Source organism: Zootoca vivipara, chromosome 7 (assembly GCF_963506605.1).
Source record: "Zootoca vivipara chromosome 7, rZooViv1.1, whole genome shotgun sequence".
Lineage (NCBI taxonomy): Eukaryota > Metazoa > Chordata > Lepidosauria > Squamata > Lacertidae > Zootoca > Zootoca vivipara.
The window spans coordinates 90,489,462-90,592,399 of NC_083282.1; the positions used below are offsets into that span (position 1 = coordinate 90,489,462).

Consider the following 102,938-nt stretch of genomic DNA (forward strand, 5'->3'; position numbering starts at 1 on the left):
GAATGAACCAGACTGTCATCCTAGATATATCTTTTTAAACGTGTTTGTGGGAGGAGGTGGAGTTACTGGTTTGTTTTGTTCTTGTTCTTGCATTTTGTGTTTGTATCTTGAATTTTTATGCTGTGAGATCTGCAGATGAACCTAGCAGTTTGAAAGCACGCCCAAAAGTGCAAGCAGATAAATAGGTACTCCTCCGGCAGGAAGGTAAACGGCATTTCCGTGCACTGCTCTGTTTCAGTGTTCCATTGCGCCAGAAGCGGCTTAGTTATACTGGCCACATGGCCCAGATATACTGTCTGCGGACAAACGCCAGCCCCCTCAGCCTGTAAAGCAAGATGAGCGCCGCAACCCCAGAGTCGTCTGCGACTGGACTTAACTGTCAAGGGTCCTTTACCTTTACCTTTTTAAAGAAAATGCAGTTTTAAGGAAACAAAGTTTACTCCTCCATATGTTCTCACCTTTGCGCTCTAAGTGCGGCACGAGCTTTCGTGGAAAACGGCCTGTTTCATGGGAGGCTGTTGTCGGCCTTCAATACATTTCTCTCACAATTCCCGTCAGGCCACTGGGTGGCAATCTTGACACAGCTTCTCTTCTGAGGCAGTGCACAAAGGCTAGTGACTGGTCACCAGAAATCTCAATTCTCCGATTCTGCAAAGCTAGCTCTAGCTGTGTGGTCTTTTAGGGCCGAAAAGGCTAGCTTTGCACCTGGGATAGCTCAGTTGATAGAGAGCCCTACCTTCAGGAAAAGATTACTGCCTGGCCGGGGGTTGGGCTAGATGACCCTTGCGGTCGCCTCCAACTCTACAGTTCTCTGTTTCTATGAAAGGCATTGGCCTTTCTCCAGTCCAGGCATGGCAATGCTTCACAGAAGCAGAGATGCACCTAGTGGTCCTTTGCGCCCTTAGAGGAGGAATGAGCGGCTGGGAGGAACACAGAAAGAGGAAACGCTATGGTGGGTCTGCAGCAGCACAACCGGACGCCTTCTTCTGCCCCAGCTGCAACAAAACATGTCTCTCCTGCATCAGTCTCTACAGCCACAGCAGGTACTGTAACTCTCAAGACAGTTTGACTTCACTCCCAAAGGTGCCCTCTTCCATTGTCTCCCAAGACAGACGGATGCCTATATATATATATATATATATATATATATATATATATATACAGTCGTACCTCGGTTTACGAACCGCTTGGGTTGCGAACAGTTCGGGTTACGAACTCCGCAAACGCGGAAGTGTTTTCGGCGTGCGCGCGTCCCGCGCATGCGCAGAAGCAGCGCTCGGTTTGCGACCTTTTCGGGTTACGAACTGCGACCCGGAACGGATCGCGTTCGTAACCCGAGGTACTACTGTATAAATAATATCATCATCATCATAATTTATTATTTATACCCGCCCTTGTTGGGTGGCTTCCAGCAAGAGATTAAAAATATATAAAAACACCAGTCATTAAAAAAATTTCCCTAGCTGCCCTGGATACAGAATTGAGCTGCGCCTCCGTGGAAAACTGTGAGTCCAAAATGACTCCCAGGCTGCGCACCTGGTCCTTCAGGGGCACAGTTACCCCATTCAGGACCAGGGAATCCTCCACACCAGCCCGCCCCCTGTCCCCCCCCCAAAAAAACCAGTACTTCTGTTTTGTCAGGATTCAACCTCAATCCGTTAGCCGCCATCCACCCTCCAACCGCTTCCTCCAGGCACTCACACAGAATATAATATACAGTATATATTATTGTGGGAAGGGGGATATTGGTTTGTTTTTGTTTTGTTCTTTGTTACGTATTTTGTGTTCTTATTTTGCAGCTTCACGCTGTGAACCATCCTGTGATCTTTGGATGAAGGGCACTATACAAATTTAATGAGTAAATAAGTATTCATTTGGTTACTCAGAAGCGAAGCCATGCTGGGCTTCAAAAACAAGCGTTTGCACTTTGAATTATGTTCCCCCACCCTTTAAAAAAAAAATTGTTGCAAATATAACAAAGGAAAAACCATCCAACTTCGGATTGTGCTTGGAAGCAGACCAGTCGCTGTTGGCGTCCTTTCAACTCAGGCAAGGCATGTACCCTCCTAGTACTTCATAACAGCTGCATTTTATGCAAGCTGCAGTTTACAGGCCATTTTCCAAACCCGTGTGCATTGCATTGCGGTAGTCCAGCTGTACATTTGAGGGAACCGTTGCCTTACCCTTTTGCTGTGCTCCCCTCCAAATTCTGAGACCGGGAGGACCGGGCGGAGATGGCCTGAGTTTTAAAAAAGGATGTCTTGCGTTGCCAAAGTGACATTTCCATTATTCAAATCCTTGTGCCTCCTTAATTTGCATGCGGGTCTTCCTGTGCCCTCACAGGAGGCTATTAATGGCTCCCCAGGACAGCTGCGCTGACAGTCAGAGAGATACCAGACAACAGGTTGCCTTCTTGACTTCAGCTGGCGCATGTGTCTTTTCTGCAGGAGCAGATAATATTCTATCAGCAGGGAGGGCGTGCATGTAAAAAACAGAGGATTCTCTTGTTCCGGAATTGAGCAGAGGGCATCCTTCCTTTTATAGGAACGCCTCTTCGGCTCAACAAATGTATGGCGTGTGTGTAATAAGAGTCTGTTTGGGGGAGATCGAACCCTTTGGGCTCCAGAAACCCGAGTGGCTGGTTAGATTCCTCAACCCCATTCACAACTTGGCGGAATAATTTACAGGACGCTCCAAGCCACAGAGATCAGGAGCTCCACATTGGTGCTGCCTCTTCTAGACCTCGCCCCACTCCTAGGCCCCTATGTGGGGACACAGCTGTGCTATATAAATATCTTCAGATGATCTTGGGAGGGGGGAGGATTGAGGGCAGGGGGGGGGGACAAAGTCTCCATACTCTGCATCTTGTGGGTTGTTGGTCAGCCAGGGAGCCGAGAATAACAATGCAGACAAGGGCTCCAGTTTCCTAAAGCACTAAGGCAGGGGTGAATCATAGAATCATAGAGTTGGAAGAGACCACAAGGGCCATCCAGTCCAACCCCCTGCCAAGCAGGAAACACCATCAAAGCATTCCTGACATATGCCTGTCAAGCCTCTGCTTAAAGGCCTCCAAAGAAGGAGACTCCACCACACTCCTTGGTAGCAAATTCCACTGCCGAACAGCTCTTACTGTCAGGAAGTTCTTCCTAATGTTTAGGTGGAATCTTCTTTCTTGTAGCTTGAATCCATTGCTCCGTGTCCGCTTCTCTGGAGCAGCAGAAAACAACCTTTCTCCCTCCTCTATATGACATCCTTTTATATATTTGAACATGGCTATCATATCACCCCTTAACCTTCTCCTCGGGTGGGGAAAACTCTGTTTCCACCCGAGGGCCGGAATCTCTTCTGGGCAACTTTCCAGGGGCCACATGGCAGAGGTGGGCAAGGCCAGCATCAGATATAAACATTACCTTTGTACAGTAGGATACAGTACTTTCTGCACTCGCCTCCTTATCTTCTACCCACCAAGCAAAAGGCATTATCAGAATTCAAGGACGTGTTTCAGCCAAGCAAAGGCACCCAAGGAAGGTGTGAAGCAGGGCTGGTGGTTATGGCCATGGGAGACAGCACCAAGGGCCAGGTGAAAAGGCTTAAGGGGCCACATTGGGCACCCAGGCCAGAGGTTTCCCCACCTCTAAAGGGATTTGATGGAGACCTCTGGCTGTGATTGGCTAAGCTGCTGTGAGATCACAGAGAGGGCAGGCGCGGCACTCCTGCAACTGTGGCGATAGTGGTGAGCAAGCTATCGTTCAGAAAAGCGTCCGCTGAGAATGAGGAAGTTGTGATATACAGTATGTTACTGAGGAACACCATTAAGATTTCTCAGAATAGAGTTTGCAATCCTTTGGGCTAGATAACTTCACGGGGATTCCTTTAAAGAAAGAAAAGTTACATAATAGATGCACATTTAACGATCACTTAATACCTGCAAGAGAGCCATTGTGTGGTAGTGTCCTTAGGCTAGCCACAGTTTCTCACCCTAGCCTAGCCTACCTCACAGGGTTGTTTTGAGGATAAAATAGAGAAGGGGAGACCCATGAACACCGCCTGCAGCTCCTTGGAAGAAAGGTACAATATAAATATAACAATAAATAAACATGCATTATGCATCCGGTTAGGTTGTCTCTAACATATGTATCTTCTAGCATGTATCAAAACAGACAAAATATGTATTTTATGAATATATACTGTATATATTTTAACACAGCTTGAGAAGGAAGAATGTATGACATACAACTTTTACAAATCCATTAAGCTATTATTCAAATCATCTCAATCTACTCTAAATAGGTTGTACCAACCTCATGGGAACCCCAGAAACCATGGGAGAAGTCTTTGCGCTCAAGCCCCATTGGAATGAATGCCATAAAATGAATGGACACGTGGCAAACTGTGCTTGGGCAATGGTTTAACCACCTAGAAGAAATAGTTTCCCTCTAAACATTGGGGTTGGACTAGGTGACCCTTGGGTCCCTTCCAACTCTATGATTCTGTGATTCAGTCGTGTTTACTTCCCCATAATAAACACACCGAAGGTCTCAGATGGAAAGTTTTACAGAATTAAGTTCCACGATAAACTAACCCACGATGGTGACTTAACTTGAATCACCCAGAATGGAAAGAAGTTCATTGCACAAGCACTTTTTCCATGCTCCAACAAGCTGTTTAGGCTTCGAGCGGCCAGCCCTCCAAGGACCACAATTGTTTTCCTGCCCCCAGCCCAAGAAGATCTCACCGATTTGGGCGGCAATGGAAAAGATGGAACAACATTAAAGCATTTCCCATTGCAACCCAAATTGGCAAAAACTTGGGCTGGGATCAGAAAAAAATGATGATGCCCCCAAACTGGGGGTTAAACACACACACACACACATACACACACACACCACTTCCAGAGTGGGTGGTTCGGTGCACAGTTCATAGAATCCTAGAGCTGGAAGGTACCCTGAAGATCATCCAGTCCAACCCCCTGCAATGCAGGAATATGCAGCTGTCCCCTACGGAGAATTGAACCTGCAACCATGGTATTATCAGCACCATGATTAAGCAACTGAGCTACCTGGTCTCAGGCATTGTGTGAACCTGGTTTTTGACAGCGTTCATACATAATTTCGAAATGACGAGGTTGGATACATCTATATCCTTTTTTGGTTTTGGTGGCTCTCCTCTTTAAGAACATCCTTGCTGGGATTTAGCAGCCTAGAGAAATAAGGAGCTGCCTTATGGGGAGTCAGGTTACTGGTTCATAGTGCTCAGTGTTGTTTACACTGACTGGCAGCAGCAGCAGCAGCTCTCCAGGATCTCAGGATCTCGCAGGCCTACCTGGAGAAGCCAACGGTTGAACCCCTGGGACCTTCTGCCTGCAAAGCATTATTTTATTAAAAAGTTTGTTAACTTGATTTCTTATTCTTCCGGTAAGTTTCACCATTTCTGCATATTCCATGTTTTTGTATCCATTCTTCCTTTGCTGGGACTTCTGCTTTTTTCCACTTGGGGGCAAGTAGCATTCTTGTTGCTGTAGTAACATACATAAATAAATTTCTATACAAATTTTAAAAATTATAAAATTGTCCAGTAGCACCTTAGAGACCAAGTTTGCTCTGGGTATAAGCCTTTGTGTGCATGCACACTTCTTTAGATACATGCACAGAAAGGCTTATACCCAGAATAAACTTAGTTGGTCTCTAAGGTGCATTATGGTGCTGGAGGAGACTCTTGAGAGTCCCATGGACTGCAAGAAGATCAAACCTATCCATTCTGAAGGAAATCAGCCCCGAGTGCTCACTGGAAGGACAGGTCGTGAAGCTGAGGCTCCAATACTTTGGCCACCTCATGAGAAGAGAAGACTCCCTGGAAAAGACCCTGATGTTGGGAAAGATTGAGGGCACTAGGAGAAGGGGACGACAGAGGACGAGATGGTTGGACAGTGTTCTCGAAGCTACGAACATGAGTTTGACCAAACTGTGGGAGGCAGTGGAAGACAGGAGTGCCTGGCATGCTCTGGTCCATGGGGTCACGAAGAGTCGGACACGACTAAACGACTAAACAACAACAACAAGGTGCTACTGGACATTATTTTAATTTTTAAATTTATTTTGACTGCGTCAGACCAACACAGCTACCTACCTGAATCTAAATTTCTATACAATTTACATAGTTCTGTCCCTATAATTCCCAAAAGAAAAGCGGGGTTGTTAATTTACAAAAGTTATTTTGAACATCCTTTTCCATTCATTGTGGGGACCCAGGTGGCGCTGTGGGTTAAACCACTGAGCCTAGGGCTTGCTGATCAGAAGGTCAGCGGTTCGAATTCCTGTGACGGGGTGAGCTCCCGTTGCTCGGTCCCAGCTCCTGCCAACCTAGCAGTTCGAAAAAGCACGTCAAAATGCAAGTAGATAAATAGGAACCGCTACAGCGGGAAGGTAAACGGCATTTCTGTGTGCCGCTCTGGTTTGCCAGAAGCGGCTTTGTCATGCTGGCCACATGACCTGGAAGCTGTACGCCGGCTCCCTCGGCCAATAATGCGAGATGAGCGTGCAACCCAAGAGTCGGTCACGACTGGACCTAATGGTCAGGGGTCCCTTTACCTTTACCTTCCATTCATTGTATATCATTGATAACCTGGCTACCTTTTGGGAACCATATGGAGATTTCCAGATCCAGGTAAGCAGGTATTTCAATAGGAAAGAGGGGGTCATCCTCTGCTGGCCTTGGGAATGTTTGCGCCTGGATGAGAAAGGCAAACAATGGAATGCAATTTCAAGGAATGCCAGAAAGAGGCGGTAGCTGGAACTCTGGAACAGGCTTATCAAACTAATAGTTTCAGTTTGCTCCACGATAAGGACTGCTCCAAGGCTGCATGGGTGGTGAACATTTTAAGGAGGCGGAGAGAGAGAAAACGCCTTGCTCTCATATAGAAAGGACATATTTAAAGTCAGGGGTGAAGAACAGTTTTCTGTCTGAAATTGAGCCACCCTCATGGAGGCAGACGGGGGCTCATGCCATTGATGGGTGAGGCCCTGGGCATAGTCAGGATTTTTGATGGGGGGGGCAGGCTTTTGTTAGTACAGTAGTAGCCAGTATTTGGGGGGGGACCTTTTTTAAAATAGCAAATCAAAGTTGATTTGATTTAATAGCAATCAAAGTTGTTGAGCTTTCTTGGGAAATAACGGGTAAAATAAAATACCCCATAAATAGGACACTGAAGGGGCAGGTTTCTGCTGGAGGGGCAGAACCTCAGATAACTCAGTACTTTCTATACTTTTCAATAATATTTGTGTATCTGGGTGGGAGCTGCCTCCCTGCCCCCCCCCCCCGGGCTATGCCCATGGGTAGAGCCTCAGATTTGTATTAATTTGTTTTTGTTTTTGTGGTGGGGGGCACTCTCGCCACCCCCCCCCCCCGCCATGGGCATAGCCAGGATTTGGGATGGCAGAACCGACGTGATTGGTCAGTTAGTTAAGTATTTCTATTGTTTTACTTACTTATCTGGGGGGGAGGGGAAGGAGCGCCCCCCGTATACGCCTATGCCCTATGCCCCCCTTGACTATGCCCATGTGCGAGGTCACACTTTCCTAGGCGTAAGCCCCACTGACTTAAGTGGATCTTATTTCTGAGAGAATGTACATAGGTGGCTAAAACTCTAAATATCTTTTTAAGCTCAACCCTTTCTTAAAATGCAGAACGATAAACTGCTTGACATTGGCATTAATTTAAGCAGAAGTAATGTCAGGCGATGATGGGCCGACCTGCCCTTTGGAACCAAGAAGCACCCACTTAGCTCAGTAGACGCTTCGTGTTAGGGTCGTGGGTTCGAATCCCACGTTGGGCAAAAAATGCACTCGGACTATAGATGACCCTCGTGCTGCCTTCCAGATCTAGGTTTCTATTATTCTCGTTTACCCAACTAATTCCTCGGCAAAGGCCGAAATCTTTCAGTTTCTATTCTCCTCCTTTGCGTAAAGCTCTGCGTTAAAGACCCGGCCAAGGCGCACGAGACTACAGTTCCCGCCATGCACCGGACAGCAAAGCTTCCGGGTGCTTGTAGTCCTCTTGAGCTCCCTCTTGCCATCGCATCGAGGGAGCGAGGCCGGCCTGGCGAACTACAATTCCCATGGTGCCGCGCGGCGCGCCTCCGCTTCGCCTTCTCTCTCTCTCCCCCTCTGCCTCTCCCCGCTTCGCGCTCCGAACAGCTGATCGCGAGGCGCAATGGCTGCAGCAACCGCCGCGGATGCGGGGCGCGGGACGGCGGAGAGCGAAGCGGGAGACGGGGATCTCGGGGGCGACAGGTAAGAGGAGAGACCCCCCTCTGCAGACACGCACCTTTGGGTGGGGGGAGGGAGGGAGGGAGCCCCGGTGGTTCTTCCCGCACGGGTGTTCCCCGGGGAGAGGCGCGCTCCGTTGCGCCTGGTTGCGAAGGGAGAGAAGGCAGCGCGCCCGGGGCGGCTGGATGCGCGGAAAACGGAGCCCCGGCCGGGCTGAGCTCGCTGGCAGAGCGCCCGCCTTCTGCGCGGAAGGTCCCGGGTTCAGTCCCCAGCATCTCCCGGGATTTGCGGGGAGTCGATCCCATCAGGAGAGCGCAGAAAATGCCGAATTAGAGGACGCCCTGGCAGGGGTGCGAACTTGAATAAAATATCGGGAAGGGGGGAGGCAAGCCATTTGAATGGCCCCCTCAAATATTTCCTTTACACCATTTGAATGGCCCCCTCAAATATTTCCTTTGCCCCCTGTCACCTTCTTTGTGCACCGTCCTGAGCACTGTCTCTCTTTGGGTTTCAGTAGTCGGCATGTGGAAGGATTCAGTGGTCATGGGAGTTGGAAGCTACCATGAGGGTCATCTAGTCCACCCCCCCAGGCAGGAATCGTTTGGAGCAACTTGGGGCTCGAACCCACAACCTTGAGCTTTAGAGTTTCATGTTCAAGTGACTGAACTATGTGGGAAGACTAGGAGCCCATTGGGGCATACAGTGGAGTTGGCGAGTTTGGTCTCTACCATAGGAACCAACTCCTAAATATTGGTCTCTACCATAGGAACCAACTCCTAAAATATTGAGGGGGTGGGTAAGCCCCACCCTACGTAATCAATCACATGGTGCGGCACATTCACAGCATTTGAATGGCAATGCCCATCAGCTTTGGGAGCATTTTTTCATCGGGGGGGGGGGGGCTGGCATGTGATTGATTACGTAGGGTGGGTCTTACCCACCCCCTCAATATTTTATTCAAGTTGCCCCCCTGGTCCTTGCCAAGGACGGAGGCCCAGGGAGGCACCAAAAAGCTAATCTCTCCTCTCTGGCTCACATGCTCCCTGGGCCGTCGGGTGAGGTGTGCAGGCTCCTCTGGGTGCCTCAGCAGGGGAATACAAGGTAGGATTTGAAACTGGTCCCCAGGGTCATCTAGCCTGACCCCGGAAATCTAGCAATCAATCCATGTTTAGGTAAAGGTAAAGGGACCCCTGACTGTTAGGTCCAGTTGCAGATGACTCTGGGGTTGCGACGCTCATCTTGCATTATTGGCTGAGCCGAGGGAGCCAGCGTACAGCTTCCAGGTCATGTGGCCAGCATGACTAAGCCGCTTCTGGCGAACCAGAGCAGCGCACGGAAACGCCGTTTACCTTCTCACCGGAGCAGTACCTAATTATCTACTTGCACTTTGATGCGCTTTCAAACTGCTAAGTTGGCAGGAGCTGGGACCGAGCAACGGGAGCTCACCCTGTCGCGGGGATTCGAACCGCTGACCTTCTGATCAGCAAGCCCTAGGCGAATATCACATAACATTTCGAAACAACCAGGCACTTTTGTGTCTAAAAATTACCAGTAATTTTTGACATCTTAAATATAAGTAAATTTGATTAAGGATTAAACTTTTTGCTTTTTGCCCAATTCATCAGATGTAGCACACTTATTCCATATTAAAATCTGTTCGTCTTTACGGTGCCCCAAGATTGTTTTCGCTACAGCAGACTTAACACCCTTTGAATTGTGTTTGCAGGTTTTGAGTGGTTGTACGTATAGGTATCTTTGTTCTCTCATCCGGTGCCGACCTTTGGGATAGAATAGGCATTTAAACAAGCAAATAATACTGACCACCGACGAGGTCAAACATTGCTCTTTCTATTGCCACAGGCTCTCTTCACACCAGAGCCATAGCTGGGTGATCTTGCGCCCCTGGCAGAACCATCCAGATTGCGCCCCCTAGCCACGGACAAATTAATTCTTCTTTCTGCCTCTCCTCCAACCCCTCCCCCCACCCATTCAATTCACCCTCTATTTAAAACCATTTCTTATGAGGCAATAATCAATATTTATGGATATGTTTTAGCCAATTCTGTGCCCCCCCCCCCGCCTGTACACCTGGCGGGGGCCCAACTCGCCACCCCCTGGCTACGGCCCTGCTTTACACCAAAAAAGCTCACTTGCAGCCTTTATCTGCTAAGGTCACAAGCCGCTTCCCAATCTGCAAAGAGTAATTCCAAATGGCAATGGGTGTTGTTCATTTGGAGGAAGGTCTAGTGAATGCAATGCTCAACTAGCAGTGTTAGAAATTTGCCAGGCTCATTTTGCGACTGGCATGCGTCCGATTGTGACCATGTGGAGATCTCTGGGTGCCAGGCTGGCGACGGACATCTCCACCTGGCTGGTCCCTCCAGCTTTCTTAAGCAGGTCACCAGAAGAGCTTATTTGTTGCGTTCAATGTAAAACATGGTTCACCTCCCATCCTCAGTTAATCCCCACAACGACCCTGTGAGGTAGGCTAAGAGGTGGCGACTGACTCCAAGGTCACCCAGTGAAACTTCATGACTGAGTGGGGATTTGAACCCTGATCTCCCGGGTCCTAGTCTGACAGTCTAACCACTACACCACACTGCCTTCCTGGAGTTATTCTGCTGTGGGTCAGCTCTATAAATCAAGCAAGTTAATCAATATGGGGGGAAAGCCAAATGTCACTTAGAGAAGGGTCTGAAATACTTTTCTTGAAGCTTGAATTTGTTTTCTACTGGATCATTTTATTTCACGTTTTCATGTATTGTAAACTGCTTTGAGACTTTTTCCCTTTAAAATATGAAGTGGTATAAAAATGAAATTAATAATAATAATTGTAAACTTCACCACGAAAAGGTGCCTAGACATTCCATTAAGGTGCCATTTGGCGATTAGCTTATATATCTGAATTCCTAACACTGTCAGCTAGGCTGGGCTTTCTCTTTGTTCTGCTGGTGCAGGTCTGGAATTTAACCCACTGTGGGGATTAGGCCCTCTGGGAAGCATGGGCAGTTTTAACCTGTTGCTGACTTGCACGCCTGCCTCTTTCCGAAAACACCTGTGATGCTGTCCTGAATATCACACACAGGGCTCTGGAGTTGCACATTTTGGCCAACGAGCCAAAGGCAAGTGTCCCCCCGCCCCCACCATACCCAAAGTTTAGAAAGAGGAAGCCTCCAGTTTGATGATGTCAGTGCCCTGGGAGTTTGTCCGTCTCTGTATATAATACATACATACAGTACATACATACATACAAAATATCTGAATGACAAAAAACAGACCACAAAACACAAAGAGAAAAGCAAAACAGCTATTTTCAACGAGAGGAGCTTTTCATAATGAAGTCAAAAGAAAAAGAAATATCAGGAGGGAATGGAAACGATGCAATTATGAATCTACAAATGGGGAATAAAACACAATTTGCGTGGTGCAATGAAAGAGATAGGCAATTCCCCCCCCCTTTTCTATTTACAGATGCCACCAAATATAATATTTATTTATTTATTTATACCCCGCCCATGTGGCTGGGTTTCCCTAGCCACTCTGGGCGGCTTCCAACAAAATATAAAAAACACAGCAAGACATCAAACATTAAAAACTTCCCTAAACAGGGCTGCCTTCAGGTGTCTCCTACAAGTCTGGTACTGTAGTTGTTTTTCTCTTTGACATCTGCTGGGAGGACGTTCCACAGGGCGGGTGCCACTACCGAGAAGGCCCTCTGCCTGGTTCCCTGTAACTTCACTTCTCGCAGGGAGGGAAACGCCAGAAGGCCCTCGGCACTGGATCTTAGTGTCCAGGCTAAACAATGTGGGTGGAGACACTCCTTCAGGTATACTGGACCGAGGACATTTAGGGTTTTAAAGGTCAGCACCAACACTTTGAATTGTGCTCGGAAACATAATCATATTTCTAAGGGATTTGCCACCCATGTGCTGTGCTATATTTAATAAATGACCCCCAAACAGATGAAATGAGAAGGCTCAACATCACCCCTAGCCGCAGAAAAACGACATGCCATTCCCCCCAGAAATAGCAATGAACATAACTTTTTTAAGAATACACACACAACTTTCTTGCACGGCTTAGGGGCCGCCACAGAGAAGGCCCTCTCCCAAGCCACGAGCCACCAGCCTCTGAGGGCAGAGGAACTAGTAAGGTGGCCCCCTCTGCCAATCTTACCACCCCAGAGGGACTGTAGGGAGGAATTCTCCCTTTCAGATATTTGTTTGAGAAATTGGCCTCAGGCCCCTGGGATCTCGATGGAGGTTCTCCCAGCCTCCATAAGTGGGCTTGTGCAAAATTTTGAACAGCTGCATAGGTGTGTGTGGAGGGCAGGGGAGAAGAGCAGCAACTGGCTAAAACGCCAATGCTTTCCAGAAGCTAATGCTAAACCATTGACTAACTTCCTGCCGAGTTAGGACTCAGTACGGACCTACTGTATTATTCTCTCCAACCCTTCCTCTCCAGAGCTTGGAGCACTGACTTAGCCTAACAACAAGCCTGCGAGGTAGGCAATGTATATACTGCACTACTGCAGAAGAAGGGAAGGATGTGTTGTACGGGAAAGGAATCCAGTTTCTCGAGAACGGCTTTTAAAAGGAAAAAGAACCAAAAGCTTATCTCTGGTGGTTTTCGTGTAAATGCATTTTCAGGCGTCACTCCAAATCCTGGCGGGTTCACTATCTGGGGAGAAAAAACACATTTTTCTAAGCAACAATAGCCTGCAATTTGAATGCCGGGGGGGGGGGGGGAGAGCAACATGCTTGAAAACAGAAGCATTTCCTTGAGGGATAATTTCTGGATTCCATGCAGTTCTGTTAAAAATAGCCCATTGATAGATTGGGTGGAACTTAGCCTCCAAGTTCCCAGTCCAGGTGAAACGTCTCTCTGAAGCAAGTCATGCTAGAACAAACGGGGGTTCTGCTGGAGCCCAGCTGCCCATGAACCCCCTCTGGTTTAGCAGGTGTTGTGCAGGAGATCTTCCTCCCGGCGGATTGCCCTGGAAAGTTCCTTTAAGAAGTTTCAGTTCTTGCAGTTCTGCTCCAAGGAAAGCTTCCTTGCCTCTCTCCTCTTCCATTCACTAGGCAGGCATGTTCAACTCCCAAGAGACTGTGATCTACTCCCAGTATTTAAAAAACTGGCAGTGATCCACCCATTGTCATTGGAGGGGGGGAGGAGCATGTGTGGGGTGGGTGGATTGGCCAGAGTTGTTGAGCTTTTTTTTGCAGAGTTCTTCAGCTTTTACTTGTTAACTTTCGGTAAACTTTATTTAATTCCACGATCGATAAGGGTCCCGCAATCTACCAGGATCAGCTGGGGATCTCCCGGTAGATCGCAGTCTAGTGGTTGGACATGCCTTCACTATTGAAATTCAGATTGTAGGCATTTGGAACTAGGAAGGCTGCAATTTGGTCTTATTCAGGCACCCCCAAACTTCAGCCCTCCAGATGTTTTGGACTACAATTCCCATCATCCCTGACCACTGGTCCTGTTAGCTAGGGATCATGGGAGTTGTAGGCCAAAACATCTGGAGGGCCGCAGGTTGGGGATGCCTGGTCTTATTGACTAGAGCAGGGGTCAGCAAACTTTTTCAGCAGGGGGCCAGTCCACTGTCCCTCAGACCTTGGGGGGCAGGGTGGACTATATTTTGAAAAAAGAAGAACAAATTTCATTGCCCCACAAATAACCCAGAGATTCTTTTTAAATAAAAGGACATGTTCTACTCATGTAAAAACACACTGATTCCCAGACTGTCCACGGGCCGGATTTAGAAAGCGATTGAGCCGGATCCGGGCCCCCAGGCCTCAGTTTGCCTATCCATGGACTAGAGTGTAGACCCATTGTAGGTAATGGACATGGCTACCTTACCCCGGGACTGCAGTCTTAGGCTTGGATTCAGCTGTGTACCCTACCCTAGAAGCAAGACCCATAGGCCTTCTGAGAAAGCATGCCTCACTTTTTGCTGTACAGTATCTCCTGAAGCAGAGTCTCTGGGATTGCAAGAATCACTTTGGAAACAAGTGTTCCTGGATGTTGTTCTCCTACTAAAGCACGCAATTGCATTTCACTGCTGCTGGCTTATTTTTAATACTTGCTTTTGGCAACGGGAGCAGAGACGCTGGCAGGCCTCTCTCTGGACAGATCCTGTAAACAGATCCGTTTTATTTGGCCCTTCAAAGATTTTCGACTGTGTTTGCTCGAAAAGGGGGAGGGATATTCCCAAGTCGTAAACGAGAGGCAGACGCCGTGCAATATATTGTTCTCTCCATGTTTGAATGTGATGGCCCATCTATAACCACATGCATGGAGAGCTCGCAGGTAAAGCTACCACCGGATGGCACCAGCTTCATGTGGATTGCAGAACCTATGGAGCGGTCAGTTTGTGGGGTGAAACGGCTTTCTCCCGGCCTCCAGAGCACTGTCTGGAGAAGGCAGCGATGCCCAAGAAAATATAAGTTGACAATCCCTGAAACAGAGACCTAGCTCTCACTGAAATAGTAAACCAGTGTCCAGGCAGTACCACTTCATATTGCCAGTAGCGTTTGCATTACTGACCATATACACCATTTCCCCACCTCATAGAAAGCTAGCATGCCAGCCCTTCTCCTGGACATGCTACGTTTCATTTGGCAGGGAATTGTATTCTTATTTCTTTTCTGGCAAGGAGAATTTAATTGTGCGAGCCTCTATGTGCGCTCTGAAGTGGGTTGCAGCCCAGAGAGCTCAGTCTAAAAGCACGAGACTTCATCTCAGGGGGGGCGGGTTCAAGCCCCACATTGGGTGAAAGATTCCTGCATCGCCTGGGCCAGGGGGGTTGGGCTAGATGACCCTCGCAGACCCTTTCCAGTTCTGTGACTCAAGCTTCGAGCCACAACTTGACTCCCTCCATGAGGACCAGAGCATTTGCTGAGATTAATGTGCCTTTCAACAAGACAGCGTCTTTTCCATCCACTCTTATTTGGACGGCGCTGCTTTCAGTATAAACTGTTAGCCTAGGCCAGCCCTCCTTGCTTATCTTTCGCAGTTGGTGCCATGCCGCTGTGAGTCTGCATTTTTGCGTGTGGCAAGTAATGATCACAGTGGCTTCACCATGTGTTGACTGGCTTGCGTGCCTCGTTTTGTTTTTTTGAAGAAGGTGCCTGGGTGCTCTTACGCCACTAGGGGGAGATGAAAATCCCGCGGCTCGACGGCAGAGAGGGCCACGATTCATCAACTCTCACTGGGGGAAATATACAGTGGTACCTTGCTCCTCAAACTTAATCAGCTCTGGAAGTCCGTTCCAAAACCAAAGCGTTCCAAAACCGAGGCGCGTTTTCCCATAGAAAGTACATGCAGAAAGGATTAATCCGTTCCAGACTTTTAAAAACAACCCCCTAAAACAGCAATTTAACATGAATTTTACTATCTTATGAGACCCTTGATCCATAAAACAAAAGCAATAAACAATGTACAGTCAGTCAGTCAGTCAGTCAGTCGGTCAGTAGCTGAACTGGGATCCACACAGTCACAAAAACAAATCAACTGAAAAAGCCTCAAAACAAAAAACGCAAAATAAATAGCAAAAGCAAAAGCACCAAATATCACCTCAGAACACTGCAATCGGAAACGGAAGGCTTGAATTACAATGGGGTGGGGTGGGGTGCAAATTAGCAGCGCAACAGGAAACACGGGGACTCAAAATGGAGTGTGCTCGGCTTCCGAAAAAAGTTCGGAAACCGAAACATAGAATCATTGAATCATTGAATCATAGAGTTGGAAGAGACCACAAGGGCCATCCAGTCCAACCCCCTGCCAAGCAGGAAACACCATCAAAGCATTCTTGACATATGCCTGTCAAGCCTCTGCTTAAAGACCTCCAAAGAAGGAGACTCCACCACACTCCTTGGTAGCAAATTCCACTGCCGAACAGCTCTTACTGTCAGGAAGTTCTTCCTAATGTTTAGGTGGAATCTTCTTTCTTGTAGTTTGAATCCATTGCTCTGTGTCCGCTTCTCTGGAGCAGCAGAAAACAACCTTTCTCCCTCCTCTATATGGCATCCTTTTATATATTTGAACATGGCTATCATATCACCCCTTAACCTTCTCTTCTCCAGGCTAAACATACCCAGCTCCCTAAGCCGTTCCTCATAAGACACCTACCTACCTACTTCTTCTTTTTTGCAGCGTTCAGGTTCCACGTTTTTCTTGAACTAAGCCGTTTGGAAACCGAGGTACCACTGTAGTCAGTTGAGACTCCCGTGGGGGGAGGGGGGGTTGCTAACACAACCATTTTTCCTGTGACAGTGATCCACACAGTAACTGCGGATTTAGAAAGCTCCCTCCCCCAGAGACAGTATGCTCACTTGAATTTTTATTATTATTTAATTTATTCCATTTATACACCACCTTTTCCTCCAAGGTGCTCGAGGTGGGGTACGAGGTGGTCGTAACCCGAGGTACGACTGTATTGTACTACCAACCTTACTATATGCTTGTGAAACATGAACCACTTATAAACACCATCCCCAACTCCTCGAAAGATTCCATCAACAGTGTCTCCAAATTTTTTTACATATCACTTGGGAAGGCAGGCGAACTAATGCCAGTGTACCGGAAGAAGCAAAGATCACCAGTGTCGAAGCAATGATTCTTCAACATCAACTTCATTGGACTGGTCATGTTGTGCGGATGACTGATGATCGTCTCCCAAAGCAACTACTCTGTTCCAAACTTAAAAATGGAAAGCATAATGCTAGTGGTCAACAAAAGAGGTTCAAAGACACTCTCAAGGCAAATCTTTAAAAAAAAGGAGTATAAACACCAACAACTGGGAAACACTGGCCTGCAAGCGCTCCAATTGGAGAACAGCCTTTACCAAAGGTGTCATGGGCTTTGAAGACACCCGAACGCAGGACGCAAGGGAGAAATGTGCTAAGAAGAAAGCGTGCTTGGCAAACCCTCACCATGATTAACTCCCTCTCGGAAACTAATGTTCCCACTGTGGAAGGACGTGTGGGTCCAGAATTGGCCTCCACAGTCACTTACGGACTCACTGTTAAGACTGTGTTCATGGCTGTGTTCTTACTCAGCTATGAGGGATCACCAAAGAAGAAGAAATGTTTTAACAGAAGAAGAGCACTGGATGCTACCATTAGGGGGGGGGGCGTTCAAATGAATGCTGGGAATTTTGCCCCTATTCTCTCTCCCCACCATGGGGCACCCATTGAGGGCAAGCAAATTTCTGCCCTTCATAGGCAAGGGTTGCACAAGGCACAGAGGCCTTCTGTTATTTTGGCAACATGGTGGAATCTTCCAACTCGTCCACTGGTTTTGTTAACTGGGAAAGAAGGAACTGAGCAATTAGTCTTGGTATCAATTTGATTTATCACTTTGTCAAAGTAATTACATTCCCTCATCGGTTTATGGGAAAGATGTAAGATATTCACAAGAAAATACTGCTAAGATCAAAACACATTTTGAAAACATGTGGACGTAATAAAATGTATCATAGTATAGGTTGTGCTTTTTTCTATTTAAAAAAATGTTTAGGGTTACTCTCATTTTCCTACCCATACTGAAATATTGCCCCTCAATGAGGCCAAACTTAGATTCACAAAATGTTTAGGGGTATGCATACCCCTGTGTCCCCCCAGAAAAAAAGCACTGAGTATAGGGAAAAACCCCAATAGTTTTACAGACAAATGTGTACCATGAAAATGCACATGTCTCCGTAGACTTTCCTAACAAAAGCACTTTTTATCTGGCACTGAAAACAGTAGAAAGGAGGTTAATATTAATAGGCTAGGAGTTCCAGAAAACGGGATGCCAATATTGATTTCTTGCAAGTGCGTTACAAACATTATGGGCAAAAGACCCAAAGTGGTTGAGTATTGAGTGCTTTTCAAATGGATCCTGAGGCAGAGGAATTGAGTGTGGGTTTGGTGTTTGTTGTTTTGTATCTTGTTGTTTGGCAAAAACTTCCAAGGGTGCTAAAAGTCACAATCCAAGGATGTGAACATTGAACTCTCAACCTGCAAAATGGCAGCAGTGAAAGCTGCTTCTTCTTCTTCTTCTTCTTCTTCTTCTTCTTCTTCTTCTTCTTCTTCTTCTTCTTCTTCTTCTTCTTCTTCTTCTTCTTCTTCTTCTTCTTCTTCTTCTGCGATCACTCGTAGCCAAGTAAGATTGTCTTCCATAAACACGGATTTAACATGAGTCCGTAAGTGCTTGGGCGCTGTGCGCGCGCTGGTGGCGAAGCTCGACTGAGCGCAACCCAGCGCTGGGGAAACGAGAAGGAGGCGCAGCGCGGAGTCCTCAGAGAAGGAGAGAGACGCAGCGCAGCCTCTCAGCTCGTGGAGCGCAGTCTTGGTCAGATCGCCGGAACCCTGTGCTCACTTGGCGCCCTTCCAGCGCCCTCCAGTGCCCGGCGCCGTGGTTCTCCGCGCCACTAGCCTCTATGGCTAGGACGGGCCTGATCAAGAAAGTAGTCGTAGCACAATGATAGAGACACGCTTGGAAGAGACAGAATATCTTGACCAATTTCAGTCTGGTTTCAGTATGGAACTGGCCTTGGCATCCCTGACAAGAGAACCTTGATCAGCAAAGGGACATCGAGAGTGTGACCTTGCATTTAGTATAGCCACACCAGAAATTTGCAACACTGCTTCTAAGGAAGTCAGCCAGATGCCCACAGCCCTGATATTTCCTTTTCAGCTGAAAATGTATTTCTTTTGCCAAGCGTTACTAAAGAATTGATACGATTCAGCTCAGTTGGCAGAGCACAAGGCTTGTGGGTTCGAGTCCCATGTTGGATTCTATGACTCTATGTAGTGTTGGTTGCTTGTTCTGTGTTTAATAGTTTTGTGATGTTGGAGCGATTTCCTTTTACATAGACTTAATATTTTTATGAGCTGCCTGTTTATAAATATTAATAATGGTAGCAATAAAAATTAGCAGCGTAGGAGAATAACATTGTCTTCCACAGGCAGAGGGCCTTCTCAGTAGGGGCGCCCGCCCCGTGGAACGTCCTCCCATCAGATGTCAAGAAAATAAACAACTATCTGACTTTTAGAAGAAATCTGAAGGCAGTCCTGTTTAGGGAAGTTTTTAATGTTTGATATTATTATTATTATTTGCACTCAAGAGGTAGCATAGTAAGTGTCTCTCGTGAGTGTATTGTACACAACCCAGGTGCCACCAGTGAAAAGGCCCTGTCTCCTCACCTCCTATAAAGGACTGTGGAATGCAAGGTGAGATTTAATTCTGATCTCATCTTTGCATGATGGGTCCCAGCAGAAGTCACTGTGGCCACCTTTTCTTGTCATTCATATTGTAATCCTCCCGAGGCAGGGACCTTCTTAGTTCACGCCACCCAGTTATGTTAGTGGTATATGCTACAGTACTAATAATGTTTAAAAACAATAGATGATGTGCCTTGTGGGGCACCTTTGGGAGAAGAAAGGGCTAAGGAGTAAACCCTACACAAATCAGGAGTGGAGTCCCTAAGATGGTTGGATGGCATCTTGAATGCCTCCTTCCGGCAGCTCCTGCAGCCAGGCTGGTGCCAAACATATTGCTTTCCTTTCCTTGGGACCACATCAACGAGGCCGAGAGGAGGGATCTTGTCGTCTGGACTGCCCAAGACCTCCAGACACAGCCCAGGCTTGCACCCTAGGGAAGTCACTTCGGTGCTACAAAGACAGCAAAAAATAAAATAAAATAATATCTGAATTACATTAAATAACATAGTCACTTTATAGCCACAGTGTACAGCCCTTTCCTAGAGTTCTGGGTTGATTTAGAAAAAGATGTGTCAATATGTGTCAATATCCCCACCCCTCCCCGGCATAGATGGTGTTTCTTGCATAGCTCATCATCTTTGTAGCTCATCACGGGTGTGAATTGCACAATTGTGTACTTCTCCACATTAGTTGGCCTGGTCATGTGAGCAGGGCCGTCTCAAGCAGGCCGGGCACCCTGGCGCCGTGGTGCGGAGATCGCTCTGGCGCCCTGTGCCACCCAGCCTACCCCTAGAGCTGGCCCTGCATGTGAGGTTGGTCAATCAGTAGATTGACCAAATGACATCAAGTATTTGAGCAGTTGAACAGCAGTTCCCAAACTTTTTAAGGCACTGCTGCCTTGGTTCCATAAACTCACCCCAAGTGCCCCCTGCCCTGCCCTGCCCCTCAAAGGCATTATTCAGAATAGCAGTTTGCATGGGCCACCAACGCAGTAAAGTTCAAAACAGTAGCAGAAGTAAGTAAATTTTTATTTATACCCCGCCCTCCCTGGCTAAGACCGGGCACAGGGCAGCTAACATCAAATGTCAAATACATTAAAACACAATCAAACAATTGATTAAAATACAGCTTAAAAATTAGAATCAGGATAAAATTAAATGACTGCCCATGAAATTACAACCGTAGGGGTCGGGAACCTCAAGTATTCATCAGGGCCAGCTATCCATGTTGGTCCCACATGAGCCGATAAAAGGGCCAAAGAGGTAACTTACAGGGTCCCATAGAGGGGGGTCAGTTAGTTGCACATTTGTTCAAAAATCCAAAAAGCAGGTTTCAAAGTGGGCTTTCTCTAGTTCCAGGCCATGGATGGAGGTGGACGAAACCAGGAAAGGAGATTGACAACCAAAGGGAACGCTGCTTTGGCACCAGTAATTACACGCCACTTAGTTCGAGTCTCGCCAGCCAGATGTTTGGACTACAACACCCATCATCCACAGCCGATGGGAGTTGTCCTCCAAAATGTCTGGAGGGCACCAGGTTGGCAAAGCCTGATGTCGCTGATGTATTGCTTAGGAAGAGGAAGAGAACAGGAAACGATGAGACAATATTGTGAAACATCACCGCCAGCACACTTGTTGCTGCTTCTTGGCATATGACCTTGTGGGGGAACCCTAAGGGCCCCCAAAATATGTTTTGTGTGAGAAACTTATAAAGAGCCCCAACTGAATGAGATATTGGAGTTCTGTTAAAATCCTTGGTTCATGATAGTTTCCTTTTGTTCATAAAAGACACATAGCCCGGTTGCTGCTTGGTTGCTAGAAATACCAAAGATAAAACATTTGGGGAGGGAACTTCTGAAGAGTAAAATTATGGGAGTCTGGCCGTTTCAGCTTACCAAGGACGACTCCCCTTATGTAGGCTTGTTATCTAGGTGAACATAAATCTCCGACTACAATTATCCTTTCTTTTAGTATGTAGGCTTGTATCTATGTAGGCTTCAGAACTTTAGAAGCGAGGGGCCCTAGAAGGGCTGGACACACGTCAAGTTGCGGGCTGGAAATCCAGAAAGTTGCATCCTGTGAGTTTCTGCCAACTACCCTCTGCTAATGTTTGCAGCGTTGAATTCTTTGTCTGGGAACCCATCACTTGAAGAGACAGGCAAACTAATGCCAGTGTACTAGAAGAAGCAAAGATCACCGGTGTTGAAGCAATGATTCTTCAACGTCAACTTCGCTGGACTGGTCATGTTGTGCGGATGCCTGATGATCGCCTTCCAAAGCAACTACTCTATTCCAAACTTAAAAATGGAAAGTGTAATGCTGGTGGTCAACAAAAGAGATTTAAAGACTCTCTCAAGGCAAATCTTTAAAAAATGTAGTATAAACACCAACAATTGGGAAACACTTGCCTGCGAGCGCTCCACCTTTACCAAAGGGCTTTGAAGACACTCGATCTCAGGACGCAAGGGAGAAATGTGCTAAGAGGAAGGCACGCTTGGCAAATCCACACCGTGATCAACTCCCGCCCGGAAACCAATGTCCCCACTGTGGAAGGACGTGTGGATCCAGATTTGGCCTCCACAGTCACTTACGGACTCATTGTTAAAACTGTGTTTATGGAGGACAATCTTACTCGGCTATGAGGGAGTGCCAAAGAAGAAAGCCTATAAAGGGTCCGGGGAGGGTAACGCACGCCCATTCGGCCTTTGTGGAAGTGACCATGCTGAACCTATTTACTGCAGTAAATAAATTTTGGGCTCTTTCTTCAGCGCGACTCACGAGTAGTTAATGGTACTAGTGAGACAAGCAGATTTGCCATGCGACAAGCTGATCAGCTTTTCCTTAGTCCCCATTTTTGGCAGCTCGGTTTGCTTGGTATCCCGAAAGGGGCCTGCTCCGTCTCGGCACCCGATTGGCAGCAAGTGCTTCTCTTTGCAATAACAGGAAGCCCCTTTTGCCTTCCTATCTCTTTACCGCAATGCGTTCCCATCCTCTTTCAGGCAGATCCACCCTTTGTATCTATCCAGTTTTTTTGTCCCCCCCCCCACCCTTTGTATCTAATGGGTTTCGTTTCCCACAACAGACCACCCAGGGCATGTGATGGCTGTAACTTATATGAGAGGGCAAGCAGCCAGTCAATTTGCTGAGAGCGCATAGTGAGGAAGCCGTACCGGGTGGCAAGGAGGGGAGTTTATTCTTAGACGTTTTGATGGCCCAGATGGACGGTCTACGTTGGGGCTTATGCAACCACCTCAAGGAGGAACATCCATGGCTGGGGTGGCTTAACTTGAGGCTAAGGATGGAGGAGAAATTCGATTCAGGGCACATTTGAAGGTGGACTTATCGGATTTGCACTCTCCAAAACAGTTATCCTTCCAACTTTGAAATGACCCGAATTTTGCAATGCAAAATTCCAACCAGGTAATGATTGCAAAAGCACATCTGTTAGGAGGAAGTGTGTGTGAGACACAGACAATATCATGGAAATTAACATAGTGTAATGCATTGTAGTAGGAAAAATTGCTTCTGAAAATGTGCATGTTAAACTGCATATACAATCGTACCTTGGATCTCGAACAACTTGCAAGACGAATGTTTTGGGCCCCGAACGCCGCAAACACGAAAGCGATTGTTCTGGTTTGTGAACATTCTTCGGAACCTGAACATCCAATGGGGCTTCTGATTGGCTTCCTGCAGCCAATCGGAAGCCGCACCTTGGTTTCCAAACATTTTGGAAGTCGAACGAACTTCCAGAATGGATTCCGTTTGACTTCCAAGGTACCACTGTAAAAGCATGGATGATGGCAGTTCTAGTCCTGCAAAATCTGGAGGAGGGCAGATTAGCCACCCCTGCACTAATGATTTGCATTGCAGCAAGATAATTACAAGCTGAGGTGCCTCTGCTCCCATTAGCGCCTGGGACCTGGGAGTGTAGAACTAAGGTGGCATTCCCCAATGTGGCGCCTTCAGGTGCCTTGGACTACAACTCCCATCAGCCCCGGCCAGCTTGGCCCATCTAGCCCAGCATCATGTTCTGACGGTGACTAACCAGATGCCTGTGGGAAACCCACAAGCAAGATAGCAATCTTCCAACAACTGTGGTAGCAGAGCACAACCCTCTCCTAATTGCCTAATCCACGCAGGGGTAGGCAACCTCAGGCCCATGGGCTACAAGTGGCCCACGGGGATTGTTTAACTGGCCCACGAGCTGCCCTCAAACCAAGCCACCCACTCAGCGAGTCCCCATGCACTCCGCTAAACTGGCACAGCATGGCATGGGGACTCGCTTCCGGGGTGCTGCAAATCACGTCTGCGCATGCTCAGATGCCGAAAATCATGTCTGCGCAGATGCTGGGAATCGTTTCTGCGCAGATGCAGACGCCGGAAATCGCGGCCATGCGCACTTATGCGTGTGCGTATGGAGGGATCTCCACTGGAGTGAACCGGCCCGGGCGAGGTAAACCTTGCCGACCCCTGGTAATCCCATTTTAAAGCGATCCAATTTGTTGACCACCCCCGCCTCCTGTGGCAGTGAGTTCCACAGTTCATGCACTTTCTTTTGTACGCCCCGTATCTTCTGACATTCCGCTCCACTGGCGTTCTTGTGCTGAGGAGGGAAGAAAAGCCTTCCTCCGCCCCCTCTTCCCATGCCAGGCGTCGGCCCACCTCTCTTGTGCATTGCCCTTCTCCGCCAGGCCCCGGACGTGCCCCAAATGTCAGGAGCGGCTGCCTGTGTTTTGGTTGCCTCCGGAGCAGAGGGGCTGCTTCGGAGGCTGTGCCGTGCGACTCCTCCTCTCTTTACAAAGTCAGTGCTATTAATATCAGGTAATGAACATAATCTCTAGGTTAAGCTATCCTCTTATGCATGTTGGCTACTCTCTCGTTCCCCGGGCAGGGCTCTCTCTTCTCTCCTTCTCTCGCTGTTGACACCACACCAGACTTTTTCGGGTCTCCTTGAACACTGCCAGTTTGTAGGTTTCCCCCCCTTCCCTCCCCTTGTGATCCGTGGCGAGACCCACGTTTCATTTCACTGTAATGGCCAGAATGCATGTAATCAACTTCCTAGGGACTCTTAATTCTTTGAGGCTGCGATGAGACACACACACACACACACACGCCACAAGCCAGCTCTCCCAGGGTCAAAAACACCTGGATCCTTTTTGCCACTTCCACAGTCACCCCAGACCCTTCTCCGGCTAGGGGGAGATGAACAGATCTCCTGTATATTCAGGGGTGAGGATTTCTGGCTGCTGGGCCCTCGGACCTGAAGGCAGGTGAGTGCTTTTGTCGTCCCCCCCCCTTTCCAGATGTAAATTAACTCTCGTAGGCAGGATGGACGAGTTTTTAGAAGGCTTCGAAAACAGAGGAGGGGGTGGTGAAGAGAGGAGAGGGGAGATCTGCTTTCTGGATTGCAAAACAAAACTCTTGTTTTTGGAAATTTCAGGAGCAGCGCATTAGAGAACTGGCTGTTTCGCAGATATCGGGAGGGTGCAATGCGGGGTGAGTGGGTGGGTGCAACTGGGCTTTTTTGAGGGGTGCTGCTGCCTTGCATTCACTTGGGCTGGTTCTTTTGTGAATTGATTCACTGCCCCACCCACTTTATGGTAACTAGGGAGCAAAATGTGTTTCCGCGTGAGAACACGCTCTGAATAAAGCATGCATCCTTTGGTCAGTCGGAAGCAGGTAGAAAAGTTCTTAACTTGCCCCTTACTGGACCTATGAGCTATTTGGGGAGATGGAAGGTGGGTTTTGTTGCATCATTTGAGCCAAAAGACTATTCTACACTGTACTGATGATAACAGTAAGGGGTTTGGATGTTATTCCGGATCAGATCTTGGAGGGTGGGGAGAATGATCGCTCCCTCTAATTCTGATGTTCAAGCTGTGAGTGCCATTGCTTGTGTAGTCAGAATAGCCCCACCCACACGTATGAGAGAAGTATCTGCAAACTTGAGGGATCCCAAAGTTTGCAATAGAAAAAAAAGTTTTTGTTTTTGTTTTAAAAAAAAACTTGGCAAGGAGTTTGTGGGGGTGGGAGGGCAATACAACAAAATGAGGAACTGGGCATGCTTACTGATTGCTGACAGATTGTGGTTGGGATGGAATGGAAAACTGAGCAGGTGGGGGAATGGAATGGAGTATCCTGGAGGAACAGAAACACTCCATGCTGCAACATTTTGTTGCAGATCCTACTTGCCTATTTATGGATTTGTGTGTGTGTGTTTGCTTGTGTTTCTGTTGTTTCTTCCCATCCCTGTTTTTAAGATGGAAAAATAATAGCACATTTAAAGATATCACTTCACTTCTCCCTAGTGAACACCATACCTTCCAACTCTCTGATGAATAGCTATTTTTTTCACTGCGTATTTGGCTTGCTGATGTGCTTGTATCTGATACAAGAGTTCATCCCCTTGATTTCTCCTTTGACAGCAGAGACAATAATTTTTGGCAACCTTGCTGGTGTCTCCTGAATTTTGACCTTTTCAGCGTTAATAGTATTTTGGAGAACAGGTTGTTCAGCGTATACTCGGTTCTGATGTATATTTTGCCGTAGGAAGCTTAGTTTGGACAGAATTGAATATACTCTTCCACAGTTAATGCCAAATACATGACTTCTGATAAATGAGCCACCATGGTTGCTAGAGGGCTGTGAAAATTTGTGTCCTGGGCTTTTTAGACTCGTCTGCCCAGGTACTTTGTTGTTGTTGTTTAGTCGTTTAGTCGTGTCCGACTCTTCATGACCCCATGGACCATAGCACGCCAGGCACTCCTGTCTTCCACTGCCTCCCGCAGTTTGGTCAAACTCATGTTTGTAGCTTCAAGAACACTGTCCAGCCATCTCGTCCTCTGTCATCCCCTTCTCCTTGTGCCCTCCATCTTTCCCAACATCAGGGTCTTTTCCAGGGAGTCTTCTCTTCTCATGAGGTGGCCAAAGTATTGGAGCCACATCTTCAGGATCTGTCCTTCCAGTGAGCACTCAGGGCTGATTTCCTTCAGAATGGATAGGTTTGATCTTCTTGCAGTCCATGGGACTCTCAAGAGTCTCCTCCAGCACCATAATTCAAAAGCATCAATTCTTCGGCGATCAGCCTTCTTTATGGTCCAGCTCTCACTTCCATACATCACTACTGGGAAAACCATAGCTTGAACTATACGGACCTTTGTCGGCAAGGTGCTGTCTCTGCTTTTTAAGATGTTGTCTAGGTTTGTCATTGCTTTTCTCCCAAGAAGCGGGCGTCATGTATTATCTGAAACCAAAGGGGGGGGGTGTATTGCTTGCCAGTTGTGAATTCCCTGCCCCTCAGCTCTCCCACCCCACTACCAAGGGGAAGTAGAGGCAGCAACAGGGACAAAGGCATCTCGCACAAATTACCTGTAAATATTGGTGCTGTCGAGGTGCCCAAAGTCCCCTCTCTATCCCTCTGGAGATTCCGATGTTCAAATGCAGCAGAAGCGAACTCCTTGCGCATGAATAACAGCTACGACTGAGCGTCATGGATTCCTGCCTTTTTCCTCCCTCCCCGCTGTTGTTGTTGTCGCTTGCTCATGTTGGCGTCACTCTGGGAACAAGACGCACTTGTTAATTGCCGCTGCAGCGTTATTCTCTCTCTCTCTCTGAGGGAGCCGGTTGGTGGTTATTTTGAAGGTGAGGTGCACATGTGCCCCTGTCTGCTTCCGCAGCCCCCAGTGCCTGATTCATATTCCAGCAGATCGATGTTGCTAGGAGCACAGTGCGAGTTGCAAGGCGCCTCTGCGTTGTGCTCACAGAAATGCACTGCAGCTGCCCTGGCAAATGGTGAGGGGTCCCCAGCATTGTGCTTAATAATAATAATAATAATAATAATAATAATAATAATAATAATAATTTATTATTTATACCCCGCCCATCTGGCCGGGTTCCCCCAGCCACTCTGGGCGGCTTCCAACAAAACATTAAAATACAGAAATCCATCAAACATTAAAAGCTTCCCTAAACAGGGCTGCCTTGAGATGCCTTCTAAAGGTCGGGTCATTGTTGTTCTCTTTGACCTCTAGTGGGAGGGCATTCCACAGGGTGGGTGCCACTACCGAGAAGGCCCTCTGCCTGGTTCCCTGTAACTTGGCTTCTCGTAGCGAGGGAACCGCCAGAAGACCCTCGGCGCTGGACCTCAGTGTCCGGACAGAACGATGGGGGTGGAGAGGCTCCTTCAGGTACACTGGACCGAGGCCGTTTAGGGCTTTAAAGCTCAATACCAACACTTTGAATTGTGCTCAGAAATGTACTGGGAGCCAATGTAGGTCTTTCAGGACCGGTGTTATGTGGTCTCGGCAGCCGCTCCCAGTCACCAGTCTAGCTGCCGCATTCTGGACTAGTTGTAGTTTCCGGGTCACCTTCAAATGTAGCCCCACATAGAGCGCAATGCAGTAATCCAAGCGAGAGATAACTAGAGCATGCACCACTCTGGCGAGACAGTCCACGGGCAGGTAGGGTCTCAGCCACCATACCAGATGGAGCTGATAGACAGCTGCCCTATACACAGAATTGACCTGCGCCTCAATGGACAGCTGTGAGTCCAAAATGACTCTCAAGCTGCGCACCTGGTCCTTCAGGGGCAGTTACCGCATTCAGGACCAGGGAGTCCTCCACACCTGCCTGCCTTCTGTCCCCCACAAACAGTACTTCTGTCTTGTCAGGATTCAATCCATCCTCCAACCGCCTCCAGACACTCACACAGGACCTTCACTGGTTCTGATTTGAAAGAGAGGTAGAGCTGGGTATCATCCGCATACTGATGAACACCCAGCCCAAACCCCCTGATGATCTCTCCCAGCGGCTGCATGTAGATGTTAAAAAGCATAGGGGAGAGGACAGAGCCCTGAGGCACCCCACAAGTGAGAGCCCACCCTTAAAAACCACTCTTTAAAAACAGGGGTGCCAGGAGTGGGGGTCGTGGCCATTAGGCAGAGTGAGGCAGTTTTTTGGCAGCTGTTGATGGAGGACACCAATAGGTTGCAAATTGTGGGCTAATTATTATGATAAGAGTCGGCTGGGTCAGGCCAATGGTCCGTCTAGCCCAGCATCCTGTTCTCACCGTGGCCAACCAGATGCCTGTGGGGAACCCGCAAGCAGGATTTGAACACAAGATCACTTTCCCCTCCTGTGATTTCCATCAACTAGTGTTCAGAACCGTGGCTCAGCTTCGGATTTAGGGTGGTACGGTCTGAAGGCAGCCCTGCGTAGGGAAGTTTTTTAACCTTTGACCTTTTGTTGGAAGCCGCTCACAGTGGCTGGAGCAACCCAGCCAGATGGGTGGGGTATGAACACATCATCATTATTATTATTATTATTATTATTATTTATTTATTATTATTATTATTATTAGGCAAAATTGAGAAGACCCATAATTGAGAAGATCCGTTTGGGGGCACCAATATTTGGCCTTGCTCAGGGCACCGTATTACCGAAGAAGTTCAAAGTCTGCCCCTGCAATGCTTCCTCCAACTGTGGCAGCAGAACCTATCCCAGTTGGCTCCCAGTATGTTTCTGAGCACAATTCAAATTGTTGGTGCTGACCTTTAAAGCCCTAAATGGCCTCGGTCCAGTATACCTGAAGGAGCGTCTCCACTTCCATCGTTCTGCCCGGACACTGAGGTCAAGCACCGAGGGCCTTCTGGCGGTTCCCTCGTTGCGAGAAGCCAAGTTGCAGGGAACCAGGCAGAGGGCCTTCTCGGTGGTGGCGCCCGCCCTGTGGAACGCCCTCCCATCAGATGTCAAAGAGGAAAACGGCTACCAGACTTTTAGAAGACATCTGAAGGCAGCCCTGTTCAGGGAGGCTTTTAATGTTTAATAGATTGTTTTATTTTATTTTTCTGTTGGAAGCCGCCCAGAGTGGCTAGGGAAACCCAGCCAGATGGGTGGGGTATAAATAATAAATTATTATTATTATTATTATTATTATTATTATTATTATTATTATTATTATTATCCCTCATGGCTAGTAGCCACCCATAGCTGTTATGGGTGCATTTATTTATTTTTTACTGCTCCGTAGTATCCACAAACCAAGGGACCATAGCGACAACACTGCTTTCTGGCTCTTGGACCCTGGTCACTTCCCAGTCCTCTCCAGTGGGTCCAAGAAGACAAAGTTGGGAGGATCCCTGGCATAGCTGCCAAGTCTCCCGTATTCCCCGGGAAATCCCCGTTTTTCCAGCTGTTCCTAGCTGAAAAAACTGATTTTTTTGTTTTTCCCTGGTATATTCTGGCGCGACGGCCATTTTGGAACTGGGCGGAGCATGCTCAGAAGCAACTTTTGATGCTGCTCTGCCCAGTTCCAAAATGGCTGCAGTGCGACTTCTGGCGCGGCGGCCATTTTGGAACTGGGCAAAGCAGCATCAAAAGTCACTTCTGAGCATGCTCCGCCCAGTTCCAAAATGGCGGCGGCACTACTTCCGGTCTGCTACTTCTGCCCGGTCCCTTATTTCTCCGACAGCAACTTGGCAGGTATGATCCCTGGGGTAGCTCTCATTGGAGGCCAGGCTACTTATTCGATGTCTGGATAGATGCTCCAAAAAGGAGGCGTGTCTGAAAATCTGGATCGAAGGAGGGAAAAGTGTGGGAAGGCAGTGATCTGGAGAAGAACGTCATACGGACATCGGAGAATTAATGGAGGAGGTACAGGAAGATGACTATCCACATTAAACAACAGAGCGGATGATCCCTTTGTCTGTGCACACAAGCAGTATCGACACACCGTGAACAAGGGATGGCCAGCCTTTGGATTCCAACCCCCTCTTACCCCTGTCTTATTTATCCTGCTGGTTGGGGCTGATGGAAGTTGGGAGTCCTGCAATTTCTGAAGCACAGCAAGATCCTCGTTCCTGCAGCAGCTGGAGCAGAGCTTGAAGCGACGTGCGACTGTGACGGGTGTTCGCATGTTGCAGCAAATGAGTGCGCACTCGAAAGGGATGTTCGCACGTTACGTTCAGCAGGTGTACAATCCCCGTCCTTGGTGTGAGAATACCAGTGTCATAACCTCAGCCTTCTGCTCATCTGTGGAAGGCTGGGAGTCTGAAAAGCAGGATAATTTGCTTAGAAAACACTCTCAAACTGCAGAGCCACGTTCTTTGGCATCCAACCAGATGTTTGGGTTTTCAAACCAAAACCGAGACCACAGGAAGAGTGGGGAAGGCCTCCCTCTTTCTTTTCTCTAGTTTCCGCCTTCACTGGTTCTGATTTGAAAGAGAGGTAGAGCTGGGTATCATCCGCATACTGATGAACACCCAGCCCAAACCCCCTGATGATCTCTCCCAGCAGCTGCATGTAGATGTTAAAAAGCATGGGGGAGAGGACAGAATTCTGAGGCACCCCACAAGTGAGAGCCCAGGGGTCTGAACACTCACCCCCCACCTCCACTCTCTGAACACGGCCCAGGAGGAAGGAGCGGAACCACTGTATAACAGTTCCCCCAGCTCCCAAACCCTCTAGACGGTCCAGAAGGATGTTATGGTCGATGGTGTCAAAAGCCGCTGAGAGATCCAGCAGGACTAGGAAACAGCTCTCACCTTTGTCCCTAGCCCGCCGGAGATCATCAACCAGTGGGACCAAGGCAGTTTCAGTCCCATGATGAGGCCTAAATCCCGACTGGAAGGGATCCAAATGGTCCGCTTCTTCCAGGCGTGCCTGGAGTTGTTTAGCAACCACTCGCTCAATCACCTTGCCCAGGAATGGAAGATTTGAGACTGGGCGATAGTTGGCCATATTGGCCGCATCTAAAGATGGTTTTTTAAGAAGCGGTTTAATACCCGCCTCTTTCAGCCGGTCTGGGAAGGCTCCCTCACAGAGAGAAGCATTCACCAACCCGCGAAGCCCATCGCCCAGCCCTTCCCGGCTAGCTTTTATAAGCCAGGATGGGCAAGGATCAAGGAGACAGGTGGTTGGTTTCACTCGTCCAAGCAGCTTGTCCACATCCTCGGAGGTAACAGATTGAAATTGATCCCACACAACTTGACTAGACAGGACTCTAGCACTCTCCCGCCCCGGCCCTGCTCCCATGGAGGAGTCTACCTCTTCCCGAATCTGAGCGACTTTATCTGCAAAAAACTTTGCAAAATCATTGCAGGAGATCATGTGGCCCGTACTGGGCCCGGATGGAGCAGGTGGTTCCGCTAAATTGCGAACCACCTGAAAGAGTCTCCTGCTGCTGTTCTCCGCAGATGCAATAGAGGCGGTGAAGAAAGTCTTCTTCGCCGTCGATACCGCCACTTGGTAGGCTCGACATTGAGCTCTAACCCGTGTCCGGTCAGATGAAGAAGAAGAAGAAGAAGAAGAAGAAGAAGAAGAAGAAGAAGAAGAAGAAGAAGAAGAAGAAGAAGAAGAGGAGGAGGAGTTTGGATTTGATACCCCGCTTTATCACTACCCTAAGGAGTCTCAAAGCGGCCAACATTCTGCTTTTCCTTCCTCCCCCACAACAAACACTCTGTGAAGTGAGTGGGGTTGAGAGACTTCAGAGAAGTGTGACTAGCCCAAGGTCACCCAGCAGCTGCATGTGGAGGAGCGGGAAATCGAACCTGGTTCACCAGATTACGAGTCTACTGCTCTTAACCACTACACCACACTGGCTCTCTTTCTGACAGTAAGAGCTGTTTGACAGTCGAACGGTCTCCCTCAGAAGGTTCTGGACTTGCCTTCCTTGGAGGTTTTTAAGCAGAAGTTGGATGGACATCTGTCATGGATGCTTTAGTTGAGACTCTGGCATTGCAGGGGGTGGGACTAGAGGACCTTTGGGACCCCCTCCAACTCTACGATTCTATTTGAGGCCCCCACTCCAGGCAAATGCTCTTCCCTGAAGGGAGCATGAAAATCTTTCCAAGGGGCATCTTCTCTGGAATATTTCAGCTCGCTTCTCAATGGCCAAATGCCGAGTACTGTATGCATAAGGATAATAGTTAACTTTGTTGTGGAGCCCAGGGAACTCTTAAAAGGAGCTTTCCAGGTGTTTAGTTTCCTGGATCAAAGGCAGGGGGAGCACTTTGCAAGACGGTTGGCAAGCTTTGCAAAACCTGAGCAACCAGATAAGAAGGCGGGGGTGGGGTGGGGGTGGGGTGGGGAAGTTCATGACTGCTTTTGTTTCCCTTGGTACTCCTTGTGCAACTTTGAAACCCAAACACATGACCTGTCCTTAATGCAATAGGCAGAGCTGTCCTATACACCAGTTATGTCCGAGGAGGAGAGAGATGCTGCTTCCATGCATGCCTGTGTTGTGTGACTGCAAATTCTTGGAGAACACTTATCAATGGCTCTGCTCTGCCTCCACAGTTGGAGGGCAGCGATGCTTCTGAAGAACACTTTCTGGAAACTGCAGGAGGGGGAGAAGGCTGCTCTTGTGCTCGGATCCTGCTTGCGGGTTTCTCTCTGTGGTCAACCACTGTGAGAACAGGAGGCTGGACTAGGTGGGTCATTGGCGTGATCCATAAGGGTCTTCTTACCATTTCTGTGTCCTGAGTGTATGTGATCAGCTCAGGGGAGAGAGGGTGAAACTCACAACCAGAAAATGGCAGCAAAAGTGGCCGACACGCCCCACCCACCCCCGTCATCGCTGGAAACCATGAGTGATTTTCTCGTGCCAGTGTCGTGAAAGTTCCACTTCTGTCAAAGTCCCGTGACCGGGATAGGATTCTGCCCCGTGGCTGGGAGAACTTCCTTCTTTTTAAATCCTGAATCTGCAGACAAGGATAAGTAGGGTTGAAGCCATTCTAGAGAGAAGACTTCTCCTCTCTCTCTTTTTTTCTTCTTCTGCTCCTCTGCCTTTTAACAGCAGCCTGGCATGTGGAAACCAAATAGGTGAGGCTTCTCTTGTCATGAAGATAAAAGCTTCACCTGTCCAATTTCCACCTGACAGGCTGCTGTTAAATGCACAGGTGTGGGGCCAGTTAAAATTTTAAAAAGGATACAACCCCAAGTTCAGGAACGCAATCCCAACCACCTCTTTTCTTCAATTCTATTCAGCCTGACCTTGGACTTGGAGACCTCATTTTTGACTCCCAGATAATCCTGGAAAGGGGAGAAACTTTACCCACACTTACTGGGTAGAGGGCTTTGGATCTCCTTACCTGTATGCAAAGGGGAGGGGCCCCCTCTCTGTTTTCATTTGCATGGTACTCTCTAAAGTCCTGCCCCAGGGCCCTGGCTTTTGCCGAGCTGCTGTCCCCATCAGTGCATTGGCAAGAGGATGTGAGCCCAGGGTGGAAAATGGGAGGCGGAGCAGAGAGAGGCCGGCCGAGGGAAAAGATCAACTATAAATAACCTGTCCTGCCCTGTCCCCGTCTCAATGAGCTGCTGTTGCTCCAAGCGGCTTATCCCGCTGGCCTGGGGCCATTGGGGGTGGAGAGGGGCGGGTGCGTGCCTGCCATGTGCTTGCCAACTGCGAAAGAGCTCTTTGAGGAAGTTTATCTGCCCTGCTCCCAAAACCGCGCAGGGATTGATGGCTGAGAGAGAGGCTGCTTCGCTGACCTTTGCCGAGTGCTTCGTATCATATAAAAATCGGAGAGCCGGCAGCCTGCAGAGCTTCATCGCGCTATCCGGCTGCGATGGCCACGTTGGTGCCAAACATGCCGCTTGTGTCCCTCTCTGCCCCCTCGGCTGCCGGCCAGAGGGCAGGGTTTGAAATACAAGCTGCAAGAGCCTCTGCGGCAGAAGAACGGGGGCATTATCTGGCCCCCAAGACAGCACCCGCACCGTATGTTTAAAGCGCTGTGATACCGCTTTAAACCGTCATGGCTTCCCCACAGCCACCCAAAAATCCTGGGAGCTGTAGTTTGTTCAGCATGCTGAGTTGCCAGGAGATTCCCCATTCCCCTCCTCAGAGCTACAATTCCCAGAGTTCCCTGTGTTGTGACGTGGGGTTTGTGATTTCAGCTCTCTTGACAAAACATGCTGGAGACAGTTCTCTAGTAACAGCTCTTTATTAAAGTGAACAAGACTGAAGACTGAGGAGAGGAAAGCTACATTTATAGGGACAGGGGACTAGCTAGGAAGGGATACATTTTGGAGGGAACAATATCAAGCAATCACAGTGCTGCCTTTTGGAGGAAACCAATAAGACAGAGGATCCAAATACAGCAGCTTAAATGAACCAATAGTAGCTGTACCCTCTGGAACCAAAAGGCAGTTACTTTATCCTAATGCAAATACAGACAATAATAATACAGATATAAAATCCTTTGACTCAATACACAACACCCCTCCCCCCCTAGTGAGCACAGCAGACGTAATCCCTCAGGTACTGTGGGGTCCTACAACTTCTACCTGATCTCCTGACAACAGGTGTTGCAGCTTCTGGATTGGGTGTTACCTGTGGTGGAGGGGCTGCTATAGTGGTTTCATCAGGAACAGATGGAGTCCCAGACATCTCAGGGTCCCCGACCTGTACCTCGTCATCATGAGGACTAGCAGACCCTGGTTCATTTGCTGAAGCCCCTGGTGATTGTACCTCTGGACCATTTTCACTCTGGTCTCGCAGCTGTGCGTCATTAGCCAGGGATGAATTATCTGACTCCTCCCTGCTGAGCGCCCGGCGCCTCAGCTGATCTATATGTCTCTTCCAAACTTGCCCATTTTCCAAGGTCACATAATAGGACACAGGTCCACTAGCCCGGGTGATCACACCGGCCACCCACCGCGGACCTCGTGAATAGTTCCTCACCCAGACCAGATCTTCAGGGGCGAGATACCTTGTTGTGTCAGTCTCAGCCTGGGGGGTTGCTCTTGAATTACGGTTTGGCATTTTATCTGGGTGGACATAATCCAACACCGTTACCAGTCTTCTACCTAAGAGCAGCTCGGCTGGCGACTTGCCCGTCGCAGTACACGGCGTCGCATGCTGCAAAAATAACATTCGCGCAATGCGAGCCGACCAGTTACCCTCCATTAAGCGCGCAATGGATTCTTTGGCTGTTCTTACCATGCGCTCAGCCTGCCCATTGGAGGATGGGTGAAAGGGCGCGGATGTGACCCCTCTTATAAAGTTATCAGCCAAGAATGCCCTGAATTCTTGGGATACAAAAGCTGCCCCATTATCTGATACAATGGTCTCAGGTAACCCGTGGGTAGCAAACAGCTGCCTCAACACCTTGATTACGGCAGCTGATGCCATGCTAGGGACCATCGCCACTTCTAACCATTTGGAATATGCATCAACGATAACCAAAAAGACCTTCCCTTGGAATGGCCCAGCAAAATCTATGTGCAGCCGGCTCCAGGGAGTCCTGGACTGCTCCCACCAGTGGACTGGTGCTCTGGCCACTTCTGGCCGCACCTCTTGGCATGCCTTGCATGTTCGTACCCATTGTTCTATGTTCTGGTCCATTCCAGGCCACCACACATAACATCGGGCTAGCGACTTCATCCTGACCATTCCCGGGTGTCCCATGTGAAGCGTCTCAAGAACCCTGTTTCTCAGTGGTGCTGGGATGATCACCCTATCTCCCCATAGGAGACAACCCTTATGCATGGACAATTCGTGCTGCCTTGTCGCATAAGGCCTGAATTTTTCTTCATGCGGACCACCTGGCCACCCCCTCCCCACCCAAGTGAGCACACGGGAGAGAACAGCATCTTTCCTAGTTTTCTCAGCTATATCCGTAGCTGTTACAGGAGCCCCCGGAAGTGTTTCTAGCATCATAATGTGCTCCGCCGGAGCAGGATCCTCATTGCTCCCGCCAGGAAGGGGCAATCGACTCAGCGCATCAGCATGGCACAACTGTTTCCCCGGCACATGGGTCAAGGTGTACTGGAACCCATTCAGGAATATTGACCAACGCAACATTCTGGGGGAGAGAATTTGTGGCGTTTGTTTGTTTGGGTTGAACAACCCTAACAGTGGTTTGTGGTCCGTTTCAATGGAGAAATGGCGACCGTACAAATAATCATAGAACCTTTTGATTCCGGACACAATAGCCAGTGCCTCTTTATCAATTTGAGCATAGTTGCGCTCTGTGGGCGACAACGTACGGGAATAGAAAGAGATGGGCTTTTCCGACCCATCCGGTTCCCTATGACTCAGCACAGCCCCCAGGCCGTATTGAGAGGCATCACATGCCAGGACCAGCGGCTTCGACTCATCATAATGAGCAAGGACGCTCCTGCTACTCAGCATTCCTCGCAAGGAGTCAAAAGCCTTCTGCTGCTCCCGCCCCCATCGCCACACATTCTTTTTCTGCAATAGTCTATGTAATGGTTCAGCTACCGAAGCTTTCTGGGGTAAGAACGAATGATAAAAGTTAATAAGTCCCAGGAATGACTGCAACTCCGTCTTGTTCTGTGGTCGTGGTGCCTCGATGATGGCCTTAATCTTAGCATCTGTGGGGTGGATGCCTGATGCATCAATTTTAAACCCCAAGAAATCCACAGTTGGCACCCCAAAACTGCATTTTTCTTTTTTCAGTTGCAACCCCACCTCCTTGAACTTGAGCAACACTGCACGGACACGCGCAACCAGTTCCTGTGGGTCTTTTCCAGCAATCAAAACGTCATCAAAAAATGGCAAGACCCCCGGCAGACCTCTTAACAGGCGTTCCATGAGCCCTTGAAAAATCCCTGGGGCCACACAAACTCCGAACTGTAATCTGTTAACTCTGAACGCCCCTTTATGTGTGACAATAGTCTGTGCTTCCGCTGATTGTGGGGTTACTGGCAGCTGTTGGTAAGCTTGTGCCAGGTCAATTTTGGCGAACACCTTGCCCCCAGCCAGTTTAGCCAACAGATGTGATACGACTGGAATGGGGTATGAGTTTCCCCTGAGTGCCTTATTGATAGTACATTTGTAATCTGCACATATCCTGACTTCCCCATTTGCTTTAAGGGGCGTGACGATTGGAGTCTCCCACTTAGCAGAGTCCACGGGTGAGAGAACTCCCTGCTTGACCAATTTATCCAGCTCTGCCTCGATCTTGGGTTGCAGTGCAAATGGCACTCGCCTTGGTTTGAGTCGGATTGGGGCCACCCCGGGGTCCAACTCGAAGTCAACTGGGGGCCCTTTATAACAACCCAGTTTTCCATTAAAGAGACCAGCAAATTCCTTGCATAATGCCTCGCTCATCTCAGGGCAGGTTTGGATTGAATTAAGCCCTGAGATACTCAGTCCCAGGGCGGGGAACCAGTCAGTGCCCAGGAGACTGGGGCGACTGCCCTTCGCAATCACCAGTTTGAGTACAGCCTGTTTGTCCCGGAACTGTACTCTCACGGCACACATTCCCAAAACATGGATGCGGCCTGCTGAGTACGACTGCAAGGTTGCCGGGAAGGGCTCCAGAGGGGGCAACTTACCCCTGAGGAAGAATGTCTTCGCGGTCTGGTCCGACACGATGGTGAATGCAGATCCGGAGTCCACCTCCATGTCGCACTGCTGACCCTCAATCTTCACCTTGACGTGTGCCTTGCCTTGCGCTGGAAACTGCACGGCCCTCCCGTTGATCTCCGTTACGTAGTGGCAGTCCTTTAGAAAACGAGTTGCTGTGGGCGGTCTGCGATGCTCCAGTCTAGGTGCTCCTGTTGCTCCCGACGCCGCCGATCTACAGACCCTGGCGATGTGACCCGTCTTTCCGCACGTCCGGCACATAGCATCCCTGAAACGACAACTCTTCCGCTCATGGTTTCCGCCACAACCTGGGCAACTGCCTCGGCGATCTTTGTGCACTGTGCAGGCCTGACGCACCAACTCGACCCCACGGACTGGGCTCTGGCTCGGAGTAGCCTCTAGCTCGTCCATGGCATGTGCAACTTCTATCTGTGGCTTAGTGGCCTTGCGACTGGCATCAAGCTCCACTCTTTCATAATTCTCCGTGGCGGTGGCCTCCTTCAAGGCTGAAGCAAGGGTAACCTCTTCTTTAGCCACGATGCGTCTTCTGGCTTTCTTGCTGCTCAGACCACCAATAAACCGATCCAGGAGAGTCTCTTCCAGATTTTGGAAGCCGCAGTGCTGAGCGAGCTTCCGGAGTTCAGCCAGAAATGTGGATACAGACTCCCCAGCATGCTGCTGCCTCTTATGGAACTCCATCCGCCGGGCCATCTTGGTCTCAGTAGGCGCCAAGTGGCTTGTTAGGCAGGCAAGAATATCTTTGAGAGATGTCTCACTCAGCTTCGCTGGAGCAAGTAATGCCTTGGCCAGCTTGAAGGTCTCGGGCCCACAGTAGCTCAGGAATGTGGCCCTTCTTTTGCTGGCATCGGTGATCCCTTGAGCCACTGCAAAGAACTCGAAGCGTTCGACGTAGTCTTCCCATGTGTGGGGCTCTGATGGCTGGAAGGGCTCCAATACCCTTGGACTCTCCATTGTCCTAGCGGGCAGAGTCGTCTTCTCAGCTGGCCAGTGAGTCTTGTTCTAAGCTGCAATCCGGACTCTGAGGCAGGGCTGTGTTTAACCGCTCCTCAGCATTCCGGATCCCATCCTCGTCGCCAGTTGTTGTGACGTGGGGTTTGTGATTTCAGCTCTCTTGACAAAACATGCTGGAGACAGTTCTCTAGTAACAGCTCTTTATTAAAGTGAACAAGACTGAAGACTGAGGAGAGGAAAGCTACATTTATAGGGACAGGGGACTAGCTAGGAAGGGATACATTTTGGAGGGAACAATATCAAGCAATCACAGTGCTGCCTTTTGGAGGAAACCAATAAGACAGAGGATCCAAATACAGCAGCTTAAATGAACCAATAGTAGCTGTACCCTCTGGAACCAAAAGGCAGTTACTTTATCCTAATGCAAATACAGACAATAATAATACAGATATAAAATCCTTTGACTCAATACACAACACCCTGTGAAGAGGGATGAATTGTGAAACCACTGGGAATTGTAGCATGAATCACAGAATCGTAGAGTTGGAAGGGACCACAAGGGCCATCCAGTCCAACCCCCTGCCAAGCAGGAAACACCATCAAAGCATTCTTGACATATGCCTGTCAAGCCTCTGCTTAAAGACCTCCAAAGAAGGAGACTCCACCACACTCCTTGGTAGCAAATTCCACTGCCAAACAGCTCTTACTGTCAGGAAGTTCTTCCTAATGTTTAGGTGGAATCTTCTTTCTTGAAGTTTGAATTCATTGCTCCGTGTCCGCTTCTCTGGAGCAGCAGAAAACAACCTTTCTCCCTCCTCTATATGGCATCCTTTTATATATTTGAACATGGCTATCATATCACCCCTTAACCTTCTCTTCTCCAGGCTAAACATACCCAGCTCCCTAAGCCGTTCCTCATAAGGCATCGTTTCCAGGCCTTTTACCATTTTGGTTGCCCTCTTCTGGACACGTTCCAGCTTGTCAGACATGTTGGATGATTTGAGCTTCTCACCTGAAGCAGTCCAGGCGGCAAATAGTTCAATAGCCGTTCCACTGCCCTTCATTTGAGGGTCACAGGGCAATTTACAGGTCCCTCTTACACTGGGGCATGTTCACTTTTTTCAACTTTCAAATTCCAAAGCAAACAAAGAAAGTTGTAACATGGCTTAGGCATTCAAAAGATACTTTGATTAAGTTAATATGATTTCGGTTTGCTTGGTAAATGTAAAATGTGTGTAAAATTGCATGGAAATCTTTGAAAACGATTGCTGAGTACTTGCAATCCGAGTAATATTCTATTAATCTTATTTTTTTATTTTTTATTATTGCTATGATTCAGCATCACCTGATATTCTCAGAAGGCAAAACTGAAATTCTTTGGCTTACTGAAACAGCTTATGTGCTTCATCAAACGTAGACTTACCAGTCTAAATGTTGTCCAGACACAAAAATAATAGCAGGTTTTAATTCCTCACACCCAAAAACATTATTTAAAATAAAAACAAGTCACTGAAAAAAATTAGCAAAAAAATTATTTTGCCCCTTAAAATGGCACACCCTACTGTTACAGCTACTCTGTTCCCTATACAGGCTCAGATTCCCCCCCCCCCATTGCATTTACACTCCTGCCTTTTTCTGCTAAGGAGCTTGAGGCGGCATGTGTGGTTATCTCCTCCTTCAATCCCTCACAACAACCCTGTGAGGTAGGTTTCCCACCTCATCCACATCTCCCTCTCCTTGTCTCCTTAGCAACAGCAGCGCCGAATCCCTGGACAGGCTGCTCCCTGCAGTGGGCTCCACGAGGTCGCCGCGGAAACGGACCACCAGCCAGTGCAAATCTGAGCCGCCCCTTCTGCGGACCAGCAAGAGAACAATCTACACAGCCGGCCGGCCCCCCTGGTACAACGAGCATGGTGCGCAGTCGAAGGAGGCCTTTGTCATCGGTAAGACACCTCCCTCTGGGAGCGAGGGCTGGTCGCGTTTTGGGAATAAGATGGAGGGGCTTTTCAGTGCTGCCTTCAGAGTTCGCACCTGCTAGAGTTATGTGAGCAGAATTCCCTCATCTGGACTTCATGCAAAGTCCCAGGTTTACTGCAAACTGTCTTTAAACTCGTTGCAAAAAAAAAAAAAAAGCTGCAGGTACAACTCAACACATCGCTCTTAAACAACTAGCAATGCATTCCAGTTTTCTTTAACTTATTCTTTAAAAAAAAATAATAATAATTTTTATTTGATTTTACAAATATAATTTTAAAGCAAAACCAATTACATATAAATAGATTTCTCCGAATCTTGAGACTTCTGTAAAGAATTATCTTAAAGGGAAATGTACATGAGTTTAATATCTTTTTAGTAATTAAGTAGTTTAGTTCATGCAACAAGTTTATTAAAATGGAAGTAATATGGAAAGGACGGGAAGTTGATGAAGAAAATTTAATGTCAGAGAGTTTGTAGCTTTTTTTGGTGGTGTTGTGATATTTGACCATTTTGATTTATGGATAATAATGAATGAATGTTTATATTGTATAGATGTGTTGAAGAACAATAAAGCAGAAAGGGAAAAGAAAAAAATCTCGAGACACCCCCCCCCCAATCCCCTCCATGGGTCCTAATCCCAACATTTACAACTGCATATCATTCCATTATCCATATTTTATATCCATCTAAACTGTCCATAGTATTTGCTACCTTGCAAGTGTGATTAAAATCCTGCTAATGTTTTCATTTGCTATACAGTGTAATTCCCCCCCCCCCCGCAATTCCATTTTAAAGTTCTTGTCCTCTTGGTTCCTGAGCCTTCTAGTTAATTTTGCCATTTCAGCATAGTCCATCAACTTGGTTTGCCATTCTTCCCTGGTAGGGACCACTTTCTTTAACTTATTACCTGATGCCCAAGTCCCAGAACTGGGACCAGAGAGAGATTTGGATAAGCAAGTTGCTTCCTCAATATGCTGGCAATATTCGGGGGGGGGGGGGGGGCGGAGGACACACACACACAGACTCCCAGAATTGAGCCATCAGTAAACACAAGACTGAAACAAAAGCTGCACCCTCCTGTTTGCAGCTGCACAACAAGCATCCACTTGTGCTTGCTACAGCTCTCTGCAAAAAGATGAAGGGCAGTATGCAAATTTAATAAATCTATATATATATATATATATATATATATATATATATATATATATATATATATATATATAATGTAAAAGGAGCATGTGTGTTGGTCTCCACTTCTCACCAAAACCGCTTGACCAATTGCGTTCAAATTTGGACACAACGTCCCAAGCGAATATGTGAGTGGCCATATACAGGTTGCGTAGATAGATGTCACACCTATGGCAGGTAAAGCCCACTGTTCCCGAACACAAAACTCAGACAGCCGGGGGTGCTGGGAGCACAGGAGAGGTTGCAAAACAGCGCCCTCTAGCGATGGCTACACAGGTACTGCAGCTAGGAAACCTTCCCTCCCCACAGCATCTTGGCTTGGCTTTGTAGACTGGGCCGAGGGGCCGAGATAGGTCAAGGGTCAGGACAGGGTGGAGCCAATCACAGGGATGAGCCACAGCAACGCGTGGCTGGGCCAGCTAGTAATAAATAAAAATATCCTTCTTATTCTGCCCTGGGATCTGTCAGGATAAAGGAAGGTTGACCAGATGGCTGGGAGGTCGCCTGCTCTTGATGGCGTTACACTTCCTCTGAAGGATCAGGTTCATAGCTTGGGGATCCTCCTGGATCCTTTGCTGTCGCTTGAGGCTCAGATGGCCTCAGTGGCCCAGAGTGCCTTCCATCAGCTTCAGCTGGTGGCCCAGCTACGCCCCTATCTGGACAGGGATGGCCTAAATACTGTCGTCTATGCTCTGATAACTTCAAGGTTAGATTACTGCAATGCGTTATACATAGGGCTGCCTCTGAAGACAGTTCAGAAACTTCAGCTGGTGCAGAATTCAGCAGCCAGGTGGCTCACCGGAGCAAGACGGTTTCAGCATATTACACTGATCCTGGTCCGACTGCACTGGCTACCAATGAGTTTCCAGGCCAAATTCAAAGTGCTGGGTTTGACCTATAAAGCCTTAAACGGCTCAGGGCCGCAATACCTCAAGGAAAGCCTCTTTCCATATGAACCTACCCGGACCCCGCAATGATCATCTGAGGCCCTCCTTTGTGTGCCCCCTCCTCGAGAGGTCCGGAGGGCGGCAACACAAGAACAGGGCCTTTTCTGCAGTGGCTCCGTGTCTGTGGAACGCTCTCCCCAGGGACGTTCGCCTGGTGCCTTCATTATACACCTTTAGGCGCCGGGCAAAAACGCTCCTTTTTTACCCGGCCTTTGGTTGATCTGATTGACATCCTATGCCCTTTTAAAATGATATAAATATATAAATTCAATCAATCAAAATGTTTTTAATAAATAGATGAAACTGAAACTAAACTGATTCATTTACATCAGGTCTCGGCGGAGGCAGTGCCTCAGGGAAGACCACCGTGGCCAGGATGATAATCGAGGCTTTAGACGTGCCCTGGGTGGTTCTCCTTTCCATGGACTCCTTCTACAAGGTGAGAGAGGCAGAGCTCAGCGTCATAACCTTCATTTCTGTTTAATTTTCTTCTTTTAGGAAAGGGAACAAGGTGAAAGTGTTAGAGCAGGGCATCATATTTGTTAATTCAGAGGCATTTGTTTCATGCCTTTTCTCTTCAGCTGGAAGAAGCTCCCTGGCTGCTTACAGCTTAATAGCAATTGCTCAGTCTCTGATCTCAAGCTTTGCAGTTCAACTAGGCACGACCCAAAAGGAAAGAGGGGTGGGGAGGGGAGAGGAAAACAAGCAAGCTCAAGCCCTGCAATGTCAATGTAACAGGTTCTTATTATGACAAAACTGAATGTTCCGATTCAGAAAATACATGAGGGTTGTGTTTTTTTAGCAACCTTTGAGAAATAGCCTGGGGACCCAACCTTCCTAAAATTGACCCTCATGCAGTTTTTTGACATTGCAAGGTGGTGTCTTGGCCTTCTTGAGGTCTAGCTGGGATCTGCTGGCTTTTGTTGCAGGTGGGATCACGGGGGAGCTAGTTGATCCCAAGCACACACCCCCCCCAGAGCACAGGCAGTTCCACCGTTGCCCCTCACAGGCCTGGCGGAAGGGTCCCACCCCAACCAGCAAGAGCAGCAGAATTTGCAATGATGTGACCTAGAAGCAAAGCAGCGAGCAGGAGAGTCAGGGCAACCCTTTGAGAGCAACCCTTGATTTCTCTTTGAATCCTTTCGAGGTGTTAATACTGCAAGCCCCTGCATCGTAGGCTCAGGTTATATATGTGTGTATACGTAAGCCATATATCACAAGGACCCCACAATCTCCTGTGTTCCTCATTCTCAAAAGGAAAACACAAACCCTAGGTAAGTGCCTGGAACCCCTGGAATCTCACATCACTCAATTGGGGTTGCGTGCAACACTGGTGTTAGAAGTGGGACACATGTTTCCCAGAGGAGGGAAACCTGTGAGTGAGAGATGCCTGTGTCAAGATGGAGGGCTTTGTAGCATCAACCCCCTCGAGGGTCCTGTTTCTCCCATAGCCACAGCCTTGTTTTTAAACAGAAATAAAACATTGCTCGAAAGTTGTTCCGACTCTCTCCCCAGCTCACTGCTTTACTTTTAGGTCGCATCATTGCCAACTCCCAACTATTGCTTTGCCCCCCCCCCCCCGCCCCAAATTTGCCACCTCTCACAGATCCGCTTTCTTTTCTTCCCTTTAATGGCTCATCACCCAAGCTATCACCTCAACCCAGGAAAGCTAGCCTGGCTTTTATTTTAACACTTACTTGACCCAGGGGTCAGAAGTGGGTCTGCATACAGCCTACTTGCCCCCACCCCAAACTCATAACAGTATTACAAAGAGAGCGCAGAGATTCAGGGAACAGGAAGCACCTCTGGGCCGTCTTGTAATGGAACCACACCAAAAGAAGAGGTCTTTTCCCAAGGGCTTTCCTCCTCCCTGATCCCCCACCCTTCCCTGCCTGTCCTCCCCATGGCTGCCCTACGGAGGGTGACTGCCCTTCTCTTTCTCCGTTAGGTCCTGACTAAGGAGCAGCAGCAGCAGGCATCCAGCAACGATTTCAACTTTGACCACCCCGACGCTTTTGACTTCGACCTGATCATCTCCACCCTGAAGAAACTCAAGCAAGGCAAAAGCGTCAAGATTCCCATTTACGACTTCACTACCCACAGCCGCAAGAAAGAATGGGTGAGCCACGCTTCAGGTGGTCTTTTAAGGGTTATTATACAGGAAGGTTGATGGTGATGATTTTATTATTTATTTACTGGGTTGCCCCGCCCACACTGGGTGGCTTCCAGCAGAATGTAAAAACATAATAAAGTATCAAACATTAAAAACTCCCCCGTAAGATGAAATTTTCGCTTAACGAAAGGATTTTTCTAGTGGAGGTTGCCTCGCTAGACGAATTCGTTTTCTGAAAAATTCGTCTAGCGAATCGCGGTTTCCCATAGGAATGCATTGAAATTCAATTAATGTGTTCCTATGGGCAAAAAAGAAAAAAGAAAAAAAATTCAATGCATTCCTATAGGATTCGCTAGACGAATTTTTCGTTATAAGAATTGACCCCTGGAACGAATTAAATTCGTCTAGCGAGGCACCACTGTATAGTTTATCTGTTTGGCATCCAATGGGAAGACTCCCGCCGCTCTCCCATTCTCTCCTCTCCTTGCCTGCAAGCATTTTCATGCCTGTTTAAAATCCAATATTTCTTACGAGCAAACCTCCGCTCTCCCCCTTTGAGGATCCTTCCCTTTTCCCTTCTCTTTGTATTCGGATTAAAAGTGGCTCCCGGGCTGCTGTTGCTTCTTGCGAAGGAGAGGGCCGAGGTGGTAGGGAAGCCTCCGTTGGGCAAACACCGCAGGCAGTTCGTTCTAGATGTGCTCAGCTGGCACATTTGAACCAGCATGCCCTCCTCTCCTTTCCATCAAGCACTGGTGACCCACCGGATGAGGATGCCCCCCCCCTTTTCAAAGCCACGTTTTGTTTCGTTTTGCTTGTTTATCCGGTCTTCATGGCGTGCCTCTCTCTTTCCAGAAAACGCTCTACGGCGCCAATGTGATCATATTTGAAGGCATCATGGCGTTTGCAGACAAGGAACTCCTGAAGGTATGGTAGGATCGCTGCTGTTTCAGAAATGGCCCGTTAACCCTGTTTTATATAATAATAATAATACTAATACTAATACTAATACTAATAATATATTTATTTGTACCCCACCCATCCGGCTGGGTTTCCCCAGCCACTCTGGGCGGCTTCCAACAAAGATTAAAATACATAAAAATCTTCCCTAAACAGGGCTGCCTTCAGATGTTTTCTAAATGTCAAGTAGTTGTTTATCTCTTTGACATCTGATGGGAGGGCGTTCCACAGGGCGGGTGCCACTACGGAGAAGGCCCTCTGCCTGGTTCCCTGTAGCTTGGCTTCTCGCAGGGTGGGAACCGCCAAAAGGCCCTCGGCGCTGGACCTCAGTGTCTGGGCAGAACGATGGGGGTGGAGACGCTCCTTCAGGTATACTGTTATATATAGAAGTCGTGTAAAATAAAATTGGGGGACAGAGGACTGCTTTTAGGGGAGGGTCTGTTTCTTCTTCTTAGAAGGTCCCTGATTCCAAGCGTTTCCATATTTAAATGCTCAGCTAGCAGGGGATGGGGAAGATTTCTCTCTGCCTGAGACCTCAAAGATCTGCTGCTGCCAGTCAGAGTTGACAGAGGGGGGCTGGGTGGACAAATGGTCTGACCTGGGGCACAAACAGTGTCTCCCCACAAAGAGTGACCACAGGCACAATGAGTGTCTTGCAGCTCCCTAAGGATTATTGCTGCTATTAAAGGTAAAGGGACCCCTGACCATCAGGTCCAGTCGTGACCGACTCTGGGGTTGCGCGCTCATCTCGCATTATTGGCCGAGGGAGCCGGCGTATAGCTTCCAGGTCATGTGGCCAGCATGACAAAGCCGCTTGTGGCAAACCAGAGCAGCACATGGAAACGCATTGCTGCTATTATTATTATTATTATTATTATTATTATTATTATTATTATTATTATTATCAATTTATATATTGCCCTTTATTCAAAGATCACAGGGTGGTGTCCAACATTAAAAACACAATTTACTACAACTACTACTACTACTAATAATAATAATAACAATAACAAACAATATAACGACCACAGGAAAAAAATCGTAATGTAGACATTCACTTAATGGTCTGTTTCACAGTCGGGCAATCTTGGGGCAACAGTGACCTCTAGTGTCCAGCTGGGAGAGAAGCATCTGCACTAGAGGGGAGTGGTTGGTTTTGGGCCGCTTCTCTTGCTTAAAAGACAAATCTGTGAATGGAGAAAGCCTTGGCACTTTCTGCCCGCAGTCCAAGAGCTCCATGGTGGGCTCCACCTTTGCAAGCAAGGCTTCTCAAATCCCCTGTTTCCTTCTTTCTGGGTGCAGCTGTTCCCTTTCGACTTGGACAGCTCAGGGAACATACCAAGCTGTATAAATTCGTGGAAAATCCACACTTTAACCGACTCTCCTCATTCCAATGCCGTTTTAAAGAAAGGTGAATTTGGGCTCCACCTCCCTCCATGAACCAAGAAGCAGGAAGTCACGTAGGCAGCAGGAACAGGCCATCCCGCCATAAGGGATTGGACAAATGGGATTGGGCAGGAGACATGGGACGAGTCAGTTTCTCCTTCGTCTCTTGTGTGGGTTGACTGCGGCCATTTGGGGAAGGACCCGTGGCGGGGGGGGGGGGAGGGCGAGATCACGGACTGGAAATGTCGGCATTGGAAATAATGAAAGCCTTAAGCTTGTTACGCGAACGCCCGCCTAACGAGTGATTCCTTGGGAACGTGTTGTGTTCAGTAAGTGGGATATCTCTCTGCATGTGCCTCATTCCCTCTCCCTCCTTCCAGCTTCTAGACATGAAGATATTCGTCGACACAGACTCCGACATCCGCCTGGTCCGGCGCCTCCGCAGGGACATTGGCGAGCGTGGCAGGGACATTGAGGGCGTCATCAAGCAGTACAACAAGTTTGTCAAGCCAGCCTTCGACCAGTACATCCAACCTACCATGCGGCTGGCGGACATCGTCGTCCCTCGGGGTAGGTGTCCCTTCTATGGCAGGGGTCAGCAAACTTTTTCAGCAGGGGGCCGGTCCACTGTCCTTCAGACCTTGTGGGGGGCCGGACTATATATATAATAGTCCCCTGCTCTACCAACTGAGAAAAAGACGGCAACTGTGCAAGACAGCGTTCTTTCCAGCTGATTCGAACTACATGTCACGGACCAGGAGAGCTTGGAGAGCTCAGTCAGTAGAGCATGAGACTCTCAATCTCAGGGTTGTGGGTGCGAGCCCCACATTGGTCAAAAGTTTCCTGCATTGAGGGGGTTGGACTAGATGGCCCCCAGGGTCCCTTCAAACTCTACAATTCTGTGATTCTACAAATCTCTTCAGTCCCAGTTGGTTGGCGCTGATGGGAGTTGCCGTCCAAAACAGCCAGAGGGCAACACGTTGGCAAACGGTGCTGTAAGTAAGGGACATTGCAATGTTAATTTGATTGCATACGGATTGACTGTGTTCTGCTGCCCTCTAGTGGCTTTCCCGGGTCATAGCTGTTAGGAAACAGGTATCCTGGTCCTGAATGGGGTAACTGTGCCCCTGAAGGACCAGGTGCGCAGCCTGGGAGTCATTTTGGACTCCCAGCTGTCCATGGAGGCGCAGGTCAATTATGTGTCCAGGGCAGCTGTCTACCAGTTCCATCTGGTACGCAGGCTGAGACCCTAGCTGCCTGCAGACTGTCTCGCCAGAGTGGTGCATGCTCTGGTTATCTCTTGCTTGGATTACTGCAATGTGCTCTATGTGGGGCTACCTTTGAAGGTGCCCCGGAAACTACAACTAATCCAGAATGCGGCAGCCAGACTGGTGACTGGGAGCAGCCTCTGAGACCACATAACACTGGTCCTGAGAGATCTACATTGGCTCCCAGTACGTTTCCGGGCACAATTCAAAGTGTTGGTGCTGACCTTGAAAGCCCTAAATGGCCTCGGTCCAGTATACCTGAAGGAGTGTCTCCACCTCCATCGCTCTGCCCGGACACTGAGGTCCAGTGCCGAGGGCCTTCTGGCGGTTCCCTCGCTACGAGAAGCCAAGTTACAGGGAACCAGGCAGAGGGCCTTCTCGGTGGTGGCGTCTGCCCTGTGGAACACCCTCCCGTCAGATGTCAAGGCAATAAGCAACTATCTTACTTTTAAAAAACATCTGAAAACAGCCCTGTTTATGGGAGTTTTTAATGTTTAATGCTGTATTGTGTTTTTAATATCTGGTTGGGAGCTGCCCAGAGTGGCTAGGGAAACCCAGCCAGATGGGTGGGGTATAAATAAATTATTATTATTATCCACATTTTTCCCTCTCTTTCTCTCTCCTCTGCTCCAGGCAGTGGGAACACCGTAGCCATCGATCTGATCGTGCAGCATGTCCACAGCCAGCTGGAAGAGGTAAGAACTGCCGTGGGTTGGGGCAGGAGGAAGGGCAGCACACTGGGTGTGCCGGTTGGGTAGGGGGACTCTTGCAAGCCCCTCCTTTGCTTCCATGTCTTCAGGCAAACAGAGCTGCAGGGGTGGATTTTCTGGTGGGGTCTGAAAGGAAGCCTGGCCTCTTCCCAGAACACGTCCCAAAGACCCTCAGACTCTGCTGAAAGGGATTCCGGATCAGACTCCCTACTTGGCCCATGCTTCCCAGTCGTCTAGCAAAGGATCTCTCAAGGCAGTCTTCTCCAGCTGGTCAAATTCCAAACATCTGCAGGCCATCTTGGGGAAGTCTGTCCTCATGCAAATTCTCTGGGCAGGACTGCAAAAGTCATTTGCCGTGTCTTTATCCCGCCCTCATAGCTGCCAAGTACCCGGCGGAGAAATCTGGGATCGGCAGCCATGCGACATCGGAAGTTGCGTAGACGCAACTTCCAGTGTCGCTTTGCCCATCTATGGGCACCAGAAAATGGCCGGCGTCGGAAGTCGCATCTACGCATGTCCGGAAGTGCGTAGGCGCAACTTCCAGTGTCGGCGCCAGCCATTTTCGGTGCCCATAGATGGGCAAAGCGACACCGGAAGTTGTGTCTACGCACTTCTGGACATGCGTAGACACGGCTTCCGGCACCGGCACCAGCCATTTTCTGGTGCCCATAGATGGGCAAAGCGGTCCCAGAAAAATGGCCGCTGACAGGAACAAAAATAAGGGAAATTAACGGGAGAGGAGCTGGAACGGGAGACCTCCAGGAAACGGCACCTTGTGGTGTATGCGGACCTATGCCAATCCCAGCCATGTAGGAGGGTGGAGCCGGCTGGCCGCCTCAGCGTCTTGCTAATCCGCTCACCCCTGAACTCACAGCGCTCCAACTGATGAGTGGGCTCTTCCCTGGACTCCAACTCTCGGGGCCCAAGCTCTCGGCCTGGCGCCCCTGAGAACCTGGCGCCCGGGTGCCCCGCACCCCTGCCACCTATGGTTAAGATGGCCCTGAGCAAAGCAGAAGGGTGGCATTATTATTATTATTATTACTCTAACCACTATGCAGGATTGCCCTACACAACTGAGGTAAAGTGTGAGCGCATAGTATTTGATGGGGCAGCAGCTCCGAGCTCACATCAAACTGCTTCTCAGCACTGGATCCAATTCTACGATCCTATGGTGAGGATCAGCCCCATATCAACTAACTGTGTGGAACAGACCCAACTGCCGAGAGCAATGAGCCGGGCTTGGGGAGCCTGTGGCCCTCTAGATACTAGTGGACTCCAATTCCCATCATTCCTTGTCAGCCTGGCCAGTGCTCAGGGCTGATGGGATTTGTAGCCTTGCAAAAAAAAAAAAAAAGGAGCCACCGGTTCTCTGTCCTTGCAATAAATAATATGGGACGCCACTGCAGCTGAATTTGAGAAGTACTGGGCTAATTGGGAATTCCCAGGAAAGGGGGGATTTGCTCCCACTCTGACCCTTCTGAGAAGTGGGGTGGGTTGTTGTTGTTTTTGTAGTGGGGGGGGGAGCAGCCCCACCACCTCCATTTAGGGACCAGCAAAAAGGATCCAGAAAACTACCAAGAAGGAACCACAGAGCCTCAGCTCACCTCTGAGATGCATATGTAGGTGGCAAGTTAATTTCTGCCTTGTTTGAGAAGGTTCTTGGTACCTGCCCCGAATGACTGGGGGGAGGAGGGAGGGGCGAAAGGCGCCATAGGTGGGGCAGGTCTCCGGAACTCACTTGCAAACTAACCGCATGACATCGTCTGTTGCCCATTGGGTTGTCAGTTTGGGTATTTGGGTATCCAACCGCCTGTCCCCACTTCCTGTGTTATTTCTTAAAAAGCTGTTTGCTTGTCCAGCTTTTTTGCTCAGTTTGCAGCTCTTGCCGGGTGGGGAGAAGATTTCAACTCATTGGGGGGAGAAGGGGGCAGTTTGCGATAAATCTGCAACTCGGGGTCAAATTTTTGAAAGGTTTATTGCTCTGCAGTTTTTAAAAGCTCTAAATTTTTAATTCAAGGACTAAACCATACTAGCAGGGGGGATATGACGAAACCGTTTGGGAGGAGCCACCCGCCCTGCCTCCCATGCCCAGGAGGGCATAGCTTCTGTTCTAAGGCGCCTGTGGCCCCCAACTGCACCCCCTAAAATAGCCTCCCCCAGCATGGGGCCTTCCGGGTGTTTTTGAACTACAACTCCCCGTGCACGCAACAGCCAGGGATGATGGGAGCTATAGTTCAAAATATCTCTAGAGGCCAACAGCTTCAGGAAGGCTGCTCAAAAACCACTCGCTTTTCTTCTTCAGAGATAATATTTATGCAAACGTCTGTGTTTTTTTTTTTAAAAAAAAGAGACACCGTAAGAAAAATTAGATCTGAGCGAAATCCTAAACCCGATTAAATATGTTTGCAACATTTGGGGGGGAGTTGGAACCTGCCAGACGTGGCGGTATTTGGGAAACGTAGCTGCGCGGTTAGTTGCGGCCGCTTTGCAAAGCTGCCTCCTACCCCCCCAAGAGAGCTGCCCCCTGAGCAAAGCTGAAATCGCAGCAGGTGCTTTAAAATAATAATAATAATAATAATAATAATAAAGATGCTAACTGCTCCAAATGCTGTGAATCCCGGGAAAACTCGTCTCCCTGTGTTTTTATTTCCCCTTTTTTGCCTCTTAACGCCCTGCTGGTGTTTCCACTGTTTTAATACGGGGGTTTGCTCGGTGTTCTTTGTGTTGCCGCGGCAGAGAGAACTCAGCGTCAGGTAAGGGCTCCTCCTAACTGTCTCCCTCTCCTCCTTTTTCAGTTTGCAAGGACAAAAATGCATCTTAATAACCGGTGCTGCTAAGCTGACGGCTTGCTGAGGCTGTGTGTGTGTGTGTGTGTGTGTGTGTGTGTGTGTGTGTGTGTACTTGTGTGTTTAAACATATAAATTCCTGCAGAATGGTCACCAGATACACGCACAGAGATCTGATGGTCAGGGGGCAAGGCCCATCACTTATCTCCATTATCGTAGAAGCATAGAGTTGGGAGGAAACCTGAGGCTCATCTAGACTACCCCCCCCCCCCGGCAATGCAGGGATATGCAGCCGTCCCTTCTGGGGATCGCTGCCCCCTGTCCCTACACGACAAGGCCCTCAGGTTCCATGTTGAAGTGCTCTTGCAGCCCACTTGGTAGGAATGGCTGGTCCCGCCTGGTTTGACCCAGCCAACCTCCCAAAACGGAAAGGAGCCTTTTCAGGGGAGAATTGGGGCTCACAGGCATAGCTGCCAAGTCTCCCGTTTTCCCTGGGAAATCCCAGTTTTTCCAGCTGTTCCTAACTGAAAAAACGAATTTTCTTTTCCCCGGTTTATTCTGGCGCGGTGGCCATTTTGGAACTGGTAGGAGCATGCTCAGAAGTGACTTTTGATGCTGCTCTGCCCAGTTCCAAAATGGCTGCAGTGCAACTTCTGGCGCGGTGGCCATTTTGGAACTGGGCAAAGCAGCATCAAAAGTCACTTCTGAGCACGCCCAGTTCCAAAATGGCAGCAGCGCTACTTCCGGTCTGCTATTTCTGGCCCAGTCCCTTATTTCTCTGACAGCAACTTGGCAGGTATGCTCACAGGTAGCAACAACAACAACAACAGTTTATTATCTATACCCTGCCCATCTGACTGGGTTTCCCCAGCCACTCTAAGCGGCTCCCAACAGAATATTAAAAACACGATCAAAGATCAAACATTAAAAACTTCCCCAAACAGGACTGCCTTCAGATGTCTTCTAAAAGTCAGACAGTTGTTTATTTCCTTGACATCTGATGGGACGGCGTTCCACGGGGCGGGCGCCACCACTGAGAAGGCCCTGTACCTGGTTCCCTGTAACCTCACTTCTCACAAGGAGGGAACTGCCAGAAGGCCCTTGGAACTGGGCCTCATTGTCTGGGCTGAACAATGAGGGTGGAGATGCTCCTTCAAACAGGACCAAGGCCCTTTGGGGCTTTAAAGGTCAGCACAACACTTTGAATTGTGCCTGGAAACGTATTGGGAGCCAATGTAGGTCTTTCAGGACTGGTGTTATATGGTCTCTGCACGCACTCCCTGTCCCCAGTCTAGCTGCCGCATTCTGGATTAGTTGCAGTTTCCGGGTCACCTTCAAAGGTAGCCCCACGTAGAGCGCATGGCAGTAGTCCAAGTTTGGGGCTTCAGCTTTTTCCCACGAACATGGGAAGCTGCACTGAGTCAGATCAATGGTACTTCTGACTCAGCATTGCCTATGCCAGCTAGCAACAACCCTCTAGGGCAGGCACCCTCAAACTTCAGCCCTCCAGATGTTTTGGACTCCAATTCCCACCTTCCCCAACCACTGGTCCTGTTAGCTAGGGATCATGGGAATTGTAGGCCAAAACATCCGGAGGGCTGCAGTTTGGGGATGCCTACTCTAGGGTTTCAATCAGGGGTCTTTCTCAGCCCCCCATGGAGACATGGCTGGGGTTGAATTTGGGACCTTCCCTTGAGCCACGCCTCCCCCCCCAGCCCTGACTGACAACCCCCCTCCCCTTTCGGTCCCCTCATATCCCCCAGTCTCTCCACAAACTTGAGTTTGCAGCCACCCATTGGCCATTTTATGCTGTTTGAGTTACCAGCTATTTGGGGAGGTCCAGAACATATCTGGTCCCCATGAAGAATAGAATTTTTTTGGGGGGGGGAGAAGAGAGCAGTTAGAAAACGTTTAAATAATTGGAGCCCAGCCGAATAGAACTTCTTTTTCTGGTTTCTCCACACACACACACATTTTTCTGTATGTCTGGAAATGCTTTTTGAAGAAGAAGAAAAAGGTTTTAGGAAACGGCGCGTTCCAGAAATAGATCCCTCCGCTTGGATTTGCCATGCCTTTCCTCAGCTCCGAGCCTTGATCCCCATAAGGATCCCTTCCTTATGGGCGTCTGGGGGCACAATAGCCCCCACATCTTGGAAATGTCAAGCCACTTCAAGGCTGCCCTCCTGCCCGTTTGAAAAACCTCCCCTGGGCTCCGTTCCTTCCTCTCCCTTTCTCTGTCTTCTCGCTTTTTCTCTTGTCTGCTTCCTGTTTGATTCTGCGAGAGCGCAATGAAAGGAGCCAGCGACATTTTCTGCCCTGCCTGCTCTTTTGTGGGGATTTGTGTGTGTCTTTTGAGCTGGTCACCCGGCCTTTTGGAAGCGTTTTTGTTCTCAGGGGAGGAAGGCGGAGGAGGAGAAGGAGGGGCAGAAGAATTGGTCTCCAAATGTGAGACTTAATTTTTTTTTTTAAAAGAAAGATGAACGAGGAAAGGAAAAAGACAAGAGAGAGAGAGAGAGAGAGCATCCGCTTAAGGCTGCTTATCAATTTTTTCCACTACCGGTCAGACACAGCAAAGAAGTGACAGGAAGCGCCGAGTACCTGTGTAAAATTCAGGGGCGAAAGAAAGGCGACCGCATTAGACGTGATAGAAGTTCTTAAAATAACGCACGGAAAGGGGATAGAGGAAAGGCGTTTTCCCTCTCTCTTAACGCCAGACCTCAACCTCCAATAAAGCTGCACGTTGGAAGAGTCGGGGCAAATAAAAGAAAGTGCTTCTTCACACAGCTAAACTGTGGAACTCCCTGCCACAGGAGGGCAGTGATGGCCACCAACTTGGATGGCGTTAAGAAAAGACAGATTCATGGAGGAGAGGGGGATGTTGGTGGCTAAAAGCCATGGTGGCTGTGTTCTGTCTCCGTGGTCGGAGTCAGCAATGCTTCTGAGAAACAGTTACTGGGGAACACAGGAGGGGGGGAGGGCTAGAAACCTGCTTGCTGATTTCCCACAGGCATCTGGTTGGCTGCTTTTGAGAACAGGATGCTGGACTAGATGGGCCACTGGCCTGATCCTGCAGGCTCTTTTTAGGTTCTTAACATCCTTTCCATTTTAACAAGCTTGCAACCGGGTTATTTAATAAAGCAGACCTCCAAATGCAATATTATTTTGGCAATAATGGCCCTGAATCGCCGAGAAGGCGCTTGAGAGGTTCTCATGGGAGAATTCCTTGAGGTACAGCTTCTCCCATCATTACGACTCTTGCAGAAGTTGACATCTCTGCCCTGTGCAATCCTTCAGAGGCTGTGCCAGCAAACACCCTGTGAGATTAAGTTGGTGTGGGAGCTTTGGTAAGGACCAGCCTGAGGGCCACACATGACCCTGCAGGCAACCTCCCAGGGGCCGCATGAAACGGATTCCATGCCAAAGCTAGGCATTCCTACTCCTCTCCACCAAGCCATACGAATGACTTTGTTACAGGTCAAGGATTCTGCATCCAGGCAAAAGAAATGCAAGATGCTTCTCCAGGGCAAATCCCCGCCCCCTTTTTTTAAAAAATTAAGTGCTCTTATTTCCCTGCTTTATTTTCTCTCCCCTCCCTCTTTGGTTACCCATGTGTCTCTGTGCGTGTGGTTGTCTGTCACCTGCTTGGGTCATCCCTGAACTACAACTCCCATCTGATGAACAGAGGAAACTCCGCTGGGATATGTGAGGATCAAATTGCACCCTCCAACTTATTTTTTTCCTTTTGGTTTGGTTTGAATACTAAATTGAGTGGCGAGCTTCTGCCGAGGTCTAGGCCTGCATGATAAGGAGTCTATACCATGTGGGTCGGCGTGCCCCCATTAGCGAGGTTTATTATTATTATTATTAAGAAAGTTATATACCTCCCCCCAATTAAAGACCACTGGGAGGTTTATAGCATAATGAGCAACTTGACATACGAGAGCTGGGAGGTCCCGTGGTACCCAGGATACAAGGCATGGGGGGGGGAGAAATTCAGTCTGGGTCACATGTCAATGCAAACCCATCCCAATTTGCACTTCCCCAAACATTCTATGAACCGGAGCACAGCCGTCCTTTGAACTTCCCCCAATTTTGCCTTGCAGTTTTGCATTTAAACCCCCACCCCACCCCACCCCGGCCAGGAGGGTGTACTATTATTGTTATTAATGATTTGCTAATTACCTTCTAAACAACCATCTCAGGGCAATGTACAACAAAGACGATTAAGAACAGTTGAGAACACAAACAGCAAAACAACAACAAAACAAAACAGTGTAGAGCAGGCATCCCCAGACTATGGCCCTCCAGATGTTTTGGCCTACAACTCCCATGATCCCTAGCTAAGAGGACCAGTTTTCAGGGATGATGGGAATTGTGGTCCAAAACATCTGGAGGGCCGAAGTTCTGGGGATGCCTGGTCTAGAGGAATCAACCAGCTGTCACTCATTAAGCTGAATCAAGCCCCCCCCAGCTGTTTTATGAGTGTTTTATCCTAATGCGATCAGCATTGGGACCATGGCATGGATGGAGGGAGTATAGGAATAAGCCTTTAAACTCCCCCCCCCTTACTATGGTCCCAATAAATACCCCCCCAACAGTTACTTGTTCTGGAAGGGAAGCTTCTGTTGGCTTATATTGGGGATTTAAAGATAAAATAAAACCGGGTGCAGCATTGAAGGATAAACTGTTCCTCTACCTCCCAATACGGTCCCAATGCAGATCAGGGTCTCCCACGGTTGCTATTTTAAAAATCCTTTAACAGAAACAAATTAACACACACACACAAAAGCAAATAAGTTATGAAGGAGTTGACAACGTGGCGCCCGTGGGCACAGGGGCACCCTTGAGATCTTCCACCAGAACCCTTGAAAAGTGCATGGATCTGAGGCTGTTTCTGGGTCCTTGCTAAGCATTTGTACAGCTCCATACCATCTCCCCGGCTCCTGGTTAACCCACTTCCGTTCGATTGGCTTGCGGTTGTTTCTCTGTGTGTTTGTGTGTGCACCTCTTTCTTCCAGACCCAAAACTGGCAAGGCGCAAACCTTTAGCCGGCTTCGTTTTGCATGTGCATATTTTAATGCTCCTCTTTTTTCGCTCGCCCTGAGTTAATGCTCGCGTGTGTTATTCCGTGGGTGGAAAGGATCTCTCCACGAGGCCCTTTGTCCGTCCTAACCAACCACACAGACACAGGGGGCACAAAAAGGGTGTCCTAATTAGAACCTCCTTCCTCTTCCTCCTCGCTAGCTAGGCTGCCGGCAGCTCCTTGAAACCACCAGTGTGTCATTCAGATGTGACTCATCCTGACCCTTTTATTCCTCCAACGACTAAGGAAGCTGGCCCCCAGTTTTCATTTTGGCAACGAGGCTTTGTCCTTCGCCCCACCACCTGCAGGAAGCAGAATTCCACCCCTTAGGCTGCTTTTCAAAAGCCTGTTATCTATCTATCTGTCTGTCATCCATCTATCTATCTAATTTATATCCCGCCCTTCGCCCCAAAGGATGCCAGTGCCCTGACCCCACAGTCGGAGGCGGCAATGCTTCTGAAACCCAGTTGCTGGAAACCAAAGGAGGGGAGAGTCGGTCCTGTGCTTGGATCCTGCTTGCAGGTTTCCCACAGGCATCTGACTGGCCACTGTGAGATCAGGATGCTGGACCAGATGGGCCCTGGGCCTGATCCGGCAGGCTCTCCTTGGTTCCGCCCTGCCCAACCTCCGGTGTCAAGTTCAGCCACGGCTCCCTGCTAAGCGCTGCCGATAACTTATGCAAGGGAGGTGGCCAGGAGTGAGATTTGTGGGGATGATTTGAGAGGCAGGAGAGGATATATTATTGAATGATATCCTGCCTAACTTGCGCTAGCAAGTTCCATATTCTAGCAGAGTTCCAAACATCCCCCTTTTTAAATGACGCAGCGACCAGCTTGTTGCTGACTCATCTGAATCTTACTATTAAAGATTCCTTCCTGGTAAAATCCCTTCTAATCCCTCTTAAAAAGAATAAACACAAGAATCTGATTAACGTTAATATAAATGTAGTTTACTCACAGATTCATTAAGACATATCTCTGAAGGCAGGGCTTAGGTTACATAACAACTAGAACTATTCCATAAAGAAGTTGGTCCCAAGTGACTGCGACTAAGCAGTCGCTTCTCCAAACACACAGCAACATACAAAATGCAGAACACACACTGATCAGAACATGGAGGCGGTGTGGTTCTCCATGCTAGTACTATAGACCACCCCCTCTTCAAGTCTGTCCCAGCTCAGGAGGAAACAGGAAGTCTTCTCCTGAGTGGTACAAAGAATCCCCTAACATGTCCACTGTAGTAATGTTCTACTTGACTGCAGTTTTACATCCCACAAGATTCCCTTCCCCATTGAGCCTGTCCATGGGGCATTTTAGCCATGGCGAGAGGTCTGTGTGGTTTGTTCGGATGAGGAAAGCAGTGGCTTCTTAGGGGTGGCTTCTCTTCTCTGGCTGGGGGAGGAAGCAGCACTTTCCCAAGAAGCCTTCGACTTGACTTTAATTCTCCTCTTTTTCTTCAGGGCAGCACTGGCCTCGGCCCACCAATGCCACCCTCTCCCCAAGACACTCAGTGTGCTGAAGAACACCCCACAAGTGAAAGGCATGCACACAATCATCCGGTGAGTTGGGTGCCTTATTGTAAGTTCTTTTCAGCACCACGGAGAGCTCCTGGTGAGCCACTTACTCCATTGAGAGCAGGAAGAAAACTATTGCCTGTCAAGCATCTGCCCCCAGGCTCCCCTTTCCTGTGCTCTGCCACACAAGTTACAAGAAAGGAGAGTTTGACAAAACATCAGGAAGAACTTTCTGACAGTAAGAGCAGTTTGACAGGGGAACAGTCTCCCTCGGGAGGTGGTGGACTCCCCTTCCTTGGAGGCTTTTAAGCAGAGCTTGGATGGCCATCTGTCATGGATGCTTTAGCTGAGATTCCTGCATTGCAGGGGGTTGGACTAGATGACCCTCAGGTCCCTTCCAACTCTTATAATTCTATGAACCTAACGCCTTCCTTCTCTCCTCTTTGTTACCCTTTCAGGGACAAGGAGACAAGTCGGGATGAGTTTATCTTCTACTCCAAACGGCTGATGCGTCTCCTGATTGAGCATGCGCTGTCCTTGCTGCCTTTCCAGGTAGGCTGATCAAAGCATTCTTCCAAACCATGGGTAGGCAAACTAAGGCCCGGGGGCCGGATTCGGCCCAATCGCCTTCTAAATCCAGCCTGCGGACAGTCTGGGAATCAGCATGTTTTTACATGAGTAGAATGTGTGCTTTTATTTAAAATGCACCTCTGGGTTATTTGTGGGGCATAGGAATTCACTCATTTCCCCCCCCCCAAAAAATAGTCCGGCCCCCCCACAAGGTCCGAGGGACAGTGGACCAGCCCCCTGCTGAAAAAGTTTGCTGACCCCTGTCCAAACCATGGCTGAGCTGAAAGGGATCAGTACTCTTTTGAAAGAGGATCCCGTCTCTTTGGGTGATTTGGGAGGGAGCAGGCAACATGCTCATTTTGCATCCTCTTGATTGGTTAAGATCACCCATGTGGCCTGTATAAGAGGCATTGCCCTCGCTCAAAATGGCACCCATGTGCCCTTAAGTAACAGGTGCTGGCCGAAAAAATCCAATCGGTTACATGCTATTGCAACCTTTGGATCAGCTAAGTGAAATACAGAGGGGAAATGGATGATTCAGCACCAGATTGCAAGGCAGGGAGGGGATTTGTGAACAGTGTCAAACAGCTCTGAGAAACAAAATAGAAAAATTCCTTCCAGCAGCACCTTAGAGACCAACTAAGCTTGTTCTTGGTATGAGCTTTCGTGTGCATGCGCACTTCTTCAGATACACTGAAACAGAAGTCACCAGACCCTTATATATAGTGAGAGGGTGGGGAGGGGTCTTACTCAGAAGGGTGGTGGGAATGGGTGATTGGCTGGCAGGTGTGGTAAACCTGTTGGCGACTGTTAACTACTGCAATTGGTCTTACAGGAACAAGCGATGGGTGAGATGGCTAAAAATAGCTTTATCATGTATAATGAGATAAGAAACCAATGTCTCTATTTAGACCAGGTCTCTCCATGGTTTTAAGTTTGGTAAAGGTAAAGGAACCCCTGACCATTAGGTCCAGTCGTGACCGACTCTGGGGTTGCGGTGCTCATTTCGCTTTACTGGCCAAGGGAGCCGGCGTACAGCTTCCAGGTCATGTGGCCAGCATGACAAAGCCGCTTCCGGCAAACCAGAGCAGCACACAGAAACACCGTTTACCTTCTCGCCAGAGTGGTACCTAATTATCTACTTACACTTTGATGTGCTTTTTGAACTGCTAGGTTGGCAGGAGCTGGGACTGAGCAATGGGAGCTCACCCCGTTGCGGGGATTCGAACCGCCAACCTTCTGATCAGCAAGCCCTAGGCTCTGTGGTTTAGAGCACAGTGCCACCTGTGTCCCGTTTTAAGTTTGGTAATAAGTTACAATTCAGCAACTTCTCTTTCCAGTCTATTTCTGACATTCTTTTGTAATAAGACAGCTGCTTTGAGATCTTGTATAGAATGTCCTAGGAGACTGAAGTGTTTTCCTACTGGTTTCTTGTGATTCCTGATGTCAGATTTATGTCCATTTACCCATAGGGTTTGGCCTGTTTGTCCAATAAAGAGAGCTGAAGGGCACTGTTGGCATTTGATGGCATACACAATGTTAGAAGATGAGCAATTAAATAGTCCTGAGATGGTATATTTGATGTTGTTGGGGCCAGTAATGGTGTTGTCCGGGTGTATGTGGCAGCAAAGTTGGCATCTGGGTTTATTGCAGGCTCTGGTACCAGTGTCCATGTTAAGTCTGGTGGTTGTATTATTGTGGGTGAGGAGGTGCTACTGGAAGGACTTTTTTATTTTGTTTCGACTATGTCAGACCAACACAGCTTGTTGTTGTTGTTTAGTCGTTTAGTCGTGTCCGACTCTTCGTGACCCCATGGATCATAGCACGCCAGGCACTCCTGTCTTGCACTGCCTCCCGCAGTTTGGTCAAACTCATGTTCGTAGCTTCGAGAACACTGTCCAACCATCTTGTCCTCTGTCGTCCCCTTCTCCTAGTGCCCTCAATCTTTCCCAACATCAGGGTCGTTTCCAAGGATTCTTCTCTTCTCATGAGGTGGCCAAAGTATTGGAGCCTCAGCTTCACGATCTGTCCTTCCAGGGAGCACTCAGGGCTGATTTCCTTAAGAATGGATAGGTTTGATCTTCTTGCAGTCCATGGGACTCTCAAGAGTCTCCTCCAGCACCATACAAGCACCAACACAGCTACCTACCTGTAACTAGAGCTCTGAGAAAAGCAGAGTTGGGGGGCTTTTAGGGAGTGAGGTTTGCCCCACCTGAAATCATGGATTTCAAGCTAGAAGGTAGATGTGGAAAACGTTCTGTTCAGCCCTAAATCTAAGAAGAAAATTTGAGGACCGGCAATGCCACAAATGGAGTGGCGTTCAAGTCCAGAGATGAGTTTTCTTCTCTCACTGAACACTGTTTAAAGAAGCAATATCAGGCTAAACTTAATTATGCCCCAAAAGTGACCTTCCTTGTTCATAAAATCCTCTAGAACCTCACCCTCTCTCTCTGCACCCTCTTTGTGGCCTGGGAATACAGCTGGATAGAAATGGTTTCAGGAATGGGCGCTTGCACTCTGCCCTAAGGAAACCTGGATTTGCAGCCTGCATAAAAATGCACACATCTGTTTGTTTTGCATAATTCTGCTTTTCTGCTACTTCTCACTTGGGCTCTGCCCCTGCCCACATTCCATATTAATTCCTGTGTGCCGTTGCCTTTCCAGACCTGCACAGTTCAGACCCCCCAAGGGCAGGACTATGAAGGCCGAAACTACAGTGGGAAGCAAGTAAGTGTCGCCAGCAGAGGATTCTCGAAGCAGAGTCCGGAGAAAACCAGGGGTGTGTGAAACCTGCTCCTGTTTTGATTAATAGTTTCAGCTTTCTGCATGTGGCACCTTCTACAGTAATACCTCGGGTTACGAACGCGATCCGTTCCGGATCGCAGTTCGTAACCCGAATAGTTCGCAAACTGAGCGCGATGGGCGCCGCCATTTTGCGCATGCGCAAAGCGCGATTTTCGCAATTTTCGCGCTTTGTGCATGCGCAAAGCGCGCGATTGCGCATGCGCAAAGCGCGCGTTTGCGCGCACGCGGCTTATGCGCACACACGCGCGGCGAAAACACTTCCGGGTTTGCGCAGTTCGTAACCCGAACTGTTCGCAAACCGAGGTGGTCGTAACCCGAGGTACGACTGTATTTGGGACAAATCTTAACTCTCTTTTTTTGCATCGTGGTGTTTTGAGGGGATGTTTCCTGAAGCCTTTGACAGGTGCTGTGCTGGCAAACACTCCTGCACCTGTCGGTGTCACAATAGTGACCCCTGGGTTTCTATATCTGCACGTTCAGTAGTTTTCAATAACTTGGAGCTTTTGGACAGCTTTTTTTCCTAAAAATAGAGACATCTGGGTCTTGAGTCTGGTGCATCTGGAGAGAACCCACTAAACCTGATGCAAACCCCAAAAGGAGAGAACAGGCCCAGTTTCTGTTGAGAAGAACCCAGAACCAACCGAAGGAAGCAAGAGGATAATGTAGCAAGAGAAAGGTTTTCGGCTGTTTAGAAGATTTTTTCTAATTGATTAATTGCCCAGCTTCACTCGATTTAAAATTAATTAACCAATTCATTTCAAATGCATTTGGTAACACTTTACTAAAGACTCCTTTTCCAGGATCCTGAAGAAGAGGGATAATTTATCGGAGAACAGCTGGGCGGGATGACAAACTCCCACCAAGTCCTCCTGAAAAACATTGGCGTTGGTTTTTTTTTAAAAAAAGGAATAATTCTCAAGAATGCTTGGGGTGAAGCAGTGGGGAGATTTCAGCGTTTGATCAAGTATTCTTAGAGAAAACGCACACACAAAATCCACACTAGGTAAAAAAGGTAAAGGACCTCTGGACTGTTAAGTCCAGTCAAAGGCGACTCTGGGGTTGTGGCGCTCATTTCACTTTCAGGTCGAGGGAGATGGCATTTGTCCACAGACAACTTTCCGGGTCATGTGGCCAGCAGGACTAAACCGCTACTGGCACACAGAGGACCGTGATGAGTGCCAGAGCGCACGGAAACGCTGTTTACCTTCCTGCCGCAGCGGTACCTATTTATCTACTTGCACTGGCTTGCTTTCGAACTGCAAGGTTGACAGGAGCTGGAACAGAGCAAGGGGAGTTCACCCCGTTGCAGAGATTCGAACCACCGACCTTCCGACCGGCAAGCCCAAGAGACTCAGTGGTTTAGACCACAGCGCCACCCGCATCCCTTAACAAATCCACACTACCAGAGGGTGAAGCGTGCACTGACAATTCTTGCCAGGGATCATGGGAGTGCCATTTCCTCTGCCTCCCAATTCATTGTAGAAGGCAGAGTAACTCCGAGTACCGATCTTGCCGGCAGGAAATGACTCTTATATGGAAATTGCGGAAATTGCATTTGCCCTGCAGCCTGATTTCCACTTAACAACTGGATGGAAAGGGCTCTCCTGTCTCTTGCAAGCCCACCTCCCCACCAGAAGGGGTTTGGAACTTGCAAGGAGAGCTGGCCGACGTTATGAATGAATCCTTTTTCGAACTGAATCCCGTCTGGGCCCAGTTTGAAACGGAGCGGAGCTTTTTCAGCTCACCCATTTGTCTAAGGCAGGCCTTAACACAACTCCACAGAACTTCGCCTGAAAATGGAAGAACAAGACAGCGACTCTTTTTTATTCATTTATGACAACAACACTGCCTGATCATCTGGAGGTGATTTTTTTTACTTAGCCCAGCCACGTTCCAAGCAATACAGAATGGTGGGATAGAAGCAGTAGAAAGCTGGGGGAATTATACTTGCGGGTTTCCACCTTGTCCTCTGTCTTCCAGATCACTGGCGTGTCCATTTTGAGGGCTGGGGAGACAATGGAGCCAGCTCTGCGGGCCGTCTGTAAGGATGTCCGGATTGGCACCATCCTCATCCAGACCAACCGGTACACGGGAGAGCCAGAGGTAAATGTCCAGGCCTGGTATGGGGCAAGGGCTTGGTAGTGGCCTGCGCTACCTTGCCACCTCTCTAGCAGTATCCCAAACCAAGTACTGCCCCCTCAAAACTCAAGGCATTGTTGCTCTGCACTGTGGTCCTGTTAATATGGTTATTGGTCGGTTTTGTGGCTTGTTTTTTTATGATTTTAATGAGACAGAGCTTGGGGCGGTATCTGGCTAACGTGTCCTTTCAGCACAAGGATTTGTGTTTCTGCAAGAGAACTCCCCTCCTTTCCCCCTCGCACCCCCTAAATCTGTTCCAGGGGCTCCCCCAACCCATCCAGAGCAGATTTGGAAAGGGTGCTGGGTGCCAGGGGCGTAGGAAGATAGGGGCGGAACGCATGTCTCGCCTCTCCGGGAGGTACGCCACACCCCCGGAACGTGCGCCACAACCCTCCGGGAGGCACCCCCCGCCCCCAGAACAGGCTCCAACCCCGCCCCCAGTGCCGGAGCATGAATTTCTGCCACTGCTGGGTGCGCATAGGGAGAATGTTCTATTGTGCAAGCATTGCACTGATATTATTTGAATACTGTTGTCAGTCTTTAATTCTGATATTTTTGTAACCCGTCCTGTGGACCTGGGCTAGCTAGAAATGGGTTGTGGCCAACTAAATACCGTGTTTCTCATATTATAAGACACGTCTTATATTTATTTTTTCCTCAAAAAAACACACTATGGCTTATTTTCAAGGGATGTCTTATTTTTTTCCTCCTCCTCCTGCCGCGGCCGGCATTGCTTCTGCGCCTATCACTATGTCTTATTTTCAGGGTATGGCTTATATTCATTGAATGCTTAAAAATCCTGCTATGGCTTATTTTATGGGTATGTCTTAAAATATGAGAAACAGGGTATATTTAAGCAGTGTTGCTCGATAGATACAGGCCAGCCCAATATCCTATCCGGCTAGATCAAAGAGATCAGGTGGATATTGAAGGAGTCCATTAATTTTGTGTAGTCCATCCTTTGCCAGCTGAGTGCCCTTCAAATCTTTTGGACTACAACTCCCATCAGCCCAGCCAGAATGGGCAATGGTGTACCTGAAGGAGCGTCTGCACCCCCATCGTTCAGCCCGGACACTGAGGTCCAGCGCCGAGGGCCTTCTGGTGGTTCCCTCACTGCAAGAAGCAAAGCTACAGGGAACCAGGCAGAGGGCCTTCTCGGTTAGTGGTGCCCGCCCTATGGAACGCCCTCCCATCAGATGTCAAAGAGAGAAACAACTACCTGACATTTAGAAAACATCTGAAGGCAGCCCTGTTTAGGGAAGTTTTTAATGTGTGATATTTTAATGTATTTTGGAAGCCGCGAAGAGTGGCTGGGGAAGCCCAGCCAGATGGGCGGGGTACAAATAATAAATTATTATTATTATTATTATTATTATTACTACTACTACTACTACTACTACTACTACTACTACTACTACTACTACAGTGGGCATGAATAAAACTTAATATTGCCGACAACGCAATGCTCTGCAGCTTTCTCTGACCTAGAGCTTTCCAGAAGTCGTTGGCCAAAACACCTGGAGGGCACCAGGTTGGGGAAGACTGGCCTAGTCCATATCCACCTCTGGGCTCACTTGATGGTACTCGCCAACTTTTGTCTTGGGGGATGTGGGTTGCCAACAGTGACCCCATGCAAGGAATGAGCAGGCCAGTCCTGCTGGGGACACTTCCCTCCCTGCTCGCCGTCTCCAAACGCTCCCTTCCTCCTTCTCCCTCCTCCAGCTGCATTATCTGAGGCTTCCGAAGGACATCAGCGAAGATCACGTGATCCTCATGGACTGTACGGTCTCTACAGGAGCGGCAGCCATGATGGCTGTGAGGGTGTTGCTGGTAAGGGTCGGGCCGGTGTCATGGGACAACTTTGACTTAGTTGTTGGGAGGGAAGGGAAAAGGTAACAGCACTCCCCTATGAACATTAGAAATGAAGGGAACAATGCTGAGGATTTCATCTGACCATCCGCCGGAAGCATAAGCTGGGTGTGGGGAAGCCAGATGTTGCTGAACTACAACTCCCACCAGCCCTAGCAAGCACAGCCAGTGAACAGGGTTGTTGGGAGTTGTAGTTCCGTAACCCCCAGAGGGCCAAAGGGCAAGCTGAGGAGTGAAGCTAAATGGCTGAAACCCTCTCCTTTCTCTTAGGACCATGACGTCCCAGAGGACAAGATATTCCTCCTCTCCTTGCTGATGGCTGAGATGGGCGTCCACTCGGTCGCTTATGCCTTCCCGCAGGTGAAGATCATCACGACAGCCGTGGACAAGAAAGTGAACGACCTCTTCCGCATCATCCCTGGTATTGGTGAGTGGCCGGGGTTAGGCGGTCCTGCCCCTGGTCTTGAGCCAGCGATGCTTCTGAATGCTCAGATCCCACTTGTGGGTTTCCAATTAGGGCATCTGGTCGGCCACTGAGAAAACAGGATGCTGAACTGGAGTGGCCATTGGCCTGATCCAGCAGCCTGCTGTTCCTTATGTTCTTACAGTTGTCAGGTCCCCTGGAAAAACTTTTTGAGTTTTTCATTCTCCAGCGGCTCCTGATGGCTCAGAGCTGCTTGCAAGCAATAATATAATTCCCAGCTACCACCATTGATGCTGAAAATAAGGTCATTTCTTAGCATTGGGTTTTGTTTTGGTTTTTTGCATGTATCGCCACATCCTTACTATTTATTTCGTAGCTGCAGACAGTTTGAATAAGGCATCGGAAGGCAGTTTTTTAATGTTTGATGTTTTACTGTGGTCTTACAATTGTTGGAAGCCACCCAGAGTGGCAGAAAAATAATTCCAACCAGAGCAATCCAGTGGATCCCAGAAAGCAAACTTCTTTTCAGCATATGACAAAAGCCAGACAATGGAGATGGATCTCTGTGGGGAGTTCCACAATTTAGGGTCTGCCTCCGAGAAAGCCCTCTCCTTGGCCAGCTTTCCCCACACTTCCGAGGGTGGTGGAAATACCCGAGAGAGTCTCCGCTGCCAGATTTAACACCCGAGAAGTAGGCAAGGCTTCAAGCACGCTGCTGCCGCCACCTTGAGCCATGAAGGTGGCAAATCTCTAGGATTTGCTGAACCTGCATGAAACGGAATGCGAATCTAGCAGAAGGATTTGGGGATTTTTGCCAGACGGGAACGTCCTGGGCACATCTCTGAATAGCACGGACGCAGCTCAGTGTACTTCCTGCGTGCACGGGGGTTTCTCGTAGCGCTTCCTAATTCCCGTTCCCTCCTGCCGCCCTCTAGGAAATTTTGGAGACCGGTACTTTGGCACAGATGCGCCTCCCGACTGGAGTGACGAGGAAGACCTCCTGGACTCGTAGCAAGCTCCTCTTTTGTAAAGGAACCACTCTGGAGGGAAAGAGGCTTCTGCACTGCACCTTAACCCCCCCCCCCAAAACATCCCCCAAACATTTGCAAAGAGACTATCGCACTGCACCATAGTTTTTTCTTACTCATCTTCCACCAGAGGCCGTGGCTGAGAGCATATTTTTTTGGAAATGGAGAGGATGGCGAGAGATGCTTGCTGCCTTTTTTTTATGTGCTCGAGAGCGTTTCTGAGCCTAGAGGCAATGTATTTTAATTTAAAGATTTACTATAACTTATTTTATTAAAAAAAGAGAGAGAGAGAGAATGTTTCAGCTAAGTTTCAAGTGTCTTGTTGATGACTGGTGTCAATCATTCCTGACTAACCCAGCAGTTCAACCATCTTTTGTGTTAATGCAGCCACAGACCCAACCTTCGTCTCCTGGTGAAGCAGTCAAGGCAGCTAGTGAGCCTCGTGGCTAAGTGGAGATTTGAACCCTGGACTCCCAGATCCCAGTCCAACACTTTTAGCCACCACACTAGCTCAACCTTTTTTTAAAACGGTCTTATCCAGATGGGGTAGCCCTTAGAGAAAAAGCAGCCTTGAGTCGTATGATCCTTGCAGATGCAATAGTTTATACAGGATATAGAATACAGTCATACCTTGGAAGCCGAACGCCTTGGCACTTGTACGTTTTGGCTCCTGAACTCTGCAAACTCAGAAGTAAGTGTTCCAGTTTGCGAACGTTCTTTGGGACCCGATCATCCAGCGCGGTTTCGGCGGCTTCCGATTGGCTGCAGGGGCTTCCTGCAGCCAATCGGAAGCCGCACCTTGGTTTCCAAATGTGTTTTGGAAGTTGAACGGACTTCCGGAACGGATTCTGTTTTACTTCCGAGGTACGGCTGTACTGGAAATCGAAAGGCATTCCTCAGTTGAGAGAATGGCTTTTATGTACAGAAGAGTTAGAAGGAATAAAGCTGGGAAGGAATGGAGAAGCTTTAGGGAATTTTGGAATCCAGAGTAAAAACTCTAATTAAGAGCAGCACCTTCCACTTAACCGTAATCCTTTATATGAGTATTTTTGATATTATATGACCCATTTTCCAGAATTCCATGATTTGTGATTGGGCTGTTTATTCTGTTGTGCATTGCAGTTTTGATGCAGTTAGGGGGGAAAAAGTTTTTTAAATGCACTCATCCACGTGTTCAGCTTCTCGCCAGACTGTTTGCAGCGGTGGTAGCTGTGCATTGGAGATGGTGCATCGAGTTTAAAAAGCAACAACCTTTTCAGTGAGACTCCAGGCCATGTTAAACTTGATATGGGTATGTTTTCACATTGTCTGTGCCTTCCGCGTCTCCTGCAAATGGGCTCTGTGATTCACACACTGAAATATAAACAACCTGGAGGATGAAACGATCTTGGGGGTTGTTGTCTTAGGAGAAATGTCAGGGCAGATGAATCCCAACACCTCTCACAACATGGGCACCTTGCTAAGGGAATGAAGGTGGTAGACTAATTTGTCTCCCCCCTCTCAGATGTTTTTGGATTCCAACTCCCACCAGCTCCAGTCATCAAGGCCAATAATGAGGTACGATGGGAGTCGTAGTCTAGCAATGTCCGTGGGACTAATCAGTTGGGTATAAGCTAGCTAGGTTGCTTGCCTCCATTTTGATGTGAAATGGGCACCTACACTCTGCAAGAGCAGACCTACTCAAGATGGCAGTTGGGGCTGAGTGCATACCTGCCAAGTTGCTGTCCGAGAAATAAGGGACCGGGCCGGAAGTAGCAGACCGGAAGTAGCGCTGCCGCCATTTTGGAACTGGGCGGAGCATGCTCAGAAGTGACTTTTGATGCTGCTTTGCCCAGTTCCAAAATGGCCGTCGCGCCAGAAGTCGCACTGCAGCCATTTTGGAACTGGGCAGAGCAGCATCAAAAGTCACTTCTGAGCATGCTCCGCCCAGTTTCAAAATGGCCGCCGCACCAGAATAAACCGGGGAAAAACAAAAAAAATCAGTTATTTCAGCTAAGAACAGCTGGAAAAACGGGGATTTCCCGGGGAATACGGGAGACTTGGCAGCTATGGGCTGAGTGACATGCAGTGCTGCCATCTTGGATGTGGCCAGTGGGCTAATGAGCAACACATGACAAGTCATGTGATGCTCCAATATGGCTGCATTCATGAGAACTCTCTGCCACCATCCTGTTTCTAGCTTGGCAAGAGGCTCAAATAGGCCAAATCTGAGAAGGGCTTTCTGGCGAAGGAGCCCTTGTCCTAGAAAACAGGAACCAGAACCATCTCTCTGATTATAGCAAGTCCCGAACCAGTATTTCCACAGAATTTGGCTTGGCTTCCATGCGGTGATGAGATTAGCCAGGAGACAAAAAGTACCTGTGAAGCAGTCTTGCTCTAAGCCAGGAAACTGTTCCACCAAAGCCAGTGCTGCCTGTTCTGGCTGGCAGCGGCTCTTTGGGGTCTCAGGTAGGGATCCTGCCTTGCCCTTATACGCTGAGTACACTACTGTGTTTCCATGTGTTTGTTAAATTTATTTCATCCAAATTTATATCAACCAAATGGTGCTCAAGATGGCTAGCAGGAGAAACATAAAGTAGCAATTTTAAGAAATGTGAAAGCAAGCTACCTTTGAAGGTGACTTGGAAACTACAACTAATCCAGAATGTAGCGACTGGTCGCGGCTGCCTGGACCATATTACACCGGTCCTAAAAGATCTACATTGGCTCCCAGTACGTTTCTAAGCCCAATTCGAAGTGTTGGTGCTGACCTTTAAAGCCCTAAACGGCATCGGCCCAGTACACCTGAAGAAGTGTCTCCACCCCCGTCGTTCTGCCCGGACACGGAGGTCCTCCTCCTAGAGTCTTCTGGCGGTTCCCTCACTGCAAGAAGCAAAGTTACAGGGAACCAGGCAGAAGGCCTTCTCGGCAGTAGCACCCACCCGGTGGAACAGCCTCCCAGAAGATGTCAAGGAAATCTGTATCTGAAGAAGTGTGCATGAACACGAAAGCTCATACCAAAATAAAAACTTAGTTGGTCTTTAAGGTGCTACTGAAGGAATTTTTTTATTTTACTTCAAGGAAATAAGCAACTGATAAACGAATGTTGAGAGTCCCATGGACTGCAAGAAGATCAAACATATCCATTCTTAAGGAAATCAGCCCTGAGTGCTCACTGGAAGGACAGATCCTGAAGCTGAGGCTCCAATACTTTGGCCACATCATGAGAAGAGAAGACTCCCTGGAAAAGACCCTGATGTTGGGAAAGATTGAGGGCACTAGGAGAAGGGGACGACTGAGGACGAGATGGTTAGACAGTGTTCTCGAAGCTACCAACATGAGTTTGACCAAACTGCGGGAGGCAGTGGAAGACAGGAGTGCCTGGCGTGCTCTGGTTCATGGGGTCACAAAGAGTCGGACACGACTAAACGACTAAACAACAACAAAACGAATGTGCAACTTTTAGAAGACATGTGAAGGCAGTCCTGTTCAGGGAAGTTTTTAATGTTTGGTGTTTACTGTGGTTTTATAAATTGTTGGAAGCCACCCAGAGAGACTGGGGCAATCCAGTTGGGTGGGTGGGTGGGTGTTGCTGCTGGTCTTGCTGCTTTTTTTACTAGCACAAGCTGGATTTGCGTAACCATGCCATAGTCTTGTTCATTATTGAAATTAACCATGCAAAATCGCTCCACCACCTATGAATGGCAGCGTCATTCCCAGTATCAAGAAAGAGCTATCGGCCTGAAAGGCCTTTCCATGCCCGTTGAGTTTCTAGTCCAGGAATTTTTCGCTCTTTTTGGCTAGAACTTGCTGGAGGTCCGAGGTGGATTGTCCGTTCTTCAGCCTCTCAACCCAATACCTTTTCCCCCTGCTGGCAATGCTGGGGGTTGAATCGGGGACCGTCTGCCTGCAGTGCCTGTGCTCTGCCACTAAGCAAAGCTCTTAACCCTGCAACTTTCCGGTGCAATTTCAAATTCGCTGCATCGCTCGTCTCCTGACCAACCCTGCCTTAAAGGGCTGACCTTTGAGAGCATCCTGCTGGTTGCGGCAGCTGCCCCACCACACTGGAAAAAGTGTGTGGGCGTCCTTGCGAACCCTAGTCCCCGGTTATGATCGTACCCTGCCACTCCCTTGGCGAGTGACCAGAAAAACCCAGATTTGTGCTGATAGTGAGAGCAGCGGCAGATACAGATCTCAGAGAGGCCAAGCCGTCAAGCTCTTCCATATATAGCTCAGAGAGAGTCTATTCTTTCCAGCGGAAACGTCCATTATTGTCAATATCCTATACAGAGACTGTGTGCAGGTAGGGGGAATTTTTACAGGTCCTCTCATATATTGCTGGGGGTTTCCTTCCAACTACACAGGAGCTCCAAGCCCAGCAGAAAAGATTACACGTGTTCAGTCCAAAAGGTGTAAGAACTGGAAGGGGGGGGTGCTCTGTTATTTCAAAGCCCTTTGAAACCAGCCGCTCTCTAATCTTGGTATCGCCAACCTGGTGCCCATGAGCACCGTTGCACCTGAGATGGTTCCCCCCCCCCAGCACCTATGAGGCCTCTGCAATTCCTCCCACATTTTTTTTTAATCTCCTTTAGAAGTGGGGAGAAATAGAAAATAATAATATAACCATGACCTATCTATGCTTCAAATATAATCTTACTTTCTCTTTGTATTTACAGGGTTGTGGAAAATAAAATATCCGTTATATTATATATGTTTTTATTTAAAAAATGCTGATGATTTATTTATTTTTTTAAAAGAAGGAAAAGGAAGTGGGGAGGTTCTGACCACAGCCACAAAAAGAACAGAGAGGAAGTGAAAGGGGCGTCAGTGTTTCCTACTTCCACCCTGTGAACTTTGCCAACCTGCCTTTGGCACCCGGGAAGCCAGGCAGGAAAGAGGGAAAGTGCCTGGAGAAAACATGTTGGAAGGCAAAGAGGGGGGGGGAACAGAAAAAAATGTTATTTTCTGAGGAACAGCAGCAGTCACTAGGACCAATTTAGCTTTTGTGTTTGTTTGTTTTTTCTTTCTCTTTCGGGCTGGGTTTCTCTCTTTGTTTCTGGGGATGGGTTGACGTTTATCACTCTCTGTTGAGCTGGATTTGGGTGTCCTAGAAACAGGTCCATTTGCCTTCCGTCATGTTTTTGTGACTGGCAGCCATTTTGTGAATAGCTACCCCCTCCATGGCAGCCATTTTGTGACAGCGCCCACAGTGCTCTCTATTCCCGCAAATCCCAAAGGATTGACACTAAATATGCTTCTCTGGAGCCATAGCAAAGTGAGGCCAGAAAAATCATTGGTCTGAGCACCAGCATGTCTGTTTACATTTTAATCCTACCTTTTTCTTCAGGATGCCATTTGTATGGTTGGTTGGTTCTGTCCCATTCCCCTTTTATTTTCCACAACGACCCTGTGAGGTAGGTCATGCCAAGATCTTGTGATTGTCTCAATGAGGTCACCAAATGAGCTTTATGGATGAGCAAGGATTTGTGCCTTTGGCTTTCCACTACAAGTCCAATATTCTGGCCACTGCATGCCCCTATTGGCTTTCAGGGAGTGGAAGGAGAAATTATCGTTGGCCATTACATCTAGGGACCGTTTGTCTTTAGTCTATTTCACTTTTGCATTCATTCATGTTAATTTGTAAGTCTGTTCCACCTTGCTTCCTAGTTAATATGTGATGTTTTCATTCTGCACGAAAATTCACATTTAAAAACGTAATTTGAAGCATATACCACCCCTAGTTGATTTCTCTCTAGCAGCTGGTATTCAGAGACAACCTAACTTCGAACATCTCTGTCTTTCATAATAATTAGGGATGCCAAACATCTCTGTCTTTCATAATAATTAGGGATGCTTGAAGAATTTGATCCTTGCAAATTCAGAAACAGACCCACGCAGCACTTCCCAGACTTACACGTGGATCAGAATGTTGATATCTATTACTTTATTTGGAATTGCAGGTAACCACCCATTTACACGGGGATCACGTCATAAGGATAGTTATACTATTTCTACCCCAGACATCTTACTGGGTTGCCTCGGCAACTCTGGGCTTCTTCCAACATATATAATAACATAACAAAACAGTAAACATTTTTTAAAAATACCTTCCCTATACAGGATTGCCTTTATATGGCTCAGGGGTCAGATAACTCCACCCCCTCCAATATTTCTCCGATGAAAATAGGGATGTTCTAAGGACATGGTTACGCAAACTCAGCTTATGCTAGTAAAGACAGCCGTGGACGAGAGAGTATTTTATTAGGGGACAAGCTGCACCCATTCCTCCCCCCCAAAAAAAGTATTTTGGATGAAACAAGCAAACTAGACAAAAAACCAGACACAACTAACAGAAATGCGATTTCAAAAGGCCTACTGATCTAGCCTCTGTTCAGATTCTAGCTTGCGAAGGGAAGGAAGTTAGAAGCATTGTTGCAAGTGGGTCATTATCTGCGTGCCCCCCCCCACTTCTCAAGGTGTCAGTATGTGAAAGAATCGTGTGTGGGAGTAGCGTAAGTGGAGAAGGTGTGAGAAAAGCACATCACACATGAAAGGGGAAATGGACACTCACAAACCTATGAACAAACATGTCTAACTGCAGACCTAAACATCCGACTTATATTATGCAGCATGAAGAAGAAGAAAAGGGGGGGGGGAGAGATCCAGTTGGAAAAACTTATTTGTTAAATTTACAAGTTTGCAGAATGACTGCGGTACTACCACTGACCAAATAACCAGGATACTAGATACTAGTATTGTTGTGTATGTCTTTAAATCTCATATTTTTTCCGATATTTTAAATTGCAATTTATATATTTGTGCACGTGGCTTGGAGCATTTTTTAAAAAGCGACTGATACAACATTACAAATATACCATACGTACGCTTGGACTAAAAGGGGATCCAGCAGCTCTAAAGTCATCCAGAGGGCTTCAGAAAGGAATGAAAAAGAGTGTGGGCATTGGAGAGTGGCTGAAGCCAAACCGCTGGCGTCTCATATTCAAAATATCTCAGGTAGGAGAGATTGGGGGAAAGCAGAATCTCTTTGCCAAAGCTCTAGGCAAACTACTACCAGGGTCAATGAATGAATGAATGGGTGAGGAGCAGGGCCGGCCCAACCGTGAGGCAAGGTGAGACAGCAGCCTCCGGTGGCAGAAGCCCTGCTGGTGGCAGAGAAGTGGCACCAAAATTTCATGAGATCTCATCGAAACCTCATGAGATCTCTTGGAACACACTATGCAGGGAGACCAGAGGTGTTTCCGTGCCCAAACCAGGCCCTAAACCTGGTTTGAAATGGCTCCAGAAAATCAGTTTCTTCCAAAAAGCGCCTCCAGAACCTTGCCCGGGAAGGGAGGTTAGCAACTGGCCGGTAGTTAGTTAGGTTTCCCGAATTCTGGGAAGGTTTCTTAAGGAGTGGTTTTACCATTGCCTCCTTCAAACAGGCAGGGACCACCCCTCTCCTAAAGAGGCATTGATCACCTCCCTGGCCCAGCCAGCTGTTCCCTCCCTGCTGGTTTCTATCAGTCAAGAGGGGCAAGGGTCTAGGGCGCAACTGGCCGCCCTGATTGATCCGAGCACCTTGTTCACATCCTCGAGCCGTACCAACTGAAACTCATCCAACGCAACAGGACTAGACTGTGCTCTGGACACCCCATGAGATTCATCTGCTATAACAGCAGAGTGTAGGTCTGGGTGGATGCAAGTGATTTTATCCACAAAATGCTTTGGAAACAAGTCACAGTGAGCTACCGTTGGTTCTACCACCGCCTTGGGGCCAGCCTGTAAAAGGCCCTGTGCAACCCAGAAAAGCTCTACCAGATGACACATAATGAGGATGCAATGGAGGCAACAAAGTACAGCGGTACCTCTAGTTACAAACTTAATTCATTCCGGAGGTCCGTTCTTAACCTGAAACTGTTCTTAACTAGAGGCGTGCTTTCGCTAATGGGGCCTCTTGCTGCTGCTGCTGCTGCGCCGCCGGCACACAATTTCCGTTCTCATCCTGGGGCAAAGTTCTCAACTCAAGGTAACTCTTCTAGGTTAGCGGAGTTAGTAACCTGAGGCATTTGTAACCTGAGGCGTTTGTAACTCGAGGTACCACTCAATGCCTTTTTCGCTGCCTTCACTGCCACTAGGTAGGCTAGTGGCAGTGTTTGGTTGCTTTCACTCAGATGGTTCCTCCACTTGCATTCAAGGTATCTCCCAGCTTGTTTCCTCGCCCTAAGCTCTGGAGCATACCAGGGGGTCAAACAGGTTCCATGAAGTGGGAGAGGGGGCTCAGGGCCTGAGCCATTCGGGTGTTCCAGAGGTCGGCCAGGGCTTTGACAGGGGCACCAGACATATCAGCTGGAAAAAACCCCAGAGCCGTTTGGAATCCCACTGGATCCATCAGCCGCCGAGGGCGGACCTTCCTAATAGGTCCCCTGCCTTTGTGGAGGGGAAAACACTCTGGCAGCCTAAATCTCAACAGAAAATGATCTGACCATGACAAGGGACTGATGTCAATGTCCCCCACCTTCAGATCACCCTCTTCTTGCCCAGTCGAGAAAACAAGGACCAGAGTGTGGCCTACCATGTGCGTTGGGCCGGTGACATGTTGGGACAGCGCCATGGTCGCAATGGCGGCCCTGAAGTCCTGGGCCATCCCAGAGCCAGCTGCCTTGGCGTGGATGCGGAAGTCTCCCAGAACCAGCAGTCTGGGAGTCCTCAACACTGCCTCCGAGACCAGCTCTGCCAGCTCAGGAGGGGAGACTGCTGGGCAGCGAGGCGGGTGCTAAACCAGCAGAATCCCTAATCCATGGGTAGGCAAACTAAGGCCCGGGGGCCGGATCCAGCCCAATCACCTTCTAAATCCAGCCTGCGGACGGTCCGGGAATCAGCGTGTTTTTACATGAGTAGAATGTGTCCTTTTATTTAAAATGCATCTCTGGGTTATTTGTGGGGCATAGGAATTCGTTCTTATTTCCCCCCCCCCCTAAAAAAATATAGTTCTACCCAAGGTCTGAGGGACAGTGGACTGGGGCCCCCTGCTGAAAAAGTTTGCTGACCCCTGCCTAATCTGTCCCGATTGTCCAATGCCAGGAACACACACTCTAGATTCACACCCAAACCCGACTGGACAGAGAGCCTGGAGATAGAGAATCTCTATAGACCACAGCAACTCCCTGGCCCTCAAGTCTGGCCTGACGCTGCACTGAGTACCCAGGTGGGCACAGCTGGGTGAGACCAACTCCACCCTGTTCACCTACCCAGGTTTCAGTGATACATGTCAGATCAGCCTCCTCATCCGTCATCAGAGCACGGATCAGGGAGATTTTATTCCGAACCGACCTGGCATTCAACAGCAGCAGTCGCAGACCCGAGAGCTGGCTGATACCACAATCCCCCAGGTTGGAGGAGGGGGTGGCAAATGGCACAGCCACTGACTGCCTGGGCCATGTGCCCCTTACCTGGCCTGCCCCTCCTCCCATGACATACCTCCCCCTAGCCAGAACTACTGTAATTGGGCCTTCCGCTGCTCTCTCCTCTCCTCTCCTGCACATCCCACGAACTGCCCTTAACTTCAGTTTTTCACATTTTCAAAAAATGAAAACTCACCAGCATTTTACAGTCATACCGCATGTTGTGTCTGCTACGGGTTGCCTTTTTCCAGGTTATGAATGCGGCGGACCCGGAAGTGTTTACTTCCAGGTTTCACCGCGTGTGCATGCGCAGAAGCACTCTATCACGCTTCCATGCATGCACAGAAGTGCCACTCGGGTTGCGGACTTTTCCACAACCCGAGGTTCCTCTGTAGTGCCAATTTCTCCTAATGCATATGCCTTTTTTGCCTAACGTATGCCCCTTTTTTGCATAGTACTTTCCCACCTGTACATTATTTTCACAAATATGTGCATTTTTTTATGTGCACCTTTCTCTCTAATATACCTACGACTAGGCTGGAGAACTGTATTGCAAAATTCGGAGAAGTGCACTTTTCGAGGGACGGCTGTGTCACAGTTTGCTTCTTCTTTCAGAAAGTGTGAATGAGGTAGAATAGGCTTTAAATGGGAACTGAATCAAATTTCTCTTCCATCCCTAGTGGGCAATGGGGGTGAATTAGGCAGCGGTGATGGCAGGGTTTGTCCTAAGAGAACCTGGTATTTGAGGGAGGAGGTGGGAGGAGCAGAACAAAACCGGGCAGAAAAATAGGATATTTGGGGATGCATGGATAAGGGGGCAGATACCCACAAAGCCTGCTTAAAGAATGAAGCTGACCGTCATCAGTCAGTTGCCCTGCAGGCTTTTTACGAGGATAACATGCCAAATGACCTTGGGCCAGTCATTCACTCGTAGCCTGACCTACCTGGCAGGGTTGTTGTGAGGGTGAAGGACAGTATTGAAACTTGTTGTTGTTTAGTCGTTTAGTTGTGTCCGACTCTTCGTGACCCCATGGACCAAAGCACGCCAGGCACTCCTGTCTTCCACTGCCTCCCGCAGTTTGGTCAGACTCATGTTCGTAGCTTCGAGAACACTGTCCAACCATCTCGTCCTCTGTCATCCCCTTCTCCTTGTACCCTCCACCTTTCCCAACATCAGGGTCTTTTCCAGGGAGTCTTCTCTTCTCATGAGGTGGCCAAAGTATTGGAGCCTCAGCTTCACGATCTGTCCTTCCAGTGAGCACTCAGGGCTGATTTCCTTCAGAATGGATAGATTTGATCTTCTTGCAGTCCATGGGACTCTCAAGAGTCTCCTCCAGCACCATAATTCAAAAGCATCAATTCTTCGGCGATCAGCCTTCTTTATGGTCCAGCTCTCACTTCCATACATCACTACTGGGAAAACCATAGCTTTAACTATACGGACCTTTGTAGGCAAGGTGATGTCTCTGCTTTTTAAGATGCTGTCTAGGTTTGTCATTGCTTTTCTCCAAAGAAGCAGGCGTCTTTTAATTTCGTGACTGCTGTTACCATCTGCAGTGATCAAGGAGCCCAAGAAACTTAATAAATAGTAATAAAATGGGGAGGGGGGGTAACTACATAGGCTGCTCGGACCAACCTGTAGGAAAGATAGGATATGAACACAATAAATACTGTATTTTTCCATGTAGACGACTAGGTTTTTCCCCTAAAAAAGAATGTCAAAAATTAGGGGGCGTCTTATACACAGATACATCTCCCCCCCCCAAATTCTCAAATAGGGGGCATCTTATACATGGGGGGTGTCTTATAGATGGGAAAATACGCTAAATAGATATTCTGAGCTCTGCAGAGGAAGGACGGCATAAAATGAAAGCAATTGTCTTCCTGGGGTGAGCTGCAGATTTGTAAGCTCCTTGGGGCCGGGGGCCTGGCTACTCATCCTTTGCAAATGCTGAGCAATTTCGCTTTGATAAAGAGGAGCTGCTGGAGGTCCGTTGTGTTTACCTTACATTAACCACCTCCCCGAAACACACACATCTCCTCAAGGAACGGGCCTGTCTGCACACTTTATGGGGCTTCAAGCTACACAGCCGCACACCCATGCACCCACCTTCTATGGGGCACAAGGCTTCCTTCCCTCCCTCCCTCCCTCCCTCCCTCCCTCCCTCCCTCCCTCCCTCCCTCCCTCCCTCCCTCCCTCTGCCCTGCTGGCTTTCCTTCTTCTGCAGTGCTCTGCTGGAAATATTAGACCGACTTCCTGCCCGGACACAAAGAAATCGAGCCACAACCAGGTGCTCTTGAATGAGGGCCCCTTGGCAGCTAAAAATAGGCAGGTCCCAAGCCGCAGACATTAAACCCTTGCTGCTCTTTTGTTTGACAGGCGTGCGAGTCCGGGTTTTTACAGTTGAGGCGAAGCTTCACGTTCTTCGTCCCTCGCCATTCCCCACCCCCAATGATTGTTCTCTCTGTGGGGTGGAACAAGCGATGGTTGCCCTACCTTCAAAGACCGGGGGATGGGGAGGTGTCGTTATCAAAATAGACAGACATTTGGTCAGAAGCAAGGTGGGCTCATGGGGGGGGGGGATCTTCAAGGCAGAGAGTCTCCTTTCTTGCAAGTTGAAGCCATGAGTTCGAGTCCTACCCTCCGGAACCAGCTTGTTTTCTCCTGCTTCGGAGGGTAGGACATGAACCAATGGCTTCAGGAAGAACTTTCTGACCATGAGAGCGGTTTCACAGTGCAACGGCCTCCCTCAGGAGACTGTGGTCTCTCCTTCCCTGGAGGTTTTTAAGCAGAGGTTGGATGGCCATCTGTCATGGATGCTTTAGCTGAGATTCCTGCATTGAAGGGGGTTGGACTAGATGACCCTCGTGGGTCCTTTCCTGCTCTTATGAATCTATGAATACCTTTGGCCCTAGGAGGGCTGCTAGCTTTCCTCAAGCAACTCTCCTTTGCAGCAGAAGTTTCCCCCATCTCTGTACTTCTGTGTGGAGAATATCTCTTAGCTGTGGCGCTTTGACTGTACATGAGCCCGGATGTGTGGCAAGTCTGTTTTCTTTCCCATTTGATGCCCTCTAGATTCATCAGCTTCAGGGTCCTTGTTTTTACTGGCCCGTTTGTCAGGACTGTGGACAAAATGTAGCCCTCTAGGCCGCTGTATCTGGCCCCTGGGTCTCTTCACTGGCCCTTTTTCACACATTTAGTGTCCTTCCCTGGCTGGTGTGTGCCCTTGATACAAATGGAGGATAGACAGGGACATGTAAATGGGTGCAGAATGGCTCCAGCCTACTGGAGAAATGTAAAATTTGCACTCCTTGCCCTGCCCACTTTTGTCTCTGGCCCCGCCCACCAGCACCATGTGGCCCTGGGAAGCTGGCACAGAGTAGAATGTGGCTCTCAGGATAATAATAATAATAATAATAATAATAATAATAATAATAATTTATTTATACCCCTCCCTCCCCAGCCAAGACCAGGCTCAGGGTGGCTAACACCAAAAATAAAACAATTGATTAAGATATAACTTAAAAACAAGATTAAATACAACATTAAAATTAACATTAAAATGCAGCCTCATACAGAAGGAAAAGGGGAAAGTGGAGGAGGGGAACAACTCTGTCTTACAGACCCTGCAGAAAGAAATCAGATCCCGCAGGGCCCTGGTCTCATGAGACAGAGCGTTCCACCAGTTCGGAGCCAGTGTTGAAAAGGCCCTGGCTCTGGTTGAGGCTAATCTGACTTCCTTCAGGCCCGGGACCTCTAAGGTGTTACTATTTATGGACCTTAAGGTCCTCCATGGGGCATACCGGGAGAGGTAGTCCCGTAAGTACGAGGGTCCTACCGATAGGCCGTGAAGAGCTTTAAAGTTCAAAACCAGCACCTTAAATCTGACCCTGTACTCCACCGGGAGCCAGGGCATCCCTGTATGGAGAGGTTGAGGGGAGGGCCAGTTTAGAAGGTCAGAACCCTCCCCAACAAACAATGGACTACATCCCACTAAGTCATCCTTGAAATCAATGGACTAATCAATGGGCTTAAGCCAGCCACACCCATTGAGTTCGGTGGGTCTACTCTGATAATTATTTTGCTGGATTCGGGGTTGAATATTTTCCGTGTTCAGCCACATCCGGCCCATCGCTCTCCCCAATGGTTCACACAGAGATACTTGGAATAGATTTTGCAAATAAATCTATTGGGAGACCTCTTGGTGACCCCTCCTACAATTCAATTTCGGTTTCTCCCTCATCAGCCCACGTGCCAAAATGCTATTTTCCGCCCTCCAGATCAATAGATCTACAGCCGGCACCACCCTCACAAACCCCTTTCCCACACTGCAAGGTCAATTAAGTTGTTTAATGGCACGAAATTGAGTCTTTTCTGCTGTAGAGAGAAAGGGCGCCGGCAGTTCCATCTGCTAAACCTCTGTGGGGCAGGTTGCTGTCAAAGGGCCAGTATCAGAGGGAGACAGAAAGTTGGCAATACTTCAACCCTCAGTATTGAGAAACTCAGATTTCTTATGAGTCGGTCCTATGTTAATGACATGCACTGCTGTCACGAAATCAGTCAATCAGTTAGCAAAATCTTCCTAAATTTGCATATCAGAACACAAAGCATCAGGGCCGGCCCTATGGCCAGGCTGGGTGGCGCAGGGCGCCAGGCCACCAGGGGCCACACTGGGAAACAGGGCGGGGTGGGGCAGGGGCGCCGGAGGGATCTGTCGCACCACGGCGCCAGGGCACCAATATACTTAAGGCGGCCCTGCAAAGCGTACATAAAAATGTGCACAAAAGACGCATATGAAAATGGGAAACCGCTTTGTGTATATGAGGCAAAAAGGCATCCAACAACACGTATATCGGGATAAACGCTGAGGAATTCTTAGCAGGAATATTCAGGGGGGAAAGAACTGCATTGGAAAAATGAGAAATGAAAAGGAAACAGATTTGCTTGCCCCCACCCAATGCTAATGGAGTTATTGTGGTACTCAAGGCAGAAATCCCCATACATGCCTTTCCTCTTCACTGGCAAAAAAACAAAACAGAACAAATTATAACAAACAATTTTCTGTCTTTTCATGACGCCCAAAATCAACTGCCACCCGTCAATGCCTAACGACAGGAGCGGCCTAAATCCTGTCCCCTGACATGTTGCTGATAGAGCAGTAACCACCAGCCCTTAAGCATTGGGGACCCCCCCTCTCCCCGCTGTGCAATATCCTGAACACCAAGATCAGGAGATCATATGTGCAAAAACAGAGACTGTAATTGACAGGGCAGGCAGAGCCCAATGATCTTGGTCTCGACTTAGTCATGCCTGGAGCAGACTCACTCAAATCAGTATGACTAGAGCCAAGCCCATGACCGGCTTGTCAAAGAGAAGGAAAATGTTCTGTCAACACAGAGGCTTGCTGGCAACCCGCCCCCCCCCCCCGTGCCAGATTTATGTATAAGCTAAACAAGCTATAGCTTAGGGCCCCACTCTCTTGGGGGCCCCCCAAAAAATTTAAAGGGTAAAAAAAACCTGGATGTACATTCCAAAATATAAGATAAAAAACAAATAAAACAAAACCTACATACAGTTAGAGCTTAATAATTATTTCACTATTAATATACTTCTTAAATGTATTTCACTATTAATATACAGGGTGAGTCCTTTAAAAGACTCACATGTTCCACAGGGCCTCTTTTAAAAGACTCACCCTGCACGTCTTCTTAATTGTATTTCAGTTCAACAATTACTTTGATAAAATACACATTTTGTTATGTGCAAATGGCTTGAGATACCTATTAGGTCCACAAATTACCATACAGCATATATTCAACACAAAAAAACAGTGGCAATGTGTTGTTGACAAAAGGACAGCTGGACATACAAAGGGCCCCATTATCTTCAGTAGCTTAGGGCCTCATCAGACCTAAATCCGTCCCTGCCCACCCCCCTTTTCCTTTACCCTTAGACTCGTTTCCACAGCACATTGTGGCTTGATGAGAGAATGGCTCATGTCATGTGTTATGACTATCAAGGTATTACTCAATTACTCCAAGGTTCCTAACCCCCAAATTTCAGAGGAGCTGCCCTTTATTTGTTTTTCATTTGGGAGGCATGACTAGATCGGTAGCAAAAGGGGCAGCAGGACTCTCCTGAAGACAGGTACAGTATGTGCTTTCTTCTATGTACCCTAAAAAACAAACCTGTTTCTGAAGACCCTCTGGAGATGTCTTTTCTCTGGTGCCCTCATCTACCGAAGTCGGGCAAATGGTGACCAAAGAACAGCTCCATCTGGTAAGCGGGCTGAGACCCTACCTGCCTGCAGATTGTCTAGCAAGAGTGGTGCATGCTCTAGTTATCTCTCGCTTGGATTACTGCAATGCGCTCTGCATGGGGCTACCCTTGAAGGTTACTCGGAAACTACAACTAATCCAGAATGCGGCAGCTAGAATGGTGACTGGGAGCAGCCGCCGAAACCACATAACACCGGTCTTGAAAGACCTGCATTGGCTCCCAGTACGTTTCCGAGCACAATTCAAAGTGTTGGTGCTGACCTTTAAAGCCCTAAATGGCCTCGGTCCAGTATACCCGAAGGAGCATCTTCACTCCATCATTCTGCCCGGACACTGAGGTCCAGCACCAAGGGCCTTCTGGCGGTTCCGTCGTTGCGAGAAGCGGACTTACAGGGAACCAGGCAGAGGGCCTTCTCAGTGGTGGCGCCTGCCCTGTGGAACGACCTCCCAACAGATGTCAAAGAGGAAAACAACTACCAGACTTTTAGAAGACATCTGAAGGCAGCCCTGTTCAGGGAGGCTTTTAATGTTTAATAGATTATTGTGTTTTATTTTTCTGTTGGAAGCCACCCAGAGTGGCTGGGGAAGCCCAGCCAGATGGGCGGGGTATAAATAATAATAATAATAATAATAATAATAATAATAATAATAATAATAATAATAATAATATATTATTATTATTATTATTATTAGGTGTGTGGGAGGGTTATTATTATTATTCCTGGTACCCCAAGTTTGGAATGAATGGCTCATATCCACCAGGAACCAAGTGCTGGGTCCCCAATTCTGTAGGATTCCCTCCTGGCTGAGACCAGACAGGCTTGAATTTCTGGTGTTTGGTGAAGACTTTTTTTTCTTAATTTCAGCAGGGGGTTTCTTAAAAATAAATAAACAAACGAGTTTTCTATTCGTTGGTTTTCACCGATTTTATGCTATCCCTATTCTAATCCTTTTCTATCTCCATTGTACGCCACTTAATAACTGTGATATGTATGATTTCTTTTTCTTTTTAAATGTAAACTTATTATAGGACCACAGAGACAACTAAACAACAACAAAAATAATGGGTGGTATACAAATTAAATAAATAAATAAATTAAATAAATAAATAATTGCATTATATTATATTATATTATATTATATTATATTATATTATATTATATTATATTATATTATAAACGACCTCGGTCCTATATACCTGAAGGAGCGTCTCCACCCCCATTGTTCAGCCCGGACACTGAGATCCAGCGCCAAGGGCCTTCTGGCACTTCCCTCACTGTGAGAAGCAAAGCTACAGGGAACCAGGCAGAGGGCCTTCTCGGTAGTGGCACCTACCCTGTGGAATGCCCTTCCGATGAACAACTACCTGACATTTAGAAAACACCTAAAGGCAGCCCTGTTTAGGGAAGTTTTTAATCTGTGATTTTAATGTATTTTTGTATTTGCTGGAAGCCGCCCAGAGTGGCGGGAGAAAGCCAGCCAGAATGGATATAAATAAATAAATAAATAAATAAATAAATAAATAAATCCAACTAAAGGTGCAGCGCACAAAACCTAAACATATCAAATTATAACAACTAGTCTGAAATCATAACAAACGTCTCTCTCTCTTCACAGCACAGGGAGAGATGCCTGTAAATCTGAAAACTCTGTAAAACGAAATCCCAACAAATGGACTAGGTGTTATCTCTCCCTGTCCCTTAGAGATCCACAACCTATTTGCTGACTTTGTTCTGCAATAACTAAATTTCAGAGATTTTTATACCATAAGGAAACTGAGCAGGGATTTGAACCCTGCTCTCCCAGATCATAGGCTGACACTAACCACGGGTGTCAAACACAAGGCCCGCGGGCCAAATCCGGCCCGCCAGACCTCGCCATGTGGCCCGCCGAGCGCCCCAGCCAGCGGGACCCAGCAGCGGGACCTTGCTGCTGAAGCGCCACGCATCTGTCCTGCATGCAGAAGGACCCCAGCATCTCCAGGTACTACCGTGTTGCCCCTATTTTAAGACGTAGTCATTATATAAGCCATAGCAGGATTTTAAGCGTTTAGGAAATAAAAGCCATACCCTGAAAATAAGCCATACCTCCGAGGAGCGAGACCGCTGAGTGCCCCAGCCAGCCAGCGGGACCCAGCACGCTGGCCGCGGCAAGAGTATAGAAAAGCAGTGCCCCGAGCCTCTGGGAGCCGGCAAGAGCAGGAGGCGGCTTGCCAGGTCGGCATCCAGCAGTGCGCGTGGAGCACCCCGAGCCTCTGCGAGCAAGCAGGACGAGGAGGAGGCTTGCCGGGTCGTCGCCCAGCAGCGCGCGCGGAGCGCCCCGAGCCTCTCGGATTGTTGTTGCTGCTGCTGGCTGCCGGAGGCTCGGGGCGCTCCGCGCGCGCTGCTGGGCGACGACCCGGCAAGCCTCCTCCTCGTCCTGCTGGCTCTCAGAGGCTCGGGGTGCTCCGCGCGCCTGAGCCAGCAGCCTGGCCTCTCTTTTTTTGCCTGCCCGAGGCGGCCTGCCGCCCCGCCACCGGAACCGGCGGCTGCAGAGCGGAGCGCTCCGCAGCGCCAGGCAGAGCACAGCGGCCTGGCCTCTTTTTCTTCTTCTTTGCCTGCTGCCCCGCCACCGGAACCGGCAGCTGCAAAGAGGAGTGCTCCGCAGCGCCGAGGGCTCGGAGCGCCCTGCAGCGCTGGGCGGAGCACAGCGGCCTGGCCTCTTTTTGTTTGTTTTTTGCCTGCCGCCCCGCCACCGGAACCAGCAGCTGCAGAGAGGAGCGCTCCGCAGCGCCGAGGGCTCGGAGCGCCCTGCAGCGCTGGGCGGAGCGCAGCGGCCTGGCCTCTTTGGTTTGGGTTTTTTTTGCCTGCCGCCCTGCCACCGGAACCGGCAGCTGCAGAGAGGAGCGCTCCGCAGCGCCGGACGAAGCACTGAGCCAGCGGCCTGCTGCCTTGGTGCCTGGACCCAGCTGCTGCCGCAGCGCCGCACAGAGCGCCCAGCAGCACCCCAGCCAGCTGCCTGGCCCCTCCGAGGAGGCCTTAAGGTACAAGACATCCCCTGAAAATAAGACACCGTGTGTTTTTTTGAGTAAAAAAAAGAATAAGACGGTGTCTTAAAAAGGGGGAAACACGGTAGTAGCTCTGCAAAGCTCCTGCATGAAACCCTAGCGAGCCTCCACCACCCAGTGCAGTTACCAAAAATCATTTTTCAATAAATTGTACAATAATTGTACATTTGAATATCTACTTGCCATTATTCTGACTATGTTAGTTATTACTTACATTATTACAAAAAACAGTAATAATTGAATGCAGTGACAATAAGATAATAAAGAGTGGACACATAGTCCTACAGATACAACCGGCCCTTTGAGGGTGACCAAACTGCTGATGCGGCCCCCGATGAATTTGAGTTTGACACCCCTTTAACCATTAAGCTGCACTGACTGAAATACGGTACTTTTCTTTTACCGGCTGGGATCTTTTAGCGTTTTACTGAGCAACTGAGTTTTACTGCTGCTTCAAATAAATTTGGTGGTGCAGTGAATTTTTCATTTTGTATTGTTTGACAACTTTGTGGTACTTGACATTTTTGTGTGTGTCCTTAATTGGGGAGCTGCATTGAAAACAATCGTATCAAAAGACAGGATCAAAATATGTTAAAGGAACGCATCAGTAACTGCCTCATTTATTAGATGTTTAAAATTATTAGATGCTTTAAAAGCACACCCTGACATGCCAAAAGTTAGTAGCTGAACTTTTTTCTGTAGCAGGCATAAGGTTCACCTCCATAGTGTGGGCCATAGAACTTGGAATGAAGATCTTCAACAGCGTTCTTTTTCTATTAGCTAATAATAGGACCAATCTTCAGTACAGGTGCTGGGAAGGTCTTTAAATTTTGTCCTAAACACAGCTACACCCCCCCCCCAACCCCTGCTTTTCACAACTGCAAGAGAAAAGGCAATTCAGCTTTTCCCAGCATGGAAATGCGTTGCGGGGAGGAAGGAATCTCCTTCCTTGGAGGTTTTTAAGCAGAGGTCGGATGGCCATCTGCCATGGATGCTTTAGTTCAGATTCCTGCATTGCAGGGGGTTGGACTGGAGGACCTTCAGGGGTACCTTCTAACTCTAAGATTCTATGATTCCATGCTTTGCATGTGGCTCTCTGTGTGTTGACCATGATGGCTGGGGGCTGGGGGCCTCTGGAATCCCACAGTTTCCGGGGGGCCATTGGTTCCCCACGCTGTGGGCTCACAGTTACATCCCAGTTGAAAGGGATCAGGAAAAGGCCAGGAAATTATAAGTCATGAAATGATATCGCCTGGGCAAGATTTGAGATGAAAGCAGCGGAAGGAAAATGACAAAATAATTGCAACAGAGAAAGTTTTTATAATAGATAAAGATACAATGCGGCGGGACAGGTTTGAGAAGTCAATTTATGAAACAAGGTTTAGGAACAAGAGGGGACACAATAGACATGTATAACCATGGAGAGAGAGAAGTCTTTTTGCCTCACTCATAGTGCTAGAACCTGAGGCCATCCAATGAACACTGGAAGATTCAGGACAGGCAATCAAAAGTCCTTCTTTGCACAAAAGATAAACCCTGAATTTCGTTCCTGCAGGCTGTTGTGTGGTGCAACCTCAACGGCCACCTGACCTTTCTAACTGAAGATGCTGGGGTGGGGTGGGTGTTAAATTGGGGGCTTTCTGCATGTGCTCTACCACGCATGACCTATGAGGGACGAAAGCCATAGTCCATCGTGCATGAATCGAGCCCGAAACCCTGTTTCGTTGCTCATCATTCCAGTCCCCTTGTGCGGAGAACGGGTGAGCTGGCGCCATCAGAGATGAATAGGCACTTCTGGTGAATCACCGTTGAAGGCCTGAAACGCATGAATCATCCCGTAGGGTACGAAACCCCTCGGGGAGGTCTGGTGCTCCCCCTCGGTGGGAGACCTCGGTGGGAAATACTGACTCTCCTCCCGTCTCAAGGAAGGAAGATCTGAACCAGGGACCTCGTGATTCGAGGCGATGTGCTGCACCACACAGTCCCACATGGCCGAAGAAAGAAAAGAGCAAAATTCTGTGACTTTCCCCTTCAAATGAGCCCTAAACTCCTCTTTTCACCCCTTAAAAGTCTTTTTCTTTTTAAACACACACACACAAAAACCCCTTTCATTCTCAAGGCCTTCTCTGCTACCTCGCTCTGTCCAGTGGTGTCATGGAAATTTCAGCGCAGATGTTTCTACGAGGAAACAGGAAACCAGTCGTTGGTGTGGCAAGTTGTAAGAGCCGCCTTGGCTTGCGGAGGGCTCATAAAAGCAGGTAAGGGGGCTAGAGATAAGGAGAGGCAGGAAGAAGCTGCCTGGGTGTGTGATCCTGTCCAAATTATCAGCTCCCCCCCCCCCCCCCCGCAATGCGCAGCTCCAGGTAAGAGAAACAAACTTTGATTTTTAATTAGGATAGCCTCTGGCAGAGTCCCACCCCCCATGTCCTTCAGTGCCCTTCTTCTCCCAGCTTTCTTCGAATCATAGAATTGTAGAGTTGGAGGTTACCCCAGGGGTCATCTAGCCCAACCCCCTGCAATGGTGAGCCCCCACTACCTGGGTGGCTGCCTGTTTTTAGTGTATCGGCAGCTAATAGTTGACAGGGTGGAACTTACCGGCATATGCATAATCAGGATACCCACGAATGCCAAATGCTCGGCACAAACAGGCCAGGTAGGTCGACAATGCCTTACTGGAATCTTAAAAAATATTTTTCATAGCTGCCTTATAGTGAACTAGACTTTGGGCCCATGTAGCTCAGTATGTCTGACACTGACTGGCAGCAGCTCTCCGGGGTTTCAGGAAGGAGATATTCCAAGCTCTCCTTAGGGATGCTGAGGATTGAAGCTAGGAGCTTCTGCAGCACAATGGTATTATTATTATTATTATTATTATTATTATTATTATTATTATTATTATTATTACCAATTTCTTTTAAAAAATATTTGGCTTTTCCAAATTTTGAAATTGACAATTATCAAACAACCAAAATAAAAAGAGTTTGGCAGAATCTCCAGGATGTCCCTCCTCCCTTTTTGGGGTCCTTATATTAACCTTTTCCTCCTGCATCTTGTCTATTAATCCAAATCTATTCAGTCTCCATTCTAGCCAATAAACTACAAGTCTTATTCCAATCCTACTAATAATTTTAATTGTTTACAGCAGTTTTTAAGGTAAGTTATATATTGTCCCCATTCCTATAAAATTTTTGGTCTTCCTGATTTCTGATTCTTCTGGTTATTTTTGCCGTTTCGGCATAGTCCATCAACTTAAACTGCCCTTCTTCTCTGGTAGGGACCTTTGTCTTCTTTCCATCTCTGGGCTTATATTTACCAATTTCTAAAGGAGGCCCAAGGGACAAAACAGCAAGGCAGTAAAGCAATACCATTAAAAATGAAAAATATTTTTGAAAACAGCTAAGAACATTTAAGGCCCTTTTCCACTAGAAATCCAGAGGGTGGCAACACGAGAACGGGGCCTTTTCTGCAGTGGCTCATTGTTTTTGGAATGCTATCCCCAGGGAGGCTTGCCTGGCGCCTTCATTAGTTATTTCTAGGCACCAGGCGAAAACGTTCCTCTTCAACCGGGCCTTGGGTTGATTAATATCCTACAGCCTTTTAAATATATCTGTGGGAAGGGGAGTGTTGTTTCGGTTTAGTTATTTACTGCACTTGATCTTGTTTTTTCTTTCTTTCTGTGAACCGCCCTGAGATCTTTGGACAAAGGGAGATTTATAAATTTATTTATTTCATTAATTATAAAGCATTTTAAAACAGCCGCATACCCTCACAGCTCATAATTCAAAGGTTTCTGGAGACATTACCTTTCAGCCACTCAATGCCTGGGGCAAACAAGAATGTTTTATAATTCCTCCTGAATATTATTAAATGAGGGAGACAGGCGGCTGCCCCTCCAGACCCTCCAATTGTCCCTATTTTCCAGGGACAATCCCAGATTTACAGAAGCCGCCCCGGTTTCCGATTTGACCTCGGAATCTCCCGCTATTCCTTAGGACGTCCCTATTTTCATCGGAGAAATGTTGGAGGCTATGCACTTCATCTGGGAGGGCATTCCACAAACGGGGAACCACCACCACCAAGGCCCTGTCTTGAGACCAGCACTAACCAGACAGCACCTAGCACTCTGCATGCGCCCCTGAGCTACATGCCTTCCAGAAGTATTTGGCTGGCTGTTACCGGAAAAGACTTTCAGGATTAAGATGCTCATTGCTCTGATCCCAGCAAGCAATATAAAATATATGTGAAATTTAGCCGCTGAAGTTGACCAATATCCTTTGTTTCGCCTGCAAATTTCTCCTGATAAATACACCTGCTCATGGGGCATAATGGTTAGTTAAACTAAGACTTGAGAGGCAATCTCCACACAGCCACAAACCTTACTGCGGGACCGTGGGCCAGTCCCTTGTTCTCAGTCTAACCTGCCTCACAAAGAGGTGTGGGAAAAACCATTTGCTATTAACATGATTATTTATTAAATGTGTTGACTGCCCTTCATCCAAAGATCACAGGGCTGCCCTGAGCTCTGTTGAGGATTGGTGGGGTGCAAATGCATTAAATTAATGCATTTAAATAAATTAAAAAATTAAAGACACAGGAAGAGAACAGAAATACAAATATTAAAAATGCAGAAATGCAAATACAAATATTCATCAGCCAATTGAAAAAGTCTCTGCCTTTGGTGCTCATTTTTATATTGTTTTTAAAAGCCATCTTTAATTGTTTTTTTTTTTGTACTGGTATTAAAACTATTTTAGCTGGATTTTTAGGTGGTGGTGGTGTTGTTTATTAAGTTTGCATACCACCTTTCACCCGTAGATCTCAAGGCAGTTTTCTTGCAAATTGTCCTGGGAAACATGTCAATGACTATTAATAAATTGATTTGTAATAATCGGTTGTAGCCAATGACCGTTAGGTTCATTAATTTCAATGGGTCTGCTCTGAGTTGGACTAGTCTCAGCTGCAACCCAGTAACAATAAATCTTAAAACTAGACATTAATATTGGCAACCAAAGTAAAACATGATGCATACATGTACACACACAAACTGAGCCAAAAAACCCACAACCAAAGCAGCTGTTTATCTACGAATTAAGCAACTGCATATCCTCATCTCCTAGCACTTGCTCCAGTTCAGGGTTCCAGCCCTCCATATGGATGGAAAGCTCTGTTAATTTTAGTTTTCTCAGTGCCGCGTTTTCCCAGTCTGAAATTCACTTCTCTGCATTTCTGCAGCCATTTGTGATTCAAATAAATAAATAAATAAAAACCACATGGAAATTCTTCAACATTTTGGAGTGAATTTATCCTTTTTAAAAAAAACAAAAACAAAACACATCGTTGCATGGCATTTTAACTAACTAACACACACATTTTTGCAAACAATCTGATCGCCCAGTAATGCATTTCTGTACTGTATGTTATTTTCACTAGCAGATTCGTCTTTACACACATTCCCCCCCCCAAAAAAAAACATTTATGCGGTACCTTTGTAAGCACTGTATGGCAGGAGATCTGCGCTGCAAAATATGGATAAGTGTGGGTTTTGAAGGATGTCTGTGTTTTTGATTCTCGTTGTTTCAGAAAGTGTGAATTCGATGCATTTGGCTCTAAATGGAAACAGAATAGAATTCCTTCCCCATCCGTAAACTACCAGAGAAACATTATATGAGGATTGCACAGGTCAGCAAAGGTTTTTTGTCTCCCAGTTCTTTAACAACAAAAAGAAAGAAAGCCTTCCCCAAATTGGGCTTTTAGAATCCCTGATCTGTGAAACTCAAATTTCTGCTTGCATGTGTAGGTCACAGTCTGGAGAGGCAATTAACTCTCCCCCAAGCCCCTGTTTTATACCCAGGTCAGGTTAACCAACCTCAGTATTATAGCAGAACAAAAAAAAAAAAACAATCCCTAAAGAGAACCCACAGTTCTGAAGTCTGTCTATGTCTTTCTTAATGTTCCTGGTGGATTCTATATCTGTTCATTACAATTCCTTTATTTTATTCATGCATTTCTGCACTACCCAAAGATGTTCACAATAAGATAGAAATTGGTATATTGAGGAGCTACCAGCAATGGAATGTACCCGGCAAAGTACATTGGGGTAAATCTCACTCCAGAGATAACTGAGCACCTTTTCAGGATCATAAACCCGGAGTAGCTCAGTTCGTAGAACACAAGGCCCTTAATCTCAAGGTCACGGGTTTGAGCCTCACGTTGGGTGAAAGATTCCTGCATTGCAAGGGCATTGCATTAGATGACCGGCGTGGTCCCTTCCAACTTTACAATTCTATGAGTCTATGATAATCGGGCTGTTGATGCAGCAAAGAGATCCTCCACTGTATATTTTAGGAGACACCCAGCACTAACAGTGTTTTCCCAGGCAGTTCAGATGCTGGTCACGCCTAAGTAAGAGTGTGTATCTCCGAAGCAAAATGTGTCCGCCTGTAACCCGCTGGCTAAACACTTTGATAGATGATAAATAGATAGATTAGATAGATAGATAGATAGATAGATAGATAGATAGATAGATTTATTGTCATTGTACATACGTAGTACAATGAGATTGAATGCCATCCCATAGAAACAAAAAGAAAACACAATTACAGCCACACATACACACACATCGCAACTCCCCAAGATCATATTATTTAGTTACACCATTTAAGATGGTTATAGCTCTTGGATAAAAACTGTTTTTTAATTTATTTGTTCTTGATTTAATTGTTCTGTATCTCTTGCCTAAAGGCAATGATACAAAAGGACTACGTCCAGGATGAGATGAATCCTGCAAAATATTATTTGCTTTTTTGAGGCAACGGGAACTGTATAGTTCTTCCAGAGATGGGAAGGGATGACTGATACTAATCTTTCGGGCTGTGGTTGTGACCTTCTAGAGCACTTTCCTATCCATGACTGTGCAGCTGGAAAACCAAGCACAGATACAGTATGTAAGAATGCTCTCTATGGAGCCTCGGTAGAAGGACACCAGCAGTCTCTCCCCAAGCTTGTTCTTTTTTAAAAGTCTGAGGAAATAAATTCTCTGCTGGGCCTTCTTTACCAGAGCAGTGGTATTAGCGCTCCAGCTCCTCTTTAAGGATAAAGTTTATCAGCTCCGCATTGATTCAGATGCTGCTGTTGTGGCAGCACCAGCCAAGGTTTCCAACAGCATGTTGAACCCAGTGCTGTGGGGTCAGTTCCAGGGACTGCAGCCTGATGAGGACAAGATACTGGCAGTGATGTCCCAAACTTCTGTTCATTAGATCCTTGTTTATCCCACCTTCTTAAAGCTATCCAGACTGAACGGGTCAAGGGTAAACACATTTTGGTGGGATGGAGTGTTGCCCGCTGCCTTTAAAGAGGTGGTCCCGCTTCTTAGAAATAATAATAATAATTTATTATTTATACCCCGCCCATCTGGCTGGGTTTCCCCAGCCACTCTGGGCGGCTTCCAACAGAAAAATAAAACACAATAATCTATTAAACATTAAAAGCCTCCCTGAACAGGGCTGCCTTCAGATGTCTTCTAAAAATCTGGTAGCTGTTTTCCTTTTTGACATCTATTGGGAGGGCGTTCCACAGGGCAGGCGCCACCACCGAGAAGGCCCTCTGCCTAGTTCCCTGCTTCTCGCAACGAGGGAACCGCCAGAAGGCCCTCAGTGCTGGATCTCAGTGTCCGGGCAGAATGATGGAGGTGGAGACGCTCCTTCAGGTATACTGGACCGAGGCCATTTAGGGCTTTAAAGGTAAGCACCAACACTTTGAATTGTGCTCGGAAACGTACTGGGAGCCAATGTAGCCAATTCAGTACGGAAACGTACTGAAAGCCAACTCTGGACCCTCGATGGTTGTCTCCTGCATTGGTGGAGCTCATTTGACATGGAGTCCTGAGTGTCAACTGGCCAGCCCTCTGAAATAGAGATTCAGCACCCATGGGTGCCGGCGCCTTGCGCCCCGGGTACCCATGCACCCACAAAATTCCCCATGAAGGGGCTGGGCACCCACAAATTTCGGCGCCAGGACCACGCACGCTGCATGGCACCCACAGCCCCGGGCACTCAGTCACTTTATATTTTAACTTTTGAACTTTTGAAAGATGAAAACCTTTCTCTTTTTCCCCAATTACATTTTCTTAAGTTTCAACATTCTTAACATGTACAATCAAAGCATAACTTTGTCTTTCATTTTATTTTTATCTACTTCCCGCCCCGTTTTCCATGGACCTGTTGTTTCTCCCTTTCTGCTGCACCCTATCTTCTATCTATTAAATCACAACCACAGTTTTATAATCTAATTACTTCTGTCGCTCCTAAATCAGATCCTGCTCGCAAATTTGCTGAAAACCTTTCTATGCTGCCGGGTTCCTGCGGACAATGAAGATAATGAAATGGCAGCACAGAGGTATTTTACAAATGAATCAATAAAATGGTTTAACCATTAGTTGTTCTGAGAATTGTAAGCTACCAGCGAAGAGCAGTGGATTGTTTTATTAATAAATAGAATGATAAAATTGTAGAGTTGTAAGGGACCACATGGGTCATCTAGTCCAACCCCCTGCAATGTAGGAATATTTTGGCCAACACGGGGCTTGAACTCACAGCCCTGAGATTAAGAGTCTGATGCTCTATAGACTGAGCTAAGAACCCTGGTTTGGTTGATTTCAAATGCCCTGTCCAGGCTATTCTAAAGCTGAAGCCTAGCTGTGAATTGCTACAGGTGGCAGTGGCCCGTCTTATTCTCTAGGGCTGTTTACAATTACTGGGATTTTAAAGGCAGACTTGATGTCCAGGGGAAATTTTCAAAAAAGCAGTGCTTTGTCCTGGATCTTGTTGTTGTTGTTTAGTCCTTTAGTCATGTCCGACTCTTCGTGACCCCATGGACCAGAGCACGCCAGGCACTCCTGTCTTCCACTGCCTCCCGCAGCTTGGTCAAATTCATGTTCGTAGCTTCAAGAACACTGTCCAACCATCTCGTCTTCTGTCGTCCTCTTCTCCTTGTGCCCTCAATCTTTCCCAACATCAGGGTCTTTTCCAGGGAGTCTTCTCTTCTCATGAGGTGGCCAAAGTATTGGAGCCTCAGCTTCACGATCTGTCCTTCCAGTGAGCGCTCAGGGCTGATTTCCTTCAGAATGGATAGGTTTGATCTTCTTGCAGTCCATGGGACTTTCAAGAGTCTCCTCCAGCACCATAATTCAAAAGCTTCAATTCTTCGGCGATCAGCCTTCTTTATGGTCCAGCTCTCACTTCCATACATCACTACTGGGAAAACCATAGCTTTAACTAGACGGACCTTTGTCGGCAAGGTGATGTCTCTGCTTCTTAAGATACTGTCAAGGTTTGTCATTGCTTTTCTCCCAAGAAGCAGGCGTCTTTTAATTTCATGACTGCTGTGATCATGGAACCCAAGAAAGTAAAATCTCTCACTGCCTCCATTTCTTCCCCTTCTGTTTGCCAGGAGGTGATGGGACCAGTGGCCATGATCTCAGTTTTTTTGATGTTGAGCTTCAGACCATTTTTTGCACTCTCCTCTTTCACCCTCATTAAAAGGTTCTTTAATTCCTCCTCACTTTCTGCCATCAAGGTTGTGTCATCTGCATATCTGAGGTTGTTTATTTTTCTTCCAGCAATCTTAATTCCGGCTTGGGATTCATCTAGTCCAGCCTTTCACATGATGAATTCTGCATATAGGTTAAATAAGCAGGGAGACAATATACAACCTTGTCGTACTCCTTTCCCAATTTTGAACCAATCAGTTGTTCCATATCCAGTTCTAACTGTAGCTTCTTGTCCCACATAGAGATTTCTCAGGAGACAGATGAGGTGATCAGGCACTCCCATTTCTTTAAGAACTTGCCATAGTTTGCTGTGGTCGACACCGTCAAAGGCTTTTGCGTAGTCAATGAAGCAGAAGTAGATGTTTTTCTGGAACTCTCTAGCTTTCTCCATGATCCAGCGCATGTTTGTAATTTGGTCTCTGGTTCCTCTGCCCCTTCGAAATCCAGCTTGCACTTCTGGGAGTTCTCGGTCCACATACTGCTTAAGCCTGCCTTGTTGAATTTTAAGCATAACCTTGCTAGCGTGTGAAATGAGTGCAATTGTGCGGTAGTTGGAGCATTCTTTGGCACTTTCCCTTCTTTAGGATTGGGATGTAGGCTGATCTTCTCCAATCCTCTGGCCACTGCTGAGTTTTCCAAACTTGCTGGCATATTGAGTGTAGCACCTTAACAGCATCATCTTTTAAAATTTTAAATAGTTCAGCTGGAATATCATCACTTCCACTGGCCTTGTTATTAGCAGTGCTTCCTAGGGCCCATTTGACTTCAGTCCTGGATCGTGGTTCTTTTGGCATTTTGGTGGTTTCTTAATGAAAGCTCAGTGACTTTAGGGGCGTCCTGGTTTTTACTTTTTGAAATATGGTAACCACATCTTCTCCAAATTAGGATCTGTCGGTAATGCTTGCCTTTCAGGTATTTGTTTTCCCACAGTGACCACACCTGAAAGACAAAGGGAGCACTCGCCCAGGTGAGGGGCATTTCAAGGACTGTCTAACCTGAGAATGGTGAAACATGAAGGTCAATCTCAGGTCCGTCAGCCCATGAGACGCTTCCTCCAGAGCTCTGGAGGCAGCCGGGACCAGCAAGCACCAGTCAGGTGGCCAGTCTTGTCTTCCGACACCAGGTGAGATCATTTTAAGCAGGTGAGAGCCGACCAAAGTTGTTGATCTTTTTTATGATTTTAGCCCAAAGTTGTTGAGCTTTTTTTAAGGATTGAGGTTGTTGAGGGGCAGTTTAAACCGACAGAATAACAGAATAAACCGACTGGCGGGCCAAATTAAGCCCCCATGGCGGACTTTGGACACGCTTCAGGAACTCTCTTAGGACTTGAATTCTGTTCTGAGAACCTTTCTTGGCTAAAGGGCAGAAAACCAACACTGTCAATAAATATATAAATGATTTAAGCATGGATTCATTGTGGGGATGTGAGCCCCTGGTATAAGTTCCTTTTTAGTTTTCTTCTCTCCAACTTTCAGGGCCAAAGTATAAAGGGCGCTAATTGCAGAGTTTGTCATTATGGGAAAGTGCTTGCTTTTACCTGTGAACAGCATGGGCATAGCCAGGATTTGGGGGGGGGCAGCCATCTGCTGCGGGGGAGGGAGGAACCTCAATTAATTGAGTACTTTCCATTTTAAATTTTATTTATGCTTTTCAAGTTTATACATTTCACTAATTTTGCAGTCATTTTAACATTGCAAAACTTGGACTTCCTTCCCCCTCTTTCTGTAATTCCTTAAATTTATTTTTATTATCTTTTGCATATCCAAATTAACTTAATTTGCTCATTTATTCATCTACCTTAAATATATACTCTTATAAAACTGCAGGCTATTACAATAATCCTGCCAATCTTTTTTAATATGTTTAAAATTTATCTGTCAATATTCAATAAACCATTTTCCAATTAATTGAGTACTTTTAATGATTTTCAATCATTTTTGTGGATCTAGGGGGGGAGCAGCTGCCCCACCCGAGCAACACCCGTGAGCATTGGGGGTCCTATGCAGATCGGGACCCCAAGATGCAAATTTCAGGCGTCCGAACCGGATTGGAACCACAGTGGGATGTGAAGTGCTAAACCCCCTTGCCTCCCCCAACCTGGGGGCCCCATTCTGAATCAGAGGCCCTGTGCTGCTAATTTATGTGATCGGGGGGGGGGGGTGTCAAGGGGGCTCCCCAACCAAAGGAATGCACGGGGAAGAAAGTTAACTCTTTATTGTCAAACCGGGCAGCTCTGAATACCCATGCACACCAGTGTAGCATCTAGGCAGTTATTCCCAGGTCCACATTCAATGGAGAAGTTGCAGCAGCAACAGGGGCCTCCTCCTCCTCCATCAGTTTATGTACCTTCCCCTGACGGGCTGAAGCATCCTTCCTCTTGCATGTGATAGAAGGTGGGCGTGACCTAACCTGTCCAGGTAACAAAAAGACGAGTCACGCAGCACCCTTCCCTCTTTTTCACTTCCTTCTTCGTTTGACCAGCTTTTAGCAAAAGCACTGGGATTATCCCCCCATATGGGGTAGATCCACAGGCACATATTTGTAACAAAGTCTGCCTTCAGGGATCCAACTGTGAACTGATGTGAGTAAACTTATTTTATTGACTTATGAATAAGATGTGGCATGTTTATTCTTTTAAGAGGGATTCAAGGGAACTTACCAGGCACGTACAATTCAATCTGAGACAGACTGAATTACATAACAGGGAAAGACTCACACGAGCCTGCGACCAGCTGTGCATGTAAAAGGGGAATGTAAAAACTGCTAAGCAAAGGAACCTCCCAACGCAAGTTAGGAAGGATATTAATAAACAAGATATCCTCTCCTGCCACCGTGAACATCCCCACAGTTCTGGGAGACAGTGGTGCAGGAGAGGGTGGGGAAGCACCTGGCCCTTGGCTGACCTCACCTGCCTCTTCCTCCAGCTCTGAAGCTCCCCCTGCCTCTGACTCTCGCCTCCTGGCTGGTACAGTTCCCCTCAAATCACTGGCTCCGTCTCCCGAGTCAGACTCCAACCCTGCTTCCCCCATCCCACCCCACCCCTGTGCACCTTTGTCGGCGCCCTGCCAGTCCCTGATGGGGGCGGGCGGGAGCTTGTACAGTCATACCTCGGTTTAAGTACACCTCGGTTTGAGTATTTTCAGTTTAAGTACTCCGCGGACCTGTCTGGAACAGATTAATCCACTTTCCATTACTTTCAATGGGAAAGTTCGCTTCAGGTTAAGTACGCTTCAGGTTAAGTACAGACTTCCGGAACCAATTGTGTTTGTTAACCGAGGTACCACTGTACTCAACCGCAAACTCTGTGACCTAAAAAAGCCCTTGTGGGTGATATGCTAGCACACATGTATGCCTTTAAGCGTAGGACATTTTGTGGGGTGGGGTGGGGTTACCCCAAAAAATCCCAGTCACTTCCTAACTGCAAAGAAAACCCCACCTTTTTAAAAAGTGGGTGTGTTTCACGAGGTTGGAAGAGCACATGAATGCGCCTTCAATCAATCCTGATTTTCTGGTATGTGCTTGAACCCCTCTTGCAAAATACTGACAGTCTGGAGGCGAACCAATCTCGAATACGATAATATACTTTAATAATATTTAATGCATCCTTTCATTATTTAAGTGGAGCAATTACACTTTCAGATGAGCCCATTAAGTTGGCAGTCTAACATTGCCTAATTCTGCCACTGTTGGGGGGAGGGGAGAGGGTTGCAGCATGGGTGAAGACCCCCCACAAAACAACAGGCTAGGCGGAAATCTCATATCTGGACTGTTCCAATTCAGATTTCTGGCATGGAAACACACGATTCCAAACATGTCAGGAAGAAAGGTGGCCAGGAAAAGGCCCTGACACGCCAACTGGGCATGGATTTGAGAAGTCTTTTTGCAAAAAGGGATGAGTAAATCAAATATAAATGCATCCAAAAGAGACTGTGGCAGATACTCTAGGGGTTTCATGGAATCATAAATTCTTAGAGTTGGAAGGGGTCCCAAGGATCATCTAGTCCAACCTCCTGCAATGCAGGAATATCAGCTAAAGCATCTCTGACAGATGGCCATCCATCCTCTGCTTAAAAACCTCCAAGGAAGGAGAGTCCACAACCTCCCAAGGTCAGGGCCGGCCCTACAGCCAGGCTGGGTGGCGCAGGGCACCAGGGCACCCTCCCGCCAGGGGGGGGGAAGTTGTGCAGCTGGGCCCGGCAGCCGCGCTGCGCGCTGAGCCTGCCCACCCGCCAGGCAGCAGTGGGCTGGCAGCCGCGCTGCGCGCTGAGCCCGCCCGCCGCGCTGGGAAATGGGGCGGGGAGCGCCGGAGGGATCCGCTGCACCAGGGCGCCAGGGATGCTTAAGACGGCCCTGCCCAAGGTAGACCATTCCACTGTCGAACAGCTCTTAATGTCAGAAAGTTCTTCCTGGAGTAATCTGAAAAAAAGAGATAAGGCATGTACTTTTGTAAACCAAGAAAATCTCTAATAAAAATAATTTTTTAAAGAAAGAAAAAGAAAGTTCTTCCAGGAGTTTAGTTGGAATCTCATTTCTTATAACTTGAAGCCATTGGTTCGAGTCCTATCCTCTGCAGCAGGAGAAAACAAGCTTGCTCCGTCTTCCATGAGTCAGCCCTTGAGATATTTGAAGGTGGCTATCCTCTCAGTCTCCTTTTTTCCCCCAGGCTAAACATGCCCAGCTCCTTCAACCATTCATCATAAGGCTTGGTTTCCAAATCCTTGGTCATCTCGGCCGCCTTTCTCTGCACACATTTTCCCTTGTACCTTGTGATACAGGGAAGAAGGCTGGCCCACCTGCTCCCTCTTTGGGAAAATATAAAATCCTGCTGTTTCAAAGGCTTGACCTGCTGCCATGTTGCAAGGGGTGAGAAAGAATGGAGGAGACGGAATCTTGTTTCCATTCCTCTCCCTCTGCCCCTGCCCCCCCCCCAGGCATAAGACTCCAAATGCCAAAAGTAAACAGATATGCTCCTCTTTTAAGAGACGTGCCAGACAAGTATGATTCAGCTTCATGGTTCCCAGATCAGCGTAGACCAGGGGGATCCAGGCAGGATACCTTACAGCTTGACAGCTTTAATTGCCAGTCTCTGTGACCTCCAGGAGACCCGCCTACCCCATGTGCTTGTAGCAAAAGCCTAGGTGAGGCAACAAGGGGAGGCAACGATTTCCTTGAGTGAGTCTGGAAGTTCATTTCTCCGTTTGATTCCATTCGGAAAGCTTCCGAAACGCTCCGCGATGTCTCCTCCATTCATTAAAATGTGACAAGTGACATGCTTAAGTACACACAAGTCTTTAATTAATCTCTAGGCGATTCTCCTATTGTTGTGTCGGAGCAACAAATGCAGGGAGGCGGACTGACATTGAAAGTTCCCAAGTGGAAAATTTGCCATATTATCACCGTCACAAGCCGGTGCTTCTCGGTGCTTGCCAGAAGTTCTGAGATGCCTGCCAGGAGCGATCCATTGTGGCACCCATCTTTAATGACCTTTCGTTCCTTCAAAACGACCCATCTTGTTTTGGCAGACATTGGTACATGCATCTGATTGATGAAGAAGAAGAGTTTGGATTTGATATCCCGCTTTATCACTACTCGAAGGAGCCCCAAAGTGGCTAACATTCTCCTTTCCCTTCCTCCCCCACAACAAACACTCTGTGAGGTGAGTGAGGCTGAGAGACTTCAGAGAAGTGTGACTAGCCCAAGGTCACCCAGCAGCTGCATGTGGAGGAGCGGAGACTCGAACTCGGTTCCACAGATTACAAGTCTACCGCTCTTAACCACTACACCACACTGGCTCTCATGTTGCGTTTTTATCTGTCTGCTGGGTCAACTTCAAAGTTTTGTTGTTTTATACTTTGCTTCCCATACTCCACAAGTTTACTTTTTAGAACTTATAGGAACACAAAGAGGGGTCAGCGGCCTATGCAGCCCAGGATTGGGGCTAGCTGCAACATAAAGTGTGTTCACATTACTTCCTTAGAACACAGTGGACGTGTGTGTGTGTGTGTGTGTGTGTGTGTGTGTCCCCTCCCAATGCATTTCACAGCCCTTCGCCCTCCAGGCTGTTCACAAGAGCACAGCTTCATTAGTGTCAGATTAGTTGCTCTTTGTGTACACACCAGGGAGCACTGATGGGGCCCCAATATCTTTACCCCCATGCAATGGTCTTCACACCTTGACTAGAGCTGAATTATAGTAACGGCTTAAGGGCTCCAGTCAGTGTGAAGCTGGTTTGAGAAACACCACCATGCAGACAACAGTATTTTACAAAAAAGTGCAGGATGCATAGGCCTTTCTGATAATACTGTGTGAACGTGGATTAAAATGGCCTCGGTCCAGTATACCTGAAGGAGTGTCTCCACCCCCATCATTCTGCCCGGACACTGAGGTCCAGCACCGAGGGCCTTCTGGCGGTTCCCTCGTTGTGAGAAGCCAAGTTGCAGGGAACTAGGCAGAGGGCCTTCTCGGTGGTGGCGCCTGCCCTGTGGAACGCCCTCCCAACAGATGTCAAAGAGGAAAACAACTACCAGACTTTTTGAAGACATCTGAAGGCAGCCCTGTTTAGGGAGGCTTTTAATGTTTAATAGATTATTGTGTTTTATTCTTATGTTGGAAGCCGCCCAGAGTGGCTGGGGAGACCCGGCCAGATGGGCAGGGTATAAATAATATATTATTATTATTATTATTATTATTCTTATTATTATTATTACCCAGCACTGGGAGTGCACAGTGAGCAGAATTTTTGACAGCAGCCAGAGACATCCTGGCTTATAGCCATTGATGACCCTCTGCTCCATGAATTTCTCCAATCCTCTTTTAAAGGTATCTTTAAACAGCCTCTTGTGGAAGAGAGTTCCATAGTCTGTGTGAAGAAACACTTTCTTTCGCCTGCCAGGAATTGTATTGTTAGTTGCCTTGGACATCCTTCAATGGGAAGGCAGGATATACATTTACTAAAATAAAAATAAGCACACTAACCCCGGCAGTTTCTAGCAACTGGCATGCTGCCTCTGACAGTGGAGGGAGAACGTAGCCATTGTGGCTAGTAGCCACCGATGCCCCCTCCTCCATGAATTCGTCTTTTAAAGCCATCAAGGTTGGTCATCAAAATTGTCTCCTGTGGAAGTGAGTTCCACAGTTTAAC

At 47.9% G+C, this 102,938-nt stretch overlaps 1 protein-coding gene and 1 long non-coding RNA gene across 5 annotated transcripts; one reads left to right on the forward strand and one right to left on the reverse strand.

The window, feature by feature from the left end:
- Positions 1–8,183: 8,183 nt before the first annotated feature.
- UCKL1 (uridine-cytidine kinase 1 like 1) lies at positions 8,184–68,682 on the forward strand. Of its 4 annotated transcripts, none has more exons than XM_035122407.2 (15): positions 8,184–8,288; positions 40,532–40,725; positions 43,227–43,333; positions 44,843–45,013; positions 45,860–45,931; positions 47,731–47,920; positions 49,252–49,313; positions 52,065–52,081; positions 58,657–58,755; positions 59,169–59,262; positions 61,945–62,007; positions 64,066–64,188; positions 65,947–66,054; positions 66,364–66,520; positions 67,453–68,682. In XM_035122407.2, exons 1-15 carry the CDS (start codon positions 8,209–8,211, stop codon positions 67,527–67,529), a joined length of 1,614 nt encoding a protein of 537 aa, XP_034978298.1. In that variant the 5' UTR covers positions 8,184–8,208; the 3' UTR covers positions 67,530–68,682. The 4 variants fall into 4 exon arrangements, with proteins under 4 accessions (XP_034978298.1, XP_034978297.1, XP_034978299.1 ...); XM_035122406.2 differs by lacking the exon at positions 52,065–52,081 and adding an exon at positions 55,797–55,816; XM_035122408.2 differs by lacking the exon at positions 52,065–52,081 and adding an exon at positions 55,797–55,816 and having other exon boundaries at positions 66,364–66,514.
- Positions 19,793–33,670, reverse strand: LOC132592465 (uncharacterized). The gene is made up of 4 exons (XR_009557965.1): positions 33,567–33,670; positions 30,254–30,525; positions 26,848–27,034; positions 19,793–19,927 (listed from the first exon to the last, which is right to left on the reverse strand). It is a non-coding gene; the product is annotated as an uncharacterized LOC132592465 (long non-coding RNA).
- Positions 68,683–102,938: the final 34,256 nt, after the last annotated feature.

Bases quoted from the DNA above. Each gene is read 5' to 3' on its own strand.
- UCKL1 (XM_035122406.2), top strand. From the start codon at position 8,209: ATGGCTGCAGCAACCGCCGCGGATGCGGGGCGCGGGACGGCGGAGAGC. The intron at 8,289-40,531 runs GTAAGAGGAGAG...TTGTCTCCTTAG, and splicing joins GGGGATCTCGGGGGCGACAG to CAACAGCAGCGCCGAATCCC. The intron at 66,521-67,452 runs GTGAGTGGCCGG...GCCGCCCTCTAG, and splicing joins CCGCATCATCCCTGGTATTG to GAAATTTTGGAGACCGGTAC.